General features: G+C 50.9%; 5 protein-coding genes across 7 annotated transcripts in view; 3 read left to right on the top strand and 2 right to left on the bottom strand.

Annotated features, from left to right (window-relative positions):
- The window catches only part of MPV17 (mitochondrial inner membrane protein MPV17), a 21,651-nt gene extending 11,330 nt beyond the window's left edge, over nucleotides 1-10,321 (top strand). The window contains exons 3-8 of the mRNA XM_066594357.1: nucleotides 1,350-1,465; nucleotides 5,851-5,943; nucleotides 6,231-6,326; nucleotides 9,048-9,080; nucleotides 9,176-9,228; nucleotides 9,822-10,321. Of these exons, the coding sequence (XP_066450454.1) occupies nucleotides 1,350-1,465; nucleotides 5,851-5,943; nucleotides 6,231-6,326; nucleotides 9,048-9,080; nucleotides 9,176-9,228; nucleotides 9,822-9,891 (461 nt within the window). The 3' untranslated portion in view covers nucleotides 9,892-10,321. The remainder of the gene's footprint in view (nucleotides 1-1,349; nucleotides 1,466-5,850; nucleotides 5,944-6,230; nucleotides 6,327-9,047; nucleotides 9,081-9,175; nucleotides 9,229-9,821) is intronic.
- An 18,119-nt stretch (nucleotides 10,322-28,440) lies between these two features.
- On the top strand, nucleotides 28,441-33,232 carry UCN (urocortin). Its single transcript, XM_066589133.1, has 2 exons — nucleotides 28,441-28,524; nucleotides 32,655-33,232. Exon 2 carries the CDS (start codon nucleotides 32,666-32,668, stop codon nucleotides 33,158-33,160), a length of 495 nt encoding a protein of 164 aa, XP_066445230.1. The 5' UTR covers nucleotides 28,441-28,524; nucleotides 32,655-32,665; the 3' UTR covers nucleotides 33,161-33,232.
- Nucleotides 33,233-62,986: 29,754 nt separating this feature from the next.
- TRIM54 (tripartite motif containing 54) lies at nucleotides 62,987-88,655 on the bottom strand. 2 transcript variants are annotated; one of them, XM_066594354.1, is made up of 9 exons: nucleotides 88,311-88,655; nucleotides 67,988-68,160; nucleotides 67,482-67,653; nucleotides 66,822-66,917; nucleotides 66,100-66,333; nucleotides 65,843-65,865; nucleotides 64,616-64,740; nucleotides 63,282-63,359; nucleotides 62,987-63,123 (listed from the first exon to the last, which is right to left on the bottom strand). In XM_066594354.1, exons 1-9 carry the CDS (start codon nucleotides 88,476-88,478, stop codon nucleotides 63,065-63,067), a joined length of 1,128 nt encoding a protein of 375 aa, XP_066450451.1. In that variant the 5' UTR covers nucleotides 88,479-88,655; the 3' UTR covers nucleotides 62,987-63,064. The 2 variants fall into 2 exon arrangements, with proteins under 2 accessions (XP_066450451.1, XP_066450450.1); XM_066594353.1 differs by having other exon boundaries at nucleotides 63,282-63,362; nucleotides 88,311-88,652.
- A 194-nt stretch (nucleotides 88,656-88,849) lies between these two features.
- DNAJC5G (DnaJ heat shock protein family (Hsp40) member C5 gamma) lies at nucleotides 88,850-119,274 on the bottom strand. Of its 2 annotated transcripts, none has more exons than XM_066594356.1 (6): nucleotides 119,200-119,274; nucleotides 106,049-106,167; nucleotides 101,202-101,415; nucleotides 91,503-91,656; nucleotides 91,362-91,430; nucleotides 88,850-91,297 (listed from the first exon to the last, which is right to left on the bottom strand). In XM_066594356.1, the coding sequence occupies exons 2-5, from the start codon at nucleotides 106,159-106,161 to the stop codon at nucleotides 91,366-91,368; spliced, it is 546 nt and encodes a 181-aa protein (XP_066450453.1). In that variant the 5' UTR covers nucleotides 106,162-106,167; nucleotides 119,200-119,274; the 3' UTR covers nucleotides 88,850-91,297; nucleotides 91,362-91,365. The 2 variants fall into 2 exon arrangements, with proteins under 2 accessions (XP_066450453.1, XP_066450452.1); XM_066594355.1 differs by having other exon boundaries at nucleotides 119,195-119,253.
- Nucleotides 119,275-131,292: 12,018 nt separating this feature from the next.
- LOC136625114 (dynein heavy chain-like) lies at nucleotides 131,293-132,723 on the top strand. The gene has a single exon (XM_066599095.1). It carries the CDS (start codon nucleotides 131,293-131,295, stop codon nucleotides 132,721-132,723), a length of 1,431 nt encoding a protein of 476 aa, XP_066455192.1.
- The last annotated feature ends 11,456 nt before the right edge of the window (nucleotides 132,724-144,179 follow it).

The following is a 144,179-nucleotide window of genomic DNA, read 5'->3' as shown; positions in this document are numbered from 1 at the left end:
AGAGGAAGGCAGAACCCCCAGGTCTTTTTCCATATCACTTTTCCCTAGCAGTCCCACATTTAGTGTATATTGGTAACATCCGTTTTTGCTACCCATGTGCAGAACCTTACATTTATCCACATTGGACTTCATTTGCCATTTTTCTGCCCAAGCCCCCAGCTTGTCCAGGTCCGTTTGTAGCCACACATTGTCCTCTGTTGCGTTAATTATATTGTATAATTTTGTGTCATCAGCAAATATTGATATTTTGCTGTGCAGCCCCTCTATCAGGTCGTTGATAAATATGTTGAACAGAATGGGGCCTAATACTGAACCCTGTGGCCCCCGCTAGCGACTGTGGTCCAATCAGAGTACGAACCATTTATTACCACCCTCTGCTTTCTATCTCTGAGCCAGTTCTTTACCCAGATACACACGTTTCCACCCAATCTGAGCTCCTCATTTAATATATCAGCCTATTATGCTGCATGGTGTCAAATGCTTTAGAGAAGTCCAGATATACGAGATCAATAGATTCTCCCAGGTCCAGCCTAGAGCTTACTTCATGGTAGAAACTGATCAGATTTGTCTGACATGAGCGACCCTTCATGAATCCATGCTGGTGAGGAGTTATTCCCTTGTTCTCCTTGAGGTACTCATCGATGGCGTCTCTCAGAATCCCCTCGAAAATTTTTACCGTTACTGAAGTGACACTTACCGGCCTGTAGTTACCAGGCACACTTTTGGACCCCTTTTTGTAAATTGGAACCATGTTGGCAATGCGCCAATCCAGTGGTACAACCCCGGTCTTGATAGTGTCTAGAAATATTAGGTATAGCGCTATCAAGACCGGTGTTGTACCATTGGATTGGCGCATTGCCAACGTGGAGAGCCCTGCAAAGAGACTGCCTATGGCCTCCATTCGGACACCCAGACATGATGGAAAGGCATGGGTGTACAGCATCTGTACCGCATTCATCCAGAGGAATGCAAAACTGCTACTAAGCAAGAGGAATGTGAGTGTATGACAGGAGAGAGACAGTTTGCCAGGAGGGAAACATTCAGAAAATACCCTATGTGTGCACTGCTTATTACATCTGGGAGATCGGCTGCAGAGGACAGAATGGTGGCGTCACGAGGGACAATTGGACTACAGGTGACCTCCGGTTACTATCCCAGTGATCTTCCCCAGCGCACTGTGGTCGGGTCCCGAGCTATCCCCAGGGTAGGAAACCCCCGGGTTGACCCCCGTGACAAGGCCTTTCTCTACACCGCCGTCTCCTCGGCTGTGGGCCCACTCCTCGGACACTGCAACTACTCATCATCTCATGTAGACCCCACTCTCCTTTAACATGTGTTTCCTCTCACAGGGTCCCTGGTTGGGCTTGGCGATGTGATCTCTCAGCAGCTGGTGGAGAGGAGAGGAGTCCGTGGTCACAGTGTAGAGAGGACAATGAAGATGATGGCAGTTGGATTCTGCTTTGTGGTAGCAATCAGACCCAGCTTCGCAACCCCTGTCCCCCCCCCCCCCCCTCCCTTCCCCTCTCCCCATCCCCCTAACCGATCTCATTAACTGTTCATGCCATGACTAATCAGTTCTGTGAAACATCTGGAGAATGCACCGGTGCTGGTACAGAGGTGTGGTGTAGAGATGGAGAACACGTTGGTGTTGGTACAGAGGTGTGGTGTAGGGATGGAGGAGGACGCGTTGGTGTTGGTACAGAGGTGCGGTGTAGAGATGGAGGACGAGTTGGTGTTGGTACAGAGGTGTGGTGTAGGGATGGAGGAGGACGCGTTGGTGCTGGTACAGAGGTGCGGTGTAGAGATGGAGGAGGACGCGTTGGTGCTGGTACAGAGGTGCGGTGTAGAGATGGAGGAGGACGCGTTGGTGCTGGTACAGAGGTGCAGTGTAGAGATGGAGGAGGACGCATTGGTGTTGGTAAAGAGGGGCGGTGTAGAGATGGAGGAGGACGCGTTGGTGTTGGTACAGAGGTGCGGTGTAGAGATGGAGGAGGACGCGTCTGTTGGTACAGAGGTGCGGTGTAGGGATGGAGGAGGACGCGTTGGTGTTGGTACAGAGATGCGGTGTAGAGATGGAGGAGGGCACGTTGGTGCTGGTACAGAGGTGCAGTGTAGGGATGGAGGAGGACGCGTTGGTGTTGGTACAGAGGTGCGGTGTAGAGATGGAGGATGCGTTGGTGTTGGTACAGAGGTGCGGTGTAGAGATGGAGGAGGACGTGTCTGTTGGTACAGAGGTGCGGTGTAGGGATGGAGGAGGACGCGTTGGTGTTGGTACAGAGGTGCGGTGTAGAGATGGAGGAGGACGCGTTGGTGTTGGTACAGAGGTGCGGTGTAGGGATGGAGGAGGACATGTCTGTTGGTACAGAGATGCGGTGTAGAGATAGAGGAGGGCACGTTGGTGCTGGTACAGAGGTGCAGTGTAGGGATGGAGGAGGACGCGTTGGTGTTGGTACAGAGGTGTGGTGTAGAGATGGAGGACGCGTTGGTGTTGGTACAGAGGTGCGGTGTAGAGATGGAGGATGCGTTGGTGTTGGTACAGAGGTGCGGTGTAGAGATGGAGGAGGACGTGTCTGTTGGTACAGAGGTGCGGTGTAGGGATGGAGGAGGACGCGTTGGTGTTGGTACAGAGGTGCGGTGTAGGGATGGAGGAGGACATGTTGGTGTTGGTACAGAGGTGCGGTGTAGAGATGGAGGAGGACGCGTTGGTGCTGGTACAGAGGGGCGGTGTAGAGATGGAGGAGGACGCGTTGGTGCTGGTACAGAGGGGCGGTGTAGAGATGGAGGAGGACGTGTCTGTTGGTACAGAGGTGCGGTGTAGAGATGGAGGAGGACGCGTTGGTGTTGGTACAGAGGTGCGGTGTAGAGATGGAGGAGGACGCGTTGGTGTTGGTACAGAGGGGCGGTGTAGAGATGGAGGAGGACGCGTTGGTGCTGGTACAGAGGGGCGGTGTAGAGATGGAGGAGGACGCGTTGGTGCTGGTACAGAGGGGCGGTGTAGAGATGGAGGAGGACGTGTCTGTTGGTACAGAGGTGCGGTGTAGGGATGGAGGAGGACGCGTTGGTGTTGGTACAGAGGTGCGGTGTAGAGATGGAGGAGGACGTGTTGGTGTTGGTACAGAGGTGCGGTGTAGAGATGGAGAACGTGTTGGTACAGAGGTGTGGTGTAGAGAGGGAGGAGGACGTGTCTGTTGGTACAGAGGTGCGGTGTAGGGATGGAGGAGGACGCGTTGGTGTTGGTACAGAGGTGCGGTGTAGGGATGGAGGAGGACGCGTTGGTGTTGGTACGGAGGGGCGGTGTGGAGATGGAGGAGGACGCGTTGGTACGGAGGGGCGGTGTAGAGATGGAAGAGGATACGTCGGTGCTGGTACAGAGGTGCGGTGTAGAAAATGAGGATTACACAGAGGTCTTGGTACAGAGGTGCGGTGTAGATTTGGAGGAGGACGCGTCTGTTGGTACAGAGGTGCGGTGTAGAAAATGAAACAGGTGTTGGTGTAGAGATGGAGGAGAATGCGTCTGTACAGAGGTGCGCTGTAGAGATGGAGGAGGATGTGTCAGTGTTGGTACAGAGGTGCGGTGTAGGGATGGAGGAGGACGAGTTGGTACAGAGGAGCGGTGTAGAGATGGAGGAGGATGTGTTTGTTGGTACAGAGGTGCGGTGTAGAGATGGAGGAGGACGTGTCTGTTGGTACAGAGGTGCGGTGTGGAGGTCGAGGACGTGTTGAAGTTGCTACAGAGGTGCGGTGTAGAGATGGAGGAGGAAGCGTTGGTGTTGCTACAGAGGTGCGGTGTAGAGATGGAGGAGAACGTATCTGTTGGTACAGAGGTGCTGTGTAGAGATGGAGGAGGACGCATCTCTTGGTAGAGGTGTGGTGTAGAGTTGGAGGAGGACGCGTTGGTGCTGGTACAGAGGTGTGGTGTAGAGCTGGAGGAGGACGCGTTGGTGTAGGTACAGAGGTCCAGTGTAGAGATGGAGGAGGACGCGTTGGTGTTGCTACAGAGGTGTGGTGTAGAGATGGAGGAGAACGTATCTGTTGGTACAGAGGTGCGGTGTAGAGATGGAGGAGGACGCGTTGGTGTTGGTACAGAGGTGCGGTGTAGAGATGGAGGAGGACGCGTTGGTGTTGGTACAGAGGTGCGGTGTAGAGATGGAGGAGGACGCGTTGGTACAGAGGTGCGGTGTAGAGATGGAGGACGCGTTGGTGTTGGTACAGAGGTGCGGTGTAGAGATGGAGGAGGACGCGTTGGTGTTGGTACAGAGGTGCGGTGTAGAGATGGAGGAGGACGCGTTGGTGTTGTTACAGAGGGGCGGTGTAGAGATGGAGGAGGACGCGTTGGTGTTACAGAGGGGCGGTGTAGAGATGGAGGAGGGTGCGTTGGTGTTGGTATAGAGATGCAGTATAGAGTTGTAGGAGTACGCGTTGGTGTTGGTACAGAGGTACGGTGTAGAGATGGAGAACGTGTTGGTACAGAGGTACGGTGTAGAGATGGAGAACGTGTTGGTACAGAGGTACGGTGTAGAGATGGAGAACGTGTTGGTACAGAGGTGCGGTGTAGAGATGGAGGAGGATGTGTTGGTACAGAGGTGCGGTGTAGAGATGGAGGAGGATGCGTTGGTGTAGGTACAGAGGTGCAGTATAGAGTTGGAGGAGGACGTGTTGGTACAGAGGTGCGGTGTAGAGTTGGAGGAGGATGTGTTGGTACAGAGGTGCGGTGTAGAGATGGAGGAGGATGCGTTGGTGTAGGTACAGAGGTGCAGTATAGAGTTGGAGGAGGACGTGTTGGTACAGAGGTGCGGTGTAGAGATGGAGAACGTGTTGGTACAGAGGTGTGTAGAGTTGGAGGAGGATGTGTTGGTACAGAGGTGCGGTGTAGAGATGGAGTAGGACGCATCTGTTGGTACAGAGGTGCGGTGTAGAGCTGGAGGAGGACGCGTTGGTGTAGGTACAGAGGTCCAGTGTAGAGATGGAGGAGGGCGCGTTGGTGCTGGTACAGAGGTGCGGTGTAGAGATGGAGGAGGACGCGTTGGTGTAGGTACAGAGGTGCGGTGTAGAGATGGAGGAGGACGCGTTGGTGTAGGTACAGAGGTGCAGTATAGAGTTGGAGGAGGACGCGTTGGTGTTGGTACAGAGGTGCGGTGTAGAGATGGAGAACGTGTTGGTACAGAGGTGTGTAGAGTTGGAGGAGGATGTGTTGGTACATAGGTGCGGTGTAGAGATGGAGGAGGAGGCGTCGGTGCTGGTACAGAGGTGCAGTGTAGAGATGGAGGAGGACGTGTTAATGTTGGTACAGAGATGCAGTATAGAGTTGGAGGAGGACGCGTTGGTACAGAGATACGGTGTAGAGATGGAGAACGTGTTGGTACAGAGGTGTGGTGTAGAGTTGGAGGAGGATGTGTTGGTACAGAGGTGCGGTGTAGAGATGGAGAACGTGTTGGTACAGAGGTGTGTAGAGTTGGAGGAGGATGTGTTGGTACATAGGTGCGGTGTAGAGATGGAGGAGGACGTGTTAATGTTGGTACAGAGATGCAGTATAGAGTTGGAGGAGGACGCGTTGGTGTTGGTACAGAGGTACGGTGTAGAGATGGAGAACGTGTTGGTACAGAGGTGTGGTGTAGAGTTGGAGGAGGATGTGTTGGTACAGAGGTACGGTGTAGAGATGGAGTAGGACGCATCTGTTGGTACAGAGGTGTGGTGTAGAGTTGGAGGAGGATGTGTCGGTGTTGGTACAGAGGTGCGGTCCAGAGATGTTTTCATGGATTGAGGTTAACAACTTGTGCGTTTCGTAGTGTGAGATGTTGGGAACAAGTGTTCTTCCTTTTGTATATGACTGCGTTTTATCTTCTCGCGCAGGGTCCAGTTGTCGGAGGATGGTACAAGGTACTTGATGGCCTCGTTTCTGGCAGCAGTAAATCTGTAGCCGTAAAGAAGATGCTGCTGGACCAGGTAAGAATGGCTAATGTTATTTCCTTCCTCACCACCACTGGAGCCTCCAGCACAAGAGACTGGCGACCATTAGTGTGGGAGTCACATGATACTTGGTGGGAGGGAAATGACAGTAAGTGGTTATGGGATATTGGTGGCCACTCTTCTGTATTATAGGATGTTGGCGGGGGTGGTGATGCTCCATTCTGGTTTACAGCATGTTGGGGGGCCACATGTTTGGCCCCACTCTTCCAGTCTATGGGATGTGGAGGTTTTGTGTACTCAGTGCTGTATGTCTTCTCTTACAGGGCGGCTTTGCTCCTTGCTTTCTCGGGGGCTTCCTCACCATTGTTGGCTCACTGAATGGACTGTCTAAGGAGGAGATATGGGACAAGCTGAAGCGGGTAAACCCATGGCCTAGCAAGGGTTACTCTGTTCCCTGGGGGTCTTCATGTGTTTTACCGTTCTCTAGGTCTCATCTGGAAGGCATAATCTGTGTAAATAAAGTCTGATGAGAACGTCTTGATGATGACGACAAGAGGTCGGGGTGAGCGGAAGATATTAGTTCTTCAAACATCCAGACATGGTATCTGGGGGGACGCAAGGGTGGCGCTGAATTACCCGCAGACGCTGATATAAGTGGCAGACTAGACCCTTATTATAAACCTAACCCTGTGACAGGGCGTTGAGAAGACCCCACTCTGTGCTTCATCTTCTAATTACTAGATTGACCCGATGTTCGCTGCGTGAACATAAAATGGTTGTACATGTGATGTCATATTTGTGTCTCCTTTGGGGTGACCCGACGCCTCTCCATCCATTATAGAAGAGGGAACGGCGTCTAAGAATGTGCGTTACATAGTGGAGGAAGGTTTATATCCAGCAGTGACCGATGAGGGGACAGATATAGCTAAAGGGGACACCGCATCCTTCTTCCAGATATAGGGAGCACCCCCCCCCTTCCCCCGTCTCCTTCCTCCAGATATAGAGAGCACCCCTGCCCCATGTCCTTCATCCAGACATGGGGAGCGCCACTTCCAGGACTCCTTGTTCTTCCCAACACTGAAGATGGATCTTAGTGACATTGGCTAGATGTTGGGGGCTGTTGTCCAGCTGCAGAATACATTTGGAGCCAATCAGATGCCTCCTGTATGGGATTATATGATGGATAAGTATCTGCCTGTGTTTCTCAGCATTGAGGACAGCATTAGTCCGGACCAAATCCCCAACCCCATGTGCTGAAATGCAGCTCCAAACTTGTAAGGAACCTCCACCATGCTTCACTGCTGCCTGCAGACACTCATTATTGTACCGCTCTCCGCCATGCTTCACTGCTGCCTGCAGACACTCATTATTGTACCGCTCTCCGCCATGCTTCACTGCTGCCTGCAGACACTCATTATTGTACCGCTCTCCGCCATGCTTCACTGCTGCCTGCAGACACTCACTATTGTACCGCGCTCCGCCATGCTTCACTGCTGCCTGCAGACACTCATTATTGTACCGCTCTCCGCCATGCTTCACTGCTTCCTGCAGACACTCATTATTGTACCGCTCTCCGCCATGCTTCACTGCTTCCTGCAGACACTCATTATTGTACCGCTCTCCGCCATGCTTCACTGCTTCCTGCAGACACTCATTATTGTACCGCTCTCCGCCATGCTTCACTGCTTCCTGCAGACGCTCACTATTGTACTACGCTCCACCATGCTTCACTGCTGCCTGCAGACACTCACTATTGTACCGCGCTCCGCCATGCTTCACTGCTGCCTGCAGACACTCATTATTGTACCGCTCTCCGCCATGCTTCACTGCTGCCTGCAGACACTCACTATTGTACCGCTCTCCCTCGTGCTTCACTGCTTCCTGCAGACACTCATTATTGTACCGCTCTCCGCCATGCTTCACTGCTTCCTGCAGACGCTCACTATTGTACTACGCTCCACCATGCTTCACTGCTGCCTGCAGACACTCACTATTGTACCGCGCTCCGCCATGCTTCACTGCTGCCTGCAGACACTCATTATTGTACCGCTCTCCGCCATGCTTCACTGCTGCCTGCAGACACTCACTATTGTACCGCTCCACCATGCTTCACTGCTGCCTGCAGACACTCATTATTGTACCGCGCTCCACCATGCTTCACTGCTGCCTGCAGACACTCATTATTGTACCGCTCTCCGCCATGCTTCACTGCTGCCTGCAGACACTCACTATTGTACCACGCTCCACCATGCTTCACTGCTGCCTGCAGACACTCACTATTGTACTGCTCTCCACCATGCTTCACTGCTTCCTGCAGACACTCATTATTGTACCGCTCTCCCTCGTGCTTCACTGCTGCCTGCAGACACCCATTATTGTACTGCTCTCCACCATGCTTCACTGCTACCTGCAGACACTCATTATTGTACCGCTATCCCCCATGCTTCACTACAACCTGCAGACACTCATCATCATACCGCTCTCCAGCCCTTCACTAAACAAACTACTTTCTGTTACAGCCATATAGCTCATATTGTGCCTCCTCCGTGGCACCTGCTGCCATTTTTCTGCCCTCCAGTTCCTTAGTTCTCATGCATGGTTGAGTCACTTGGGCCTGTTTCTGTGTCAGCTTTTTGACTGCAATTCTCCCATGAAGACGACCTCTGGCACTTCTGAAGCTTCCGATCTTGAAGAAAATCAAACCTGATGTGTCTTTCATCCGCTGGACTAAGTTGCCCCGGCCGCCCACTGTGTCTACTGACTTCACCGGTGCCCGTTTCTTTGTACTTCTTCAAAAGAGCTTGAACAGCACATCTTAAATCTCAGTCTGCTGTGAAATCTTTGCCTGGGAGATACCTTGCTGATGTATAACCACCTTGTGTCTTGTTGCTGTGCTCAGTCTTGCCATGGTGTATGACCTGTGACATAACACTGTCTTCCACAACCTCACCTTTATAGCAGTTTGACTGTTTCTCACCCAGTTTTAAGCCTCCTACACAGCTGTTTCTTTTTCAGTTAATGATTTGTTTTTCAGTCTACGTAAAAGTCTATGAAAATAATGATCATTATCAGCTGGCAGCTTTTAACCCTTGCACAGTCTCATTACCCGCCGGCTCTGATTCGCTTTCCTTTCGTTACAGGATTATAAAGACGCTTTGATCACCAATTATTATGTAAGTCTATATTCATTACCATTGAAATTTGGGATCCCTGAAGATGTGGCCCCTGTTTCCTACTGTTTCTTCTATAATCTAATCTTTCCCTGCAGATATGGCCGGCGGTGCAGATAGCAAATTTTTACTTCATCCCATTGCATCACCGGTGAGTGCGCGGATCTCTGCTCGGAGGTGATGTGAATGGACTCCTGGTCTGCAACACTCAGGTGCCCCTGAGAACATCCCCCGGAGGACCTCGTGCCACCAACCTGTACTGTGCACACAGGTCTCAGCAGCCTGGGCTCCATTCTGAGGGTATAGTACAGCAGCACAGCATATTTTGGGAGGTGGCTGTACCGGAATCTATGGTAGGGGTAGGATCTAGAAGCATAGTGTGCAATTCTCTTTCCAAGGTGGAGTTATATAGAAAGCATTGATGATCATGCCAAGGAAGAACCTGGTGTATGACTAGTGGAGGGTAATGTCTGCAAACAGCGCCCCCACTGGCCATTAATAAGTGCAAGGTATTCAGCCAAACGATTAGATATATTGTTATAATATTTCACCATGGCTCCCATAATGGGTACATAGGCAGTAATCTTCGACCCAGTAACTATTCCCACAGGGGCTTGCTGCGGTATTTGTAGAAGTATAACTCTCTGCATCCACTGCAGGCGATTGATGTGGGAGCCGATACGTAGTCTCCAATGGTGTCCACTATTTGTTACCCACAGTCCATATTTTCTCTCTTCTGTCCAGACTGGCGGTGGTGCAAGTTGTGGCCATCATCTGGAACTGTTACCTGTCCTGGAAGGCGAACCAGGCCTGACTGTAGACGTCTATCTCCAGGGACAGCCTCATCCATACAATGAAGAATTCCCTCTACCTCCAGAATGGGATCTGCTGAAGCTCCCATGTAGACGTCCAGCCTTCCAGATGTGATGAACCTGGACAGAAGCATCTGACAATGCGACATATGAAGGGCATTGCCCGAGGGATCAGTTAATTACCCTACTCCATATTACTGATAGTGTTGCTCCTGGGATCAGGATCCCTCTCTGGTTCCGTCCCCTCTCATAACACATTTCTTGTGCCTCAGGGGTTGATCTGGTACCATGACTTTTCCAGTGCTCTGTCCCGGTGTGATGCATGGACTCCTACGCTGGAGTCCAACACCTGATCCTGTTTGCTAGGATCTCTCTCAGGAAAGGGCCAGGCCTTTTGTTGTATTTACTATGCAATAAAGTGATGCACAAAAACTTGTGGGACTTGGGGATGGGGAGGACAATGGTCAGAGGAAGAGGGGGCAGCTGCTCACCGGGGTTCAGAACACAACCTACTCTGTACTGTTAATAAGTGGCCAGAAAATTCAGGATGAGCTCCATATTGTCTGTTAATATGGTACCAGGGGTCAGAAGGAAGCTGAGAGGGGAAGGAAGGGGGCGGGGGGGTTAACGGAGGCGCAGAAGATTATAGGATGAGGCCAGGTGCATAAATAGGTAAAGATGAGAGCGGCTGGAGGAGCTTGGAGGAGTAAGTTGTGTGGACGCCATTCCCTGAGGATGCGGTTGGTGGACAGTTTGGAGGTGGTCACGTACAGTAAGTGGTAAGGAGGTTGTAGATGGAAATCGGATAAGGAAGGGTGTGAAGGTGCATGTTTTTAGGTGGAGAATTGGCTTGAAGGGTGTGTAGCATCTAGGAAAACATTTGGATAGAGACCAGAAAGTTAGGAAGAAGTAGTTGAGGAGTTTGGGAGACGATACCAAGTGGAGAAGTCAACAGCAATGATGAAAGATCTTGAGGAGAGACTTGAAAGAATTTTATAAGTCACAGGTTGAGAAGGAGTCAAGTTCTTGTGAAAAGATGGCCATTATGGAAGTTAGGGTGAAAGGCAGGAGAAGGAAGCGTGGCAGTATAGGTTGGGGCAGAGATTAAGAGTAAAGGTGATGATGTGGGGTCTATCTCGAGACAATATGGGTCATGGAAGCCTGGCCAAGAGGTCATATGCTTGGAGCCAAATGAGGAGATTGGGAAGGTTGAGTGGTGGTCAAGAGAAGGAAGCTTAGCAGCAGAGGTTGAGAGCAAATATTACGCTGTGAAAGCCATCTGGAGACAGCATGCATCATGTAGACCTGGTGAAGTGGTCCTCTGCTAGGAGCCAAGTTGTCAGATCTGAAAAGTTGGAACGGGGTTAGCATAAGGTTGCATCGGGGTTGGGGTAGAGGTGAAGAGGAAGGGTGATGTTGTGTAGTCCAACTGGAGCCGGTGTGGTTTAGGCTGCCTTCACATGTGTATGGCACCACGAAGCTATGAAGGAAAGAAATCAGTATGTTCTATCTTGCTGGTGAGAGCCAAGTGGGGAGGTCGGGAAAGTTAGGCGGGGAGGCCAGGGGCAAGAAGCTTTTCAGTAGAGGTTAGGGCAGAGGTTGAAAGGAAGGTAACATTGTAGAACCCATCTAGAAATAGAATGGGTTATGATGTCAGCTGATGGGAGTCAAGTGGGGAAATTAGGAAAGTTTGAGATCAAGGGGGAAAGGCTGGAGGTTTTTTGCACATTTAATAGAGTAGTACAGGTAAACATGGCAGCGGGGGGCGCTCTGATGATGGAAATCTGCTGGAGAATAGGCCGGGTCTGGGGGCTTGCAGCTTGGCTGGTGCTGACACCACGTGTATTCATGCCCAGGTGCTCAGGTGTTCAGCCTGTAATTACAAATTAAAGGCATTTACGAAGAGCTGCTGGAAACGAGTCTCAGGCACCGCTGCCATCATTAAGTCGCCGTCTCCGCACCCACAGATAATAGAAAGCGTTCTGTTCCCTCTTTTCTCCTGGAAACTCTAAAACACAACAGAAATTCTGCCAGCCAGCCCACACCATGCCAAGAGCTGAACACCAGGGAGGGCGCGCGGTTACTCCATATATATATATATATATATATATATATATGTATGTATGTATGTGATCATCCCATACACCTGCACAGTAATACCAGCTACTATCATGTGAAAAAGTAAGTTCTGTCACACCGAAGATAAAGGGCCACTGTACAATAACACATACAAGGCTGTGATCTGCCATATCCTCCGGGGGAGTAGCTGATCCCGAGTCACATCACATCTTATCCTTGGTCACATCTAGAGCTGCATTCTCCTCTTACGCCTTGAGCTGCACTTTTACAGCATGTAGTGTATATGGGGCAATGACATCACTGCATTCAGATGCATCGTCCATCTCAAACCATTGGCTCTCATCCAGCTTCCTGTCATTTGGCAGCATCAATGACCTTGACTTCCCTGAAATACTGAATGAGACGGTGATATGTCAGCATCAATACCGGGACGACCATCATCCCCTCCGAGCGTGCCCAGTAATCCGGTGAGACAGCTCCGAGTAATGCAACAATTAATCCATTAAATGTCTGGAGTGGAGTGCGGCTCCCAATGTCTCCGAACACCACGTTACAGCTCACGTATGTCCTGTAACATACAAGACTGCCCGGCCTACCCTGGCAGCAGTGGTACCAGCACTGAGAAAGCAACCTTGATCAATGGAATGATATCCGTCCCTGGTGTCATTCGCTTCCCGCTTGCACATCCGGACTCCTGGGTATCAGGACTGGCACCGAAGTCCAGACCTCAGGTAATGCACACTGTGTGCCCCCTATCCCCAGATCATCTCAGGAAGCCTGCTTAGGCTATCGCACTACACTCCAACAATAGAGATCCGCTCTCTTCAGAAGTTTGGTTCAGTCTGTTTGCCAAATTTCGTCAAAAAGTTTTGGTTTGGTCTGACTCACTTTGAAATAAACTGGGAGTTTGTAAAACCCTCTCAACCTAGTACTAAACTCTGGCTAAGAGCCCTGAAACTGTGATGGTCCTTCAGTGGACGTGGCTCAGTGGATAGCACTGTTGCTTTGCAGTGCTGGGTTCAAATCTCTGCAAGGACTTTGTAAACTCCATGTAGATGTTGTCTTTGGTCACATTTGAACCTAGGACTCCAGCTCTGCTAACCACTATGCTTCTTTCTTCCCACTCCAGAGAAGACACACAGGAAGAACATACAAACTCCAGGCTGATGCTGCCCTTGGTCACATTTCAACCTAGGACTCCAGCGTTGCGAGGCTACAGTGCTGAGGCACACCCATTGAACAACTGCCACTGTTTTTTCAGGGCACTTAGTGTTAAATACTAATTTTAGAGGTTTTATGAACTTATGGTTTGGCTGGAGGTTCAAGTTCTTGTCAAACCAAACTTTTAGCAAAGTTCAACCTGAAACTGGGTTCGTTCTACTTGTTCAGTTTACTCAACACTACTCAACAACTTTAAAGGTGGGAACGGGACTCACAGTATATGTGACTCATGTAAAGCACTCTTCAAGCCACTCAAGCTCACGTATTTTGGAGGACAGTGCAGGTCTAGGACAGCAAGGAGACCTCCAGCGTCACTACCCCCCATGGTGGAATAAATGGGGCAGTGTCAGGGGAGGGTAAAATGATCTTGGAGGTCTTCAGATCATACTACTGATAAAGAAGGAGCCAACTGAGACCAGATGAGGAGTTTCTGGCTGAGGTTGTTCCTGAGGGTAACATAGTAACATAGTATGTAAGGCCGAATGAAGACATTGTCCATCTAGTCCAGCCTGTCTATCCTACTGTGTTGATCCAGAGGAAGGCAAAAAACCCCAAGGCCAGAAGTCAATTAGCCCTTTTGGGGAAAAAATTCCTTCCCGACTCCCTAATGGCAATCAGACTGTTCCCTGGATCAACCCCTAATAGTTCCTACCTGCCTATATACCAGGATTGACACTTAACCTAATATTTATATCCTGTAATATCCTTCTTCTCCAGAAAGACATCAAGTCCCCTTTTAAACTCCTCTATGGATTTCGCCATCACCACTTCCTCCGGTAGAGAGTTCCACAGTCTAACTGCTCTTACAGTAAAGAACCCCTTTCTGTGTTGGTGATGAAACCTACTTTCCTCTAATCGTAGCGGATGTCCTCTTGTTACCGTCGTGGTCCTGGGTGTAAACAGATATTGGGAGAGATCCTTGTATTGTCCCCTCATGTACTTATACATGGTTATTTGGTCGCCTCTTAACCTTCTTTTTTCTAGAGTAAATAGTCCCAATTTGGATAGCCTCTCTGGGTATTCCAGTCCCGTCATTCCATGTATTAGTTTAGTCGCTCTTCTTTGAACCCCCTCAAGCACTGTGACATCTTTCCTGAGCACCGGTGTCCAGAATTGTACGCAGTATTCCATGTGAGGTCTGACAAGTGCCTTATATAGTGGGAGGATGATGTTCTCGTCCTTCGCCCCTATTCCTCTTTTGATGCACCCCAAGACTTTATTTGCCTTTGCAGCAGCTGACTGGCATTGGTTACTCCAGTTTAGTCTATTATCCACTAATACCCCCAGATCCTTTTCCATATCACTTTTCCCTAGTGGTACCCCATTAAGTGAATATTGGTGACATCCGTTTCTCCTGCCCATGTGCATAGTCTTACATTTTTCAACATTGAACTTCATTTGCCATTCCCCCCCCCCCCCCGGCTTATCCAGGTCCGTTTGTAGCCGCACATTGTCCTCCGTTGCATTAATTATATTGTATAATTTTGTGTCATCTGCAAATATTGATATTTTGCTGTGCAGCCCCTCTATCAGGTCATTAATAAATATGTTGAACAGAGTGGGGCCTAATACTGAACCCTGTGGCACCCCGCTAGCGACTGTGGTCCAATCAGAGTACGAACCATTTATTACCACCCTCTGCTTTCTATCGTTGAGCCAATTTTCTACCCACTTACACACGTTCTCGCCCAGTCCGAGCTGCCTCATTTTGTATATTAGCCTATTATGTGGCACGGTGTCAAAGGCTTTAGAGAAGTCCAGATATACAAGATCAATAGATTCTCCCTGGTCCAGCTTAGAGCTTACTTCATTGTAGAAACTGATCAGATTTGTCTGACATGAGCGACCCTTCATGAATCCATGCTGGTGAGGAGTTATTCCCTTAATCTCCTTGAGGTACTCATCTATGGCGTCTCTCAGAATCCCCTCGAAAATTTTTCCCGTTACTGAAGTGAGACTTACTGGCCTGTAGTTACCAGGCTCACTTTTGCTCCCTTTTTTGTAGATTGGAACCACGTTGGCAATGCGCCAGTCCAATGGTACTACTCCGGTCTTGATAGTGTCTAGAAATATAAGGTATAGCGGCCTAGCTATCTCGTCACTTAGTTCCTTTAGTATCCTTGGGTGTAATCCATCAGGGCCCGGTGATTTATCAATTTTAGTTTTCTTTAGACGCTTCCGCACCTCCTCCTGCGTTAGGTATGAGATATTTTGTGAGGGGTTCGTTTTATTCCCCTGCTCCTCGTGTGGCATTTCCTTTTCTTTGGTGAACACACTTGAGAAGAAGCTGTTTATTAGATTTGCTTTCCCTTCGTCATCATCAATGATTTCTCCTGCATTGTTTTTTAAAGGGCCAGCGCTCTCCCTGCAAATCCTTTTGCTGTTTATGTAGTTGAAAAATAGCTTCGGGTTGTTTCTGCTCTCTTTTGCGATCCGTCTTTCCGCTTCCTCCTTGGCAGTTTTAATCGTATCTTTGCATATTTTGTTTTTTTCCCAGACGTCTCTCTCAACATTTTGTCAGTGATGATAAGGGAATAAGAAGTGAGACTGGCCACTGCCTTTAAAGAAGTCACCAGGATCTGAAGACTTTCATTCCAGTTCTACAGGACCTTCAAAAATGTTTGAGCTGACTTCCTGACTGGTAATAAATGAAAGCCTTGTCTCGGGGCCTCATGGAGGAGATCTACCATAGGAATAAGATCTATTTCTCATTGCACTCTATAATGCAAATGGAAAGATTTTGGTACTGTTTAACCACTTAGTGCTAGGTATTTTCTCAGAGCTTCTTTCCCACTCACAGCTTGATTCCAGGTGGAGCATCTTGAAGCACACCCTTGGGTTTTGGGAGGTGGTGGGGTGGAGTGGAGCTGGGAAATGGGAAGGAAACTGCTGAAGCTGGGTCATGCGAAAGCCTTTGATTAGGTTAATCATGAGAACATCTGGTTGGTCCTTTTGAGATATGACCTTCCTGTGTGTAGAATAGCTTAAAACTCTGACCTAGGGCCGAGAGATCTCCACTTATGAATGGTTGGATTGGCTGTGCTTTTGAGGTTTCTGCTGGTGTTTGTCAGGTTTGTCCTTTGAGTGCACTAGTGTCTGTGTTCACTATTAATCCCTCCTTTAGGAGTATTGAAGCTCTGAAGGAGGTCCTGGTATCCTCAGGAGAAGAGGCCGAGTGTGTGATGTCAGAAGTCTAACACTATTCAGAGATCCTGGTATAAGAACACCCGCAGGATACAAGATGAAAGTCACATTTCCTGGGTACTAACAGTGTCTCCCAGTACTCTGATACCCCCAAGACCTACGGTAGGGTCAAACAGTGTAACAACTGGACCGTTGAATGAGCAATAGTATGAAGCGCCTATCAACATTAGTAGATAAGAAAGATTGAAGAATAGGAACTCGCTAATAGATGGCATTAACAGAATAGTGATGGTTATCAGATGATGGCACAAACCAATGCTGATGATGGTAGTCACATAATGGAGCAGATGGATGGTGGTTATCAGATAATGGCACAAACAGTTGATAGTAATAGTAGTCAGATAATGAATCAGATTGATGGTAAACATAATAAACTGGCAATAAAGTAACCAGTTTTTTCCTAAGCCTTCCCCTAATCTATCCCTGATACTGACCCTAACACCAGACACCACTGTCCCTGAGTAATCCTAAAATATTCCTAATGGAACCCCTATCTGAAACATTAACTCTTATACACACAATGAGAGGGCATTAAGACTCAGAGGTAAAGAAACTAAACCGAGTATAAAACGGATACTAAGAAGGAAAGCGCAAATCAGAATTACAAGACTAAGAAGTGAGGACTGGTTTAGAAACAAAACTACATTGACAAGAAACAAGATGCCAGAAACAATATATGGGGTAGTCGAAAGATATAGCGACACCTGAATCAATGGAAAGAGTGTTTGAACTCCTATGTGTGGCATGTTGCTAAGGGGAAGGGGGCAAACCTGTGAGGGATGGGGTCCAACATAGCAGCCATTTTGAAGGCCGTCATCTTGGAGCCAAGTCAATATTTTTAAATGGTACATGTGATAGAGAATTTCATCTGTGCTTATATGCCATGTACCTTTAGTCCTGCCAAAGTTATTGACACTTTTCCGATAGCATAGAACACGACGACGATCCACTACATTATATACTTGATGTGCTCCCAGTTGTTTTGAATTGTTAAGGCTATTCTCTTCTCCCTGGATTTGACATCGTCCCACAGGCAGAAGTTCAAGGAGGAAGGGGGGGGTTTGATCGTGGACATCACGCCTATAATGGGGAGGGGCACCATCCTGTTGGGAGTACACTCTGGACGCGCCATCTTCATTGCACAGTGGTGGGAACACCTTGTCATGTAACAATTGCAGATACTTGGCAACAGTAATTTTACTCTCGATGAAGAGTGGGCCAACCATCTTCGTACCCCACAATGCACCACACTGTGACTTTGTGCGCCAGCCATCTTGGAGGGATCTTACTAGTGCGGGTTTGTGTCAGACCAGTAGCCGAGGTTTTGTTTGTTCACTTCCCCATTCACGTCAAAGTTTGCTTCATCACTGAACAGTACCGTCTCTGTGAAATGTGGGTCCTGTTGCAATTGCTGTGGCACACATTCCGCTAATTCAACACCACGATTAGGATCGTCCTCATTGAGATGAAGCAACAACCGGATCTTGTACGGATGCCATTTGAGCATAGCCAGTATCCTCCCAATAGTGGTTTGACTCACCCCACTCTCCTGTGACACATGCCAGGTACTACAATGTGGGCCCCTGCAGAAAGATACCAGGACAGCGAAATTTGGCAAGCAATTTGCCAACTGTGCCATTGCAGATGCGTGGACTGATAGGCTGGCGAACATTTAAATCCACTGCAGTGATACATAAGTATTAGAGTTGATGTGTCACAGTGATCAGGGGGTTGTATTCTGGTAAAAGGCGTATTGTACCCCAGTGATGGGGGTGTTGTGTCCTGGTGATGGGCGAAATTGTGTGCTGGTGATGGGGTTGTAGTGTGCCCCGGTGATAGAGAGTAGTGTGTACCAGTAATGGGGGTGTTGTATCCTGGTGACAGGGGTATTGTGTCCCGGTGATTAAAGTACCATATCCAGGTGATGGAGGTATTGTGGTCCAGTCATGGGAGTGTTGTGTGCTGGTGATGGAGGTGTGGTGTCCCGGTGATTGAGGTATTGTCTCCTAGTGATGGAGGTTATATGTCTCGGTGATGGAGGTGTTGTGTCCCGCTGATGGAGTTATGGTGTCCCGGTGATGGGTGTAGTGTGTCCTGGTGATGAAGGTCTTGTTTCTCCTGGCCATGGAGGTATTCAGTCCCAGTGATGGGTGTAATGTTTTCCAGTGATGGTGGTCTTGTTTCTCCCAGTGACGGTGGTATTGTATTTCGGTGATTAGTTAGTGTCCTAGTGATGGTGGTCTTGTTTCTCCCGGTGACAGTTGTACTGTGTGCTGGTGATTGGTTTAGTGTGTCTCAATGATGGAGGTATGGTGTCTCGGTAATGGGGGTTTGGTGTCCCAATGATGGAGGTATGGTGTCCCAATGATGGGTGTAGTGTGTCCCAGTGATGGTGGTATTGTATCCTGGTGATGGTGGTCTTGTTTCTCCCGCTGATTAGGGTATTGTGTCCTGATGATGGGTGTAGTGTCTCCTGGGGATGATGGTGGTCTTTTTTTCTCCCAGTGACAGTGGTATCGTGTCCTGGTGATGGGTGTAGTGTGTCCCGGTGATGGAGGTATTGTGTCCTGGTGATGGTGGTCTTGTTTCTCCTGGTGACGGGGTTATTGTATCCCGGTGATGGTGGTCTTGTTTCTCCCAGTGATGGTGGTATTGTGTCCTAGTGATGGGTGTAGTGTGTCCCGGTCATGGAGGTATTGTGTCCCAGTGATGGGTTTAGTGTGTCCTGATAATGGTGGTCTTGTTTCTCCTGGTGATGGGGGTATTGTGTTCCGATGATGGAGGTAGAGTGTCCCGGTGATGGAGGTATTGAGTCCCAGTGATGAGGGTTATGTGTCTTGGTGATGGAGGTCTTGTTTCTTCTGGCCATAGAGGTATTCAGTCCCGGTGATGGGTGTAATGTGTCCCGGTGATGGTGGTCTTGCTGCTCTCAGTGACGGTGGTATTGGGTCCCAGTGATGGGTGTAAAGTGTCTCAGTGATGGTGGTCTTGTTTCTCCCAGTGATAGTTGTATTGTGTGCTGGTGATTGGTGTAATGTGTCCCAGTGATGGAAGTGTTGTGTCTCGGTGATGGGGGTAGTGTGTCCCGGTCATGGAGGCGTGGTGTCCCGGTCATGCAGGTATTGTGTGCCAGTGATGGGTTTAATGTGTCCCGGTGTTGGAGATATTGTGTCCTGGTGATGGTGGTCTTGTTTCTCCTGGTGATGGGTGTATTGTATCCTGGTGATGGGTGTAGCGTGTCCTGTTGATTGTGGTCTTGTTTCTCTTGTGATGGGGGTATTATGTTCTGATGATGGAGTTAGTGTCTCCTGGTGATGTGAGTTGTTTGTCCCGGTGACGGGAGTTGTTTGTCCCGGTGATGGAGGTATTGTGCCCTGTTGATGGGGGTTGTTTGTCCTGGTGATGGATGTAGTGTGTCCCGGTGATGGGGGTATTGTGTCCTGGTGATGGTGGTCTTGTTTCTCCCGGTGATGGGGTATTATATCTCGATGATGGGTGTAGTGTGCTGGGAATGATGGCGGTCTTCTTTCTCCCAGTGATGGTGGTATTGTGTCCTAGTGATGGAGGTATTGTGTCCCGATGATGGTGGTCTTGTTTCTCCGGGTAGTGCAGTGTGTCCTGGTGATGGAGGTATGGTGTCCTGGTGAGGGAGGTATTGTGCCAGTGATGGGTTTACTGTGTCCTAGTGATGGTGGTCTTGTTTCTTCTGGTCATGAGCATATTGTGTCCCGGTGATGGGTGTAGTGTGTCCTGGTGATTGTGGTCTTGTTTCTCTTAGTGATGGGGTATTGTGTTCCGATGATGGAGGTTTTATGTCCCGGTGATGGGTGCAGTGTGTCCTGGTGCTGGGGGTCCTGTTTCTCCTGGAGCTGGGGGTATTGTGTCCTGATGATGGAGGTGTTGTGTCCCGGTGATGGGAGTTGTTTGTCCTGGTGATGGAGGTCTTGTGTCCCGTTGATAAGTGTAGCAGCTCCCAGTGATGGGGGTATTGTGTCCCAGTGATGGGTTTAGTGTGTCTCGGTGCTGGAGGTATTGTGTCTTGGTGGATGGTGGTCTTGTTTCTCCTGGTGACGAGGGTATTGACTCCCGGTGATGAGTGTAGTGTGTCCTGGTGATGGTGGTCTTCTTTCTTCTAGTGATGGAGGTATTATGTCCCGGTGATGGGTGTAGTGTGTCCCGGTGATGGTGGTCTTGTTTCTCCTGGTGACGAAGGTATTGTGTCCCGGTGATGGGTGTAGTGTGTCCCGGTGATGGGTGTAGTGTGTCCCAGTGATGGGGGTGTTGTGTCCTGGTGATCGTGATCTTGTTTCTCCTGGTGATGGGGAATGAATATTGTTCTCATTGATTTGAATGTATTTCTGTTGTCACCTCTCATCTTTCATTTCTCCACCATTTCAGGATCTCTGCTTCCTCTCAGTGAATGGGAACATTATTTCCTAGAGTTTGTCACAGCCTATAGTCTGTTACAATGTATCAGTCAGGAGTTCAGGCTCTTAGTCTCATGGAGGGAACATTGTAACAAACCCTCAGCTGTGTTATGTAATAGTTCTAGATGGCCGGAGCCGCCCAATAATTATCTGTACCCCTTCTTGTATGCGCGGTCGCTGCCTGGCTTTAAAGGGTGGAGGAGAATGAGTACAGCGAGCCGCTGGGCTCATCGGGCCTCATCATGTGGTGATGATGAGGAGCCCCGGGCCCCTGGGGGAGATAAAGACCACGTCACTGTGATGGGTCATGAATTCACACATCTGGTGGCAGCTGTCTGTGTAAAGTCACACATTTACCCTATGTGCGGGCATTACCCATGACACATGGTGACGGTCTGTCAGCTCAGCTAAGGCCTCATGGTGGAGGAGAGAATCGCCCTGACTCCACGGATCACATCTGACGCCATAATGTGGGCGATACAGACACATACGATGACCTGCAATGGGACACAGAGAAATGTGAGGGACAGACGAGAGAGAGAGGGTGAAGAGACAGACAGGAGGGGATGAAGAGACAGACAGGAGAGGGGATGAAGAGACAGACAGGAGAGAAGATGAAGAGACAGACATGATAGAAGGTGAAGAGAGAGCAGAAAGAGACTGAAGAAAGGATGAAGAGAGAGCAGAAAAAGACGGGAGAAAGGGTAAAGAGACAGAAGAGAGGATGAAAAGAGATACAGTGGAGAGAGTAAAGAGACAGATGACAGAGACAGGAGAGAGGATGAAGAGACAGACAGGAAAGAGGGTAAGGAGAGAGACCGGTTGAAGAGACAGGAGAGAGAGTGAAGAGAAAACAGAAAGAGATTGGAGAAAGGATAAAGAGAGAGCAAAAAGAGACAGGAGAAAGGGTGAAGAGACAGACAAGAGAGAGGTTGAAGAGAACAGAGACAAGGAAGAGAGGGTGAAGAGACAGACGAGAAAGAGTGAAGAGAGCTGAGAGAGACATGAGAGAGGGTGAATAGATAGACGAGAGAGGCAGGAGAGAGGGTGAAAAGAGAAAGGGTAAAGAGACAGACACAAGAGAGGGTGAAGAGACAGATGAGGGAGAGGGTGAAGAGACAGACAGGAAAGAGGGTGATTTGAGAGCAGAAAGATGGGAGAAAGGATGAAGAGGGTGCAGAAAGATGGGAGAAAGGATGAAGAGAGTGCAGAAAGAGATTGGGAAAAAGAGTGAAGAGACAAAGTAACGGGGACAGACAGGAGAGAGGGTAAAGAGACAGGCAGGAGAGAGGATGAAGAAACGGACAAGAGAGACAGGAGAGAGGGTGAAAAGAGAAACAGGAGAGAGGGGGAAGAGACAGCAGAAATAGACAGGAGAGGGTGAAGAGAGAGCAGAGAAACATGTATATAGATATAGCATCAGCAGAGACGCCCAAACATGGCGGCTCCTCCGGTTGCTTCAGTGTATGTTATTTTGGAGGCCAGCACTACAATGAAGACTGGGAAGAGCGCACCGATATGACTCGGGTTCTGTGGAACGCTGGAGACGCTTCCTACGGGCGCCGGAATGGTTCTTAGCGCTCGCTCGCTCTAGCGTATTTTCGTTCTGCATTAGGTGCATATTACTTCCACACATAACACAGACAGCAGAAACCTCTTTGCTCTGCGGTCTTCATAACTGCAGTTTTCACACGTGACAAAAAATGGCAGCACGTCCTTTTTTGGTCTGTATTACAGGCCAATATAGAGGTCAATAAGATGTAGCGGGCATCCTGAGCCCAGTCACCCTGTGTGCCCTCAAACATCCAATGGTCCCAACACCTCCTAACAGTAAGGTCAGAAGCTCCTCTCTATTGATGGTCTGTGGGGGGCGTCCTGACCCCAGTCACCTTGTGTGCCGCCATCCACTGGTCCCAACACCTCCTAACAGTTTGGTCAAATGGTCCTCTCTACTGGTGGTCTATAGGAGGCGTCCTGAGCCCAGTCACCTTGTGTACCCCCATCTACTGGTACCAACACCTCCTAACAGTCTGGTCAGACGCTCCTCTCTATTGGTGGTCTGTAGGGGGCGTCCTGAGCCCAATCACCTTGTCTGGCCCCATCCACTGGTACCAACTAGTACCAACACATTCACTAGTATCACTGGTACCAACACCTCTTAACAGTCTGGTCAGACGCTACTCTCTACTGGTGGTCTGTAGGGTGCATCCTGAGCCCAGTCACCCTGTGTGCCCTCACACATCCACTGGTCCCTACACCTCCTAACAGTAAGGTCAGAAGCTCCTCTCTATTGATGGTCTGTGGGGGGCGTCCTGACCCCAGTCACCTTGTGTGCCGCCATCCACTGGTCCCAACACCTCCTAACAGTTTGGTCAAATGGTCCTCTCTACTGGTGGTCTATAGGAGGCGTCCTGAGCCCAGTCACCTTGTGTGCCCTCACACATCCACTGGTCCCAACACCCCCTAAACAGTCTGGTCAGACGCTCCTCTCTACTGGTATTCTGTAGGAGGCGTCCTGAGCCCAGTCACCTTGTGTACCCCCATCTACTGGTACCAACACCTCCTAACAGTCTGGTCAGACGCTCCTCTCTATTGGTGGTCTGTAGGGGGCGTCCTGAGCCCAATCACCTTGTCTGGCCCCATCCACTGGTACCAACTAGTACCAACACATTCACTAGTATCACTGGTACCAACACCTCTTAACAGTCTGGTCAGACGCTCCTCTCTGCTGGTGGTCTGAAGGGGTGTCCTGAGCCCGGGCACCTTGTGTGCCCCCATCCACTGGTCCCAACACCTCCTAACAGTCTGGTCAGACGCTCCTCTTTACTGGTGGTCTGTAGAGGGCGTCCTGAGCCCATTCACCTTGTGTGCCCCCATCCACTGTTCCCAACATGTCCTAACAGTCTGGTCAGATGGTCCTCTCTACTGACGCCTCCTACAGACCATCAGTAGAGAGGACCATTTGACAAGACTGTTAAGAGGTGGTGGTCTGTAGGAGGCGTCCTGAGCCCAGTTGCCTCGTGTGCTCTCACATATCCACTGGTCCCAACACCCCCTAAACAGTCTGGTCAGATGCTCCTCTCTACTGGTGGTCTGTAGGAGGCGTCCTGAGCCCAGTCACCTTGTGTACCCCCATCTACTGGTACAAACACCTCCTAACAGTCTGGTTAGACGCTCCTCTCTATTGGTGGTCTGTAGGGGGCGTCCTGAGCCCAATCACCTTGTGTGCCCCCATCCACTGGTACCAACTAGTACCAACACATTCACTGGTACCAACACCTCCTAACAGTCTGGTCAGATGCTCCTCTCTATTGGTGGTCTGAAGGGGTGTCCTGAGCCCGGGCACCTTGTGTGCCCCCATCCACTGGTCCCAATACCTCCCAACAGTCTGGTCAGATGCTCCTCTCTACTGGTGGTCTGTAGAGGGCGCCCTGAGCCCAGTCACCTTGTGTGCCCCCATCCACTGTTCCCAACACGTCCTAACAGTCTGGTCAGATGGTCCTCTCTACTGACGCCTCCTACAGACCACCAGTGGAGAGGACCATTTGATCAGACTGTTAGGAGGTGGTGGTCTGTAGGAGGCATCCTGAGCCCAGTCGCCTGGTGTGCTCTTACATATCCACTGGTCCCAACCCTTCCTAACAGTCTGGTCAGATGGTCCTCTCTACTGGTGGTCTATAGGAGGCGTCCTGAGCCTGGTCACCTTGTGTGCCCTCACACATCCACTGGTCCCAACACCCCCTAACAGTCTGGTCTGATGGTCCTCTCTACTGGTAGTCTGTCGGCGGCATCCTGAGCCCTGCCACCTTGTGTGCCCTCATCCATTCGTCCCAATAGTGCCTAACAGTCTGGTCAGATGGTTCTCTCTACTGGTGGTCTGTAGGGGTGTCCTGAGCCCAGTCACCTTCTGTGCCCCCATCCACTGGTCCCAACACCTCCTAACAGTCTGGTCAGACGCTCCTCTCTACTGGTGGTCTGTAGGGGGCATCATGAGCCCGGTCACCTTGTGTGCCCTCACACAATCACTGGTCCCAATAGCTCCTAACAGTCTGGTCAGACAGTCCTCTCTACTGGTGGTCTGTAGGGGGCATCCTGAGCCTGGTCACCTTGTGTGCCCTCACACATCCACTGGTCCCAACTAGAGATGAGCGAGCATACTCGCTAAGGACAATTGCTCGATCGAGCATTGTCCTTAGCGAGTATCTCCCCGCTCGGCAGAGAAGGTTCCGGCGCGGGTGACAGGTGAGTTGCGGCAGTGAGCGGGGGGGAGAGAGGGAGAGAGAGATCTCCCCTCCGTTCCTCCCCGCTCTCCTCCGCTGCTCGAGCAATTGCCCTTAGCGAGTATGCTCGCTCATCACTAGTCCTAACACCTCCTAACAGTTTGGTTAGATGGTCCTCTCTACTGGTGGTCTTTAAGGGGCGTCCTAAGCCCAGTTACCTTGTGTGCCGTCACACATCCACTGGACCCAACACCTTCTAACAGTCTGATCAATTGGTCCTCTCTACTGATGGTCTGTAGGGGGCATCCTGAGCCTGGTCACCTTGTGTGCCCTCACACATCCACTGTTCCCAACACCTGCTAACAGTCTGGTCAGATGGTCCTCTCTACTGGTGGTCTGTACGGGGCATCCTGAGCCTGGTCACCTTGTGTGCCCTCACACAATCACTAGTCCCAATAGCTCCTAAAAGTCTGGTCAGACGGTCCTCTCTACTGTTGCTCTGTAGGGGTATCCTGAGCCCAATTGCTTGTGTGCAGGAATGGCCCGGTGGGGACAGTTCATCAATACGACCATCCAGCTTCTCACATCCCAAGAATGCGCCCCTCTTAGACTCTGGTAATGGGGTGAAATCACTTCTTTGCGTCGTAGAGGCGTATAGTGGTCAACAAGCTCTACACAAGCGGAAGAAGAGGTCACTACACACAAGGAGCCTCCGAGAGCCTCTTATAGGCCAAGGGGGGAACCACTTTTAGTGTCTCCGGTGAGAAGACCGTTCATCTAATCACCACAATTCTCATCATTTACAGATCTGCCTAAGATGGAGCCGCAGGATGGGGTCTGCAGCAGAACAACAACTTCTAGTGGTTGGATTGTCTTGACAAGGAGAGTACAATCACTGGTTCGCTATCTGCTACTTTGAATTTATCTCCCTGTGTAAAAGGAAGTGTTCAGAAACCTCCTCATTCCCAATCGGTCTGGTGTAAAGGTGCCTTTATACAGAACAATTGTCATTCAAAAAAATCGTTCACTTTTTGTCCGTCATTCATTTTATGCAGCATAAAAATCACTGTTGGCTCATTTACTAATTGGGCAGTTTGACCAGCGCTCGTTCCATCCTTCTCACTTATACGGCGAATGTGAAAGACTAAACAATCCTGAAAGATTTGTCACTTGAACGAGTCAACGATGTATCTGCCTGTCTAAACAGACTGCAAGAGCGAACAAGTTAGCAGTGACATCACTCACACGTTCAAACGAGATTTGGCTCATCTAAAAGGACCGTAAGACAGTGGACAGATGGTGAGGGAGGGGCTGTAGCTGCAGCTTCCTCTGTGAATCTACATGCTGTGAGAGGGGAGAGGGAGACCTGATCCAACAGAGCACACAGCACATCAGGAATAGCCTGACACACTCAGAGGGAAGGAAAATACCCAACAGGTGGAGAGTACACCCAACATTTCTATCTGCTCCACATCAACAGCTGCATCAGGAGGATTAAGGTCAGTAATTGTAAATGTTTAGGATTTTAGCTGCCTGGCACGGCCACTAGGAGGATCTCCCTGCATTTATAAATTAAGTTACTTGGTCTAATGGGAGCTGTATACATTCATATGTCGTGAGCTCCCCCTAGTGGTGGGAAATATTTATAGACTACTAGCTTACCCGTCGCGCGTTGCTGCGAAGACAGACAGAGATACATTCATTCGTTTTTATATATCTAGATAACAACCAATCACAGCGCAGCTTTCATGTTACCTCAGTATAATATATAACAACCAATCACAGCACAGCGCAGCTTTCATGTTACCTCAGTGGTATAATATATAACAACCAATCGCAGTGCAGCTTACATGTTACCTTAGCAGTATAAAATATAACAACCAATCACAGTGCAGCTTTCATATTACCTCAGTGGTATAATATATAAGAACCAATCACAGCACAGCTTTCATGTTACCTTAGCAGTATAAAATATAACAACCAATCACAGCGCAGCTTTCATGTTACCTCAGCAGTAAGAGAAATAACAACCAATCACAGCGCAACTTTTATTCTGCCTCAGCAATATAAAAAATAGCAACCAATCACAGCGCAGCTTTCATGTTACCTCAGTATAATATATAACAACCAATCACAGCACAGCTTTCATGCAACCTCAGTAGTATAAGAAGTAGCCACCAATCACAGCACAGCTTTCATGTTACCTCAGCAGTTTCAGGAAGTGAGAGAATTAGATTCCGTACGTAAAATTTGGACGCTAATTGTTTTGCGCTTAGAATTGAATAATCGAGTTGGGACCCATTAGCTTTTCCTATTTATGACATAATCAATGCTCGTGCCAAATTTCACGTTTCTATGACACCGGAAAGTGAGAAAATTAGATTCCGTACATAAAATTTGGACGCTAATTCTTTTGCGCTAGAATTGAATAATGGAGTTGGGACCCATTAGCTTTTCCTATTTATGACATAATCAATGCTCGTGCCAAATTTCACGTTTCTATGACACCGGAAAGTGAAAAAATTACATTCCGCACGTAAAATTTCGACGCCAATTCTTTTGCGCTAGAATTGAATAATCGAGTTGGGACCTACGAACTTTTCCTATTTATGTCATAATCAATGCTCGTGCCAAATTTCACGTTTCTATGACACCGGAAAGTGAGATAATTAGATTCCGTACGTAAAAGTTCGACGCCAATTCTTTTGCGCATAGAATTGAATAATCGAGTTGGGACCTATGAACTTTCCCTATTTATGACATAATCAATGCTCGTGCCAAATTTCGAGTTTCTATAACACCGGGAAGTGAGAGAATTAGATTCCGTACGTAAAATTTGGACGCTAATTCTTTGGCGCTTAGAATTGAATAATCGGGTTGGGACCCATTAGCTTTTCCTATTTATGACATAATCAATGCTCGTGCCAAATTTCAAGTTTCTATGACATCGGGAAGTGAGAGAATTAGTGGCAATGATGGAAATCGAACGATCTACGTGGGGGGGGGGGGGCATAACTGTCGGCGACGCTCGCACGCGCGCCACCTATCGTTGGATAGATGTACTATGCCAGTAATCTTCCCAGGAGTGTACTCAACAACTTCCCAAAGTTTCATGGCGATCGGATGAATGGTGTAGTAGCGCATAAAGGACAGACAGACAGACAGACAGACAAACAGACAGACAGACAGACAGACAAACAGACACGCACGCAGACATACATACATTCAATTTTATATATATAGATGCACAAGTATGTGTAGTATATTTACAATTGTGTTTATTCAGTTGTGTTTTGTTCCTGCAGATCTCCTGGCAGTTTCCTAAAAGCAGCACCGGAATCTTAATCTCCTGCCCTCTACAATGAGTCTCTTCAGCATGTAGAAAACTGAAGTGGTGACAGGAGTACAAAAATGGAAGATGTGACCAGACATTGGTGGCAACCAGCTTGTTCTGATGTCTTGTCCTCCCACTGATAAGATGATGGTGAGGGCCAGGAGACAATGATCACTTTTCTTCCTGGTGATCAGATGATGGTGAAGACTGAAAGACTATAATCGCTTCACCTCCTGATGACCAGGTGAAGGCTAAGAGACTATGATTGCATGTCCTCCTGGTAATCGGATGTTGGTGAGGAGCGGGAGACCATGATTACTTAACTTCCCAGTGATCAGAAGTTGATGAGGGATGGGAGACCATGATTGCTTCCTTTCCTGGTGATAAGATGATAGTGAGGGCAGGCAGAATGCGATCCCTTGGACTTCAGGTAAACATTGTGATCACTTGTCCTTGTGGTGATCAGCTGATAGTGAGGGCCGGGAGAACATGACAGCTCCTTTTCCTGGTTATCAGATGATGAGGAGGACCAAGAGATCGTGATTGCTTGTCCTTGTGGTGATCAGATGATACTGTGGGCTGGGAGAACATGATAGCTTTTCTTCCAGGTTATCAGATAATGATGAGGACCAGGAGATCATGATTGCTTGTCCTTGTGGTGATCAGATGATCGTGAGGGCTGGGAGAACATTATAGCTTTTCTTCCTGGTTATCAGATGATAGTAAGGGGTGGAAGTACATTATAGCTCCTCTTTGTGGTTATCAGATGATGGTGAGGGCCAGGAGATCGTGATCGCTTGTCCTTGTGGTGATCAGATGATCGTGAGGGATGGCAGAACATTATAGCTTCTCTTCCTGGTTATCAGATGATGGTGAGGACTGGGAGTACATTATAGCTCCTCTTTCTGGTTATCAGATGATGGTGAGGGCCAGGAGATCGTGATCACTTGTCCTTGTGGTGATCAGATGATCGTGAGGGATGGCAGAACATTATAGCTTCTCTTCCTGGTTATCAGATGATGGTGAGGACTGGGAGTACATTATAGCTCCTCTTTCTGGTTATCAGATGATGGTGAGGGCCAGGAGATCGTGATCACTTGTCCTTGTGGGGATCAGATGATCATGAGGGCTGGTAGAACATTATAATTTCTCTTCCTGGTTATCAGATGATAGTGAGGGCTGGGAGAACATCATAGCTTCTCTTCCTGGTTATCAGATTATGGTGAGGGCCAGGAGATCGTGATCGCTTGTCCTTGTGGTGATCAGATGATCATGAGGGCTGGGAGAACATTATAGCTTTTCTTCCTGGTTATCAGATGGTAGTGAGGGTTGGGAGTACATTATAACTCCTCTTTCTGGTTATCAGATGATGGTGAGGGCCAGGAGATCGTGATCACTTGTCCTTGTGGTGATCAGATGATTATAAGAGCTGAGAGAACATTATAGCTTCTCTTCCTGGTTATCAGATGATAAGGGCCAGGAAATCGTGATCACTTGTCCTTGTAGTGATCAGATGATAGTGAGGGCTGAGAGAACATGATATAGCTTCTCTTCCTGGTAAATAGATGTTGGTGAGGGCTGGGAGACCATGATCACTTGTCCTTATGGCGATCAGATGATGGTAAGGGCTGGGTGACTATCATCTCTTCTTTTCCTGGTGATCAGAGGCTGTTGAGTGACGAGAGATCATGATCACTATTCCTCATTGTGGTTTGGTGATCTAAAGAGGGTAAGGAGACCCTTATCACTTCTCTGCCTGGAGATCACACGTTGGTGAACGTCAGAAGACCCTGATTGCTTGTGATCAGATGCTGGTGAGGGCTGGGAGACCATGATTGCTTGCCCTGCCAGTGATCAGATGTTGGTGAGGGCTGGGAGACCCTGATTGCTTGTCCTTCCAGTGATCAGATGTTGGTGAGGGCTGGGAGACCCTGATTGCTTGTCCTTCCAGTGATCAGATGTTGGTGAGGGCTGGGAGACCCTGATTGCTTGTCCTTCCAGTGATCAGATGTTGGTGAGGGCTGGGAGACCCTGATTGCTTGTCCTTCCAGTGATCAGATGTTGGTGAGGGCTGGGAGACCCTGATTGCTTGTCCTTCCAGTGATCAGATGTTGGTGAGGGCTGGGAGACCCTGATTGCTTGTCCTTTCAGTGATCAGATGTTGGTGAGGTGCCGCAGCCCTGTTTTTTCATCCTTTGAAGTTCCGCATCAAAGGGGCAGCTGGGTGGAGGAGTAGTAGTGTAGTAGCCATGGTTATTAGTGACCTTCCCTGCTCGGCCTCTGACCACTCATATTTTCCACGTCTTTCTGACCTCAGCCTATTGTCTCTGACTCTTCTCTGTGTCCACAGTCCTGTTCTATGCAGGAACCTCCAAAACTGAAACTTGGACGACATTGGATCTTCCAACAGGACAACGTGTGATGTGTAAATGTGGCTCTTAGGGGGGATTCTGTTCAGGGGGTAAATAATTCTGAAACTACAGGAGTCAATATGGCCGTCCGAAAGGATGCAGGTTTGCAAGCATAGCGTTTTAACTCGCACATTAGTGTACCTTACTGCATTTGCGCACTCCCCCTTGACTTCTATGGGGACCTTTGGTGCGCGAATATGCAAAAAATAGAACATATTCGTGTGCAAAATCCAAAAATTGAGCAAACCCATTGAAATCAATGCGTTCTATTCTCTGCGTATTTTGCACGCAATTTTGAGGAACCGCTTGTTATATCAGTTGTGCTCAGCGACTGTATTGGGCGCACCCGTGTAAATACAGCTTTATATAGAGAGAGGCGGGTCAGCGCTGGGGTTGGACCGTCTCTATCAGCACTGGGACTTGGCACTGATGGGGATAATAATATATATCGGCGAGGGCTCGTTAACGTCAGCGTTGGAGGTTCCGTTCGAAGCCCCCGAGGATGAAATGTGGCAGCGAGCTAAGTGACATCCTGTAAATGCCAGACTGCTGGCTGCACATTGAGGGGGCTCCTTTACAGTCAAAGGGGGTCCGTTCATCCAGGGGTGCCGTTCTGCTCCCCGAACAGAGCAGGAAGCGTAACTCCCGAAATCTGATGTGAACGAGCCCTAAGGGGTGTGAGATATTGGGGTCCCGGCCCCCCACTGATACTTAATGTGGACTCCTCACTGCTGGATGGGGGGATTCCAGCCTGTGGAGTGACGCTGCAGTCAGTGACTTCATCCCATCTCTCAGCTCCGATGTCCCCTCCTGTCTCTGCTGATGTCACTCGGGTCTGAGATATAAAGCGCAGCAGCAGAGGAGGCTCAGAAGACAGCTGGACAGCTGCAGCTCAGCCAGGTAAGAGGGGCTTCTGAAATCATCTGTGCTGCTGTGGGGTCCGGATGTACTATGTGCGGCTGGAGGGTGGGAGGACGGGGTCTCCTTGTCTGCAGAGGACTGCTTATATACTCTGTGCTGCTGGGATTACTATATATACTGTAATGAATTCTCAGCTCTATAGACTGTTGGATTATTGATTACATATTGATAAGCATGAAGTCTGTAGACTGTTGGATTCTGTATGGAGCTCCGCAGATTATTGATGATTATTGGATTATGTATGGAGCTCCACCGATTATTGATGATTATTGGATTCTGTATGGAGCTCCACAGATTATTGATGATTATTGGATTCTGTATGGAGCTCCACAGATTATTGATGATTATTGGATTATGTATGGAGCTCTGCAGATTATTGATGATTATTGGATTATGTATGGAGCTCCACCGATTATTGATGATTATTGGATTATGTATTGATAATGATGAAGTCTACAGACTATTGGATTTGGGATTGATCTCTGTAGATTATTGGATTACTGATAACACTGAGCTCCACGGAGATTATTGGATTATGTAAGGATAGCAGCAGATTCCTTTACTCAGCCACCAGTTTAGTCCTTATTCATACGATATAAGTAATATTGGAGTGGAGGTTACCATTTGTGTGCATCAATATCTCTAGAAAGCGGAGCTCACATTCATCTTCGGGGCCCCTGGAATGGATGGATGTCTTTTAATGTGAGACACCAAGTCCATCATGCAAGGCTGGAGGGCGGTATACATGTTCTGTTTACTAAGGCACCAAGTTGTATATAGTCAGACATTGCTGCACTCTGCAGCAGTCCTGAAGGCAGGGGAATAGTAGGTGTCTGCTAAGGACACGCCCCCGAGGAACCTCTCACAGCCTTATTCATTCTCTAGCTCGATAACCAAGTTATAAAATGCTACTACATTGATCATTTATCCCATCTCTTTCTATGCTAGGTCTCAGCAACATGAAAGCTGCATCATCATCGTCAGTCACCTTGCTCGCCTGCTTTCTGATCCTCACAGGACAGGCAAGAGCTCGGCCCTTGGAGAGGAGTTTCTTTGAGGGCCCCAGGCTCAGTCTCGATGGATTACTAAGTGATGAGAGTGCACAGGCTCTGCTATACTTCATAAGGGAAAAAGTGCCCCAGCTGGAGGTATTAGACCCCCAAGTGCAGCTGAGGCTGAGCAAGGGGTCCCTCTCTACAGAGCACCAGATATCATCCCAAGATCTGGCTCCAGTACTCAGCACCCTTCAGGCAGTCTTCCAAGAGTCTAGACCAGAGGAATCAGCCAGGACCTTTCTAGAAGTGTTTTCTAATCGCCTGAAGAGAGAAGACCCCCCCATCTCAATAGACTTGACTTATCATATACTGCGGCATATGATTGACATAGCAAAGACTCAAAACCAGAAGCATCAGGCAGAGCAGAACCGCATCATATTTGACTCTGTTGGGAAGTAACTGATCCAAACGTCATTCCCAAGCAAGAAGAAACAAGCCCTAAATGTCCACATGTAGGGTGTGCAGCGCCCAACAACAATAAGACTTGTGTCTACATGGTGGTAGGGTGGGCTCTGAGACGGCATATGGGCTGATGGGAGCGGGGGAGGGATAATGATGATAGGGGTTATCTTTCATGTACAGATCCCCAAATATGAACTTCTGATTTCATTATGGTCTCCACTTGTCTTTGTGTGTTCATGTGGCTGAGATGTAGTAGACCTTTCCCTCCATGACTTGTCTCATTGATCTAGAACTACTCTCGATTATCATCTGCGATCTCACCATAGGCAAATGAAGTCAAAAGTGTCAAAAAAGACCAGAACCCACAGAGAAAGTCACACATGTAGCCAAAACAAGCATACTGATGAATGTGAGATCTTAGGACGGGAAATGTAGGTGAGGTCTTGTCCTGGAAGGACGTCTCCTGGAGGACAACGTATAGAGTCTATAGCTGATACAAGAAGTCATGGTGCAATTTTGTGCAACCATCAACCCCACACAGATGATGGGGCGCTAGCAGTGGACTCTCTGCTGATGGTGACTACTGGTAGAGATCACAAATCCCAGAGCGAGTCATGGAGAACGTCAGTCAGACCCCCAACCCCCCTCCCCCCGGCCACCTTTACCACTAGTCATATAGGAAATATTGTAACCATCGACCACAGGATGTGGACCCGAACCCAATGCTCATTAGTTATTGCCCACCAGAGTTATAATGTGTCCCACCACAGGTCCATTCCTACCTTGTACTTTTGCTTGTATGCAATAAAGCTAGTCATGCTGAACGTGGGATATGGGCTTCTTAACCAAACCAGTGACATCATTGTGCCAAACCCAGTGACATCATCACAAAATAAAATACCATCATCTGACAAATTTATAAGAGGTTAAGAAATAGATCGAATCTGTGTGGTCACATGTATCAGGCAATTGCGAATTATAATAGAGGCGATAGGGGAAGCCACAACGCGCACGAAGCTTTGGGGGACCCACGACAGCCCAAATTACACCAAGTAATACTTCACTGTTAGTGAAATGTAAAAACAAGTTATACTCAGCTGTGCGGCTCCTCCGGCTCCTGGTCTCTGCAGTCCACGCTGCCCACACTAATCACCCGCTGAGTTCCTGGTGGAACGATTATGTGGCACACGCATGTTACTGCTGCAGCCAGGAACGATCCTCAGTGATCACATCATTACTCTACTCAGAAGTGAGTGAGCGAGCTGTGCGGGCAGCGCGGACGGCAGAGGCCAGGAGCCGGAGGAGCAGACACAGGGGAGTATGACTTTATTTTTAATATACACTGATAATAATAATAATCTTTATTTGTATAACACCAACCAGGCATGGGATAAATGCAAAACAATACAACAATTACAATGTGAGGTACAATCAGTTTGAAACAAATGGGGTGGGGGTGGTACAGGAGGTGCAAGGGGGGTGGGGAGGAGCGAGGCATGGGGAACACAGGCAATAGGGATTTCATGTAAAAATCAGTTATTAGAAAGCAAACTGGGTGGAATGGTAAGGAGGATTGGTCTAAAAGAGTGGTCCGAAAGGTAGGAGGAAAGGTCCAGAGATCTAACGAGAGGAGGTGTACAGTTGGGTGTCGTCAGCGTAGAGATGGTATTGGAGGCCGAATTTGTAGATGGTTCGTCCAATTGGGGCAGTATAGATAGAGAAGAGAAGGGGACCAAGGACCGAGCCCTGGGGTACCCCAACAGCGAGAGGAAGAGGAGGGGAGGTAGAGCCAGCAAAGGAGACACTGAAAGAGCGGTCAGAGAGGTAGGAGGAGAACCAGGAGAGAGCAGTATCCTTTAGACCAATAGAGCGGAGCATAGTGAGGAGGAGATCATGGTCGACAGTGTCAAATGCAGCAGACAGGTCAAGGAGGATTAGTAGGGAGTAATCACCTCTCGACTTTGCAGTCATCAGGTCATTTGTTACTTTTGTAAGGGCAGTTTCGGTCAAGTGTAGAGAGCGGAAACCAGACTGGAGGGGGTCGAGGAGCGAGTTGTCAGATAGAAAGCGAGTAAGGCGGGAGTAGACCAGGCGTTCCAGTAATTTGGAGATGAAGGGGAGGTTTAAGACGGGTCAGTAGTTGGCAGCATCAGTCGGGTTGGTTTTTTAAGCAGAGGAGATATGATGGAGGTGCCACAAGTTAGGGAGAGGTTGCAGATGGTGGTGAGGTGAGCAATGAGACCTGGGCAGAGGGATCGGAGGAGGTGAGAGGGGAGAGGGTCGCTAACGCAGGTGGTGGGGCGAGCAGCGGAAAGCAGCCTGAAGACTTCTTCCTCTGTCGTTGGTTCTAGTGAGTAAGTTCTGGAAGCAGTGCTGAGGAGACTGGGAACGGGGCTAACCATGCAGTTTTCAGAGATTTCTTTTTGGATGTTGTAGATTTTTTTTCTTTGACATAGGCGGCTAGTTCTCCAGCAGTCAGATCCGCCATGGAGGCTTGTTCTTTGGGGCTGAGGAGGGAGTGGAAGGTGTCGAAGAGACGTTTTGGGTTGTGGGATAGTGAGGAGACAAGGGAGGTGAAATGAACTTGTTTGGCATGGTGAAGGGCGAGGTTATAGGTTTTAAGCATGAATCTGAAGTGGAAGAAGTCTGCTGGCAGCTTTGACTTTCTCCACAGCTGCTCGGCGCACCTAGAGCACTGCCGGATGAAGCGCATTTGGGGCATGAGCCAAGTTTGCCGTGATCTGCGGTTTACAGCTTGGGTCACGGGCAGTGCCACTTCATCCAGGGTGCTGCTGAGGGTGGTGTGGTAGTGTCCGGCTGCCAGGTTAGGGCAGGGGAGGAGAGAGATAGGAGACAGGGAGGACTGAATAGTTTCGGCAAACTGTTTAGTGCGGACAGACTGGAGGTTCCTAGAGGTGCGATAGATAGGAGGGTCAGGGGAGATCCTAGGGTGCCTGATGGAGAAAGAGAGAAGGTTGTGATCTGAGAGTGGAAGGGGGGAGTTAGTAAAGTGAGAGGCAGAGCAGAGACGGAGGAAAACTAAGTCGAGAGTGTTACCATCTCTATGAGTGGGGGAGTCAGAGATTAGCGATAAGCCAAGGGAGGAGGTAAGCCGGGAGGCAGATGAGGAGCTGGGGTCGTTAGTAGGGATGTTGAAATCGCCGAGGATGAGGGTTGGGATTTCACAGGATAGGAAGTGGGGGGAGCCAGGCAGCAAAGTGGTCTAGGAACAGGTGGGTGGGACCTGGGGGGCGGTAAATAACTGCGACACGCAGGAGCAATGGGCGGAAGAGTCGCAGGGTGTGGACTTCGAATGACTGGAAGGTAAGCGAGGGAATGACCTGGAAGGTACAGTTAGGCAAGAGGATGATGCCTACTCCTCTGCTATGCCTGGCGTGCCGTCTGGGGGTGTGGGAGAACTGCAGGCCATCATAGGACAATGCAGCGGGGGAGGTGGAATCGGACTGCTGTATCCAGGTTTCCGTGAGGGCGAGCAGGTTCAAGTGTTTGGTGGTGAAGAGGTCATGGATAGTTGGGAGTTTGTTGCATGCAGATTGGAAGTTCCAAAGGGCGCATTTGAATGGGGCGGGGGGGGGGGCACATGTTCTAGTGGGATGGTTTGTTATGATTTTTTGGGGGGCGGGTGAATTTTTGTAGAGAGCAGTACAGGGCGGGCCTGGGTTGGGGGATATGTCCCCTGCAGCTATGAGTAGCAGGGTAGCAAGGGTGAGCAGGTGGTTGGGGGATTTGTGAGGGTGGCTGAGGTGTTTCTTGGCGGTATGCGAGGGTTGGAGGTGTCTAAGGAAGTTTAAAAGTGCATGGGAGCCATGCATGGGTGAGGAAGGAGGGAGGGGCTGATGTGGATGGAGTGTGTTGGGGCTGGGCGTTGGAAGAAAGCGTTAAGGCATAAGACAGCAAAAGACACTTGTTTCTGGACACTTAGTGCTGGACCCGCCATGCGAGGCAACCACATGCAAGGCAATGAGTAGAGGGGTGCCATCACTGAGTTATGGCACTGGGGCCTATGAAGGGTACTGCTACTGAGAGGAAGGGGAGCTGGGGCCTATATGGGGCATTATCATGGGGGCCTATGAGGGGAGTATTACTGAGTGAGGACCTATATGGGGCATTATCATGGGGGCCTATGAGGGGAGTATTACTGTATGAGGACCTATATGGGGCATTATTACTCAGTTGGACTCTATATAGAGCATTATTATTGAGGGGAAGCCTGTGAGGTGCATTTATACTGAGTGAAGCCGATTTGGGACATTATTACTGAGTAGGGGCACTTTTACCCTGTGTGGGGCATGAAAAATGGCAATTACTATGTGGGGCCTACAGGGAGCACAAAAAGGTGGATACAGTTACTGCACACTTGTACCCCAGGTGGCATTATTACTATCTGAGGCACTATGGACGGTGAGATTAGATAGAAGTTGGCTGCGAATCCCCCCGACTCTCCGCGGTCAGCCTATCTATGAGATTGGGCTGACCGGGGGAGATACGTCTGCGGCTCCCGATACCGCAACGCCCGTGGACAGGGGGCCTAAGAGGGGGCGTCGCGGGATATAACGCTACTGTAGTCACTTATATGGACTGCAGAGCGCCTGGTAGATCTGGTATATACTGCTATATGGTCACTGTATGGGGGAGGGTGCTAATATTGGTCTTTGTATAGTTTTTTCCCCGTAGCTCTGTGGTGTTATGTGGTCACGGTCGCGGGGTGTTATCTGGCCCTCACATTGGGTGACAGCATGGAGGTGATTCTGCGGGCCGTGATGATACCGCGATGCTCTGCGGGCTTTTTACCCCATTAACAGGGATAAACCCGCGTCTGTATTAGTAGGCACCGCCTTCTGCTGCGTTTCTGAAGGCCACTTCAGCGCGGAACGTTCTGCTGGCGAATCCACCAGGTAGAGACCCTCGGGGCTCAGTCACACGGATGCGTAAATACGCTGCGCAATTACATGGCTGAAAAGGTAAATGTCCCCCATCGGGGAAGCTTCGCGGGTCTCACCAATAGATTTCAATTGCGGAATCTGCAATCGTCGTTTCACAGAAGATCCGCTGTAAAACGCGGGCATTAAAAGGCATGTATTTTCGAAAGGTAACTTCCCACTCGCGGGTACGAATAGCGTATGCGTGAATGGAAGAAAAACCGCAGCATGCTCTATTTTAGCGCGGATTCTGCGCAGACGGTTTCCATTGAAGTCAACGGATGCGTGAGTTCTGTCGGCCACAAGCAATTAATATTACGTATGAGCGCTGGAATCGCACGGAGAATCCATCGAAGAGCCGGAGTAGGGATCCTGCTTGCTGGATCTGGAGGCAGGGCGACCTTCCGCTGCTTGCTGGATCTGGAGGCAGGGCGACCTCCCCGCTGCTTGCTGGATCTGGAGACAGGGCGACCTCCCCGCTGCTTGCTGGATCTGGAGGCAGGGCGACCTTCCGCTGCTTGCTGGATCTGGAGGCAGGGCGACCTTCCGCTGCTTGCTGGATCTGGAGGCAGGGCGACCTCCCCGCTGCTTGCTGGATCTGGAGGCAGGGCGACCTCCCCGCTGCTTGCTGGATCTGGAGGCAGGGCGACCTCCCCGCTGCTTGCTGGATCTGGAGGCAGGGCGACCTCCCCGCTGCTTGCTGGATATGGAGGCAGGGCGACCTTCCGCTGCTTGCTGGATCTGGAGGCAGGGAAACCTCCCCGCTGCTTGCTGGATCTGGAGGCAGGGCGACCTCCCCGCTGCTTGCTGGATATGGAGGCAGGGCGACCTTCCGCTGCTTGCTGGATCTGGAGGCAGGGCAACCTTCCGCTGCTTGCTGGATCTGGAGGCAGGGCGACCTTCCGCTGCTTGCTGGATCTGGAGGCAGGGCGACCTCCCCGCTGCTTGCTGGATCTGGAGACAGGGCGACCTCCCCGCTGCTTGCTGGATCTGGAGGCAGGGCGACCTCCCCGCTGCTTGCTGGATCTGGAGGCAGGGCGACCTTCCGCTGCTTGCTGGATCTGGAGGCAGGGCGACCTTCCGCTGCTTGCTGGATCTGGAGGCAGGGCGACCTCCCCGCTGCTTGCTGGATCTGGAGACAGGGCGACCTCCCCGCTGCTTGCTGGATCTGGAGGCAGGGCGACCTCCCCGCTGCTTGCTGGATCTGGAGGCAGGGCGACCTCCCCGCTGCTTGCTGGATCTGGAGGCAGGGCGACCTTCCGCTGCTTGCTGGATCTGGAGGCAGGGCGACCTCCCCGCTGCTTGCTGGATCTGGAGGCAGGGCGACCTCCCCGCTGCTTGCTGGATCTGGAGGCAGGGCGACCTTCCGCTGCTTGCTGGATCTGGAGGCAGGGCGACCTCCCCGCTGCTTGCTGGATCTGGAGGCAGGGCGACCTCCCCGCTGCTTGCTGGATCTGGAGGCAGGGCGACCTTCCGCTGCTTGCTGGATCTGGAGGCAGGGCGACCTCCCCGCTGCTTGCTGGATCTGGAGGCAGGGCGACCTTCCACTGCTTGCTGGATCTGGAGGCAGGGCGACCTCCCCGCTGCTTGCTGGATATGGAGGCAGGGCGACCTCCCCGCTGCTTGCTGGATCTGGAGGCAGGGCGACCTTCCGCTGCTTGCTGGGGTCGCTTCCCTGTCTGCCATCTTTTCTTTTTACACGCGGATGATCAGCTGTGCACACGGATACGTCTGCGCAGAAAAACTATTGCATCCGCGATCTTATACGGCCATTCGCAATTGTTTTCCGAGATGTATTGCAAGTCTTCTGCTGCGGAGATCTGCATGTGGGATCGGCCCCGCTCGTGTGCGCCCGGCGTTACTGTGTGAACAGCGCTCAGGGAAAGTCAGAAGACCCCCAGCTGCCATGGCAACCGAACAGCACCTCGCAATCTCATCATGGAGGAGCGTTCAGACCCCATAACTCCAACTGACCCCTGCTCCCGCTCCATACGACCCCCGCACCTGCAGTTACGTCATGGGGCGTTACGGGGTTAAAAAACCTCAATTGATCCATCTCCAACCTTCCTGCGGTCTGACCCGCCGCCTCCTCCCTCGTGATTAGCGCGGTGCAGCAGCTGCGCTGTTTGGCACAAATCAATAGCAAATTTGTGTAAATTGATTTGGCCCGTAGAGAACGGCGTGCGGGCGGCGACTCCTGCGCACTTACCTCTGGGCTGCGGACATGAGATTTGGCGCCGGTGCGTGGGATCCAAGAGTTACAAAACTCGTGACCTCGCCGGCGGATCGCTGGCATACAGCACACGGATGGTATAACAGGGGCTTGAGCAGGTGGGAGGAGTCACTGCACCCGCGATAAACGGTCAGACTTCTCCAGCGGGATGTGGATGAGTATCGCTCGCTGTAAGCGCCGCCGCGACTGAACGACATAACGCGTTACAACGAATCGGTCCGTGAAAACAGGAAGCGTCTTTTGTGAACGACCTGATTACCGTGAATGGAGGTGACCGGCCCGATCCGTTAGGCTCCGCCTCCCATCGCTAGCAATGATGGGCCCTGTGTGACAGCAGCGGGGCCAACATCGCTGAGGCGGCCCTCTGGTATCTGTGCTCAACAACCATCCCATGCAGAAGGGCCCTTAGTCCCGCCGCTAAGATGGCTGCCGGCGTGCGGTTTACCTCACAGCCTGTCCTGGTTGAAGTCAGCGGGATTGTGTAAGTACGCCGTGGCGACACGGAATACGTGCGGATTCACTGCGTATTTATGCATGAGGCAGGAGAGATCTACAGACCTGCTGACCCGCGGTGAATGTAGGGGAGGGGAACCTACTGTCTACAGGGAGCGTACGGGCGACTCCCCCGCGGTGAATGTAGGGGAGGGCAACCTACTGTCTACAGGGAGCGTACAGGCGACTCCCCCGCGGTGAATGTAGGGGAGGGGAACCTACTGTCTACAGGGAGCATACGGGCGACTCCCCCGTGGAGAATGTAGGGGAGGGGAACCTACCGTCTACAGGGACCGTACGGGCGACTCCCCCACGGTGAATGTGGGGGAGGGGAACCTACTGTCTACAGGGAGCGTACGGGCGACTCCCCCGCGGTGAATGTAGGGGAGGGCAACCTACTGTCTACAGGGAGCGTACAGGCGACTCCCCCGCGGTGAATGTAGGGGAGGGGAACCTACTGTCTACAGGGAGCATACGGGCGACTCCCCCGTGGAGAATGTAGGGGAGGGGAACCTACCGTCTACAGGGAGCGTACGGGCGACTCCCCCACGGTGAATGTGGGGGAGGGGAACCTACTGTCTACAGGGAGCGTACGGGCGACTCCCCCGCGGTGAATGTAGGGGAGGGGAACCTACCGTCTACAGGGAGCGTACGGGCGACTCCCCCACAGGGAATAAGGAGGAGGGGAACCCACCTGACTACAGGGAGCGTACGGGCGACTCCCCCGCGGTGAATGTGGGGGAGGGGAACCACCTGTCTACAGGGAGCTTACGGGCGACTCCCCCGTGGTGAATGTGGGGGAGGGGAACCTACTGTCTACAGGGAGCGTACGGGCGACTCCCCCACAGGGAATAAGCAGAAGGGGAACACACCTGACTACAGGGAGCGTACGGGCGACTCCCCCGCGGTGAATGTAGGGGAGGGGAACCTACTGTCTACAGGGAGCGTACGGGCGACTCCCCCGCGGTGAATGTAGGTGAGGGCAACCTACCGTCTACAGGGAGCGTACAGGTGACTCCCCGCGGTGAATGTAGGGGAGGGCAACCTACCGTCTACAGGGAGCATACAGGCAACTCCCCCGCGGTGAATGTAGGTGAGGGCAACCTACCGTCTACAGGGAGCGTACAGGCGACTCCCCCGCGGGTAATGTAGGGGAGGGGAACCACCTGTCTACAGGGAGCTTACGGGCGACTCCCCCGCGGTGAATGTGGGGGAGGGGGAACCTACTGTCTACAGGGAGCGTACGGGCGACTCTCCCGCGGTGAATGTAGGGGAGGGCAACCTACCGTCTACAGGGAGCTTACGGGCGACTCCCCCGCGGTGAATGTGGGGGAGGGGAACCTACCGTCTACAGGGAGCGTACAGGCGACTCTCCCGCGGTGAATGTAGGGGAGGGCAACCTACCGTCTACAGGGAGTGTACGGGCGACTCCCCCGCGGTGAATGTAGGGGAGGGCAACCTACCCTCTACAGGGAGCGTACAGGCGACTCTCCCGCGATGAATGTAGGGGAGGGGAACCTACCGTCTACAGGGAGCGTACAGGCGACTCCCCCGCGGTGAATGTAGGGGAGGGCAACCTACCGTCTACAGGGAGCGTACGGGCGACTCCCCCGCGATAAATGTAGGGGAGGGCAACCTACCGTCTACAGGGAGCGTACGGGCGACTCCCCCGCGATGAATGTAGGGGAGGGCAACCTACCGTCTACAGGGAGTGTACGGGCGACTCCCCCGCGATGAATGTAGGGGAGGGCAACCTACCGTCTACAGGGAGCGTACAGGCGACTCCCCCGCGGTGAATGTAGGGGAGGGCAACCTACCGTCTACAGGGAGCGTACAGGCGACTCTCCCGCGATGAATGTAGGGGAGGGCAACCTACCGTCTACAGGGAGCGTACAGGCGACTCCCCTGCGATGAATGTAGGGGAGGGCAACCTACCGTCAACAGGGAGCGTACAGACGACTCCCCCCGCGGTAAATGTAGGGGAGGGGAACCCGCCTGTCTACAGGGAGCGTATAGGCGACTCCCCCCGCGGTAAATGTAGGTGAGGGGAACCTACTGTCTACAGGGAGTGTACAGGGGACTCCACCGCAGGGAATGAGCAGGAGGGGAACCACCTGTCCACAGGGAACGTACGGACGACTCTCCCACAGAGAATAAGGAGGAGGGGAACCACCTGACTACAGGGAGCATAAGGGTGACTCCCCCGCGGTGAATGTGGGGGAGGGGAACCCGCCTGTCTACAGGGAGCGTACAGGCGACTCTCCACGCGGTGAATGTAGGGGAACCTACTGTCTACAGGGGGCATACGGGCGACTCCCCCGCGGTGAATGTGGGGGAGGGGAACCCACCTGTCTACAGGGAGCATACGGATGACTCCCCCACAGGAAATAAGGAGGAGGGGAGTAACTCGCCTGTCTACAGGGAGCGTATGGGCAACTCCCCCGCGGTGAATGTAGGGGAGGGCAACCTACTGTCTACAGGGAGCATACGGGCAACTCCCCCGCAATGAATGTAGGGGAGGGGAACCTACTGTCTACAGGGAGCATACGGGCAACTCCCCCGCGATGAATGTAGGGGAGGGGAACCTACTGTCTACAGGGAGCGTATGGACGACTCCCCCACAGGGAATAAGGAGGAGGGGAGAAACTCGCCTGTCTACAGGGAGCGTACAGGCAACTCCCCCGTGGTGAATGTAGGGGAGGGGAACCTACTGTCTACAGGGAGCATACGGGTGACTCCCCCGCGGTGAATGTGGGGGAGAAACCCACCTGTCTACAGGGAGCATACGGGTGACTCCCCCACAGGAAATAAGGAGGAGGGGAGAGACTGGGGGGACCCTTATCCCTTTAATCTGCTCCCTTTATGATAAATACACCGGACCATTTATTATTAGTAATAATATAATTATTACTTTATTGCTGACATAAACATACATTTATTTATTGCTGGCATAAACCTTGTGGGAAGGCTACAGCTTTATTTATTATTATAACATTAACTGATTTTCCTTCTTCCCATGCCTACCAAAATACTTATTAACTCGCTAACGTTCAACTTATATCAAGGCGCGAGAAAGCCCATGATGGCCTGTAAACGCCCTCAATTCCCCAGCTGGCATGGAAAGTCCACTTTTACCGCCACGAAGGATGCAGCATACCTACGCTGCACTCCGCCCCCCACATGCCAGCGACAGGGCCGCCCCGGCCCCGTCCTACCTTGATAGGAATGTAACCCATCCTATGTCCGTAGGTGAACACCATCCTTCCTCCACATGCCTGGCACCTTCTTCTCTCACTCCCAATGTTGAATAGCTACCCCACCTATTGACTTGACAAATGTTGATATTTTACAGTTCCCACTCTTCCTAACCCTCTCGCTGGCCTCCACATCGCTCGGCCCATTACAGTCCTCTTATACCATGAACTTTACTTGAACATCCCTCACCCCAGGTTCCTGCCAGTAGGCCTGGCCCCGGCTCTTCTCTTAGCCCAGTGTAATATGAATATATACTGTCCATTCCACACTGCAAAGTACCAAGAACAACAATGCAAAATCCACGGTTAGCTTAATTCGCAACCCTTATAATACTTGCAAGTCAGGTCAGACGTACGACTTGTACACTTCCGACCTCCAGCGGCGTACCCATTTTTTTCTACCTTCAAACCGCGTGACAACGCTGACGTCGCTGCTCCGATCCCAAAGGAACGGGTGCCAAACTCTGTAGGCTCAAAACCTAACCTCTGGAAGCATGCGTACATGACCGCACCGAACAGAAAATTAGTTTGCGGGGACCCGGGAGAATGCATCAACAACTGGGCTGTGCCGCTGAGTTTCGCCAAGAATTCTTTAACAGTAGTACCGAGCCCTGTGCTAACCACAGGGCCGCAATGCGCCCTCCTTTATAATCTGTCCGAAGACAAATTTCTTAGTCACGTCGCAGTTCCCGCGCTGGTGCAACAAAAAGGGGGGATGGTGCTAAATGTTTTCGTGCCGCGTCCGCCGATGCGCGCCGTTTTCGCAGCTTAAAACGAATGTTTTGGACCAAATATATATCTAAACATGATATCAGTAAGGTAAATTTCCACCAAGATTTGAATAGTTCCAAAGCCAGCATTTTAGCTACCATGCAAACCCGTATCCACTGTGTGAACTCGACGTCCTGCGCTACTTCCGAAAATAACTGGCCGACATTCATACTTTCCCAATGGAATTGTTACGCTTCCATGCCGATTCCGCAACCGAATTGCAAATCAGAGTCAGGAGCTCTCTTCTACGATTTCCATAAAAGACGGGCAACATACCCCCTCGACATCCGCAGTCGGGTGCAGTTCCCTGGATCTCTCAATCTGGAAACGAGAAAGAGCGTCAACAGTTCGGTTCATATTCCCGTGAACAGGTCTCGCTTCTAGCTTGATATTATTCTGCAAGCATCTTAGCACCAAATGGCGTATCGCCGCCAGAACCAAAGTGATTTGATGATTGTTTCTTCTCCACTCTTACCACCAATTGGTTATGCGACCAGAAGCAAATCCTTTTGTTTTCCAGAACCGAACACCAGATCTCCACAGCCACCCTCGGGGGCATTCCAACCGCCACCGTTTCTCGACCCCTTTTACCGGCCATGGTGCCTTGCACCAACTGTTCTCGAGCATCACTCCGGAAAAACCCCACGAACCCGACGCCTCTGCAAAGAGGCAGAGGTCCTCGTTTGCCACTTCCGCTACCTGACAAATAACCTATCTGTTGAAAGAAAGGAAGACTTGCCAGACGTGTAAGTTGCCCTTTATCATTCTGACAAGTGATGCTGCTCGCTAATCCCGCCGTTGCCAATGACAGCCGCCTGGCGAATGGGCGACCCATAAGAATGACCCAGCCCGCCAAACTTAACCAAACTAGTGGCTCTTGTAGCGTCACCTTCTTTTTAACTGCCAAACAGTTTCACCTCTTGACGAAGATATGTAAAAAAAAATTTTTTTATCTTTTATTTTTATCCGATAGCGGCACTCCCGCTTTCTCCATCAACGTTTGAAGAAGGGAAGTAACCACGCACCGGCTGTCGGCAGAAGACCGACTCGATGTCAGCCTTTGCCCATAGCTCACCGTTACTTCTCTGGCGGACCCGACAGACCGCCCTATTGAACGGAGTATACAATACGGCCGTCTGTTCCTTTTTAATTCCGTCGTTGACTGATTCACCTGTCGGATAGGATAAGTGATGGATGAGCCGAAACTTGCCTAGTTCCTTCTTAGGTACCAAAACCAACGTCGAAACTTGCAAGTTCTCGAATGGCGGCTCCTGAAAAGGACCCGCCATCCGACCTAGTTCAACCTCCTTCAGCAGCTTCTCCATCACTAACTCCTTATTCTTGTGCATATTTTACATTGCAACTAAGCGTCAGAGCAGAACTTGGATAGCACTGCAGAATCGCGAAACCTGAAGCGAAACCTGATTTAAGTAGGCTTGCTTCCTATTTTCCTTTTGACCTTTGTTAAACGATCGGCAGAACCCCGAGGGCTTGTACGCCACGGGTGCCTGTTGCCCAACTACGATTCCCAAGGTACTACTCGAAAAACAGCTTCGTCACTTTTGCACCATGATTGACTAAATTTTAATCATCCGTCGCCTTAGGAACTAATTTTTTTTTTTTTTTTTTTGAGATGCGACGACGAAATCCTCGACGTAGCGCCAAAATACTCGAAGAAACAACGCTCTTTTTGAGTTCCGACAAACGTGACCAAATATCCATAACATCCTTTCTTTATTTTCTCTACGCCCAATGAGGCTATGCAAGTTAAGGAATCCGAATACCTTAACCATCCTTCCAAGCTTTTCGCCTTTCCCGCTCGCCCCTGCGGGCGAGTCCCGGGGGCGCGCGCCAAATTACCAACCTCGGGCGAGCCTCGGCTCCCCGGATGAACATAGGACACTGATAGTCCTTCTTTACTAACTCTTCGCCTTTCCGCTCGCCCTCACGGGCGAGTCCCGGGAATCCAAAAACCGTAAACCATCCTTGACCGACTCTTCGCTTCTCCCGCTCGCCACCGCTGACGAGTCCCGGGCCCGTGAGTCAAATTACCAACCTCGGGCGAGCCTCGGCTCCCCGGATGTCCTTGACCAACTCTTCGCTTCTCCCGCTCGCCACCGCTGACGAGTCCCGGGCGCGTGAGTCCAATTACCACCCGCGGGCGAGCCTCGGCTCCCCGGATGACCATAGGACACTGGTCGTCCTTTCTTTACTAACTCTTCGCCTTCCCGCTCGCCCACAGGCGAGTCCCGGGAATCCGAAAACCGTAAACCATCCTTGACCGACTCTTCGCTTCTCCCGCTCGCCACCGCTGACGAGTCCCGGGTGCGTGAGTCAAATTACCAACCTCGGGCGAGCCTCGGCTCCCCGGATGTCTTTGACCAAGTCTTCGCTTCTCCCGCTCGCCACCGCTGACGAGTCCCGGGCGCGTGAGTTAAATTACCAACCTCGGGCGAGCCTCGGCTCCCCGGATGTCTTTGACCAACTCTTCGCTTCTCCCGCTCGCCACCGCTGACGAGTCCCGGGCGCGTGAGTTAAATTACCAACTGCGGGCGAGCCTCGGCTCCCCGGATGACCATAGGACACTGGTCGTCCTTTTCCATTATCAAAATTATTCACCAGCGCTCTCAGCGCTACCATAAAATCATTTAAATTTCCTGGCGATGTGTCGCCCCACACTCTACCACATGATGACTCACCCTCTATTTCGTCCTCCGGACTTGCCGAGGGAAAGGACGGGTCACTTGGTCTCGGCTGACGCCGCAAAGGACTAGCCACCGTATGTCGTACCTCGTCCCTATGGCGGGTGACACCATGGGGCCACGGGCTAGCGATATATGATGCTCCTGTGGACACGACCGTTCGCTCTGCTTGCTGCTGCGGACGGCCCGCCTGTCATCTGCGGAGGAAGCCGGTGAAGATGGTAAAGCGTACCGCGGAGCCCAAGCCGATGCCACTTGGCTGCTACGCCTATTGCTCCTTTGCACCGCTCCCGCTCGCATGCGCCTCCCATAAAGGGAGGTCTCCTCGCGGCCCGCGCACGCTTCCTTGGAATCTGCAGACGACGAGCTGCCTTGCCTAGTCACGCCATGCCTACCCTTGCCTTCTAAACTACCTTCTAACTGCCTGCGCTCTGCGCCTCTATTTGGCCTGCTGCTAGCACCCTGTCTACTGGGCTCGCAGCTGTCCCCCTCCCCCCTTAGTGGCCACTCGACCGCTTTCCCCCTCTGTGTAGCAACGCGCACCCTGTGCTGGCCTTTAGTGGCCTCATAAAGACTGGGTGACGAAGCCCCTCATTTCCGGGCAAGAGCCCCGGGGCGATTTATAAGCAGCGCTGACGGCGCCTCCTGCGCATCTTCCCCCAGCACCCCTCCCCCCCCGCTCCGTTTTCCCGCCACTGACCTAACGTCCCTGCCAATCCCCCTCCTGGCTCTTTTCCTACTCTGTCCCCTCTCCGGATCACCGCTGTCGCCTGGGCTGCTGGGGGACTCACTCCCGCAGCTCTCACTTGTCTCTCGATGCAGTCGAGTCCCGGCGCCGGAACTATTCCCGGCCCGCGGATCCATCCGCCCTCCGCCGGGACAGCGCAAGGGCCTTACCACCTCTCCCTCCATTGATCCGCGGACAGCCACGGGGCCTCCCCTACCCGCGCTGGACTTACCCTTGCCGGATTCGCCCGCATCGCTCACGGTAAGTCCCGACCTCCGCCTCCTGTACTTCGGCGCCGCTTCCCTCCGCGCCTTGGCTGCGCCCCGCTGACTTGCGCTGCGCCCGCGCTCACCGCTGCCGCTTGCTCTCGCCGATCTTGGCCTGGACATCCTACCCCCCTTCTTCCCGGCCGGGCTTGGGCTCAGCCAGGCAGGGGGAATCTTCTCCTCCGTGGTCTTCCGCGGGGCTCACTAAAAGCGTCCTGTTCAGGAGGGTCCCTTCCCGCCCCGGCTTCACCTGCTGTCGCTGCTCCGACTTCGGCGGCCAATCTCCTCAGCCACTGTGGTCCCTGGCTGGCAACCGCCTCCTTGATCTGCTGAATGAGTTGCTCCGTATCTTTTCTTCTCCTGCTGTCCTCTGCACGTCTTCTCTCTTCTTTTCTTCCACGTGGACTGACCTCTCCTCCTCTTCCTCTCTCTTCTTCCTAGCACTAGCTCCTCCTACCTCCCAGGTCGCTTCCTTAACCCTTTTCTGTCCCTACACCCGCCCCCCAGTCCCTTGCTCCCTCGCTAAACGCTTTGTAGCTATCTAAACTCGCCTGTCTACAGGAAGCGTATGGGCAACTCCCTTGCGGTAAATGTAGGGGAGGGCAACCTACTGTCTACAGGGAGCATACGGGCGACTCCCCCACGGTGAATGTAGGGGAGGGGAACCTACTGTCTACAGGGAGCGACTCCCCCACAGGGAATAAGGAGGAGGGGAGAAACTCGCCTGTCTACAGGGAGCGTACAGGCAACTCCCTTGCGGTGAATGTAGGGGAGGGCAACCTACTGTCTACAGGGAGCATACGGGCGACTCCCCCATGGTGAATTTAGGGGAGTGGAACCTACTATCTACAGGGAGCGTATGGACGACTCCCCCACAGGGAATAAGGAGGAGGGGAGAATGTCGCCTATCTACAGGGAGCGTACAGGCGACTCCCCCGCGGTGAATATAGGGGAGGGGAACCTACTGTCTACAGGGAGCATACGGGTGACTCCCCTGTGGTGAATGTAGGCGAGGGGAACCTACTGTCTACAGGGAGCGTACGGGCGACTCCCCCACAGGGAATAAGGAGGAGGGGAGAATGTCGCCTGTCTACAGGGAGCGTACAGGCGACTCCCCCACGGTGAATGTAGGGGAGGGGAACCTACTGTCTACAGGAAGCATACAGGTGACTCCCCTGCGGTGAATGTGGGGGAGAAACCCACCTGTCTACAGGGAGCATACGGGTGACTCCCCCACAGGAAATAAGGAGAAGGGGAGAAACTCGCCTGTCTACAGGGAGCGTACGGACGACACCCCCACAGGGAATAAGGAGGAGGGGAACCCACCTGTCTACAGGGAGCGTACAGGTGACTCCCCGCGGTGAATGTTGGGGAAGGGAACCCCCCTGTCTACAGGGAGCATACGGGCGACTCCCCAACGGTAAATGTGGGGGAGGGGAATCCCCCTGTTTACAGGGAGCGTACGGGCGACTCCCTTGCGGTGAATGAAGGGGAGGGCAACCTACTGTCTACAGGGAGCATATGGGCGACTCCCCCACGGTGAATGTAGGGGAGCGGAACCTACTGTCTACAGGGAGCATACGGGCGACTCCCCCGCGGGGAATAAGGAGGAGGGGAGAAACTCGCCTGTCTACAGGGAGCGTACGGGCGACTCCCACAAAGGGAATAAGGAGGAGGGGAACCACCTGACTACAGGGAGCGTACAGGTGACTCCCTGCGGTAAAGGTGGGGGAAGGGAACCCCCCTGTTTACAGGGAGCATACGGGCGACTCCCCAACGGTGAATGTGAGGGAGGGGAACCCCCTTGTTTACAGGGAACGTACGGGTGACTCCCCGGCGGTGAATGTACTGGAGGGAAACCCTATATCTACAGGGAGCGTACATGCAACTCCGCCGCGGTGAAAGTGGGGGAGGGGAACCAAACTGTCTACAGGAAGCATACTGGCGACTTCATCGCTGAGAATGGGAACCCACCGGTCTATAAAGAGCATACGGGCAACTCCCCCGCGGTGAATGTGGGGAGGAGACCCTCTGTCAACAGGGAGAGTACGAGCGACTCCGCCACGGGGAATAATTATGAGGGGAACCTACCTGTCTACAGGGAGCGTACGGGCGACTCCCCTGAAGTGAATGTAGGGGAGGGGAACCCACTGTCTACAGGAAGCATCTGGGCGACTCTGACGCAGGGAATATTGAGGAGAGTAACCCACCTGTCTACAGAGAGCGTATGGGCGACTCCCTTGCGGTGAATGTAGGGGAGGGCAACCTACTGTCTACAGGGAGCATACAGGCGACTCCCCCGCGGTGAATGTGCGGGAGAAACCTGCCTGTCTACAGGGAGCGTACGGGCGACTCCCCCATGGTGAATTTGGGGAAGGGAACCACCTGACTACAGGGAGCGTACGGGTGACTCCCCTGCGGTGAATGTGAGCGAGGGGAACCACCTGACTTCAGGCAGTGTACAGGCGCCCCCCACCCACGGTGAACAATCTGTAGGAAAGTGTCCGGCCTCATCTTCTCCCATGAAACAACAATCCCGGGGATTTCCTACCCGGACGCTACAGATATGGTGTCTGCCGCCAGAAGTTCTGGTGCTTATAGTTCAGGTGACGAGGGGTCCGGGAGCCTCTCTTCATACTCGCCCGCTCCCCTCTTCCTGCGGTGTGCCCGTACACATCAGGGTGGGGTCCGGGTGAGAATGAAGAGAGGCTCCTGAGCCCCTAACCTATAAGCATGCCGCTTCTGGTTGGTGACGGTTCCCTTTAACAGGTTGGACCAGAATACAGTTTTATCAGATACAAATAGGATAAATGTCTGATCGATCGGGATCTCTCTGCTGACACCTCCACCAGTCATGAGAATTGGGGTCCCGAAAAAAGCAGAGTAGAAGCGCTCACCTGCCTCTGGCAGTGCCACCGAGGATGATTGACGCGGCGGGGCTGCACACTTGCTTAACTCTTTGCTGCCAGTTGCGCCCTGCCCCACCACAGATTAATTAGTTTTTGCTAGTAATTAGTATTATAAAAGTAACTACTGACACCGGCCTTCAGATGCAGTTACCAGTTGGGCCAGCCATTTACCAGCAACAGACCTGTCCAATCACCCGGATTTCCCAGGAGACACCCAGGTTTAGGGCCCCCTCTACCGGTCAACCGGTTTCCCACCTGGAACTGCAGTCACATGGGCTGACCATGTGACTGCTACGGATCATATGACTGGCTGCCAGGAGGAAAGCAGAGACTGCGGGAGCATTGAAAGCAGGAAGCCAAGAGGTGAGGGGAGCCAATCACTGTGTGACCATATATACATAAGGGAGACCCAATACTGTGGGCACCACAAGGGGGAATCTGAGACCTGATGGGGAGGGGACACGGTGTAGTATAATTATTACTAGGGGCCCAGTGTGTATTATACTTTATATCGGGGCACAGTGTAGTATCATTTCTGGAGGCACCGTAAAGAATGAGCTATCACTGGGGCTGAGTGTAGTATAGTTATTCTTAGGGGCACTGTGTGTATTATACTTTATATCGGGGCACAGTGTAGTATATTTGATATCATGGGGCCACAGTATAGAATGAGCTATCATGGGGGCTCAGTGAGTAGCACTATTTTTAGGTGGCTCAGTGTGGGATGCTATTATTTTCTGAGGAGCCAAAGACATTTGGGCCACAAACTCCAAAGAAGCAATAATTAGCTAAAGTTATGAAGGTCTGGAATAGATGGAGAAGAAAAGGCACAAGTCCAGAGAACATTACCTGTGAGTCAGTCAATGTCATTCTGTATTCTCTCTGGCTGCCTCCATCAAGATTGCACACAGGTAAGGTCTGCAGCATTCTAGTTTTCTATACTACGCCTCCCAGCAGTCTCCACCACTATCAGGTCTCACTGGAAGTTGGAGTTTCACAGGTAAAAACTACTTGAAACTCATCATACAACACAACGCGAGGGGCGAGAACATTATCCCCCCACTACATAAGGCACTTGTCAGGCCCCACATGGAATACTGCGTACAGTTCTGGTCACCGGGGCTCAGGAAAGATGTTACAGTGCTGGAGGGGTACAAAGAAGGGCGACTAAACTAATACATGGAATGGGAGGACTGGAATACCCAGAGAGGCACCAAAACTTGGATTATAGACCCCGGAAAAAAGACGGCTAAGGGGCGACCAAATAACTCTGTATAAATCCATGAGGGGACAATACAAGGATCTCTCCATGATCTGTTTATACCCAGGACTGCGGCGGTAACAAGAGGACATCCGCTACGATTAGAGGAAAGCAGGTTCCATCACCAACATAGAAGGGGATTCTTTACTGTAAGAGCAGTGAGACTGTGGAACTCTCTGCCTGAGGACGTGGTGATGGCAAAATCCATAGAGGAGTGTAAGAGGGACTAGATGGCTTCCTATGATATTACAGGATGTAGACATTAGGTGACCAGCGGGGTTGGTGATCTCAAATGTCGATCCAGGGATTACTCTGGCTGCCATTATTGGAGTCAGGAAGGATTTTTTCCCCCCATAGGAGCTAATTGACTCGCTGGAGTTTTTTTTTTTCCTTCCTCTGGATCAACCACGGGCGGTTGAAACAGGCTGAACTGGATGGACATTGTCTTCATTCAGCCTGACATCCTTTGTTACTATGTAACTTGAAAGCACTGCCTTCTTTCCCACTCTCTCTTGTTCTCTCCCTCTCTTAGTTAACCACACCCTCTAGGTTAGCCACACCCTTAAAGGTCCCGCCCATTACCCTATAAACTGCCTCCCAGATTGAGGTCTCAGCAGGTGGGTGAGAACTGCACACAGATCATAAGATTATGGCCACATGGCACAAGGGATGCCAGTTGGTGACCCCACCGTCTGCTCCCAGGTACCACACATAACGTCCGCCACAGGCCGCGCTTCATGGCTGAAATCTGTAGCAAGCCTGGGAGCTTTCACGGACCACAGGCTGGCATCGGCACCCTACAATCGCATCACACGGGGCTGATGGGTGCCACTGGGCCCTTCGTCTGGCTGACTGTTTAAGCATACATTGGTCGCAGCCTCTAAGCCGTGGTATGGAGCCACCTCCGATCTCAGCTGCTGCAGCCCCCCGGGGATCGAGCGTACGATACATAAAGTGTCTGTGTTTATTCTCCACCAGTGTGTGGGAACGGTGGCATCACGAGTGATAACTAGAGCCTTCATCATCCAGTTTATTGGCATTCCCTATACTAGGGGTGTTGAAGCTGGCCCGTGATCCCGCTCTGGCCTTGGCTACCTGTCATCCCTCTGGGACCAGAGCCTGGTAAGTGCCACCGTGACGAGACAGCACTTATCCCTCCCAGCTGTACACGTTAGTCAAGTGTCCAGGGTCACCCGTCTGGGGTGTTGCAGAACCCCTTTTTCTGGCGTCGCTTGGCACAGGATCTGAACTGTTGCACCATACAAGTTTAATGGACTGCCACTTAAGTTTTAATCAGGGCCACCCAAGATGGCGCCCAATTCATAATGCTCTTCTCTATGGCTCACTCCCACCAAAAGCTGCTTGGCGCCAAGTTGACAACGCCCTGGCCAGGCACAAAGTAGGGGGGAGTACCCCTGCTAAATGGACTTGTTGGAGCCCAACGTGGGAGGCGTTAACTGTGGCTGCAGACTCCTGGGCTCAGAACATTTTTGGCAAGGCTGTCAACAAAATGGATGCCACTCAGAGAACCCTGAGGCTGCGCCAAGTTCCAGTGGCGGCGGTGCAACCGGTTCCAGGGAGGCTGCCGCTATACTGGGAGGAGGACCCACAGATTACTAGGCTGCCCACCTATCCAACGCCTGAAGACATGGAAAGCGCTACAAGGCCTCCTCAAACTCAATACTTCTTTATGAAGAATGGAGTGACAGCCCAGGCGGGACACGTGGTGTGGATCCTGATTCACCGGGGCAATGGCGTTGTCTGAGAATATATCCCAGAATTACTGCGTCCGTTTATGCTCACTTTTGGGGACACTAACTTCAGCTTCCACCTCATGGAAGAACGACAGACCCCGGCCCGTTTACTCCTGCAGACGCCGCTGAGGAGACCCGCTGTGTCCCCCGCGCTCAGTATGGACACTGCATCCACTTCTCCTTCTACCAGCTCCAAAAGCTTGGAGGACGATGAGGAGTCGCCTGTAAGTGACGGCGCTGCAGCAGCTGCGGCTGACGTAGAAAACAGAGAGAAGCGGTGGCAGAGATAGGAAGACTGCTACTGCCGCAGAATGACATCCACTTTCCTTGAGACTATGTGAGAGACACCTTTCTGTTCTTGTTTTTCCCTATTATGTTTTTTCACATTGAAAAGTTTTCTAAAAAGTTATGCAATGTTGATAATGTAGAAGTATGTGCTGGAGAAAGAAAAGTAAAGGTGCGTACAATGTAAAAGTGCGCCTACTCACGGTCTCTAAAGTCATTTTCCATGCTTAAAGTCATTTAGTATTTTCATACATAATTAATATCTCGTCTAAAGGTAATCAATTTATGCTAATTCAGTACAGTCACCGTATGCTTGAGACTGTGTGCATGGTACGATTGCTGTATATGTGTATAACTGGAGGTCTCTTGTGTACCCCTTACTCAGTCTTCAGTGTTTGCGGCCCATTCCAGCCTGTCTCAGGGGGCGGGGCCTTTCATTCACCTCATTCATATCATGGACAGCGGTATTGACATAAGCCACTGACTGCTCCGATGATATTTTTGCTCTTCTTTTTCCTGCCGGTCGCCTTTTCATATCTTTGTCTTTGGTAACAGTGTGTTTCTCCTCACAGTAAGAAACAGTGATGGTCATTCCGCTGATCATACATCACTGGTCTTTGGAGTAAAGTGTTATGTATGAAGCTCCTCAGCAATACTAGCGCTCTTGGATTCTGTCCAGCCTAGTAGATCTTTCTCTAATGTACTTGTAAGTCAGTCCTTTACACGCTGTCATAAATAGAAGCCACACATAGAGATGACACTTCCTCTAGTCAGAGTACACTGGGGTGGGTACATCCTTATATATATGTGACCAGGGGTAGGAGTAGTTTTTGCAGGTTTCGCCTTACACACTCCGTGACTGAGAAGTGTGTTCTCAAAGAGGATAAAAGTCAGACACTCAAGATGGCCCGACTCCGGGTATATACACTCTGTTTTAGAGGCGCCGGGGGGCGGCTTCTTCTTAAGTAGGGGGGAAACTGTAGTGGCCCAGAATACCATCCTGGTCCCCTCCATAAATGTCATACATGTTTTGTCCCATGTGGATGCACTGTGCAAAGCTGTCCTGTCATATTCAGTGTGAGTGTTGCACGGCTGCGGTGCTTGAGAGGTTAACTTCAATAAAATCACTACCTGCATGTAAATTTATCGGTCTGGTATGTCATGTGGTGTGAGAGAGGATATAAATAAGAGTGTTTGAGAGTTCCAACAGACTAATACTTAACACAGAGCCACATGGAAGCACCTTCAGCTTCCATGTAAGTGAAGATGGAAGAGGAGGAGAGATATTCCATAGCAATTGGAGTCTGGATGTGAGTGGAGTGAGTCCCAAGACCCTAAGAGAGAGCATTTCCCAGTAATTCTGTATATAGAGGCCACCATCAGAGGGGTGCCAGGAGGAGGCCGCCATCAGAAAGGTGCCAGGAGGAGGCCGCCATCAAGAGAGGTACCAGTAGGAGGTCAGCAGTAGAGAGGTGCCAGGAGGAGGCCGCCATCAGAGGGATGCCAGGAGGAGGCCACGATCAGAGAGGAGCCAGAAGAAGGCTGCCATGAGAGGTGCCAAGAGGAGGCCAACATCAGAGGGGTGCCAGGAGGAGGCCAACATCAGAGGGGGTGCCAGGAGGAGGCCAAAATCAGAGAGGTCCCGGAGGAAGCTGCCATCAGGGAGGTGCCAGGATGAGGCAGCCATCATAGAGGGGTCAGTAGGAGGCCGCCAGTAGAGAGGTGTCAGGAGGAGGCCGCCATCAAGAGAGGTGCTAGGAGGAGGCCGCCATCACAGAAGCACCAGGAGGAGGCCAACTCTAGAGGGATGCCAGGAGGAGGCAACCATCAGAAAGGTGCCAGTATGAGGCGAACATCAGAGGGGTGCCAGGAGGAGGCCACCAGTAGAGAGGTGAGAGGAGGAGGGCAACATCAGAAGGGTGCCAGGAGGAGGCCACCAGTAGAAAGGTGCCAGAAGGAGGGCAACATCAGAAGGGTGCCAGGAGGAGGCCACCAGTAGAAAGGTCCCAGGAGGAGGCCATCATCAGAGAGGTGCCCGGAGGAAGCTGCAATCAGAGAGGCGCCAGGAGGAGGCTGCCATCAGAAAGGTGCCAGGAGGAAGCAATCATCAGAGAGGTGCCAGGAGGAGGTCGCCATCAGAGAGGTGCCAGGAGGGGGGGAAACATCAGAGGGGTGCCAGGAGGAGGCCACCATCACAGAGGCGCCAGGAGGAGGCCACCATCAGAGGGGTGCCAGGAGGAGGCCACCATCAGAGAGGTGCCAAGAGGAGGCCATCATCAGAGAGGTGCCAGTGCAGTGGCCCAGTACATCATCCTGGTCCCCTCCATAAATGTCATACATGTTTGTCTTATGTTGATGCACTGTGCAAACCTTGTCTTGTCATATCCAGTATGTGTGTTGCAGAGCTGCAGCACTGGAAGGGTTCACGTTTAATAAAATCCAAAGCCTACATGTAAATGTATTAGTATGGCATGTCATACGGTATGAGAGAAGGTATAAATGGGAGTGCTTGAGAGCGGGAAAGGAGATGAGTAGTGGTCTTCCATCTTGTCTGACACCAGAGGTCCACCTAACACAGAGCCACATGGAGGGATCTTTAGCCTCCCTGTGGTGAAGAGGGAAGAAGAGGAGACATTTCCAGTGCTACTTGTGAGCTGGATCTGAATGGAGTGAGCCCCCAGGAATAAGAGAGAGCGTCTGTAAGTTACAACTGTTTGTCAAGCCAGTGCAGAGGTACTAAGTCCTCTAATTTTTCCTACACGGCCGTCTGAGGTCTGGATCACTGTGTAGAGGTACACCCTTTACTTGTCACACCCACGCGTCTCCAAGTCGGGGTGGAGGTACTACAAGATAAGAATGTCTGTTTATATATGTGTGTCTTTGAGGTTATGACAGCCGTGTGGAGGTACTACGTTCTGGAAGTTAGTCTTATTCCTGCACTGTGAAGTCTATAAATTGAACTGCCTTGTATTATTTGTTGTCAAGTTTGCAAGTAAAGTTTATGCCGGGCTCTAACCGTTCCTAGAGATTCGTGGTACTAAGAACTGTCTGTGGCTGAATTTCTTCTCTGCCAAGGGTTATACCGGTGTGTGTAGGAACGGTGGCGTCACGCGTGACAACTACAACCCCTGTCATCCTCCTTAGTGGGCATTCCCTATCCTAGGGGTGTCCCTGTGGCCTGCAGATCTACTCTGGCCTTGACTGCATGTATTCCTCCAGGAAGGAGTTGGTAAGTGTTGCCGTGACAAGCCAGCAGTCTAACCTCCCAACTTCTCACATATGTCTGGTGTCCGGGGTCTCCCTATGGGACGCTGCACCCGGAGGAGGACACCATCAGCGGGGTGCCAGGAGAAAGTCACCATCAGAGGGGTGCCTGGAGGAGGCCGCCATCAGAGAGGTGCCAGGAGGAGGCAGCCATCAGAGGGGTACCAGGAAGAGGCCATCTTCAGAGAGGTGCCTGGAAGAGGCCATCTTCAGAGAGGTGCCAGGAGGATGCCACCATCAGAGGGGTACCAGGCAGAGGCCGCCATCAGAGGGGTGCCAGGAGGAGGCCACCATCAGAGGGGTGCCAGGAGGAGGATGCCACTGTCCAGGAGGAATGTCAGGCGAAGGCTAAAGGTTACTCATGAGCACTGGGACACAGCAGGGCTTCTGGAACTATGTGCTGTGCGGGGCGAGGATGTGGTGTAATGGATGAGGACTTCTCGGTCACACGGGATAATAGAGTTAGACGGAGCAGTGACAGCGGAAGGGTCTAGATAAGTGGATTAGCCGCTGACGTACTCTGACCGCCTCATCCCTTTATATACAGACACCTGGCACAGATGGATGAGCTTCACTACAGAGGATACAACTGATGCCCACTCATCGCCCGCCTTATCTGCATCCCGGGCGACACATACATTTACTGCAGCATTGTGTCCTTATGTCATCGCCCTCACCCAGAATGTCCTCAAACCTTAAAGGGTGTGCTGTGAGTTACTGGGCACCGCATGCCCTCCGCAGAGGTCAGCTCCTCCCACTGCAGGGTGTGCTGTGACTTACCGGGCACCGCATGGCCTCCGCAGAGGTCAGCTCCTCCCACTGCAGGGCAGCACAGCGAGCTATGAGATACGGAGCAGGCTCCTGGGTGGACACCGGATTTCGGGAAGTGGAGAGTTCACAGGGACCGTTATGCATGATATGTGCTCAGTCCTCGGGCGCTCTGCTGATTGTGACCACTATTACTGGTGGCGTCTGCTGACTACGGGTCAGGAAGGGTCTGCTTCTCCTTAGTGAGAGAGCCTAGAAGGTGGGAGGAGACTTATAAGGCCATGCAGGCTCCTCTGGGAAATTTATTGAAATGAGAAGATGGAGCAATGCCTCTGCAGCGCCACCTACTGGAGGGCAGCATTCCTGCAAGTCAGTGTCTGATCTTTTAACAAGTCTTCTCTGAAAGGAAAAGGTCAGCGGGTACAGACAGACTATTTGTGGGTCAGCACGGATATGGGCCTGGAAACTGTCCCTGGTGACCTCTTCCTTCTAGAGCAGACTCTCCCAGTCACTGTTACAAGGCTTGTTTAAAGGTCTCCCCTCCAGTAATATGCTGACTACGATGATTAGTGAGGGCGCTGACAACGCTGCCACTATTAGTAGGGTTGTTCCTTATAGCCTCCGCATAGCATGTAACGGTCCAGACGTCCCTGACTGCTTCTCATCTACGGCTGATGCAAAAAGACCGCTAAATCAGCACTAATCTGGAGGTCATGTGACCACCCTCTAAAGAACCTAAAGACCACAGTGAAAACATGAGACAAAGAGGAGGAGCTTCAGGAGCGTATGTAGCAGGACACGGGACAAAGAGGAGGAGCTTCAGAGGTGTATGTAGCAGGACACGGGACAAAGAGGAGGAGCTTCAGAGGTGTATGTAGCAGGACACGGGACAAAGAGGAGGAGCTTCAGAGGTGTATGTAGCTTCATGGGACAAAGAGGAGGAGCTTCAGGGGTGTATGTAGCTTCATGGGACAAAGAGGAGGAGCTTCAGGGGTGTATGTAGCTTCATAGGGAAAAAGGGGAGGAGCTTCAGGGGGTGTAGGTAGCAAGACATGGGACAAAGAGGAGGAGCTTCAGAGGTGTATGTAGCTTCATGGGACAAAGAGGAGGAGCTTCAGGGGTGTATGTAGCAGGACACGGGACAAAGAGGAGGAGCTTCAGGGGTGTATGAAGCAGGACATGGGACAAAGAGGAGGAGCTTCAGGGGTGTATGTAGCAGGACATGGGACAAAGAGGAGGAGCTTCAGGGGTGTAAGCAGCAGGACACGGGACAAGAGGAGGAGCTTCATGGCGTATGTAGCAGGACACGGGACAAAGAGGAGGAGCTTCAGGGGTGTATGTAGCAGAACACGGGACAAAGAGGAGATGCTTCAGGGGTGTATGTAGCAGGACATGGGACAAAGAGGAGGAGCTTCAGGGTGTATGTAGCAGGATATGGGACAAAGAGGAGGAGCTTCAGAGGCATATGTAGCAGGACATGGGACAATGAGGAGCTTCAGAGGTGTATGTAGCAGGACATGGGAAAAGGGGAGGAGCTTCAGGGTGTATGTAGCAGGACATGGGACAAAGAGGAGGAGCTTCAGAGGTGTATGTAGCTTCATGGGACAAAGAGGAGGAGCTTCAGAGGTGTATGTAGCAGGACAAGGGACAAAGAGGAGGAGCTTCAGGGGTGTATGAAGCAGGACATGGGACAAAGAGGAGGAGCTTCAGAGGTGTATGTAGCAGGACATGGGACAAAGAGGAGGAGCTTCAGGGATGTATGTAGCAGGAGACGGGACAAAGAGGAGGAGCTTCAGAGGTGTATGTAGCTTCATGGGACAAAGAGGAGGAGCTTCAGGGTGTATGTAGCAGGACATGGGACAAAGAGAAGGAGCTTCATGAGTGTATGTAGCTTCATGAGACAAAGAGGAGGAGCTTCAGGGTGTATGTAGCTTCATGGGACTAAGAGGAGGAGCTTCAGGGGTGTATGTAGCAGGAAATGGGACAAAGAGGAGGAGCTTCAGGGTGTATGTAGCAGGACATGGGACAAAGAGGAGGAGCTTCAGAGGCATATGTAGCAGGACATGGGACAATGAGGAGGAGCTTCAGAGGTGTATGTAGCAGGACACGGGACAAAGAGGAAGAGCTTCAGGGGGGTATTAGCAGGACATGGGACAAAGAGGAGGAGCTTCAGGGTGTATGTAGCAGGACATGGGACAAAGAGGAGGAGCTTCAGAGGTGTATGTAGCAGGACATGGGACAAAGATGAGGAGCTTCAGGGTGTATGTAGCTTCATGGGCCAAAGAGGAGGAGCTTCAGGGTGTATGTAGCAGGACATGGGACAAAGAGGAGGAGCTTTAGGGTGTATGTAGCAGGACATGGGACAAAGATGAGGAGTTTCAGGGTGTATGTAGCTTCATGGGACAAAGAGGAGGAGCTTCAGGGTGTATGTAGCAGGACATGGGACAAAGAGAAGGAGCTTCAGGGTGTATGTAGCAGGACACGGGACAAAGAGGAGGAGTTTCAGGGTGTATGTAGCTTCATGAGACAAAGAGGAGGAGCTTCAGGGTGTATGTAGCAGGACACGAGACAAAGAGGAGGAGCTTCAGGGTGTATGCAGCAGGACATGGGACAAAGAGAAGGAGCTTCATGGGTGTATGTAGCTTCATGAGACAAAGAGGAGGAGCTTCAGGGTGTATGTAGCAGGACACGGGACAAAGAGGAGGAGTTTCAGGGTGTATGTAGCTTCATGAGACAAAGAGGAGGAGCTTCAGGGTGTATGTAGCAGGACACGAGACAAAGAGGAGGAGCTTCAGGGTGTATGCAGCAGGACACGGGACAAAAAGGAGGAGCTTCAGGGTGTATGTAGCAGGACACGGTACAAAGAGGAGGATCTTCAGGGTGTATGTAGCTTCATGGGACAAAGAGGAGGAGCTTCAGGGTGTATGCAGCAGGACATGGGACAAAGAAGAGGAGCTTCAGGGTGTATGTAGCAGGACATGGGACAAAGAGGAGGAGCTTCAGGGTGTATGTAGCTTCATGGGACAAAGAGGAGGAGCTTCAGGGTGTATGTAGCAGGACATGGGACAAAGAGGAGGAGCTTCAGGGTGTATGTAGCAGGACATGGGACAAAGAGGAGGAGCTTCAGGGTGTATGTAGCAGAACCTGGGACAAAGTGGAGGAGCTTCAGGGTGTATGTAGCAGGACATGGGACAAAGAGGAGGAGTTTCAGAGGTGTATGTAGCTTCATGGGACAAAGAGGAGGAGCTTCAGGGTGTATGTAGCAGGACACGGGACAAAGAGGAGGAGTTTCAGGGTGTATGTAGCTTCATGGGACAAAGAGGAGGAGCTTCAGGGTGTATGTAGCAGGACACGGGACAAAGAGAAGGAGCTTCATGGGTGTATGTAGCTTCATGAGACAAAGAGGAGGAGCTTCAGGGTGTATGTAGCAGGACACGGGACAAAGAGGAGGAGCTTCAGGGTGTATGTAGCAGGACACGGGACAAAGAGGAGGAGCTTCAGGGTGTATGCAGCAGGACGCGGGACAAAAAGGAGGAGCTTCAGGGTGTATGTAGCAGGACACGGTACAAAGAGGAGGAGCTTCAGGGTGTATGTAGCTTTGTGGGACAAAGAGGAGGAGCTTCAGGGTGTATGTAGCTTCATGGGACAAAGAGGAGGAGCTTCAGGGTGTATGTAGCAGGACATGGGACAAAGAGGAGGAGCTTCAGGGTGTATGTAGCTTCATGGGACAAAGAGGAGGAGCTTCAGGGTGTATGTAGCAGGACACGGGACAAAGAGGAGGAGCTTCAGGGTGTATGTAGCAGGACACGGGACAAAGAGGAGGAGCTTCAGGGTGTATGTAGCAGGACCTGAGTGCCGGCTGCATGTTGGATCTGATTTCTAGTCTTTCCCTAGAATATTATATTGCAAAAACTCATCACTTTTCTTCACCTCGTATCTCAGGCAGCGTGGCCGAATGCAAATCTGTACCGGGGCCCACACCCAGCATGCACCACGTGCGGGAGATGCTGCTTTAGCTCCCGCAGGCACCGGGTGGTACGGATTACTCGCCCCCCTACAGCGCCACCCCTGATCCCAGGATGGGGGCCAATATTATCACCCAGAAGGGCCCCGCGGGTCCAGGAAGAGACGCGATCATGGCCACCACAGAAGACTGCCCCCATGTATGGTGGCGCCAACAGAGGCATCACACAGTCGCAGGTTCTTGTATTTATTTCACTCTACTAAACATCCTGACAATAAATGGCGCACGGCGGTGCAATAATCCGGGGTCCCCTACACCCCGCCATAGTCGGCATGCTGAGGGGTCGCCGTCTTCTGCCGGGGCCCAGAGTCTGGAATCACAAGAGAGAACAGAGAATTAGTCTCATATAAGAAGGTGCTGCGCCAATACTTTATTACACATAGATAATGAATGAGGGGCGGGGCCTGATCACAACGGGGGAGGGGCGACCAGGGAGTATCACACATCATACATCACGTCTCCTCTTACCCTCTGTAGATTCAGGCCTCTCCTCCTCAACTTCCACCTCCTCTGTGTCAAATATATCTTCTTCTTCGTCCCCCTGGACTGCTAAAAACACGGAACAGCAACAGGTGACCGAGACGTTCTCAGCAGACGGGTAATCCCCAAAATAGTGGAATCACAGTCATATGTGCACCAGGAGCATCTGTATTACATGTGTGATATTACATGGGTAGCGTCTGTATTACATAGCTGATATTACATGAGGATTGTCTGTATTACGTGTGATATTACATGGGGAGCCTCTGCATTACATGTGTGATATTACATAGAGAACCTCTGCATTACATGTGTGATATTACATGGGTAGCGTCTGTATTACATGTGTGATATTACATGGGTAGCGTCTGTATTACTTAGCTGATATTACATGGGAATTGTCTGTATTACATGTGTGATATTACATGGGTAGCGTCTGTATTACATAGCTGATACTACATGTGCGATATTACATAGAGAGCCTCTGCATTACATGTGTGATATTACATGGGGAGTGTCTATATTACATGTGTCATATTACATGGGGAGCCTCTGCATTACATGTGTGATATTACATGGGGAGTGTCTGTATTACATGTACGATATTACATGGCAAGCCTCTGCATTACATGTGTGATATTACATGGTGAGTGTCTGTATTACATGTGTGATATTACATGGGTAGCGTCTGTATTACATGTGTGATATTACATGGGGAGCCTCTGAATTACATGTGTGATATTACATAGAGAGCCTCTGCATTACATGTGTGATATTACATGGGGAGTGTCTGTATTACATTTGTGATATTTCATGGGGAGCGTCTGCATTACAAGTGTGATATTACATGGGGAGTGTCTTTATTTCATGTGTGATATTACATGGGGAACGTCTGTATTACATATGTAAAAAGAAAAGGGTTTGGTACGGTGTTTGCCAGTAGAACAAAATGTGATTGCTCTCATGTTCCACGTCTGATGTGTCCTGATCTGGTGCGATAAATGTCCTGGTGGGGGGGCTTTATGTTGGAGAAACAGGAAAATATACGTATTTGCCTCTAAGTAGTTCTGGAAGCTGCTGGAACATCATGTATTTTTGTTAACCACTAAAAGGTCTCATATTTTCAAGATTACTTGGTTTCTCTTGCTGGGAACAATCACATTTTGTATTACATATGTGATATTACATGGGCAGGGTGTGTATTACATGTGTGATGTCACCAGGAGATCTCAGTGATCCCCAGGCTGTAAACCAGCTTGGAGTTTAGGTGTATTTGGGCTCTATAATCAATGATGTTATTGGTGCTGATCATCCTCACCCACCTGTGTGGAAATCGATGGTCCTCAGCATCTCAGACACGAGGTCTACGTTGACACAAAAGTGATCCATGTTCTCATAGCCGGGGTCTGGACGGTCTATTGTGGAAACTTTGGACATGTCTGTGATCCTGGAAACAACAGGGATGAATGTGATGATTTGGAAATCTCATCTAACCAAAAAAAATTAACTCATTGAGAAATTGCCGGCAGCAACACATCTCACAAAAGCTGGGGAGGGATAACAAAGGCTGGAAAAGTATGGGGTACCAATGAAAATCAGCTGGAGGGTTAATTTTCCACTAAGCCACATGACTGTATAAAAAGAGCATGTTAGAGAGGCCGAGTCTCTCAGAAGTAAAGGTGGTCGGAGGTTCAGCAATCTGTGAGAAACTGCGCCTAAACATTATGGACCAACCAGAAAAATGTTCTTCAACGTAAAACTGAAGACTTTAAGTATCCACCATCTACAGGACATAATATCAGCAGAGTCAGAGCATCTGGAGAAATGAACGATAACAAGCTGGATGGTCCGCCTCCTCTTCAGTCGGCCGGACACGGCCTCTGATGTTTCCAAAACGAATGTCACATTTTGCTTCCTCTGACCACAGAACAGTTTTCCCATTATGCCCCGGTCCACTGTAAATGAGCTGTGGCCCAGAGAAGACGCCGGCGCTCCTGGATCTTGTTGGTATACGGCTTCTCTGCAGGATACAGGTGTAGCTTACATCTGTGGATTGTACAGAGATCTGTGTTCACAGGCAGTGATTCCTCTGATCACAGATCCGTTCTCCATTGTGCCCCGGTCCATTGTAAATGAGCTTTGGCCCAGAGAGGACGCCGGCGCTCCTGGATCGTGTTGGTATACGGCTCCTCTGCAGGATACAGCTGTAGCTTACATTTGGGGATTGTACGGAGATCTGTGTTCACAGGCAGTGATTCCTGGAATTATATGCACTAATTCCCCCCCCCCCCCCCGATATGTTTTGTGTTCTATTGTGAATTAAATATGGTTAGAGATTTGTAACATCACGAGACCTAAAATGCCGTAACATGAGGTAATGAGACAAGACCCAACATGACAAGAACCCTGACGACACATAACATTGTACGATGTGACGAGGAACAACGACCCAACATGACAAGTCCTGATGGGACACAGTTGCACAGTAGGACATGTAGCATCATGGGACACAGCAGACGTGACTCCCTCGTGATTCCCGTGTTACTCACTTCTTGATCAGCTCCTTTGCCTGCTGTAAGAAGAGAGAAGACACATGAGACATCCTGCTTTATGGCTCCTGAAATAGTCACTGACCAGAGTTGTGTAGACGAGTGTTCCCCATCTGCAGTCCTCACTCCCCAGCTCAGGCTATCCTGTAGAGAAGACCTGTGGTAATGTCTGAGGACATCACCAGTGCAATCCCGAGAACATGACCTGTTGGGGGCAACAGAGCTGAGATACACCGCCATATACTGACACTTCTCACCTGCAGGAATTGCGCCATCTGCGGTTCATCCATGGACTGAATGGCCGTCTCTACCAGTTTGGACGTGACTTCCAGGTGGTCTCCATGCTGGCGGATAAGACCCCTGACGTACTGCAGCTTCTCCTCCTGCTCGCGGGTGATCATCTGCAGCAGCTCCTTCTTCCTCTCCTCCAGGATGCTGTACAAGGAGTCAAAGCGCTGGCTGAGGTGCTGCTTCTGCCTCCGACTGTTGTCCTGCCGCCAGAGGCCAAAGATTACCACGAGGAAGAGGTTGGGCTATTATAAAAGGGGCTTCTAACTTAAAGCAGCGGGCCTACTATAGACAATTATCACCAGGATCACTGGGTCCCCCAGCAATCTCTAGAACAGGGGTCCCAAGACCCTCATTTCTCCTCAGTGGACAACTACAGTGAGGTAGAGGTTTAATGAAGCGGCAATCAGGTGGTGCCTTCCCATAGTCTACAGAGCTCGGATATCTCGGCATCAGCCTCGTAGACTACAAATGGAGCTTGACCACCTCTCCATTCAACCTTCTCATCCAATGAGGAGAGACAGAAGGCTTGGGACCCCTGTTCTAGTGATCGGTGGGGGTCCCAGTGGCAGGAACCGTCTGACCAAACTGTGATGCCCCATCTGTTCTGGCACATGCCGATTTTGACGCTGATCTGCACAAGAATTCCGCTACATGTAGACATACCTTAGAGAGGATTTGGGGCACTTACTTCAATACTTTTGCAGATCTCCTCCATCTGTGTGATGATTGCCTGGATACGGTCGTTCCCAGCCACCAGCATGGCGATCCCGTCGCTGAGGTCGCTCTGTGGAAAAACAGAAGTCATTGCAACTCTCTCCAAGTAACAAGATTGTTGATAAGGGGGTACACGAGGCAAATACCCACCCCAACATGACATAGGAGCAGTAACCTGCCAAGATGGGAGGTATATGTGGGGACATGACTCCCAGCCATTGGGGGCATCGATCAGCCAGACGAGAGACTCACTTCTACCAACTATAAGGAATAAGGCAAAAAGGTTTCCGCCGGTAATGACTGATGGGTGGAGGAGGCAGTTGAAGCTAGTCATGGCCGGAAGGCTTAGACTCAGAGGTCAGAACATGATTGATTGCCACCCGCAGCCACCATTACCGGACCAGGGCAGGAGCCATGGCATTCTCTGCTGGTCCCAATGGGTACTGATGGAGTGACAAGAGACTGGTGAAGTCATGGCATTCTTCGTTGGTCCAAGTGGGCAATGAAGAGGTGACAACCCGTAAAACTACTGCATTCTCTGCAGGTCCTTATGGACATTGCTGGGGTGACAGGAGATTGGTGAAGCAGCGGCATTCTCTGCTGGTCCCTACAGGCAGCGATGGGGTGACGGTACCTTCTGTCTCTTGTAGACGCTGGAGAGCGGTGCCACCTCACAGTCCTTGTGGGCTCCGAACACCTTACACATGGAGCAGGTGGGGGTCTCGCAGGTCAGGCAGTAGATGTTGATCTTCTCGTCCTCGTGCTCCTCACACATTAGGTGTTGCTCTGCTTTAGTATTGAGAGGCCTAGAAGACAATGATCAGGATCACAGCGTCACTATGAGACACGGGCAACAAGAAAATCTCACGGCCCATGTAAATAATTCACAGAGAGAGTTCCAGCAAATGTCCTCCACCACAGATAATGTCCACCATCCTGGAGTTATGGCTGAGCCCTTCTGATTAATCCCGTCATATATCAGTATGGGGGAACTATAATATATCAGTGCAGGAAGGAGAGGCAGGACTACTAATATAATTCTACCTGCAGCCACCACTAGGGGGAGCTCCCTGTATACAGATGTAGACAGCCAGTACAGACCCGATCACTATACCGACCTCTCTGTACTGAGGGACTTACCTGGACGACTCCTGCTTGTAGATGTCTATGATATTTTCCACCAGCAGATTCCTTTGTAGCCCGTAGACGCCATGCCTGTCCAGGACGACCTCATGGCGACATGAGGGGCAGCGGAAGCGTCCTCCTGAGGATACGGTGCTGGATCCTCGCGACTGCCAGAGGGGATTTGAGGCCTACAGAAAAATGAGTCTCAGAAACCTTGACATTTGGTTGCCCCGGACAGGTTCGGCTCTAATCGTTGCTGGCAGGTGACATAAACAACGTGACTTATGTCTACGAGTCCCACGCCTGTCTATACTATATCATTCATGTCCTATAGTACTGCTGGCCATAGGTGTCCTGTCCTGTGGGGGGGCAAGACCCTCATCTGAGGGCTAATATGACACACCGGGACTGGGGGGATTCCTCTCCTGCGTCTTCCCACAACATACAAAACTACATTCTGCTGATACAGCTAAAATAATGGCTATGGTCAGCTCCCCAGCGCCCTCCACTGGAAAGACTGCATCTCACACACCATTCCTCCACCGTCTGGTCTTACACTTCCAGTCTTAAAGAAGATGGCGCTATAGCACACAGAATGCTGCCATCTCTACAAGTTGTGATGAACTGTCAGTCAGCGTAGTGGTCATGTGATGACCTGGCAGCCAGCGTAGCGGTCATGTGATGAACTGTCAGTCAGCGTAGCGGTCATGTGATGACCTGGCAGCCAGCGTAGCGGTCATGTGATGACCTGGCAGCCAGCGTAGCGGTCATGTGATGACCTGGCAGCCAGCGTAGCGGTCATGTGATGAACTGTCAGTCAGCGTAGCGGTCATGTGATGACCTGGCAGCCAGCGTAGCGGTCATGTGATGACCTGGCAGCCAGCGTAGCGGTCATGTGATGAACTGTCAGTCAGCGTAGCGGTCATGTGATGACCTGGCAGCCAGCGTAGCGGTCATGTGATGAACTGTCAGTCAGTGTAGCGGTCATGTGATGACCTGGCAGCCAGCGTAGCGGTCATGTGATGACCTGGCAGCCAGCGTAGCGGTCATGTGATGACCTGGCAGCCAGCGTAGCGGTCATGTGATGAACTGTCAGTCAGTGTAGCGGTCATGTGATGACCTGGCAGCCAGCGTAGCGGTCATGTGATGACCTGGCAGCCAGCGTAGCGGTCATGTGATGAACTGTCAGTCAGCGTAGCGGTCATGTGATGACCTGGCAGCCAGCGTAGCGGTCATGTGATGAACTGTCAGTCAGTGTAGCGGTCATGTGATGAACTGTCAGTCAGTGTAGCGGTCATGTGATGACCTGGCAGCCAGCGTAGTGGTCATGTGATGACCTGTCAGCCAGTGTAGCGGTCATGTGATGACCTGGCAGCCAGCGTAGCGGTCATGTGATGACCTGTCAGCCAGCGTAGCGGTCATGTGATGACCTGGCAGCCAGCGTAGCGGTCATGTGATAACCTGTCAGCCAGCGTAGCGGTCATGTGATGACCTGGCAGCCAGCGTAGCGGTCATGTGATGACCTGGCAGCCAGCGTAGCGGTCATGTGATGACCTGGCAGCCAGCGTAGCGGTCATGTGATGAACTGTCAGTCAGTGTAGCGGTCATGTGATGACCTGGCAGCCAGCGTAGCGGTCATGTGATGACCTGGCAGCCAGCGTAGCGGTCATGTGATGAACTGTCAGTCAGCGTAGCGGTCATGTGATGACCTGGCAGCCAGCGTAGCGGTCATGTGATGAACTGTCAGTCAGTGTAGCGGTCATGTGATGAACTGTCAGTCAGTGTAGCGGTCATGTGATGACCTGGCAGCCAGCGTAGTGGTCATGTGATGACCTGTCAGCCAGTGTAGCGGTCATGTGATGACCTGGCAGCCAGCGTAGCGGTCATGTGATGACCTGTCAGCCAGCGTAGCGGTCATGTGATGACCTGGCAGCCAGCGTAGCGGTCATGTGATGACCTGGCAGCCAGCGTAGCGGTCATGTGATGAACTGTCAGTCAGCGTAGCGGTCATGTGATGACCTGTCAGCCAGCGTAGCGGTCATGTGATGACCTGTCAGCCAGTGTAGCGGTCATGTGATGATCTGGCAGCCAGCGTAGCGGTCATGTGATGACCTGTCAGCCAGTGTAGCGGTCATGTGATGATCTGGCAGCCAGCGTAGCGGTCATGTGATGACCTGTCAGCCAGTGTAGCGGTCATGTGATGACCTGGCAGCCAGCGTAGCGGTCATGTGATGACCTGGCAGCCAGCGTAGCGGTCATGTGATGACCTGTCAGCCAGTGTAGCGGTCATGTGATGATCTGGCAGCCAGCGTAGCGGTCATGTGATGACCTGTCAGCCAGTGTAGCGGTCATGTGATGACCTGTCAGCCAGTGTAGCGGTCATGTGATGACCTGTCAGCTGGGATCGGGTGGTTTCTTCTTCAGTAAAGTGCCAAGTAAGAGAGTGTCCGGCGCTCATCACAGGATACAAGGACCCCCAGAAACAATCCAGAGAGCATCTTTAATCACGGTTGACATCCCCCGTTCATGTGATTCTACTCAAGAGCGGGAGTCATACCCCCCTGGAGGACCAAGGACCATGGCCAGCCTTAGCTGTGTGCAACCCATGCGGTTCACAGGGTCCCAGCTTGTAGAGGCGGCACCAGGCAGACGTAGGCTGTGGTCTACTGCCCCCTGCTGGTACACTCAGCCATATAATTTCTGCCGGGGCGGCACTGTCTTGTGGAGCTACATGCCTCCTCCTCCTGGTGCTGCCGCCTCCCCTCTGACAGTTCAAGGTGTAAGCCCACCGGCGCCCCCACAACACAATTTCTTCAGGCTCGTTTACATCAGTGTCCGGGGGTCCTCCATACTGAAACCCACTAACAAAAGAAATGAAATAGGGCAGCATGGAAGCCTGGCCAGAGACCAAACTGCCCCCCTTATAGTCAATGGGATCCGGTTGGGCGCTGGGCAGGATAATGAAACCCAAAAGTGCTGATGTGAATGAGACCTTACATGTATTAATGTTATGAGCTTGGTTCTGGTACTGTATGTATGTACCGCCGCTATGTGATATTCTGGCATTGCACTTGCATAGATTTGGAGAGTGCGATGGAGTGATCCGGCCATCAAGGATCTGCTGCAGTGTGTGGTGGAATGATCCAGCCATCGAGGGTCCGCTGCAGAGTGTGGTGCAGTGATCCGGCCATCGAGGGTCCGCTGCAGAGTGCAGTGGAGTGATCTGGCCATCAAGGATCCGCTGCAGTGTGTGGTGGAATGATCCAGCCATCGAGGATCCGCTGCAGAGTGTGGTGGAGTGATCCGGCCATCGAGGGTCTGCTGCAGAGTGCGGTGGAGTGATCCGGCCATCGACGGTCCACTGCAGAGTGCGGTGGAGTGATCCGGCCATCAAGGGTCCACTGCAGAGTGCGGTGGAGTGATCCGGCCATCGAGGGTCCACTGCAGAGTGCGATGGAGTGATCTGGCCATCAAGGGTCCACTGCAGAGTGCGGTGGAGTGATCCGGCTATCGAGGGTCCGCTGCAGATTGTGGTGGAGTGATCCGGCTATCGAGGGTCTGCTGCAGATTGTGGTGGAGTGATCCGGCCATCGAGGGTCCGCTGCAGAGTGTGGTGGAGTGATCCGGCCATCGAGGGTCCGCTGCAGAGTGCGGTGGAATGATGTGGGCATCGAGGGTCCTCTGCAGAGTGCGGTGGAGTGATCCGGGCACCAAGTGTCCCCACAGACCAGAGGTGTGATCTGGCCACCAAGCGTCTCCTACAGCGTTCAGGCAGAAGCACCAGAACTATGTCACTAGCAAAGGGGGTGCTGGATCCATGAGAAGTCGTAGCACAGAGCAGTGCCACAAACAGTGCGCCCGTCTAATACTGGAGGCCTCATCAGTGACCAGCACCACGGCAAGTATGGCGCTAGAGTAGAGACAAAGTCCCAAAGGCACCTGAGCAAAGTACAAAGGCAGCTGGTGTAATTAGTGAAAGTGACTTTGTCTTACCCAAGATGATGGCATTCAGAGATTGTCATTCTTCTACTGTATTCAGCTATATACAGTATGTATACTCCGCAGGCTTTACTACCATATCTGTTGCTGCATGGCCTACAGTAAAGAAGCGGCTGCAGCCACGGCCTCGGTGTGACAGTCACCCGTCCACCTCACCTTACAGATGTATGTCACTGCCTAGCCCACATATCTGATTTCACCTCTCATATGCGGCTAATCTCCTGGACCAACACAATGGCTGAACAGCTGATGGGAGAAGAGCCTTCCACCGAGCCGATGATTAATCACTTACTACTTAACAGGAGGAGATTCCGGCCTTCACTAAGGATGGTCCTATCCCCCATCCTAGGCTCCCCATCCCAGGCTCCCCATCCCAGGCACCCCATCCATGACTCCCCATCCCAGGCTCCCCATCCCAGGCTCATACTATTACTGGTGCTCAGCAGGTTTTACTGTTTGGTGCTTTATAGGTCTCACAGATTACACTTTGCTTTGTTCCACTTATTCCACTCCTTTTATTTCAAGAGGAGATTCTTGGCCCCGGGCCCCGGGCCCCCGCACTGCACCCCCCCCCCCTCACTACACCCCCGCCTCTTATGGACACTCCAAATTTCAATGTCGCCATAAATCCTCATTTCTTCCACTCCGCCTCTGGAGCAGAATTCCCCAGCTTCTAGAGACATGCTTGCCTATATTTAACGATTTGCTCAGTTTCTCACTTTTACGAGTCCGGTGGAGTCACTCCTGAGGACCTCCTTACATCCCAGTGATTTCTCATCCTGCCGTCATGATGATGTTGGAAATTCCCCATCCACAAACTCATTCTTGGCTGCGGGAACTTCACACCGATTTGTTGAACTCTGATGATTATGGATCATAAATTAAAGCCCAATGAACTAAATACTTGGCTAATGATGCCGTTCGCCGAGAGGACTCCATCTGATTGTTGGCCACCGTCAAAGCCGTAATGGAAGGCCACATTATAGTATACCTAGCAAAGAAGAAAGGACAAAGCATGCACCCGTTTCATCAGCTCCTCCCCTCTCATGGGTCCACATCGCCCCGATCTCAGTAGAGATTCATGTAGAGTGAGTCACTATTCGACACCTCTGTCCAGTCTCAGGTGTATTGGTTCACCTGTTTCATTCAAAGCAAATACACTATGTTGACAGAAGTCTTGGGACGCACATAGAAGGGGTTAAATCGGATTGTAGTCACATTTTACCCCCCAGTGTTGGGTCCCCCTCTGCGGCCGCTTCCCACCGGATCCCCATAGATATGTGGAGGGAGCTTCAGGTAGTGAAGGGGCATGTTGGGCACACGAATACAGTGTTCTGGTTTGTCCCGCTCTACGGGATTGAGATTCCAACCTAAGGCTGGCCAATGATGTTGGCAAAGGTTCTGCTCCTCAAATCATGCCTCAACCCTGCGTGCCGTATGACATGGTGCTCCGTCATGTTGGTGGAGACATGGAGCTCTACCAGAGTATTACCACAGGGGGGCAATGCCACATTGTCATGGATGTCTCTGTACCCATTGGTGGAGGGTGGACTTCACTATAACAAATGCCCCTAGTCCTTCCCAGGAGGAACCCCCCTACATTGCATATCCCCTTCACCTGGCAGCACAGGATTGGTGGGTGTCCTAATACTTTTGGCATATTACACATGGGGGAACAAGCAGCTACTCTATTACCATCTCTTGTGAGATCCTTAGAGCGGGCAAGCCTATTTATCACCTAAAATACCCCAGAACTGAACAGCTTTGATGATACAGCAGATCCGCTGTCTGTTCTGCTTTACAGACTCTAAAGGCCCATTTAGACACAACGATTATCGCTCAAAATTCGCTCAAAAACCGTCTTTTGAGTGATAATCGTTGTGCAGCTGCACTGACATCCGGCAGTTTTCGTTAACCAGTCGCTGATCGTTGTCTTTCAGCGTGCTGACGATGAGCCTCATCAGGGATTGACCGCGGGATACAGCGGATACCATTGTTTCATCCCGCTCCATGACAACAGGCGGGGTATGAAGAACAGAGCGGTCCCGCTGTGTTCTTCATACTTAAGATGGAGCGCTCTGCTGTATACCAGCTAAGCGCCCAGTGAACAGCGGGGTATGAAGAACAGAGCGGTCCAGCTGTGTTCTGCATACCCCGCTCGGAGCGCTCGGCTGTATAACAGCTGTGCGCTCCGAGCAGAGAACAGCCACATGCAGAAGACAAGCCGCCCCGCTCGGAGTGCAAAGTGATCGCTCAAAACTACCAATCACACTGCCGTTTGAGCGATCACCTTGCCCTGTAAATGGACACAACGATTATCGCTCAACAGACGTCTTTTGAGCAATGATCACTGCGTCTGAGCCAGGCTAAATATTAGCGGAGCATTCCCAATTTAATGAACTCGGATAGAGGTCACTCAAGGACGTCAAGCCTCAAACATTATTGGCAGAGCCACCGCCGTGACCATCATGATGCAGACACCTCCCAAACCCAGTCTACATGCCGAGCAGCATCCTGGCGTTATCTACACTCCTCTTACACACTGGCCCGCACTTTCAAAAGTTTGTCACAACTATGTTGGCCTTTTAGGTGTCCTAGGCAAGGTTGTGTCCTTTCCCCAGTCTTAATTGACCTCTTAGGACCCCTGCTGGTCTTCTTATGCAACTTGCACTTTTTGAGGTGTGGAGTCGGGTCCAGTAGAAATTAGAGCAGCGGCCTTTGTTGGCGATATTCTCTAACCCCACAGACTCCATGTGTGGTGGCCCAGCACAAGCTTTCCGGGCCCCCTCCATAATGTCCTACATGAATGTCTTTTGCACTGTGCAAAACTGTCTTGTCATTCTGGTATGTGTATTGCACAGCTGCAGCAAGTGAGGGGTTAATGTCTGCAAAGTGTGAGCTGACTGTCTGTAAATGTATCAATTTATGTCCTGTCATGTGGTGTGAGAGAGGCTATAAAGGTGATTGAGAGCGGGAAAGGAGTTCCATCTGAGTTCCATCACAGAGGGCAAAGCACTGCAGCACATGGGGGCACCTTCAGTCCTCTTGTGTTGAAGATGGAAGAGAAGGAGAGATTTCCTGAATGCAAGGATCAGCATGATCAGTAAGTGAGCCCCCAGAGAGAGCGCACATGAGCCAGTCCTAAGGCTTCCCTACACAAGGCCCAGTGCAGAGGTACTCTTCTACTCAATTCTTCATGCCCAAGCATCCTGAAGTCTGGGACCGCTGGGTGGAGGTACGCGTCTTCAAGTCTGTATATATTTATAATACTGAATGCCGCGAGCTAACTAAGGAAGCGGCACATGACTGGGAACAGGCACGGTAAGGGTTAAGCAGAGCGAGCATAAGGGGTGGAGTTTAGACAGGAAAGAAGGGGGGGGGAGCGGAAGGAGCTTCAGTTAGGAGTCAAGCGGTGAAGAGAGAAGGACAGAGCAGAGACAGCAGCATAAGAAGTTTTCAAGGAGAAAAAGAGGATTTTTGAAGCAGCGAGAGTGCAACAGAGAGAAGGAGCAGCAAGAAGAAGGGAGGCGCAGAAAAGAGTACCTGCAAGTGGGAAGAAAGGAGCACATTCAAGTCCGTGGGATCCAGAAGCCCCAAGATCTGAGGATGGCTGACCTGCGTGCGCAGATCCAGGAGGCGATTCATCGGGACGGCGCTGAGTGGCTGGAGGAAATAATGGCAAGTTGCCGATCGGGCTTGGAGTCGGGGAGGCCAGTCGGGCCGGCTGCAGGGCTTCCGGCGGCAAGTGGAGGAGCGGAGCAATCGGGGGATGCCGGGCGAGGCCGCCCGAAGGGAAGAAAAAAAACCCCAGCGAGGCTTAGCCCAAGCCCCGCAGCTAAGAGGGTCGGCCGCAGGAGCGGTCGCGGCGGCGGGACGCGCCACGATGTGTGTGGCGGGAGATTCAAACCGCGCGGCAGTTGGAGGGCCCGCGGAGGAGCAGCGGGAACAGCCAATCGGCAGTCCGCAAGGCAGAAGAGGCACAGCGGCAGCATTAAGCGGAGGCTCCGCGTCCAGGAGCCAGCGCGCAGTCGGGCGCACGGCTGCAGCAGCACACAGCACGGAGCAATTGAGGAGGCACGAGACACGTGTGGAGGCATGGCGGGAAAGCAGGCCCTCTCAAGATGGCGGCACAGCGATGCGGCAGCGTCAGGTACCGGGGAGAAGGGGGGGAGGAGAAGCCCCAGGGGAGCAGGTGGCCAGGCCCTTAAACCCATTGCCCAGGAGGGAAAACACAGGGGGGGGGGGAGGGATAGGGATTATAGCCCGGCCACCAGCTCTGCTAGCAGTGTAGGCACTAGGGCAGGGAGCGCACAGGGATGCAGGGAAAGTGGGGAGATATCAGGAGATAGGGGGACGTCCGGGGTGGCACTCATTACGGAGGGCCCCCAATAGGGGCCTATGTCGGTCACTCCGCACATAGGCGGCGCTATAGCCAGCACGTACCATATATCACACCCGCTGGCACCGGGTACGCAGGCAGCACCCAGGGTCGCGAGCATAGCAGCCGTGCGGCTCGCAGACATCATTTTTTACAGCAGCAAGCAATCGCAGGCACTAGCACGCATAGGCTCTGCTATGTCAATCCATGTTTCGTGGTGGCCCATCTTCCGGGGGGGGGGGGGGTGATTCATCGCAGGGTTACGCCAGTCGCGCTAGCGGCAATAGACAAGGTGTGGGTGCAGAACGTAGACAGCAAGAGAGAGCCAGGAGGGAGATACCAGAAAAGGCGCGAAAGCGAGCTTGCTAGATTAGGGGCAGAGGCAAGCGAAAACAGGAGGAGACCAAGCGGAGAGGCTCTGGGCGACGGGTCAAGGGATCCAGGTCAGCGGTATCACCAGGAAACCTACCGCCAAGCAGCACCTCCGTCACCTTATACAGCAAGTATGCACAATATACGCCACGCGAGGCGGGATACACCACAAGAACGGCCGGAGCAGGGCCACCTTTGTACAGCAAGTGGTTCTGCAACGAGAGAAGCTCTGCATGTGAGTACGCGGCAGCCATCGTATAGCAGAGGCAGGAGCCCCGGAGGAAGGATGGCAGGGACCTTGCCCTTGGCGGTGCCGGAGGACGGTCATGCCGGTGAGTTACATTGTTTAAATGCATGGAAGAATGTTATGGATCCCGCTAAGGCAGCGGAGAAAAATGATTTGGTTTTGGTGTTGAAATAGGTGTTGAGTAAAATAGATAAAAGTGATGTGTTATCGGTGTCCTGTGGTTCCCCAGGGGGCTCGGGCCCGCCTGCGGGGCAGGAGGGCGGTGGCTTAGCAGCCAGTGGTGATGTTGACTCATATATACAAAAAAAAAAAAAAAGGGTCTTATGGTCATCCGGGGAGACGAGACTCACCCGTGGTTGGTAATGTGGCTCACGCTCCCGGGACTCGTCAGCGGTGGCGAGCGGGAAAAGCGAAGAATCGGTAAAAGATGGTTTACTATTTCTGATCCAATTTTTGGTGGCGGGGAGCCGAGGCTCGCCCGTGGTTGGTAATTTTCCCGTGGTTGGTAATTTAACTCACGCGCCCGGGACTCGTCAGCGGTGGCGAGCGGGAGAAGCGAAGAGTCGGTCAAGGATGGTTTACGGTTTCAGATTCCTCGGGACTCGCCTGTGGGTCGTGTGGTGGCGCTATGACGAGGACTTTCGTCGGCACGTTTCGGCGTATGGTTGAAACTCATCTTAACGCAACGCCCTCAAAACCTACTTTTCAAGGGTGAGGAAGCAAGAATCCTTAGACAGGGTTTTTACCTACGGTTTTTTAATCCCGTTTTCCTTTCAGGCAGCTTCCATTATGTGCGCAAATTTAAAATCGTTTTTTTTTTTTTAAATAAATAAATTAAAAAAAAAAAAAAAAAAATATATAGAGCTAGTGAAAGAAAAGGTTAATAAAGAAGTGGCGGCCGGCCGCATGGCCGGCCCCTTTCGACGAACCACCATTTGTGAATTTGCGGGTCTCCCCATTGGGGTTAGTCCCTAAGAAGGAGACAGGCAAGTTTCGACTGATACATTATCTATCCTTCCCAAAAGGGGAGTCAGCAAATGATGACATTACAAAAGAACAAGCATCGGTGGTTTATGCGTCCTTTGACCAAGCGGTCGCTCTGGTTAGAGCAGCAGGTAAGCGGGCACAGTTAGCGAAAGCCGACATTGAGTTCGGTTTGTTAGGCGGCTGCCGATTCATCCTGAGTGTTACCACTTGTTGGGATGCAGGGTAGATAACCAGTTCTTCTACGACATGTGCCTGCCGATGGGCTGTTCGATTTCAGGCTATTACTTCGAGCTTTTCAGTTCCTTCCGGGAATGGAGGCTCAGGTTTGAAACGGGCATCACATCGGTGACCCATTACCTGGATGATTTCCTGTTTATCGGTACGGTATCATCGGGCACCTGGGGTTTTTTGTTGCATACTTTCCGGTCGCTGATGCATGAGGCGGGGGTCCCATTGTCAAAAAAAAAAAAAAAAACAAAACAAAAAAAAAAAGATGGGCCCGGTGACTAGGCTGATTTTTCCTAGGGATCGAGATAGACACCGAGGAAATGGTTTTTAGACTACCGATAGATAAAATGGCCCGCCTTCGGCAGACGGTAAACGATGTCGTACAATGTAAAAAAGTTACGTTGCGTCACATGCAGGCTCATGGGTCGCGTTTTTCTAGAAGATTGTCTCTATAAAGGAGCCACATTACTTCATTAGAGTCACACCAGGGATACGAGGGGTTTTACACATATGGAAAATCTTCTTGGAAGCCTTTAATGGGCAGGTGGTCTGCCTCAAAGAGGAGTGGTCGGATACAGGTCTTAGCCTGTCCGCGGACGCAGCGGGATCAACAAGTTTTTGGTGTAATTTTCCGGAATCACTGGTGCAGGGAACCCTGGCCGGTATCCTGGTTGGAGAAATGATGGAATCAAAACATTACTCTGTTGGAGTTTTTTCCCGTTGGTGGTGGCAAGGAGTTACAAGACCACAAGGTGTGTTTTTGGGTTCGATAATGCTTCAGTGGTGCAATTTATAAACCGGCAGTCATCATCTTCCCACCGGTGTTGGCGCTTGTGAGACATGTGGTTCTGAGATGTTTACAGCTTAATATATATTTACTGGCAAAACATGTACCGGGTTATAAAAACGTGGCAGTTGACGCGCTCTCTCGTTCGCAGATGGAGCGGTTCAGAGAGCGGCACCCACAGGCGGATGCATTGGAGGTACGCTGCCCGCATTTCTTGTGGTAACTGGTAGAGCAGAGCTGCTGAAGCTTGTCGAGTCATCCATAGCGGTGGGGAACCTGGAAAATTATAACGTGGTGTGGCAAAAAATGGTTGTTTTTTGTGGACGGTTCTGTGGCTGGGGGCGAGAAGGCCCGTTCAGCGACCCTGGATATGTTGGCGTCTCTGCGGGTGAGACGGGCGTCGGTAGATTTGGCAAAAAGCACCTCGCGGGCGTGGCATTTTTATTAAAGTTGCACGGTTTTTAAGAACGTTACAACAAAGTTCGTTTTTCGCCAGATAGTGCGCGGGTGGAAGAAAGAAAAGGTCAGTTCAGATTCCCCGTCGCCCGATTTCGTATCAGTTGTTCTGTAAATTATTGGACTCTTTACAAGTCACGTGTTACAACGACTACGAGGCGTTGCTGTTCAGGACGGCATTCTTACTGGCGTTTTTTGCGGCGCTCAGGATCGGTGAGTTAGTGCCGAAGAGCAAGTTGTTATGCTGGGAGGATTAATGGTTGACGGCGTGGTAGTGGTGGATGACGGTTTACGCGTCAGGATGGTGCCCAGTAGATATGGCAGCCAATTACATGACATCAAGGCCGGCAGGGGAGCAATTTTTGGTCCACGCGTCCGGCCTCCCCCCTCACTCGTTTTCAAGTTTCGGCGGGGTGAAAATCGTCTTTGAGGACTATGGGCCTCGACCCGAAGGAATTCAGGACCCATTCTTTTAGAATTGGAGCGGCAACGTCGGCAGATGCGGGAGGGATGAACGAAGATGGTGTAAAACGGCTTGGGAGATGGAAGTCACAAACATATAAGTCATATGTGCGACCCGATCTAACTGGGGGAGATTTAAGTTAGCACCCGGTATCCCGGTTTCTGTTTTAGCGGTAGGCTCATGTGTTTTCAAGTTTTTTGCCCTCGTTTGGTTTTCATTTGTTCGCAGCAGCGGAGCCGTGGAAAGTGCATATAATCGGTCACTCCTACATTTACTGGGCGGAAAGGAGGGCAGCCGTTCGGCCTTTAGGATCGGAGCTAGGCCTGACCGGAACATCTGTAACCTGGCACGGAGTCCGGAGGCTGATATAGCCCGACATGTGGAAGTTGGTGGTGGACATTGCCAGAAGTACCCCCCGGAGAGTGGTTTTGGTTGTTCACGCCGGGGGGAACGATTTCGGGAAAGTAAAGACTTGCGACCTGTTGGTCATTATGAAACAGGATTTGTGGCGTTTTCGGGAATGTTTTAATGGATGCATCATTGTTTGGTCGGACATAGTGGCACGGAGACACTGGAATGGAGCAAGAAACCTGGAAGCGGTGGATAGAGCCAGGAGGCTGGTGAACATGAAAATATCGCAGTTTGTTCAGTCTATTGGAGGGGGGGCGGTTCGCCATTGGGAGTTGGAAGAGAAGAGGGACGGGGTTCACCTCAACGAGGTGGGGCTGGATACGTTCCTATCCGGCTTGCAGGATGGGGTCGAGAAAGCTCTAGCTCGGGTTGGTGGGGTGGGGACGGAATGAGCCGCAGTAACGCGGCACATCCCGTGTGGCCCGGAATTTGTCCATGCTGTTAAGGAATAGAGGAAGGTTTGCAAGCCGAAGGAACGGGGCTTACAAACGTCCTCAGTGGACGGTTTACGAACTGTAAGAATTAACACGGACAGCATGGATAGTGATCGATCGTTAAATTAAGTTATCGTTGAGACCGTTTAATAAATAAAGCTGTGGCCTACCCCACAATTTCAGCAAGAAGTTGTAAGACATTGGTTATTTATTAAGTAAGTGAGCGGGTAAGTGATTGAGTGTTCCCAGTCCTACCTGCACTTAACAAACACAGACCAGGGACTAGAAGACCCACCTCAGTGGTGTAGCAATAGGGGCTGCAGGGATCGCAGGGCACCCACGCCTCGAAGTTAGGGGGGGGGGGGGGGGCCTGACCACAAACATCGCTGGGCTTCACTCACATGAACTTACAAATGAGACATTTGTGCTGCTTTCTTCCAGTCACTGCAGAAGGACCGGAGGTGTCGTCTGTTGGAAATCCCTCCCTGGGCTGAGTGTGTAATGTGTCCTGCTACATGGCCCAGGGGTCCCCCTAAATGTCCCCCCTACCTTACTGCAGTGAGGGGCACAGGTCACCCTTCCAGCAGTGAAGGGGTTACAGCCTGTAATTTACAGGAGCCCTTCCAGGTCCCATCCTTCACCAGCAGCGGTTCATACCACTGACCCCATACCCGGCTCACACCGGTGGCCCCCATAACTGGACAGGCAGCGAGGCAGCCCGGCCATTGCTGAATCAGGAGGGCTCTGTGTTCTTCCTGCTCAGCTAAATGGAGGTTTGATGGAAGTTTCAGATTTTTCGTCTTTGGTACGGGTGGTCTCCATGGTATTTGTACTACACTGTGGAGGGGCACGGGGGGCTCGCTTCTGCTGGAAATGGGTTATTCATGTTTAACTTCTCCCCAGTTGTATACTCCCCTCTTCTGGGTTGCCGCAGCTTCTGCTCTCTGCTATCATGTTGCATTGTCAGCCTGCGTGTGGGATACCATTCCAGCACGGACATCTGTGATTGGCTGCTGCTGCTGTAAACAGGCTGCTGTAGCCTGTCAGCAGAGACCCAACGCTGAGGATGGAGATGTGGGGAGTAGAACAATGATTCTGGGGCAGTATTACCTTGAGGGGGGCACAGAAGGGAATGATTACAGTGGGGGGGCACGAAGCAGGCACTGCAGGCAATTATTAGTGCGTGCTGCAGTATTACTTTGTGGGGCACTTCTGCTGTGAGAGGATCTGAGAGGGACAAGGGGAGAGCAGCAGGATGGAGAGCGTGTGCAGGCAAGCCAGAAACTTAAGAAATCTTCATGGCAGTCTGGGCTGGATGGAGAAGAAAAGACAAAGTGCACCCCCCCAATCAGAGATGTCGTCAGCTGTGATCACTGCGCTGGTGTCTATTATATGGTGACTGTAGCCTCTAGAGGAGATCTGTGCACTCATGAATGTTGTCTTAAGGCGCGGCCTCTAATATATATATATATAGTGCATGTACATACGAAAGCGCGACACAATCCGCACTAACTGACCTTTCACGCGGGACAGAACCACGACGCCTGACGCATCCAAGTCCGAGGATGTGGAACCCCACACCAGAAGCCTCCAGTCTAACGGCAGATTCTGATGCGGGATTGCCGGCGGGCGGCCTGCGGATTGCTGTCTACAATTTACCGCGGATCGCGGTGCGTCAGCTTATTCCGTTTTGTGTGAAAGGTCTCTTACGTTTGCTTTCCCCCATGGAGACGTATACGCTGCAGCACTTATCACGTCCTCATGCTGGGAGGTTGCACGCCGCGGCGGCCTCTGGTCGTCGGTTGCCATGGAGCTAGCGTGGTAGCCTGCCTATCTGTATGGCTCGGGCCCTTCATACGGGACATGTGCGGTGCGTGAATCTGACGTCCGTGGCAGCGATAATCATCGCTCAGTGGAGGCGGAGCAGGCCGGGGGTCGCTGTGGCAGCGCCTGTCATCGAGGGGCTCCAGAGCGGCTGCTGTCCGATCACACCTGACGCCCCGAGAAAGGATTGCTACGCGTTTAATGGTGGCGCAATTGTACAAAATGCTTGTCTCCTGGGATGTTCTGACAGTCCGATGGGCGGAGCCGCCACAGTCCGATGGGCGGAGCCGCGACAGTCCGATGGGTGGAGCCGCGACAGTCCGGTGTCCCATCCAATAATACCACAAGGAGCGGCGGGCGCTGGGAGCTTCTCGCCCGTCGGTGGTGACATACTTCAGGCCTCGCTAGGTCTACACTGTATGATTTTGCCCCTCTGGGTCCTGGGTCTATGATCTCAATGCCCGCTGGTTGTGAGGCATACCCCTCCTGGGAGGTGCAGCCCCAACAGCGCTGCCCTACTGCCCAATGTGTGCCGCACGCCCAGGACCGCGCCAGGCCGCTGTCAGATCAAGCTCATGCAGTGGATGACAGGCGACACGAGGAATAGCGCAGTCTAATGAAGTATACTAGTACCACCGCGCTCCGCCAACAGCTCAGGCGGATGACACAATATTAACCCCCTTACGGGCGCAGCTCTCATTTCCCGTCGCCGGCCATGGCTTCTTGTATTTTCCACTGATATTATGGAATGTACTGAAAAACGTACTACTACATTTAGTAACTAAGTGAAGCGAAATGGAGAAACCAGACCAAACCGCGCGTCCGCCATCTTTGGGGTCTGGGGTCTACGGTGCACACGCTGCGGCAGGCATGATTGCTCTGGGGGCGGGGCGATTCTATATATTTGGTATCGCAGTATTACTTATACAGGATATTGGACGCTTCTCCCTCTGCCCGCCTCTTGGGGGCGCCGGCTCGCTCTTTGAGGAACGTCTTGTAGTCTCCTTTAACATTTTGAACTACTTCCCACTTTTTGATCTCTTTTTCCTTGCAGACGGAGGACCCAGAAGGACCCCGCACTGCTGGTGTGACGTGTCGCTGTGATAGAGCGGACTTTACGGGCGCCGCGAGACCAAAGCTGATGTGTTTTGTAATTAGGTTTTATTATAATGGGACCAAAAAGTTTTTTTCTTTTTTCTTAATTAGACTTTAACTGGATTTCTCGATATTTTTGGCCCTGGAGGGGCAGGAAGCTGTGATGGTCCGATCCCATCTGCAGTAATACCGCAGCACGGCCTTGCTGGATAGGTAACCTCTCATGGCAGCGCTGGGGGCTTTCAGAAGGCCATGGCAATCTGCGATCTCAATGCAAATGACCCCCGAACATGATCAGGGAAATGCGGTGGATATAGTATATCTTCTTGACTTTAGTAAAGCATCTGACAAAGTATCTCATACCATACTTATTGATGAAATGACCAAATCTGGGATTGACAAGGCAACTGTGAGGTGGATTCACAACTGGCTGAGTGATCGTACTCAAAGAGTGGTCATAAATGGCTGCACATCCAAGTGGAAGAATGTATCAAGTGGGGACCACAAGGCTCTGTCCTAGGCCCAGTGTTGGTCAACATTGTTATAAATGATCTGGAGGGGGGAATTGTGGGAAACTGATCAAACGACACAAAGCTAGGAGGGATAGCTAACACTAGGGAAGAGAGGAAGAGGATTCAGAAAGATCTAGAAAAGCTTGTACAGTGAGCGGCGACTAACAGAATGGTATTTAACAAGGAGAAATGCAAAGTCCTACATCTGGGCAAGAAAAATGAAGAAAGCACATACAGAATGGGAGGAATTGGGCTAAGCAGCAGCACATGTGAAAAAGACTTGGGTATACTAATAGATCATAGACTGAACATGAGTCAGCAATGTGATACAGCAGCCAAAAAGGCAAACACAATTCTGGGATGTATGAAGAGAAGCATAGAGTCTAGATCACGTGAGGCCATTATCCCCTCTACTCTTCCTTAGTCAGACCTCATCTGGAATACTGGGTCCAGTTCTGGGATGTATTAAGAGAAGCATAGAGTCTAGACCACAGGAGGTCATTATCCCCTCTACTCTTCCTTAGTCAGACCTCATCTGGTATACTGGGTCCAGTTCTGGGCACCCCACTTTAAAAATGATATAGACAAACTGGAGCAAGTTCAGAGAAGAGTTACCAAGATGGTGAGCGGTCTGCAAATCATGTCCTAGGAGGAACGGTTAAAGGATCTGGGAATGTTTAGCAGAAGAGAAGGCTGAGAGGAGACTTAATAGCTGTCTACAAATATCTGAAGGGCTGTCACAGTGCAGAGGGATCAGCCCTATTCTCATCTGCACAAGGAAAGACTAGAAGCAATGGGATGAAAGGGAGGAGACCCAGATTAGATATTAGACAGTGAGGGGGATCAGCCCTATTCTCATCTGCACAAGGCAAATATCTCAGTTCCCCCCTATAGTAATAATTGGCTCCAATTAGTAGTGCTGTCTCTACTGCGGTTCCGTTATGTAATAGTGCCCCCATTGTGGCCACAATTGGTAAAAGGACCCCTCTGCGGTCCCTGCCAGTAATAGGACCCCTCTGTGGCCCCGTGCAGTTCATGTAGCATCCCCTCTCTGGCCGCTATTAGAGTTTGACACACCCCGGACGCTGCTCCTCACAGCGGACCCCCTCTGCTCGTCCCACAGCTTCGTCTCTCGGAGGGCGGGGTGGGGGGAGAGGATGCTGGGAGAGGCGGCGCGCAAAGTCCAAATGGCGGCAGCTCCACATGTATGCAAAGCAGAAGAAACAAAACTCCCGCTGGGTGACGTCCAGCAGAAGAACATCTTCCTAAATTATGTTCACGTTTCAAACTATGAACAAGAACGCTGAAACGCGTCGGCGCAATTATGAAAGGTGTGGGATCTAATCAACAGGTCGATCACCAATGGGCGGTGGCTGGCAGCGGGTGGCAGCGAGATCAGTTCTGCAGAAGTTTATTGCTCATTACTCACTCAACGCTGTCGGGGCGACCAGTTGCGGCACACATACATGGCAGCACACGGGCATTGGTGCCAGAGAGCTTAGAGAGGGGCACCATGGCACATGATTACTGTTAAGAACATTCTGGTTGGCATAGACTTTTGGGGGCACAGCAGGGGAGCACCAATACCGTGAGTCGCTCTGCCAGCATTAATTCTGGGGTTACTATTAGGGCTACAGCAGGAGCACTACGGTGGGGGCACTTGGTGGAAGCACTGCCTATTTTTGGGCTATCCGTGTAGATTATTGTCAGGGGCACACCCGTTGGGCACTGTGCAACACCAAACACTGTAAGGGGCACTGTGGGGTACAATCTACAGTACATCATTAGTAGCAGGAGGGCACCATTAGGGAACCAGGATGGGAGGTTCTAAAGAAGTGTCTGAAGATCACAGAAACGGGGGGAACCAAATGTGCCTGGAAGACAATCTCTGAAGAAGCATCATGGCGGTCTGGGCTGCATAGAGAAGAGGAAGAAACAGAACGCCTACTTTCAGAGAAGCAATCACCCCATATACAGTAAATGCTGTGGATTCGGTGACGGCGTCTGAGCGGGGACAATCCTCCTGGATGTAGTTTATGAAGTAATCTCCATCCATGGTCGGCGTCTTCAGCCTCCAGCAACATCCCCACCAATGTACGCAGCGCCCCCTCCTGTCACAACTCAGTACCCAGTGCATCTCAAGACCCTCGAAAGCTACAAGAGTAGATCACCCCCTCCCTCTAAGGAGCCTACCCTCTGTGCATACACCAAAGCGTGGGCACTCAGCCTACCCGCTACATACACAAGGCGGCGTGGGGAACTCGGCAGTACTACATACACAGCATGCCACGGGCACTCTGCCATCTACATTAAAGCACAGGCACTCCGTAATCTACCCTCCATAGGCACCCAAGACTGTAGGCACTCTGCAGTCTGCCTTGTAGATATACACTAGAGCGTGTCAGCAGTCTAGTCTATATGTAGAGAGTCTGCGGAGTGCCCACGGTCTAGTGTAGAGGAGAGACTGAAGTGTCCATGGTCTACCCTGTAGATCTCCGCTAGACCATGGGCGCTCGGCCGTCTACCCTATATATATATATATATATACACATACACACACACACAAGACTGTGGGCGCTCCACGGTCTACCTTGTAGATATACGCCAGACCGTGGGCACTCGGACGTCTACCCTATAGATATACGCCAGACCGTGGGCACTCGGACGTCTACCCTATAGATATACGCCAGACCGTGGGCACTCGGACGTCTACCCTATATACACCAGACCGTGGGCACTCGGACGTCTACCCTATAGATATACGTCAGACCGTGGGCACTCGGGCGTCTACCCTATAGATATACGTCAGACCGTGGGCACTCGGGCGTCTACCCTATAGATATACGCCAGACCGTGGGCACTCGGACGTCTACCCTATAGATATACGCCAGACCGTGGGCGCTTCGCAGTCTACCTTGTAGATATACACTAGACCGTAGACACTCGGACGTCTACCCTATATACACCAGACCGTGGGCACTCGGACGTCTACCCTATAGATATACGCCAGACCGTGGGCACTCGGACGTCTACCCTATAGATATACGCCAGACCGTGGGCACTCGGACGTCTACCCTATAGATATACGCCAGACCGTGGGCACTCGGACGTCTGCCCTATAGATATACGCCAGACCGTGGGCACTCGGACGTCTGCCCTATAGATATACACCAGACCGTGGGCACTCGGACGTCTACCCTATAGATATACGCCAGACCGTGGGCACTCGGACGTCTACCCTATAGATATACGCCAGACCGTGGGCACTCGGACGTCTACCCTATAGATATACGCCAGACCGTGGGCACTCGGACGTCTGCCCTATAGATATACGCCAGACCGTGGGCACTCGGACGTCTGCCCTATAGATATACGCCAGACCGTGGGCACTCGGACGTCTGCCCTATAGATATACACCAGACCGTGGGCACTCGGACGTCTACCCTATAGATATACGCCAGACCGTGGGCACTCGGACGTCTACCCTATAGATATACTCTAGACCGTGGGCACTCGGACGTCTACCCTATAGATATACGCCAGACCGTGGGCACTCGGACGTCTACCCTATAGATATACTCTAGACCGTGGGCACTCGGACGTCTACCCTATAGATATACGCCAGACCGTGGGCACTCGGACGTCTACCCTATAGATATACGCCAGACCGTGGGCACTCGGACGTCTACCCTATAGATATACACTAGACCGTGGGCACTCGGACGTCTACCCTATAGACATACACCAGACCGTGGGCACTCGGACGTCTACCCTATAGACATACACCAGACCGTGGGCACTCGGACGTCTACCCTATAGATATACGCCAGACCGTGGGCACTCGGACGTCTACCCTATAGATATACGCCAGACCGTGGGCACTCGGACGTCTACCCTATAGATATACACTAGACCGTGGGCACTCTGCAGACTCTCTATATACTATACACTTTACACTCAGCATAAAGAGACAGACGCGCTGCAGTCGACACTCTACATACGACATCCACAGGCACCAGGTGACACGTATGTCATAAATGCTGCACATACAAGGAGCTCGGCCCACCCCGTCTGTGTGCCACCGGCCCACGACCCTCATCCACTACAGACATGACGGCAGACCATCGTCCTCCGGCGCTCGGTACCTGGAAGATGTCATTGGCACACTTGCGGCACAGGTTATGCTGGCAGGGCAGGATCACCACGGGTTTGGTGAACATCTCCAAGCAGATGGGGCAGATGAGCTGCTTCTCCAGGTTGTCCATCGTCTGAGTGTCGCCCCCCAAAGACTTGAACCCTACGGCAAAATTCATCCCTGCGCCGGCCGCGGAGACAAGACACAATGCAGACGGCGACTCACGAGACTGTCACTGGTCAGACCGCGCACGCTCTAACTTTAGAGGCTCTTATCATACCCTCCGGGGCGGGAAGAGGCTTTTAACCCCTTCCTTCCCGAGGAAATAATACCCCGGACCCTGTGTGCATTGCCGGCATGAAGCGCCGGCCGGACAGCGTTAAACCCCGGCGGCAGGAGGGGGCCGAGGAATTCCTGCAGTATTTTTAGCTGCCCGATGAGGACAGCGACGGGAGGACGGCTGCAGCTGTCACACCGAGCAGGTGACACTGAGTCACAATGACCCGCCAACAACAAAGACCACCACACCAACACACGGACCACGGCTGGTGGGAGGGGGAGCGCTTGCATCTTTATTAAGCCTCCACCTGGAGCACAAACACATCACGGTCAGGACACGGCGCCAACATGGTGCCCAACGGCCCCTGGCACCTCTTCATTGGCCACTGCATGTGCTGGTGATGAAGAGACATTTGGCAAAACCTACATATGACTTTATGGAATGATCCAGAGATCGGCGTCCGGTTGGCTGAATGATTAATACGGCGGGCACAGTGAAAATACGGCGGGCACAGTGAAAATACATCGAACCAAGTGGAGACGAAGCGCGGTGCGAACACAGGCCAGGAACGGTGCAGATCCAGGAGGTGCCCAGGGTCAACACGTCATCAGGGGGGCGGCAGCGAACACAGGCCAGGAACGGTGCAGATCCAGGAGGTGCCCGGGGGTCAACACGTCATCGGGGGGGCGGCAGCGTACACAGGCCAGGAACGGTGCAGATCCAGGAGGTGCCCGGGGGTCAACACGTCATCAGGGGGGCGGCAGCGTACACAGGCCAGGAACGGTGCAGATCCAGGAGGTGCCCGGGGGTCTCCACGTCATCGGGGGGCGGCAGCGTACACAGGCCAGGAACGGTGCAGATCCAGGAGGTGCCCGGGGGTCAACACGTCATCAGGGGGGCGGCAGCGTACACAGGCCAGGAACGGTGCAGATCCAGGAGGTGCCCGGGGGTCTACACGTCATCGGGGGGCGGCAGCGTACACAGGCCAGGAACGGTGCAGATCCAGGAGGCGCCCGGGGGTCTCCACGTCATCAGGGGGGCGGCAGCGTACACAGGCCAGGAACGGTGCAGATCCAGGAGGCGCCCGGGGGTCTCCACGTCATCAGGGGGGCAGCAGCGAACACAGGCCAGGAACGGTGCAGATCCAGGAGGCGCCCGGGGGTCAACACGTCATCAGGGGGGCGGCAGCGTACACAGGCCAGGAACGGTGCAGATCCAAGAGGCGCCCGGGGGTCTACACGTCATCAGGGGGGCGGCAGCGAACACAGGCCAGGAACGGTGCAGATCCAGGAGGTGCCCAGGGGGTCTACACGTCATCAGGGGGGCGGCAGCGAACACAGGCCAGGAACGGTGCAGATCCAGGAGGCACCCAGGGGGGTCTCCACGTCATCGGGGGGGCGGCAGCGTACACAGGCCAGGAACGGTGCAGATCCAGGAGGCGCGCGGGGGTCTCCACGTCATCAGGGGGCGGCAGCGTACACAGGCCAGGAACGGTGCAGATCCAGGAGGCACCCAGGGGGTCTCCACGTCATCAGGGGGGCGGCAGCGAACACAGGCCAGGAACGGTGCAGATCCAGGAGACACCCGGGGGGGTCTACACGTCATCGGGGGGACGGCAACGTACAATACTGAAGCGGAGGAGACATCAGCAACCAGCACATAAAAAGTCCCGAGTATAAAACCGGCGAGTCCTCAGGTGCGATCCCCTACAAAATGTCCAGTACTTCACAAAACAGGTTCATTGTGCCGTGTATGGTGTGGGAGAAGTGGTGGTGGGGAGCTGGGCCGCACGGAGCACATGATTCAGAAGGCGGCCGCCCCACAGTAGTCATTGGCATCAAGTTTAAAAATCATTCAATGCATAAAACAAGGGCCGTACGGGGGTCTCCACAATCATCGCTCAGCCGCTGCAGGGAGGTGGGGGGACGCAGGTTTGTTTTAAGCCCCTCATTTGGTACAATAGCCCTTGTCACTTCAGCATGAAGGAGTTTGTGAGAGGGCAACTCAAGTCTGCAGGAAGTTCTCAACTTCTCGGTGGGACGGAAAGGGTTAACAGGAAAGCGTCTATCAGCAAAGTACAAGGCTGCAGGTTCATAAACTGAGGCTCTACAGAAGCTCCTGGGTCAGAGCCGCTCTACAGAAGCTCCTGGGTCAGAGCCGCTCTACAGAAGCTCCTGGGTCAGAGCCGCTCTACAGAAGCTCCTGGGTCAGAGCCGCTCTACAGAAGCTCCTGGGTCAGAGCCGCTCTACAGAAGCTCCTGGGTCAGAGCCGCTCTACAGAAGCTCCTGGGTCAGAGCCGCTCTACAGAAGCTCCTGGGTCAGAGCCGCTCTACAGAAGCTCCTGGGTCAGAGCCGCTCTACAGAAGCTCCTGGGTCAGAGCCGCTCTACAGAAGCTCCTGGGTCAGAGCCGCTCTACAGAAGCTCCTGGGTCAGAGCCGCTCTACAGAAGCTCCTGGGTCAGAGCCGCTCTACAGAAGCTCCTGGGTCAGAGCCGCTCTTTGGTAGAGATGTTCAGTGAGGTCTTCTCAGTCGCCTCCTCCTCGCAGTGACGGTGGATGGGACTGTCTGGCCGGAGGTGTTGGAGAAGAACTGGTGAAAGTGCAATGAGTTGTGAAGAACCGGCGTGTCCTCCTCCGAAAGAGTGCTAAATCGGGGTCTCCAGAAGGGACGAGACAGGAGTCGTGTCCGGTCCTGCTGCTAGATGGAGACGAGGACCTGCGAGGAAACACAGTGTGACCGAGGGCTGGGGACAGCGACTAGTCACCGGACTGGCACTTACCGCACTAGGAGCTCTGCGGCGCCGGGTAGACAGGGGCCCCTGAAGACGGCTGCATATGGATGACACCACCTACAACAGACCAACACGGACATTAGGTGAGCAGCGATGCGGGAGCGGCGGCGGGGGCAGCCGGCCACTTACCGTCCTCCTCCCTGATCTGCGCCTCCAGGTCCTCCGGGTTCACACACTTGTAAGAATCATCCTCTTCCTCGGGAGGTTTACAGCGACCGCAGCAGAAACCGCAGCAGCAGCAGCAGCAACAACACGTGACGAGGCTGAAGCAGATGAGCAGGCCCTGCAACATACAACACGGATGTCAGTCCTGTGAGACACGTACCGCCATAATACACACACCTCAGTCCGGGTTCAAGAGCACAATGTACCGCAACATCATACCACGCAGACATCAATCCTGGTTCCAAAATACACTCTGCTTGACTATACCGCCACACCATACATGTACATCAACCCTGCTCCAAATACACCGTACCCCTACTATACCGCCACACCATACAACCCGTACATCAACCCTGCAACAAATACACCGTACCCCTACTATACCGCCACACCATACAACATGTACATCAACCCTGCTCCAAATACACCATACCCCTACTATACCGCCACACCATACAACATGTACATCAACCCTGCAACAAATACACCGTACCCTACTATACTGCCACACCATACAACCCGTACATCAACCCTGCAACAAATACACCGTACCCCTACTATACCGCCACACCATACAACATGTACATCAACCCTGCTCCAAGTACACCGCACCCCTAGTATACCGCCACACCATACAACCCGTACATCAACCCTGCTCCAAATACACCGTACTCCTACTATACCGCCACACCATACAACCCGTACATCAACCCTGCTACAAATACACCGTACCCCTACTATACCGCCACACCATACATGTACATCAACCCTGCTCCAAATACACCGTACCTCTACTATACCGCCATACCATACAACGCGTACATCAACCCTGCTACAAATACACCGTACCCCTACTATACCGCCACACCATACAACACGTACATCAACCCTGCTCCAAATACACCATACCCCTACTATACCGCCACACCATACAACCCGTACATCAACCCTGCTCCAAATACACCGCACCCCTACTATACCGCCACACCATACATGTACATCAACCCTGCTCCAAATACACCGTACCTCTACTATACCGCCATACCATACATGTACATCAACCCTGCTCCAAATACACCGTACCTCTACTATACCGCCATACCATACATGTACATCAACCCTGCTCCAAATACACCGTACCTCTACTATACCGCCATACCATACATGTACATCAACCCTGCTCCAAATACACCGTACCCCTACTATACCGCCACACCATACATGTACATCAACCCTGCTCCAAATACACCGTACCTCTACTATACCGCCATACCATACATGTACATCAACCCTGCTACAAATACACCGTACCCCTACTATACCGCCACACCATACAACCCGTACATCAACCCTGCTACAAATACACCGTACCCCTACTATACCGCCACACCATACATGTACATCAACCCTGCTCCAAATACACCGTACCTCTACTATACCGCCATACCATACAACGCGTACATCAACCCTGCTACAAATACACCGTACCCCTACTATACCGCCACACCATACAACACGTACATCAACCCTGCTCCAAGTACACCGCACCCCTACTATACCGCCACACCATACAACCCGTACATCAACCCTGCTCCAAATAGGCCGTACTCCTACTATACCGCCACACCATACAACATGTACATCAACCCTGCTCCAAATACACCGTACCCCTACTATAACGCCACACCATACAACATGTACATCAACCCTGCTCCGAATACACCATACCCCTACTATACCGCCACACCATACAACATGTACATCAACCCTGCTCCGAATACACCATACCCCTACTATACCGCCACACCATACAACATGTACATCAACCCTGCTCCGAATACACCATACCCCTACTATAACGCCACACCATACAACATGTACATCAACCCTGCTCCAAATACACTGTACTCCTACTATACCGCCACACCATACAACATGTACATCAACCCTGCTCCGAATACACCATACCCCTACTATACCGCCACACCATACAACCCGTACATCAACCCTGCTCCAAATACACCATACCCCTACTATACCGCCACACCATACAACCCGTACATCAACCCTGCTCCAAATACACCGTACCCCTACTATACCGCCACATCATACAACCCGTACATCAACCCTGCTCCAAATAGGCCGCACTCCTACTATACTGCCACACCATACAACCCGTACATCAACCCTGCTCCAAATAACCATACCCCCCTACTATACCGCTACACCATACAACACGTACATCAACCCTGCTCCAAATACACCGTACCCCTACTATAACGCCACACCATACAACATGTACATCAACCCTGCTCCAAATACACTGTACTCCTACTATACCGCCACACCATACAACACGTACATCAACCCTGCTCCAAATACACCGTACGCCTACTATACCGCCACACCATACAACCCGTACATCAACCCTGCTCCAAATACACCGTACGCCTACTATACCGCCACACCATACAACATGTACATCAACCCTGCTCCAAATAGGCCGTACTCCTACTATACCGCCACACCATACAGCATGTACATCAACCCTGCTCCGAATACACCATACCCCTACTATACCGCCACACCATACATGTACATCAACCCTGCTCCAAATACACCGTACCCCTACTATACCGCCACACCATACAACACGTACATCAACCCTGCTCCAAATACACCGTACCCTACTATACAGCCACACCATACAACACGTACATCAACCCTGCTCCAAATACACCGCACCCCTACTATACCGCCACACCATACAACACGTACATCAACCCTGCTCCAAATACACCGTACTTCTACTATACCGCCACACCATACAACATGTACATCAACCCTGCTCCAAATACACCATACCCCTACTATACCGCCACACCATACAACATGTACATCAACCCTGCTCCAAATACACCATACCCCTACTATACCGCCACACCATACAACACGTACATCAACCCTGCTCCAAATACACCATACCCCTACTATACCGCCACACCATACAGCGTACATCAACCCTGCTCCAAATACACCATACCCCTACTATACCGCCACACCATACAACCCGTACATCAACCCTGCTCCAAATACACCGTACCCTACTATACTGCCACACCATACAACCCGTACATCAACCCTGCTCCAAATACACCGTACCCCTACTATACCGCCACACCATACCCCTACTATACCGCCACACCATACAACCCGTACATCAACCCTGCTCCAAATACACCGTACCCCTACTATACCGCCACACCATACAACCCGTACATCAACCCTGCTCCAAATACACCATACCCCTACTATACCGCTAACCATACAACAGGTACATCAACCCTGCTCCAAATACACTGTACTCCTCCTATACCGCCACACCATACATGTACATCAACCCTACTCCAAATACACCGTACTCCTACTATACCGCCACACCATACAACATGTACATAGACCCTGCTCCAAATACACTGTACTCCTCCTATACCGCCACACCATACATGTACATCAACCCTACTCCAAATACACCGGACTCCTACTATACCACCACACCATACAACATGTACATCAACCCTGCTCCAAATACACCATACCCCTACTATACCGCCACACCATACATGTACATCAACCCTGCTGCAAATACACTGTACTCCCACTATACCGCCACACCATACAACCCGTACATCAACCCTGCTCCAAATAACCATACCCCCCCTACTATACCGCCACACCATACATGTACATCAACCCTGCTCCAAATACACTGTACCCCTACTATACCGCCACACCATACATGTACATCAACCCTGCTCCAAATACACCGTACCCCTACTATACCGCCACACCATACAACCCATACATCAACCCTGCTCCAAATACACCGTACTCCTACTATACCGCCACACCATACAACATGTACATCAACCCTGCTCCAAATACACTGTACCCCTACTATACCGCCACACCATACATGTACATCAACCCTGCTCCAAAAACACTGCACCCTACTATACCGCCACACCATACAAGCCGTACATCAACCCTGCTTCAAATACACCGTACCCCTACTATACCGCCACACCATACAACCCGTACATCAACCCTGCTCCAAATACACCATACCCCTACTATACCGCCACACCATACAACCCGTACATCAACCCTGCTCCAAATAGGCCGTACCCCTACTATACCGCCACACCATACAACACGTACATCAACCCTGCTCCAAATACACCATACCCCTACTATACCGCCACACCATACAGCGTACATCAACCCTGCTCCAAATACACCGTACCCCTACTATACCGCCACACCATACCCCTACTATACCGCCACACCATACAACCCGTACATCAACCCTGCTCCAAATACACCATACCCCTACTATACCGCTAACCATACAACAGGTACATCAACCCTGCTCCAAATACACCGTACCCCTACTATACCACCACACCATACAACCCGTACATCAACCCTGCTCCAAATACACTGTACTCCTCCTATACCGCCACACCATACATGTACATCAACCCTACTCCAAATACACCGTACTCCTACTATACCGCCACACCATACAACATGTACATAGACCCTGCTCCAAATACACTGTACTCCTCCTATACCGCCACACCATACATGTACATCAACCCTACTCCAAATACACCGGACTCCTACTATACCACCACACCATACAACATGTACATCAACCCTGCTCCAAATACACCATACCCCTACTATACCGCCACACCATACATGTACATCAACCCTGCTGCAAATACACTGTACTCCCACTATACCGCCACACCATACAACCCGTACATCAACCCTGCTCCAAATAACCATACCCCCCCTACTATACCGCCACACCATACATGTACATCAACCCTGCTCCAAATACACTGTACCCCTACTATACCGCCACACCATACATGTACATCAACCCTGCTCCAAATACACCGTACCCCTACTATACCGCCACACCATACAACCCGTACATCAAGCCTGCTACAAATACACCGTACTCCTACTATACCGCCACACCATACAGCGTACATCAACCCTGCTCCAAATACACCATACCCCTACTATACCGCCACACCATACAACACGTACATCAACCCTGCTCCAAATACACCGCACCCCTACTATACTGCCATACCATACAACCCGTACATCAACCCTGCTCCAAATACACCGTACCCCTACTATACCGCCACACCATACAACCCGTACATCAACCCTGCTCCAAATACACCGTACCTCTACTATACCGCCACACCATACAACACGTACATCAACCCTGCTCCAAATACACCGTACCCCTACTATACCGCCACACCATACAGCGTACATCAACCCTGCTCCAAATACACTGTACCCTTACTATACCGCCACACCATACAACCCAAACATCAACCCTGCTCCAAATACACCGTACCCCTACTATACCGCCACACCATACAACATGTACATCAACCCTGCTCCAAATACACCATAACCCTACTATACCGCCACACCATACAACCCATACATCAACCCTGCTCCAAATACACCGTACCCCTACTATACTGCCACACCATACAACATGTACATCAACCCTGCTCCAAATACACCGTACCCCTACTATACCGCTAACCATACAGCAGGTACATCAACCCTGCTCCAAATACACTGTACTCCTCCTATACCGCCACACCATACATGTACATCAACCCTGCTCCAAATACACTGTACTCCCACTATACCACCACACCATACAACCCGTACATCAACCCTGCTCCAAATAACCATACCCCCCCTACTATACCGCCACACCATACATGTAAATCAACCCTGCTCCAAATACACTGTACCCCTACTATACCGCCACACCATACATGTACATCAACCCTGCTCCAAATACACCGTACCCCTACTATACCGCCACACCATACAACATGTACATCAACCCTGCTCCAAATACACCGTACCCTACTATACTGCCACACCATACAACCCGTACATCAACCCTGCTCCAAATACACTGTACCCCTACTATACCGCCACACCATACATGTACATCAACCCTGCTCCAAAAACACCGCACCCCTACTATACCGCCACACCATACAACCCATAGATCAACCCTGCTCCAAATACACCGTACCCCTACTATACCGCCACACCATACAACATGTACATCAACCCTGCTCCAAATACACCGTACCCCTACTATACCGCCACACCATACAACATGTACATCAACCCTGCTCCAAATACACCATACCCCTACTATACCGCCACACCATACATGTACATCAACCCTGCTCCAAAAACACCGCACCCCTACTATACCGCCACACCATACAACCCATAGATCAACCCTGCTCCAAATACACCGTACCCCTACTATACCGCCACACCATACAGCGTACATCAACCCTGCTCCAAATACACCGTACCCCTACTATACCGCCACACCATACAACATGTACATCAACCCTGCTCCAAATACACCGTACTCCTACTATACCGCCACACCATACAGCGTACATCAGCCCTGCTCCAAATACACCGTGCTCTACTATACCGCAACACCATACATGTACATCAACCCAGCTCCAAATACACTGTACTCCTACTATACCGCCACACCATACAACCCGTACATCAACCCTGCTCCAAATACACCGTACCCCTACTATACCACCACACCATACATGTACATCAACCCTGCTCCAAATAGGCCGTACTCCTACTATACCGCCACACCATACAATCCATACATCAACCCTGCTCCAAATAGGCCGTACTCCTACTATACCGCCACACCATACAACATGTACATCAACCCTGCTCCAAATACACCGTACCCTACTATACCGCCACACCATACAACCCGTACATCAACCCTGCTCCAAATACACCGTACCCCTACTATACCACCACACCATACATGTACATCAACCCTGCTCCAAATACACCGTACCCCTACTATACCGCCACACCATACAACCCATACATCAACCCTGCTCCAAATACACCATACCCCTACTATACCACCACACCATACAACCCGTACATCAACCCTGCTCCAAATACACCGTACCCCTACTATACCGCCACACCATACATGTACATCAACCCTGCTCCAAATACACCGTACCCCTACTATACCGCCACACCATACAACCCGTACATCAACCCTGCTCCAAATAGGCCGTACTCCTACTATACCGCCACACCATACAATCCATACATCAACCCTGCTCCAAATACACCGTACCCCTACTATACCGCCACACCATACAACACGTACATCAACCCTGCTCCAAATACACCGTACCCCTACTATACGGCCACACCATACAACATGTACATCAACCCAGCTCCAAATACACTGTACTCCTACTATACCGCCACACCATACATGTACATCAACCCTGCTCCAAATACACCGTACCCCTACTATACCGCCACACCATACAACCCGTACATCAACCCTGCTCCAAATAGGCCGTACTCCTACTATACCGCCACACCATACAACATGTACATCAACCCTGCTCCAAATACACCGTACCCTACTATACCGCCACACCATACAACCCGTACATCAACCCTGCTCCAAATACACCGTACCCCTACTATACCACCACACCATATATGTACATCAACCCTGCTCCAAATACACCGTACCCCTACTATACCGCCACACCATACAACCCGTACATCAACCCTGCTCCAAATAGGCCGTACTCCTACTATACCGCCACACCATACAATCCATACATCAACCCTGCTCCAAATACACCGTACCCCTACTATACCGCCACACCATACAACACGTACATCAACCCTGCTCCAAATACACCGTACCCCTACTATACGGCCACACCATACAACATGTACATCAACCCAGCTCCAAATACACTGTACTCCTACTATACCGCCACACCATACATGTACATCAACCCTGCTCCAAATACACCGTACCCCTACTATACCGCCACACCATACAACATGTACATCAACCCAGCTCCAAATACACTGTACTCCTACTATACCGCCACACCATACATGTACATCAACCCTGCTCCAAATAAACCGTACCCCTACTATATCGCAACACCATACAACCCGTACATCAACCCTGCTCCAAATAGGCCGTACTCCTACTATACCGCCACACCATACAACATGTACATCAACCCTGCTCCAAATACACCGTACCCTACTATACAGCCACACCATACAGCGTACATCAGCCCTGCTCCAAATACATCGTACACTCCATGATACCGCTACACCATACAACATGTACATCAACCCAGCTCCAAATACACTGTACTCCTACTATACCGCCACACCATACATGTACATCAACCCTGCTCCAAATAAACCGTACCCCTACTATACCGCCACACCATACAATCCATACATCAACCCTGCTCCAAATACACCGTACCCCTACTATACCGCCACACCATACAACACGTACATCAACCCTGCTCCAAATACACCGTACCCCTACTATACCGCCACACCATACAACATGTACATCAACCCTGCTCCAAATACACCGTACTCCTACTATACCGCCACACCATACAACATGCACATCAACCCTGCTCCAAATACACCGCACCCCTACTATACCGGCACGCCATACAGCGTACATCAGCCCTGCTCCAAATACATCGTACACTCCATGATACCGCTACACCATACAACATGTATATAAAACCTGCTGCAAATATACCGTACTCCTACTATACCGCCACACCATTCAACATGTACATCAGCCCTGCTCCAAATACACCGTACTCCTACTATACCGCCACACCATACAACCCGTACATCAACCCTGCTCCAAATACACCGTACCCTACTATACCGCCACACCATACATGTACATCAACCCTGCTCCAAATACACCGTACTCCTACTATACCGCCACACCATACAACCCGTACATCAACCCTGCTCCAAATACACCATACCCCTACTATACCGCCACACCATACAACCCGTACATCAACCCTGCTCCAAATACACCATACCCCTACTATACCGCCACACCATACAACCCGTACATCAACCCTGCTCCAAATACACCGTACCCCTACTATACTGCCACACCATACAACCCGTACATCAACCCTGCTCCAAATACACCATACCCCTACTATACCGCCACACCATACAACCCGTACATCAACCCTGCTCCAAATACACCGTACCCTACTATACTGCCACACCATACAACCCGTACATCAACCCTGCTCCAAATACACCATACCCCTACTATACCGCCACACCATACAACCCGTACATTAACCCTGCTCCAAATACACCGTACCCCTACTATACCGCCACATCATACAACAGTAAAAATCAACCCTGCTCCAAATACACCATACCCCTACTATACCGCCACACCATACAACCCGTACATCAACCCTGCTCCAAATATACCGTACCCCTACTATACCGCCACACCATACATGTACATCAACCCTGCTCCAAATACACCGCACCCCTACTATACCGCCACACCATACAACACCTATATGAACCAGTATTACAGATCTCTCTCCTGAAGCCTCCGCCACACAGAGTATTACCCCTTGTGACCATGTGCCCTGCGGCCGGCAGCGCAGTCCTCACCTTGAACCACCACTTGGATATGAGGAAGTAGTACTTGACGCTGTCCTCCCCGAACTGCTCGGCCACGTAGAGGCCCATGGAGCCGTACTCATCATAGATCTTGCGCTTGTTGTCATCGCTCAGTGTGGTGTTGGCGTTATTGATCTCCTTGAACTTCTCCGCCGCCTCCGGATTGTCTGGATTCTTGTCTGGATGATACCGTAAGGCCAGTTTCCTGAGTAGGCGGCAAACAAAACATAAGTGTCGCCATATACACACTACTATTGGGCTGATGCTAAGTACCTCCCCACACTATCATGTATCGGTGTAGTATATCATCACACATCATGTACCGGTGTAGTATCACCTCACACGTCATGTATCGGTGTAGTATCTCCTCACCCATCGTGTACCGGTGAAGTATCTCCTCACACATCATGTATCGGTGTACTATCTCCTCACCCATCGTGTACCGGTGAAGTATCTCCTCACACATCATGTATCGGTGTAGTATCTCCTCACACATCATGTATCGGTGTAGTATCTCCTCACCCATCGTGTACCGGTGTAGTATCTCCTCACACATCATGTAGCGGTGTAGTATCTCCTCACACATCATGTAGCGGTGTAGTATCTCCTCACACATCATGTAGCGGTGTAGTATCACCTCACACATCATGTACCGGTGTAGTATCACCTCACACATCATCTATCGGTGTAGTACATCATCACACGTCATGTACCGGTGTACTACCTCCTCACACTATCATGTACCGGTGTACTACCTCCTCACACTATCATGCAGCGGTGTACTACCTCCTCACCCTACCATGTAGCGGTGTACTACCTCCTCACCCTATCATGTAGCGGTGTACTACCTCCTCACACTATCATGTAGCGGTGTAGTATATCATCACACTATCATGTAGCGGTGTACTACCTCCTCACACTATCATGTAGCGGTGTACTACCTCCTCACACTATCATGTAGCTGTGTACTACCTCCTCACACTATCATGTAGCGGTGTACTACCTCCTCACACTATCATGTAGCGGTGTACTACCTCCTCACACTATCATGTAGCGGTGTACTACCTCCTCACCCTACCATGTAGCGGTGTACTACCTCCTCACACTATCATGCAGCGGTGTACTACCTCCTCACACTATCATGTACCGGTGTACTACCTCCTCACACTATCATGTAGCGGTGTACTCCCTCCCCACACTATCATGTAGCGGTGTACTACCTCCCCACACTATCATGTAGCGGTGTACCACCTCCTCACCCTACCATGTAGCGGTGTACTACCTCCTCACCCTACCATGTAGCGGTGTACTACCTCCTCACCCTACCATGTAGCGGTGTACTACCTCCTCACCCTACCATGTAGCGGTGTACTACCTCCTCACCCTACCATGTAGCGGTGTACTACCTCCTCACCCTACCATGTAGCGGTGTACTACCTCCTCACCCTACCATGTAGCGGTGTACTACCTCCTCACCCTACCATGTAGCGGTGTACTACCTCCTCACCCTACCATGTAGCGGTGTACTACCTCCTCACCCTACCATGTAGCGGTGTACTACCTCCTCACCCTATCATGTAGCGGTGTACTACCTCCCCACACTATCATGTAGCGGTGTACTACCTCCCCACACTATCATGTAGCGGTGTACTACCTCCTCACCCTATCATGTAGCGGTGTACCACCTCCCCACACTATCATGTAGCGGTGTACCACCTCCTCACACTATCATGTAGCGGTGTACTACCTCCTCACACTATCATGTAGCGGTGTACTACCTCCTCACACTATCATGTAGCGGTGTACTACCTCCTCACCCTACCATGTAGCGGTGTACTACCTCCCCACACTATCATGTAGCGGTGTACTACCTCCTCACACTATCATGTAGCGGTGTACCACCTCCTCACACTATCATGTAGCGGTGTACCATCACCTCACACTATCATGTAGCGGTGTACCACCTCCTCACACTATCATGTAGCGGTGTACCATCACCTCACACTATCATGTAGCGCTGTACTACCTCCTCACACATCATGTAGTGGTGTAGTATCACCTCACCCATCGTGTCCCGGTGTAGTATCACATCACACATCGTGTACCGGTGTAGTATCACATCACACATCGTGTACCGGTGTAGTATCACATCACACATCGTGTCCCGGTGTAGTATCACCTCACCCATCGTGTACCGGTGTAGTATCACCTCACCCATCGTGTACCGGTGTAGTATCATCTCACCCATCGTGTACCGGTGTAGTATCACCTCACCCATCGTGTACCGGTGTAGTATCACCTCACCCATCGTGTACCGGTGTAGTATCACCCCACCCATCGTGTACCGGTGTAGTATCACCTCACCCATCGTGTACCGGTGTAGTATCACCTCACCCATCGTGTACCGGTGTAGTACCACCTCACCCATCGTGTACCGGTGAAGTATCTCCTCACCCATCGTGTACCGGTGTAGTATCACCTCACACATCGTGTATCGGTGTAGTATCACCTCACACATCGTGTACCGGTGTAGTATCACCTCACCCATCGTGTACCGGTGTAGTATCACCTCACCCATCGTGTACCGGTGTAGTATCTCCTCACACATCATGTACCAGTGTAGTATCTCCTCACACATCATGTACCTGTGTAGTATCTCCTCACACATCATGTACCGGTGTAGTATCTCCTCACACATCATGTACCGGTGTAGTATCTCCTCACACATCATGTACCGGTGTAGTATCTCCTCACACATCATGTACCGGTGTAGTATCTCTTCACACATCATGTATCGGTGTAGTATCACCTCACACATCATGTACCGGTGTAGTATCACCTCACACATCATGTACCGGTAAAGTATCTCCTCACACATCTTGTACCGGTGCAGTATATCATCACACATCATGTACCGGTGTAGTATCTCACACATCATGCACTGCTGTAGTATCTCCTCACACATCGTGTATCGGTGTAGTATCACCTCACCCATCGTGTAGCGGTGTAGTATCTCCTCACCCATCGTGTACCGGTGTAGTATCTCCTCACCCATCATGTCCCGGTGTAGTATCACATCACACATCGTGTCCCGGTGTAGTATCACATCACACATCGTGTACCGGAGTAGTATCTCATCACACATCACGTATCGGAGTAGTATCTCATCACACATCACGTATCGGAGTAGTATCTCATCACACATCACGTATCGGAGTAGTATCTCCTCACACATCACGTACCGGAGTAGTATCACCTCACACATCACGTACCGGTGTAGTATCTCACACCACGCACCGCTGTAGTATCTCCTCACACATCATGTATCGGTGTAGTATCTCCTCACACATCATGTATCGGTGTAGTATCTCCTCACACATCATGTATCGGTGTAGTATCTCCTCACACATCATGTATCGGTGTAGTATCTCCTCACACATCATGTATCGGGGTAGTATCTCCTCACACATCATGTATCGGGGTAGTATCTCCTCACACATCATGTATCGGGGTAGTATCTCTTCACACATCATGTACCGGTGTAGTATCTCCTCACACATCATGTATCGGTGTAGTATCTCCTCACACATCATGTATCGGTGTAGTATCTCCTCACACATCATGTATCGGTGTAGTATCTCCTCACACATCATGTATCGGTGTAGTATCTCCTCACACATCATGTATCGGTGTAGTATCTCCTCACACATCATGTATCGGTGTAGTATCTCCTCACACATCATGTATCGGTGTAGTATCTCCTCACACATCATGTATCGGTGTAGTATCTCCTCACACATCATGTATCGGTGTAGTATATCATCACACATCTTGTGATCTCAGTGATAGCACATTATTCGTTTTTTATGAGGCGACAGGAAAAAAGCATTTTTTAGTTATTTACTGTAATATCCATTTTTTGTCATGTTCAGTGGGGACACAGCAAGACTTTGGTGTTCAGCTGCTCCACTAGGAGGCGACACTGAGCACAGAAGAGTTAGTGCCTGCTGGTAGGAAGGCTGAGCTGATTCAGCCAGTATATGAGCAGTAGGAAACAGTTAATTAACCCCTTATCAACCGCCCATACGCCTTTGCATCGCCTTCTTACGGCGCACACCAGGAGTCGGGCATGAATCTCCTGTAAGCAACAAAAATCCGCCCTGCTGGATGGGGGCAGCAGCGAGGTCCGCCATGTCCGCTTTGTCTTTTTGGAGGAGGGGCTACCAGTGTGCCCGCCCCCTCTGGGACAATCAAAAAAGTTAAGACTCCCAATTCTCACCTATGAAAAAATAAAAGACGCCCCCTATGGATGCCAGGCTAAAACGGGCTCAGTCAGTGCCTGCAGGAGGGGTATAGCCTTGTCCTTCGTGTCGCCTCCTAGTGGCAGCAGCTATCCCCAATGTCTGCTGCATCCCCCAATGACACGGACATTTTCCTCGTTTGCCCATGTTCAGTCACCTTCAGCTGGGGATCGTCTGATCGCTCACACAGTATAATGCAGTACTTGATTGCGGTATACTGTGTCCTGACAGGCAGTCTATGAAGATGTGCCACAGGTATGCCATGACAACCAACAGCTGTTTGGGCGACGTCACACAGCTGCATCGTGCATGGGCAGCCTGATGGGGGCGTCATCACACTTGGTGCAGTGTGAGCTGGCAGATCCGTCTGCAGCTGGTGGTGCAGTTTAGTTCTTTATTACTGCAGTAGGGGGCAGTAGAGGATAGTCATCGGTAGGGTGTACATGGGGCAGGTGAGGCGGGGGATGCAGCACAGGAATGGTGCGCGCCGTCACCCCCCCCCAAACAAGGGTGTCCGTCAGCGCGGGTCAGGCTTACCGGTACGCCTTCTTTATGTCGTCCTGCGACGCCCCCTTCTCCAGACCCAGGACCTGGTACAAGGAGCACCCCGTCCGCGACATCTTCCTCTGAGGTCGGTGAGGCTCGGCCATCGTGTCCTGGAGGTGGAAGGACAGACATGTCAGGGGACACTGGGACATGCAGTAAGCGTGTGCTATATGTAGTAAGCGTGTGCTGCCCGTGTAGAGGGAGCATGTACTGAGAATCGGGGAGATGAGACATACGTGACCAGGGGAGGGGAAGGTCTTAGGATAACCCATGAGAGCGGCGGTGAAGGCCGGAGACCGCACGCTTGTCGGCGACTACTGGACACCTCCGGTCTCACGCAGGACACGGAGCAGCGCCGCAGCGGCTCTTCATGGTGGCAGCTCCTCCTCAGTGAGACGCAGCAAGACGGGGCGCCGGTCACTCAGGACGCCGTAATCCACGGGACGGATGGCGCTAAGAGCCCGTAGAACTAACCCTCCATGCGTGGCAGGGGCTGGGAATACTTTCCTGCTGATAATCCCTCCGGCACAGAGGAGTGACCTCTGACCCCGCAGTAATCAGCTTACCTAGGGGTGGGCGGGGAGCGGGCGCCGGCTGGTACACAACAAGACTGCAGCTCTGGGTGTGATTGGAGGACAAGAGGTGGCAGACAGAGACCAGCCGCCTCACGGAGCAGCGACTAACACCCCGCCAATCACTGCAAGAACACAAACTCCGGCAGAAAGTGTGCCCCTTGTGGTGAAACACCTGCCCGGCGACTTACAGCGCTAACACCGCCAGCTGCGCCCAGACGGACATGTACCGCCATCGTCAGCAACAGCTCTCCCCTAGGAGTGTGTGTGTGTGTGTGTGTATACATATATATATATATATATATACACATACATACACACACACACACAGTCATTAACATCATCTCCTATACACACACCTTGTTGGTCGACTTCCAGCCCGGTCACCTTGTGTGCCCTCATCCACTGGTCCCAACACCCCCTAACAGTCTGGTCAGAGTCTCCTCTCCACTGGTGGTCTGTAGGGGGCGTCCTGAGCCCGGTCACCTTGTGTGCCCTCACACATCCACTGGTCCCAACACCCCCTAACAGTCTGGTCAGACGCTCCTCTCTACTGGTGGTCTGTAGGGGGCGTCCTGAGCCCGGGGTCACCTTGTGTGCCCCCATCCACTGGTCCCAACACCTCCTAACAGTCTGGTCAGACGCTCCTCTCTACTGGTGGTCTGTAGGGAGCGTCCTGAGCCTGGTCACCTTGTGTGCCCCCATCCACTGGTCCCAACACCCCCTAACAGTCTGGTCAGAGTCTCCTCTCCACTGGTGGTCTGTAGGGGGCGTCCTGAGCCCAGTCACCTTGTGTGCCCCCATCCGCTGGTCCCAACACCTCCTAACAGTCTGGTCAGACGCTCCTCTCTACTGGTGGTCTGTAGGGGGCGTCCTGAGCCCGGGGTCACCTTGTGTGCCCCCATCCACTGGTCCCAACACCTCCTAACAGTCTGGTCAGACGCTCCTCTCTACTGGTGGTCTGTAGGGGGCGTCCTGAGCCCGGTCACCTTGTGTGCCCCCATCCACTGGTCCCAACACCTCCTAACAGTCTGGTCAGACGCTCCTCTCTACTGGTGGTCTGTAGGGGGCGTCCTGAGCCCGGTCACCTTGTGTGCCCCCATCCACTGGTCCCAACACCTCCTAACAGTCTGATCAGACGCTCCTCTCTACTGATGGTCTGTAGGGGGCATCCTGAGCCCGGTCACCTTGTGTGCCCCATCCACTGGTCCCAACACCTTCTAACAGTCTGGTCAGACGCTCCTCTCTACTGATGGTCTGTAGGGGGCATCCTGAGCCCGGTCACCTTGTGTGCCCCCATCCACTGGTCCCAACACCTCCTAACAGTCTGATCAGACGCTCCTCTCTACTGATGGTCTGTAGGGGGCATCCTGAGCCCGGTCACCTTGTGTGCCCCATCCACTGGTCCCAACACCTTCTAACAGTCTGGTCAGACGCTGCTCTCTACTGGTGGTCTATAGGGGGCATCCTGAGCCCAGTCACCCTGTGTGCCCCCATCCACTGGTCCCAACACCTCCTAACAGTGTGGTCAGACGCTCCTCTCTACTGGTGGTCTGTAGGGGGCGTCCTGAGCCCGGTCACCTTGTGTGCCCCATCTACTGGTCTTAACACCTCCTAACAGTCTGGTCAGAAGCTCCTCTCTATTAGTGGTCTGTAGCGGGCGTCCTGAGCCCGGTTACCTTGTGTGCCCCCATCCACTGGTCCCAACACCTCCTAACAGTCTGATCAGACGCTCCTCTCTACTGGTGGTCTGTAGGGGGCGTCCTGAGCCCGGTCACCTTGGTGTGCTCTCACACATCCACTGATCCCAATACCTCCTAACAGTCTGGTCAGAAGCTCCTCTCTAGTGGTAGTCTGTAGGAGGCGTCCTGAGCCCGGTCACCTTCTGTGCTCTCACACATCCACTGGTCCCAACACCTACTAAAATCTGGTCTGATGGTCCTCTCTACTGGTGGTCTGTAGGGGGTGTCCTGAGCCCATTCATCTTGTGTGTGCCCTAATCCACTGTTCCCAACACCTCCTAATAGTCTGGTCAGACACTCCCCTCTACTGGTGGTCTGTAGGTGGCGTCCTGAGCCCGGTCACCTTGTGTGCCCCCAATCCACTTGTCCAAACACCTGCTAACAGTCTGGTCAGACGCTCCTCTCCACTGGTGGTCTGTAGGGGTTCCTGAGCCCGGTCACCCTCTGTGCTCTCACACATCCATTGGTCCCAACACCTACTAACAGTCCTGTCTGATGGTCCTCTCTACTGGTGGTCTGTAGGGGGCGTCCGGAGCTCGGTCACTTTGTGTGCCCCCATCCACTGGTCCCAACACCTGCTAACAGTCTGGTCAAAGGGTCCTCTCTATTGGTGGTCTGTAGGGGGCGTCCTGAGCCTAGTCACCTTGTGTGCCACCATCCACTGGGCCAAACACCTGCTAATAGTCTGGTCAAAGGGTCCTCTCTACTGGTGGTCTGTAGGGGGCGTCCTGAGCAAGGTCACCTTGTTCGCGCTCACACATCCACTGGTCCCAACATCTCCTAACAGTCTGGTCAGACTCTCCTCTCCACTGGTGGTCTGTAGGGGGCGTCCTGAGCCCGGTCACCTTGTGTGCCCTCACACATCCACTGGCCCCAACATCCCCTAACAGTCTGGTCAGACTCTCCTCTCCACTGGTGGTCTGTAGGGGGCGTCCTGAGCCCGGTCACCTTGTGTGCCCTCACACATCCACTGGCCCCAACATCCCCTAACAGTCTGGTCAGACACTCCTCTCTATTGGTGGTCTGTAAGGGGCGTCCTGAGCCCAGTCACCTTGTGTGCCCCCATCCACTGGTCCCAACACCTCCTAACAGTTAGATCACATGGTCCTCTCTACTGGTGGTCTGTTAGGTTCATCCTGAGCCTGGTCACCTTGTGTGCTCCTACACATCCATGGGTCCCAACATCTCCTAACAGTTTGGTCAGAGACTCCTCTCTACTGGTGGTCTGTAGGGGGCGTCCTGAGCCTGGTCGCCTTGTGTGCCCTCACACATCCACTGGTCCCAACACCTCCTAACAGTCTGGTCAGACGCTTCTCTCTACTGGTGGTCTGTAGGGGGCGTCCTGAGCCCGGTCACCTTGTGTGCCCCCATTCACTGGTCCCAGCACCTCCTAAAGGTCTGGACATAACGGCCGGTGGGGGACAATTCATGGATACTACCCTCCGGCTTCTCACGTCCCAATACTGCGCCCCACTTTGGTAACGGGGTGACATCTCTTCTCTGCATTGTAGAGGCTTCTAGTGGTCAACAAGATCTACAAGCGGAAAAAGAGGTCACTACACACAAGGAGCCTCTTATAGGCCAAGGAGCCTGCATGGCCTAATAAGTCCTCTGACCTCATCTAAGCGTCTCCTTAAGGAGAGATGATACCCTTTCTGAGTTTTACAGGAAAAAAACAGCTTCTTCTGGGGGCAGATTGTCTGTGACAAAATACAGGGGCAGACACTGCAGAGATCATACAATCCTAGACTGGTAGATTTGGAAGGACCTCCAGGGTCATGGGGTCATCGGGTCCGACCCCCTGCTCAGTGCAGGATTCACTAAATCATCCCAGACAGATGTCTGTCCAGCCTTTGTTTGAACACTTCCATTGAAGGAGAACTCCCCACATCAGTGGCAACCTGTTCCACTCCTTGATCCCCCTCACTGTCTAATATCTAATCTGTGTCTCCTCCCTTTCAGTTTCATCCCATTGCTTCTAGTCTTTCCTTGTGCAGATGAGAATAGGGCTGATCCCTCTGCACTGTGACAGCCCTTCAGATATTTGTAGACGGCTATTAAGGCTCCTCTCAGCCTTCTCTTCTGCTAAACATTCCCAGATCCTTTAACCGTTCCTCATAGGACATGATTTGCAGACCGCTCACCATCTTGGTTACTCTTCTCTGAATTTGCTCCAGTTTGTCGATGTCTTTTTTAAAGTGGGGTGCCCAGAACTGGACTCAGTATTACAGATGAGGTCTGACCAAGGAAGAGTAGAGGGGATAATGACCTCACGTGATCTAGACTCTATGCTTCTCTTAATACATCCCAGAATTGTGTTTGCCTTTTTGTCTGCTGCATCACATTGTTGACTCATGTTCAGTCTATGATCTATTAGTATACCCAAGTCTTTTTCACATGTGCTGCTGCTTAGCCCAATTCCTCCCATTCTCTATGTGCTTTCTTCATTCTTCTTGCCCAGATGTAAGACTTTGTATTTCTCCTTGTTAAATACCATTCTGTTAGTCGCTGACCACTGTGCAAGCTTTTCTAGATCTGTCTGAATCCTCTCTCTTCCCTAGTGTTAGCTATCCCTCCTAGCTTTGTGTCGTCAGCAAATTTGATCAGTTTCCCATCAATTCCCTCCTCCAGATCATTAATAACAATGTTGACCAACACTGGACCACTCGTGTGCAGTAGGCTGCGCTGTCCATAGTTATCCTATGGAAAGCGTATAATGTGAGCTTCGTGTGCGATTTATTAACGCAGATCTCGCAATGACACCTCGCCATGGACAGCCAGCCTAACAGTTGCCTTGTCAATCCCAGATTTGGTCATTTCATCAATAAGTATGGTATGAGATACTTTGTCAAATGCTTTACTAAAGTCAAGATATACTATATCCACCGCATTTCCCTGATCAACCCAGTCGGTGATTCTGTCATAGAAGGAAATTAGATTCGTCTGGCATGACTTGTTTGTTACAAACCCATGCTGGCTCTGGTTAATTACTCCATTCTCATCCAAGTACTTGCATACATGCTGTTTAATAATTTGTTCAAAGATCTTTCTCAGTATAGAAGTCAGGCTCACAGGCCTGTAGTTTTATGTCAGTAAGTGAGCTGGACAGCGCTCCATTCTGCATTTACTGAATGCCCCCCTGTTTCCAGCTCACTTACTGACATAAAAGTGTGTCGGGTGTTCTCCGGCAGTAGAGCGGGGGAGGGAAGCACATTCGGGCATTCACTATCAGCACTGATGAGCGCTGGGCTCTTCATTTACTGACTGCACTCATGTTCTTTCTCCCCTCCTGTATTGTCGGAGAATACAGGGCAGCAGGGCAGAGGAGAAGGAACATCTGGCTTTCAGTAAATGAAGAATCCAGCGCTGTTCAGTGCTGTTTGCAGCTCACTTATTCACATATTAGTGAGCAAAAGAAATGAGAAGGTGGGAAGGAGAGAAACCACCTTTTAGGCCGCCTGCACACGAGCGAAAATTCCGGGATTTCCTGCGGAATTTCCGCCCCTGGAAGCTGCCATAGGATTGCGTTAACAAACGCAATCCTAGGCAGACGGCCGCGATTTGGCCGCGCGGCAAACATCGCGGCATGCTCTATTTCTGTGCAGGGCTCACAGAGCCCCGCATAGAAACGTCACTCACCGGCCGCCGGCCCCGCTCTGTGCATGCGCCGGCTGCCCAGCAGCTGGCACATGAGAGAGCCGGGGCCGCGGGAGAGGTGAGTGCCCGCGCTGCTCTCTGCAGACACTCGGGTCGGGTCCCGCTGCGAGAATTCTCACAGCCGGATCCGACCCGGCCGTCTGCAGGCGGCCTTACTGTGAAACATGTACTAGGAAGCCTGGACTTCATCCTGCAATTTGTTTCCAAAAGTATCACGCGCTAAAAAATTATAAGTCAAAATAAATAAAAACCTTTTAATTTATCTAAAAGTGCTAATAAAATCATTAGGTAATTTATTTGTGTGGTTTTCTATGTTGTTGCTCCAAGTAATCCACCAACCTCTTTCCCGCACAAAATAAATTGGAACCTCTGGGGATGAGGAGGCGTCATGTCTGTGGGACCTCCAGAAGTGAAGGAACCTTTGGGGACGAGGAGGCGTCATGTCTGTGGGACCTCCAGAAGTGAGGGAACCTCTGGGGGTGAGGAGGCATCATGTCTGTGGGACCTCCAGAAGTGAGGGAACCTCTGGGGGTGAGGAGGCGTCATGTCTGTGGGACCTCCAGAAGTGAGGGAACCTTTGGGGACGAGGAGGCGTCATGTCTGTGGGACCTCCAGTAGTCAAGGGTCGCTTTAGGGACGAGGAGGCATCACATCTGTGCGACCCCTAGAAGTGATGAAACCTCTGGGGGTGAGGAGGCATCATGTCTGTGGGACCCCCAGAAGCGAGGGAGACTCTGGGGTGAGGAGGCGTCATGTCTGTGGGACCTCCAGCAGTCAAGGGTCGCTTTAGGGACGAGGAGGCATCACATCTGTGCGACCCCTAGAAGCGAGGAAACCTCTGGGGTGAGGAGGCGTCACGTCTGTGGGACCTGCAGCAGTCAAGGGTCGCTTTAGGGACGAGGAGGCATCACATCTGTGCGACCCCTAGAAGTGAGGAAACCTCTGGGGGTGAGGAGGCATCATGTCTGTGGGACCCCCAGAAGTGAGGGAACCTTTGGGGATGAGGAGGCGTCACATCTGTGCGATCCCTAGTATGAGGGAACCTCTGGGGGTGAGGAGGCATCATGTCTGTGGGACCTGCAGCAGTCAAGGGTCGCTTTAGGGACGAGGAGGCATCACATGTGTGGGACCCCCTAGAATGAAGGAACCTCTGGGGGTGAGGAGGCGTCACATCTGTGGGACCCCCAGAAGCGAGGGAACCTTTGGGGATGAGGAGGCGTCACATCTGTGGGACCCCCTAGAATGAGGGAACCTCTGGGGATGAGGAGGCGTCACATCTGTGGGACCCCCAGAAGCGAGGGAACCTTTGGGGATGAGGAGGCGTCACATCTTTCGGACCCCCAGAAGTGAGGGAACCTTTGGGGATGAGGAGGCATCACATCTTTCGGACCCCCAGAAGTGAGGGAACCTTTGGGGATGAGGAGGCGTCACATCTTTCGGACCCCCAGAAGTGAGGGAACCTTTGGGGATGAGGAGGCGTCACATCTTTCGGACCCCCAGTAGTGAGGGAACCTTTGGGGACGAGGAGGCGTCACATCTGTGGGACCCCCTAGAATGAGGGAACCTCTGGGGATGAGGAGGCGTCACATCTGTGGGACCCCCAGAAGCGAGGGAACCTTTGGGGATGAGGAGGCGTCACATCTGTGGGACCCCCAGAAGTGAGGGAACCTTTGGGGATGAGGAGGCGTCACATCTTTCGGACCCCCAGAAGTGAGGGAACCTTTGGGGATGAGGAGGCGTCACATCTGTGGGACCCCCAGTAGTGAGGGAACCTTTGGGGACGAGGAGGCGTCACATCTGTGGGACCCCCAGAAGTGAGGGAACCTTTGGGGATGAGGAGGCGTCACATCTTTCGGACCCCCAGTAGTGAGGGAACCTTTGGGGACGAGGAGGCGTCATGTCTGTGGGACCCCCAGTAGTGAGGGAACCTTTGGGGATGAGGAGGCGTCACATCTTTCGGACCCCCAGTAGTGAGGGAACCTTTGGGGATGAGGAGGCGTCACATCTGTGGGACCCCCAGTAGTGAGGGAACCTTTGGGGACGAGGAGGCGTCATGTCTGTGGGACCCCCAGTAGTGAGGGAACCTTTGGGGATGAGGAGGCGTCACATCTGTGGGACCCCCAGAAGTGAGGGAACCTTTGGGGATGAGGAGGCGTCACATCTGTGGGACCCCCAGAAGTGAGGGAACCTTTGGGGATGAGGAGGCGTCACAGCTGTGGGACCCCCAGAAGCGAGGGAGACTCTGGGGTGAGGAGGCGTCATGTCTGTGGGACCTCCAGCAGTCAAGGGTCGCTTTAGGGACGAGGAGGCATCACATCTGTGCGACCCCTAGAAGCGAGGAAACCTCTGGGGTGAGGAGGCGTCACATCTGTGGGACCTGCAGCAGTCAAGGGTCGCTTTAGGGACGAGGAGGCATCACATCTGTGCGACCCCTAGAAGTGAGGAAACCTCTGGGGGTGAGGAGGCATCATGTCTGTGGGACCTGCAGCAGTCAAGGGTCGCTTTAGGGACGAGGAGGCATCACATGTGTGGGACCCCCTAGAATGAAGGAACCTCTGGGGGTGAGGAGGCGTCACATCTGTGGGACCCCCAGAAGCGAGGGAACCTTTGGGGATGAGGAGGCGTCACATCTGTGGGACCCCCTAGAATGAGGGAACCTCTGGGGATGAGGAGGCGTCACATCTGTGGGACCCCCAGAAGCGAGGGAACCTTTGGGGATGAGGAGGCGTCACATCTTTCGGACCCCCAGAAGTGAGGGAACCTTTGGGGATGAGGAGGCGTCACATCTTTCGGACCCCCAGAAGTGAGGGAACCTTTGGGGATGAGGAGGCGTCACATCTTTCGGACCCCCAGAAGTGAGGGAACCTTTGGGGATGAGGAGGCGTCACATCTTTCGGACCCCCAGTAGTGAGGGAACCTTTGGGGACGAGGAGGCGTCACATCTGTGGGACCCCCTAGAATGAGGGAACCTCTGGGGATGAGGAGGCGTCACATCTGTGGGACCCCCAGAAGCGAGGGAACCTTTGGGGATGAGGAGGCGTCACATCTGTGGGACCCCCAGAAGTGAGGGAACCTTTGGGGATGAGGAGGCGTCACATCTTTCGGACCCCCAGAAGTGAGGGAACCTTTGGGGATGAGGAGGCGTCACATCTGTGGGACCCCCAGTAGTGAGGGAACCTTTGGGGACGAGGAGGCGTCACATCTGTGGGACCCCCAGAAGTGAGGGAACCTTTGGGGATGAGGAGGCGTCACATCTTTCGGACCCCCAGTAGTGAGGGAACCTTTGGGGACGAGGAGGCGTCATGTCTGTGGGACCCCCAGTAGTGAGGGAACCTTTGGGGATGAGGAGGCGTCACATCTTTCGGACCCCCAGTAGTGAGGGAACCTTTGGGGATGAGGAGGCGTCACATCTGTGGGACCCCCAGTAGTGAGGGAACCTTTGGGGACGAGGAGGCGTCACATCTGTGGGACCCCCAGAAGTGAGGGAACCTTTGGGGACGAGGAGGCGTCATGTCTGTGGGACCCCCAGTAGTGAGGGAACCTTTGGGGACGAGGAGGCGTCATGTCTGTGGGACCCCCAGTAGTGAGGGAACCTTTGGGGATGAGGAGGCGTCACATCTGTGGGACCCCCAGAAGTGAGGGAACCTTTGGGGATGAGGAGGCGTCACATCTGTGGGACCCCCAGAAGTGAGGGAACCTTTGGGGATGAGGAGGCGTCACAGCTGTGGGACCCCCAGAAGTGAGGGAACCTTTGGGGATGAGGAGGCGTCACATCTGTGGGAGCCCCAGTAGTGAGGGAACCTTTGGGGACGAGGAGGCGTCACGTCTGTGGGACCCCCAGTAGTGAGGGAACCTTTGGGGATGAGGAGGCGTCATATCTGTGGGACCCCCAGTAGTGAGGGAACCTTTGGGGACGAGGAGGCGTCATGTCTGTGGGACCCCCAGAAGTGAGGGAACCTTTGGGGATGAGGAGGCGTCACATCTGTGGGACCCCCAGAAGTGAGGGAAGCTTTGGGGATGAGGAGGCGTCACATCTGTGGGACCCCCAGTAGTGAGGGAACCTTTGGGGACGAGGAGGCGTCACGTCTGTGGGACCCCCAGTAGTGAGGGAACCTTTGGGGACGAGGAGGCGTCATGTCTGTGGGACCCCCAGCAGTGAAGGGACAAGGAGGCGTCATGTCTGTCGGTCTACTGGAGACGTTCCCCTATCTCGGCACTGTTTGGCCTCCGCCTTCCGGGTTCGGAGTCTACTTCCCAGTGACGCTCCTGTAACCTCCCAGCTAACGATGTGATGTAACTCGTTATCTGTACACTCTGTGATGTGATGCCAGCCGCAGCCTTTATGCTTTGTAGCAGGACAATTATCCCCCACCACGCTCCGCCATCACCGGACCCCAATACATTACTATTGCTGAACCCTCCAGCTTATACGGGGGGATATATATACACACACACAGGTGGAGGACCCATATACTATATACTGGGGGATATATATACACAGGTGGAGGACCAATATACTATATACTGGGGGATATATATACACACACAGGTGGAGGACCAATATACTATATACTGGGATATATATATACACACACAGGGGAAGGACCCATATACTATATACTGGGGGATATATATACACACACAGGTGGAGGACCCATCTACTATATACTGGGGGATATATATACACACACACAGGTGGAGGACCCATATACTATATACTGGGGGATATATATACACACACACAGGTGGAGGACCCATATACTATATACTGGGGGATATATATACACAGGTGGAGGACCAATATACTATATACTGGGGGATATATATACACACACAGGTGGAGGACCAATATACTATATACTGGGATATATATATACACACACAGGGGAAGGACCCATATACTATATACTGGGGGATATATATACACACACAGGTGGAGGACCCATCTACTATATACTGGGGGATATATATACACACACACAGGTGGAGGACCCATATACTATATACTGGGGGATATATATACACACACACAGGTGGAGGACCCATATACTATATACTGGGGGAAATATAAACACACAGGTGGAGGACCCATATACTATATACTGGGGGATATATATATACACACAGGTGGAGGACCCATATACTATATACTGGGGGATATATACACACAGGTGGAGGACCCATATACTATATACTGGGGGATATATATACACAGGTGGAGGACCCATCTACTATAAACTGGGGGATATATATACACACAGGTGGAGGACTCATACACTATATACTTGGAGATATATATACACAGGTGGAGGACCCATACACTATATACTGGGGGATATACACACAGGTGGAGGACCCATATACTATATACTGGGGGATATATATATACACACACATAGGTGGAGGACCCATATACTATATACTTGGGGATATATATACACACACAGGTGGAGGGCCCATATACTATATACTGGGGGATATATATATATATATATATATATATACACAGACACAGGTGGAAGACCCATAAACTATGTACTGGGGGAGGACACATCTACTATATACTGGGGGATATATATATACACACAGGTGGAGGACCCAAATACTATATACTGGGGGATATATATACACACACACACACATACGTACGTACAGGTGGAGGACCCATATACTATATATTGGGGGATATATATACACAGGTGGAGGACCCATATGCTATATACTAAGGGATATATATACACACACAGGTGGAGGACCCAAATACTATATACTGGGGGATATATATACAGACACAGGTGGAAGACCCATATACTATATACTGGGGGATATATATACACACAGGTGGAGGACCCATATACTGTATACTGGGGGATATATATACACAGGTGGAGGACCCATATACTATATACTAGGGGATATATACACACACAGGTGGAAGACCCATATACTATATACTGGGGGATATATACACACACAGGTGGAGGACCCATATACTATATACTGGGGGATATATATACACAGGTGGAGGATCCATATACTGTATACTGGGGGATATATATACACAGGTGGAGGACCCATATACTATATACTAGGGGATATATACACACACAGGTGGAAGACCCATATACTATATACTGGGGGATATATATACACACAGGTGGAAGACCCATATACTATATACTTGGGGATATATATATATATATATATATATATATATATACACAGGTGAAGGACCCATATACTATATACTAGGGGATAGATATACACACACAGGTGGAGGACCCATATACTATATACTAGGGGATATATACACACACAGGTGGAAGACCCATATACTATATACTGGGGGATATATATACACACAGGTGGAAGACCCATATACTATATACTTGGGGATATATATATATATACACAGGTGAAGGACCCATATACTATATACTAGGGGATAGATATACACACACAGGTGGAGGACCCATATACTATATACAGGGGATATAAACGCAGAGGTGGAGGACCCATATACTATATACTGGGGGATATATATACACACAGGTGGAGGACCCATCTACTATATACTGGGGGATATATATATATATATATATATATATATATATATATATATATATATATATATAGACACACAGGGGAAGGACCCATATACTATATACTGGGGGATATATATACACACAGGTGGAGGACCCATCTACTATATACTGGGGGATATATATATATATATATATATATATATATATATAGACACACAGGGGAAGGACCCATATACTATATACTGGGGGATATATACACACAGGTGGAGGACCCATATACTATATACTGGGGGATATATATACACACAGGTGGAGGACCCATATACTATATACTGGGGGATATATATACACAGGCGGGGGTCCCATCTACTATATACTGGGTGATATATACACACAGGTGGAGGACCCATATACTGTATACTGGGGAATATATATACACACAGGTGGAGGACCCATATACTATATATATACACACACAGGTGGAGGACACATATACTATATACTGGGGGATATATATATATATATATATATATATATATATACACACACAGGTGGAGGCCCCATATACTATACACTGGGGGATGACACATCTACTATATACTGGGGTCTCTCAGCACTGACCTCACCCTCTAGCTCTCGGTTCCAGTTTCCGGAAGTGCAAAACCTTCAGTCACGCCCACCGTTCCAGGAACAGTAATATATGACCACGCCCACAGGAAGATCCATCTCCGATATCAGGAGGGGAGGGACATGTCACGTGACCCAGTATTTCTCTCCGCGGCCATATTTACTGAGGGCAACCCTGCATCGTCTGCAGCCATGCAGGAGGGGGCGGAGAGCAGGGATGGTTGTAACGTGTCCAGCAGGGCGAAAGGGAGAACTAAAGAGGAGTCAGGACACAGATTAGGGGAGGCTAGGACTGTGGTTATGTTCATACCATCATCCATCTACTAGATTATCTGCCATCACCATCATGCTGCTGCTCTACTGATTACCACAGCCATCACTCATCTGCTCCATTATATGAATACCATCACCATCATCCACCTGCTCCATTATATGAATACCATCACCCATGTGCTCCATTATATGACTACTATCACCATCATCCACCTACTCCATTATATGACCACTATCACCATCATCCACCTGCTCCATTATATGACTACTATCACCATCATCCACCTACTCCATTATATGACCACTATCACCATCATCCACCTGCTCCATTATACGACTAACATCACCATCATCCACCTGCTACATTATACGACTACCATCACCATCATCCATCTGCTCCGTTATTTGACTACCATCATCCATCTTCTCCATTAAATGACTACCATCACCATCATCCATCTGCTCCGTTATTTGACTACCATCATCCATCTTCTCCATTAAATGACTACTATCACCATCATCCACCTGCTCCATTATATGACTACCATCACCATCATCCATCTGCTACATTATATGACAACCATCACCATCATCCATCTGCTCCATTATATGACTACCATCACCATCATCCATCTGCTACATTATATGACAACCATCACCATCATCCCTCTGCTCCATTATCTGCCTACTGTCACTATTATCCACCTTCCCCATTATATGACTACCATCATCCACCTGCTCTATTATGTGACTACCATCACCATCCTCTACCTTCTCCATTATAGAACTACCAGGCCAATGATCCACATTTTCCATTATATGACTACCATCACCATCATTCATCTGCTCCATTATATGAACCATCATCCGTCTTCTCCATTATATGAATACTATCACCATCAAACACCTGCTACATTATTTGACTACTGTCACCATCATCCACCTGCTCCATTATGTGACTACCATCACCATCATCCATCTGCTCCATTATGTGACTACCATCACCCATCATCCACCTGCTCCATTATATGACTTCTATCACCATCATCCAACTGCTCCATTATATGACTACCATCATCCACCTGCTCCATTATATGACTACCATCATCCACCTGCTACATTATGTGACTACCACCACCATCATCCATGTACTCCATTATCTGACTAGCATCACCATCATCCACCTGTTCCATTATCTGCCTACCATTGCCATTATCCACCTGGTCCATTATCTGACTACTATCACCATCATCCATTTGCTCCATTATATGACTACCATCACCATCATCCATCTGCTCCATTATATGACTACCATCACCATCATCCACCTGCTCTATTATCTGCCTACCATCCCCATTATCCACGGGCTCGATTATATGACTACTATCATCATCATCCACCTGCTCCATTATATGACTACCATCACCATCATCCATTTGCTCCATTACATGACTACCATCACTGTCATACACATGCTCCATTATCTGCCTACCATCCCCATTATCAACAGGCTCGATTATATGACTACTATCACCATCATCCACCTGCTCCATTATATGACTACCATCCCCATCATCCATTTGCTCCATTATATGACTACCATCACCATCATCCACCTGCTCCATTATATGACTACCATCACCATCATCCATTTGCTCCATTATATGACTACCATCACCATCATCCACCTGCTCTATTATATGACTACCATCACCATCATCCACGGGCTCGATTATATGACTACCGTCACCATTATCCACCTACTCCATTATCTGCCTACCATCCCCATTATCCACGGGCTCCATTATATGACTCCTATCACCATCATCCACCTGCTCCATTATCTGACTACCATCATCATCATCCACCTGCTCCATTATCTGACTACCATCATCATCATCCACCTGCTCCATTATCTGACTACCATCACCATCATCCCTCTGCTCCATTATATGACTACCATCACCATCATCCATCTGCTCCATTATTTGACTACTATCATCCACCTTCTCCATTATCTGACTACCATTACCGTCATCCACCTGCTCCATTATATGACTACTATCACGATCATCCACCTGCTTCTATATATGACTACCACCACCCATCATCCACCTGCTCCATTTTATGACTACTATCAGCATCATCCACCTGCTCTATTATATGACTACTATCACCATCATCCACCTGCTCCATTATATGACTACTATCACCATCATCCACCTGCTCCATTATATGACTACTATCACCATCATCCACCTGCTCCATTATCTGACTACCATCATCCACCTGCTCTATTATCTGACTACCATCGCCATTATCCACCTGCTCCATTATCTGACTACCATCCCCATCATCCACCTGCTCCATTATATGAATACTGTCACCATCATCCACCTGCTCCTTTCTATGACTACTATCACCATCATCCACCTGCTCCATTATATGACTACCATCATTCACCTGCTCCATTATGTGACTACCATCATCCACCTGCTCCATTATGTGACTACCATCACCATCATCCACCTGCTCCATTATATGATTACCGTCACCATCATCCATCTGCTCCATTATATGACTACTATCACCATCATCCACCAGCTACATTATATGACTACTATCACCATCATCCACCTGCTTTATTAAATGACTACCATCACACACCTGCTCCATTATATGACTACCATCATCCACCTGCTATATTATGTGACTACCTTCACCATCGTTCTTCTGCTCCATTATATGACTACTATCACCATCATCCACCTGCTCCATTATATGACTACCATCACCATCGTTCTTCTGCTCCATTATATGACTACTATCACCATCATCCATCTGCTCCATTATTTGACTACCATCATCCACCTTCTCCATTATATGACTACCATCACCATCATCCACCTTCTCTATTATATTTCTACCATCCCCATCATCCACCTGCTCCATTATCTGCCTACAATTCCCATTATTCACCTGCTCCATTATATGACTACTGTCATCCAACTGCTCCATTGTGTGACTACCATCATCCATCTGTTCCATTATCTGACTACCATCATCCACCTGCTCCATTATATGACTACTATCACCATCATCCACCTGCTCTATTATATGACTACTATCACCATCTTCCACCTGCTACATTATCTGACTACCATCATCCACCTTCTCCATTATATGACTACCATCACCATCATCCACCTTCTCTATTATATTTCTACCATCCCCATCATCCACCTGCTCCATTATCTGCCTACAATTCCCATTATTCACCTGCTCCATTATATGACTACTGTCATCCAACTGCTCCATTGTGTGACTACCATCATCCATCTGTTCCATTATCTGACTACCATCATCCACCTGCTCCATTATATGACTACTATCACCATCATCCACCTGCTCTATTATATGACTACTATCACCATCTTCCACCTGCTACATTATCTGACTACCATCATCCACCTGCTCCATTATGTGACTACCATCACCATCATCCATCTGCTCCATTATATGACTACTATCACCATCATTCATCTGTGCCATTATATGACTACCATCACCATTATCCATCTGCTCCATTAAATGACTATCGTCACCATCATCCATCTGCTCCATTACATGACTACCATCATCCACCTGCTCCATTATGTGACTACCATCACCATTACCCTTTTTCTCCATTATATGACTACCATCACCATCATCCACCTTCTCCATTATATTACTACCACGCCTATAATCCACCTTCTCCGTTATATTACTACCATCACCATCATCCATCAGCTCCATTATATGACTACTATCACCATCATCCATCTGCTCCATTATATGAGTACCATCACCATCATCCATCTGCTTCATTATATGACTACCGTCACCATCATCCATCTACTCGATTATTTGACTACCATCATCCAACTTCTCCATTATCTGACTACCATCACCATCATCCATCTGCTCAATTATATGACTACTATCACCATCATCCACCTGCTCCATTATATAAGTACTATCACCATCATCCAGCTCCTACATTATATGACTACCATCATCCACCTGCTCCATTATCTGACAACCGTCACCATCATCCAACTTCTCCATTATATGACTACTATCACCATCATCCACCTGCTCCATTATATGACTCCTATCACCATCATCCACCTTCTTCATTATATTACTACCATCCCCATTATCCACCTGGTCCATTATCTGACTACCATCACCATCATCCACCTGCTCCATTATCTGCCTACCATCACCATCATCCTCCTTCCCTATTACATGAGTACTATCACCATCATCTATCTGCTCCATTATATGACTACCATCACCATCATCCAACTTCTCCATTATGTGCCTACCATCACCATCATCCATCTGCTCTATTATATGACTACCTTCACCATCATCCACCTGCTCCATTATCTGACTACCATCACCATCACCCTTTTTCTCCATTATATGACTACCAGCACCATCATCCACCTTCTTCATTATATTACTACCACGCCTATAATCCACCTTCTCCATTATATTACTACCATCACCATCATTCATCCGCTACATTATATGACTACCATCATCCAACTTCTCCATTATCTGACTACCATCACCATTACTCACCTGCTCCATTATATGACTTACATCATCCATCTGCTCGATTATCTGACTACCATCATCCACCTGCTCGATTATCTGACTACCATCATCCCTCTGCTCCATTATATGACTACTATCACCATATTTCACCTGCTACATTATATGACTAATATCATCCACCTGCTCCATTTTGAGACTACCAACACCATCATCCATCTGCTACATTATATGACTACTATCACCTTTATCCACCTTCTCCATTATAAGACTACTATCACCATCATCCATCTGCTCCATTATATGACAACCATCACCATCATCCATCTGCTTCATTATATGACTACCGTCACCATCATTGATCTGCTCCCTTATCTGACTAGCATCACCATCATTCATTTGCTCTATTATATTACTACCATCACCATCATCCACCTGCTCCATTATATGACTACCATCATCCAGCTGCACCATTATATGACTACCATCACCATCATCCATGTACTCCATTATCTGACTAGCATCACCATCATCCACGTGTTCCATTATCTGCCTACCATCACCATCATCCACCTGCTCTATTATCTGCCTACCATCCCCATTATCCACCTGCTCTATTATATGACTCCTATCACCATCATCCATCTGCTCCATAATCTGACTACCATCATCCACTTGCTCCATTATATGACTACCATCACCATCATCCATCTGCTCCATTATCTGACTACCATCACCATCATCCATCTGCTCCATAATCTGACTACCATCATCCACTTGCTCCATTATATGACTACCATCACCATCATCCATCTGCTCCATTATATGACTATGGTCAGCATCATCCATTTGTTCCATTATCTGCTTACCATCATCCACCTGCTCAATTATCTGCTTACCATCATCCATCTGCTCCATTATATGACTACCATCACCATCATCTATCTGCTCCATTATATGACTACCGTCACCATCATCCATCTGCTCCATTAAATGACTACCGTCACCATCATCCATCTGCTCCATTATATGACTACTATCACCATCATCCACCTGCTCCATTATCTGACAACCATCACCCATTTTCTCCATTATATTACTACCATGCCCATAGTCCACCTACTCCATTATCTGCCTACAATCCCTATTATCCACCTGCTCCATTATATGACTCCTATCACCATCATCCAGCTGCTCCATTATATGACTACCATCATCCACCTGCTTCATTATATGACTACCATGATCCACCTGCTCCATTATGTGACTACCATCACCATCATCCATCTGCTCCATTATCTGACTACCATCACCATCATCCATCTGCTCCATTATCTGACTATCATCACCCACCTGCTCCATTATCTGACTACCATCACCATCATCCATCTGCTCCATTATCTGACTACCATCACCCACCTGCTCCATTATCTGACTACCATCACCATCATCCATCTGCTACATTATATGACTACTATCACCATCATCAACCTGCTACGTTATATGGCCACCATAATCCGCCTGATCCATTATGTGACTACCATCATCATCATCCATCTGCTTCATTGTATGACTACTATCACCATCATCCATCTGCTCCATTATATGATTACCATCACCATCATCCATCTGCTTCATTATATGACTACCGTCACCATCACCCATGTGCTCCATTATATGACTACTATCACCATCATCCACCTTCTCCATTATATGACTACCATCACGATCATCCATCTGCTCTATTATCTGACTACCATCATCCATCTGCTCCATTATATGACTACTATCACCATCATCCAACTGCTCCATTATATGACTACAATCATCCAACTGCTCCATTATGTGACTACCATAATCATCATCATCCATCTGCTCCTTTATATGACTGCTATCACTATCATCCATCTGCTCCAATATAAGACTACTAATACCATCATCCACCTGCTCAATTATATGACTCCTATCACCATCATCCACCTGCTGCATTATATGACTACCATCATCCACCTGCTACATTATATGACTACCATCACGATCATCCACCTGCTCCATTATCTGACTACCATCATCCACCTTCTCCATTTCCTGACTACCATCACCATCATCCACCTTCTCTATTATATTACTACCATCACCATCATCCACCTCCTCCATTATATGACTACCATCACCATCATCCATCTGCTCCATTATATGAGTACCATCACCATCATCCATCTACTCCATTATATGACTACCATCACCATCATCCATCTGCTCAATTATATGACTACTATCACCATCATCCATCTGCTCCATAATATGACTACTATCACCATCATCCACCTGCTCCATTATCTGCCTACTATCACCATCATTCACCTGCTCCATTATATGACACCCATCATCCAGCTGCACCATTATGTGACTACCATCACCATCATCTATCTGCTCCATTACCTGACTACCATCATCCACCTTCTCTATTATATTACTACCATCACCATCATCCATCTGCTTCATTATACGACTACCATCATCCACCTGCTCCATTATATGACTACCATCACCATCATCCATCTGCTCCATTATACGACTACTATCACCATCATCCACCTGCTACATTATATGACTACTATCACCATCATCCACCTGCTCCATTATATGACTACCGTCATCCACCTGCTCCATTATGTGACTACCATCACCATCATCCATCTGCTCCATTATGTGACTACCATCACCATCATCCATCTGCTCCATTATAGAACTACCACCACCATCATCCACCTTCTCCATTATCTGACTACCAGCACCATCATCCACCTTCTCTATTATATTACTACCGTCACCATCATCCACCTCCTCCATTATATGACTACTATCACAATCATCCACCTGCTCCATTATCTGACAACCATCACCCACCTTCTCCATTATATTACTACCATCACCACCATCATCCATCTGCTACATTATATGGCTATCATCACCATCATCCACCTACTCCATTATCTGCCTACCATCCCTATTATCCACCTGCTCCATTATATGACTCCTATCACCATCATCCATCTGCTTCATTATATGACTACCATCATCCACCTGCTTCATTATATGACTACCATGATCCACCTGCTCCATTATGTGACTACCATCACCATCATCCATCTGCTCCATTATCTGACTACCATCACCCACCTGCTCCATTATCTGACTACCATTACCATCATCCATCAGCTCCATTATATGACTACTATCACCATCACCCCCTGCTACATTATATGACTACTATCGCCATCATCAATCTGCTACATTATGTGACCACCATCATCCGCCTGCTCCATTATGTGACTACCATCATCATCATCCATCTGCTTCATTGTATGACTACTATCACCATCATCCATCTGCTCCATTATATGATTACCATCACCATCATCCATCAGTTCCATTATATGACTACCATCACCATCACCCATGTGCTCCATTATATGACTACTATCACCATCATCCACCTTCTCCATTATTTTACTACCATCACCATCATCCATCTGCTCCATTATCTGACTACCATCATCCACCTGCTCCATTATTTGACTACCATCACCATCATCCATCTGCTCCATTATATAACTACTATCACAATCATCCACCTGCTCCATTATATGACTACAATCATCCACCTGCTCCATTATATAACTACCATCATCATCATCCATCTGCTCCTTTATATGACTGCTATCACTATCATCCATCTGCTCCAATATAAGACTACTAATACCATCATCCACATGCTCAATTATATGACTCCTATCACCATCATCCTCCTGCTGCATTATATGACTACCATCACGACCATCCACCTGCTCCATTATCTGACTACCATCATCCACCTGCTACATTATATATCTACCATCAACATTATCCATCTGCTCTATTATATGACTACCATCACCATCATCCATCTGCTCCATTATATGACTACCATCACCATCATCCATCTGCTCCATTATATGACTACCATCACCATCATCCATCTGCTCCATTATCTGACTACCATCACCATCATCCATCTGCTCTATTATATAACTACTATCACCATCATCCACCTGCTACATTATCTGACTACTATCACCATCATCCACCTGCTCCATTATCTGACTACCATCACCATCATCCATCTGCTCTATTATATGACTACCATCACCATCATCCGCCTGCTACATTATGTGACTTCTATCACCATCATCCACCTGCTCCATTATCTGACTACCATCACCATTAACCACCTGCTCCATTATATAACTACTATCACCATCATCCATCTGCTCTATTATATGACTACCATCACCATCATCCGCCTGCTACATTATGTGACTTCTATCACCATCATCCACCTGCTCCATTATCTGTCTACCTTCACCATCTTCCATCTGCTCTATTATATGACTACTATCACCATCATCCACCTGCTACATTATATGACTACTATTACCATCATCCACCTGCTCCATTATATGTCTACCATCATGCACCTGCACCATTATGTGTCTACCATCAAGATCATCCACCTGCTCCATTATCTGACTACCATCATCCACCTGCTCCATTATCTGACTACCATTACGATCATCCACCTGCTCCATTATCTGACTACCATCATCCACCTGCTCCATTATCTGACTACCATCATCCACCTGCTCCATTATCTGACTACCATCACCATCATCCACCTGCTCCATTATCTGACTACCATCATCCACCTGCTCCATTATCTGACTACCATCACCATCATCCACCTGCTCTATTATATGACTACTATCACTATCATCCACATGCTACATTATATGACTACTATCACCATCATCCACCTGCTCCATTATGTGACTACCATCATCATCATCCATCTGCTCCATTATATGACTGCTATCACTATAATCCATCTGTTCCATTATAAGACTACTATCACCATCATCCACCTGCTCAATTATATGACAACCATCATCCATTTTCTCCATTATATGACTACCATCACCATCATCCATTTGCTCTATAATATGACTGCTATCACCATCATCCATCTGCCCATTATCTGACTACCATCACCATCATCCATCTGCTCCATTATCTGACTACCATCATACACCTGCTCCATTATCTGACTACTATTACCATCATCCATCTGCTCTATTATATGACTACCATCACCATCATCCATCTGCTCCATTATCTGACTACCATCATACACCTGCTCCATTATCTGACTACTATTACCATCATCCATCTGCTCTATTATATGACTACTATACCATCATCCACTTGCTACATTATATGACTACTATCACCATCATCCACCTGCTACATTATATGACTACCATCATCCACCCACTCGATTATATGACTACCATCATCCACCTGCTCCGTTTTGTGACTACCAACACCATCATCCATCTGCTTCATTATAAGACTACTATCACCATCATCTATCTGCTCCAATATATGACAACCATCACCATCATCCATCTGCTCCATTATATGTCTACCATCACCATCATCCATCTGCTCCATTATTTGACTACCATCATCCACCTGCTCCATTATCTGACTACAATCACTATCATTCATTTGCTCCATTATATGCCTACCATCACCATCATCCACCTGCTCCATTATCTTACTACCATCCCTATCACCCATTTATTTTCTCCATTGTATGACTGCCATTACCATCATCCACCTTCTACATTATATTACTACCATCACCATTATCCACCTGCTCCATTATATGACTACTATCACCATCATCCACCTGCTCCATTATATGACTACTATCACCATCATCCATCTGCTCCATTATTTGACTACCATCATCCACCTTCTCCATTATATGACTACCATCACCATCATCCACCTTCTCTATTATATTTCTACCATCCCCATCATCCACCTGCTCCATTATATGACTACCATGATCCACCTGCTCCATTATATGACTCCTATCACAATCATCTGCCTGCTCCATTATGTGACTACCATCATCATCATCCATCTGCTCCATAATCTGACTACCATCACCATCATCCATCTGCTCCATTATATGACTACCGTCAGCATCATCCATCTGTTCCATTATCTGCTTACCAGCACCATCATCCAGCAACTCCATTATGTGAATACTATCACCATCATCCACCTGCTCCATTATCTGACTACCATCACCATCATCCATTTGCTCCATTATATGACTACCATCACCATCATCCATCTGCTCCATTATCTGACTACCATCACTATCATCCACCTTCTCCATTATATTGTTACCATCACCATCATCCATCTGCTCCATTATATGACTACTATAACCATCATCCAACTGCTCCATTATATGACTATCATCACTAATATCCACTTCTCCATTATGTTACTACCATCACCATCATCCACCTGCCCCATTTTATGACTACCACCACCCATCATCCACCTTCTCCATTCTATGACTACCATCACCATCATCCACCTGCTCTATTATGACTACCATCACCATCATCCACCTGCTCTATTATGACTACGATCACCATCATCCACCTGCTCTATTATATAACTACTATCACCATCATCCATCAGCTCCATTATATGACTACTATCACCATCACCCCCTGCTACATTATATGACTACTATCGCCATCATCAATCTGCTACATTATGTGACCACCATCATCCGCCTGCTCCATTATGTGACTACCATCATCATCATCCATCTGCTTCATTGTATGACTACTATCACCATCATCCATCTGCTCCATTATATGACTACCGTCACCATCACCCACCTGCTCCATTATATGATTACCATCACCATCATCCATCTGCTCCATTATATGATTACCATCACCATCATCCATCTGTTCCATTATATGACTACCATCACCATCACCCATGTGCTCCATTATATGACTGCTGTCACCATCATCCACCTTCTCCATTATTTTACTACCATCACTATCATCCACCTTCTCTATTATCTGACTACCATCACCATCATCCATGAGCTCCATTATATGACTACTATCACCATCATCCACCTGCTCCATTATTTGACTACCATCACCATCATCCATCTGCTCCATTATATAACTACTATCACAATCATCCACCTGCTCCATTATGTGACTACCATCATCATCATCCATCTGCTCCAATATAAGACTACTAATACCATCATCCACATGCTGAATTATATGACTCCTATCACCATCATCCTCCTGCTGCATTATATGACTACCATCACGATCATCCACCTGCTCCATTATCTGACTACCATCATCCACCTGCTACATTATATATCTACCATCACCATCATCCACCAGCTCTATTATATGACTACTATCACCATCATCCATCTGCTCTATTATATGACTAATATCACCATCATCCACCTGCTACATTATCTGACTACTATCACCATCACCCACCTGCTCCATTATCTGACTACCATCACCATCATCCATCTGCTCCATTATATGACTACTATCACCATCACCCACCTGCTCCATTATCTGACTACCATCACCATCATCCATCTGCTCTATTATATGACTACTATCACCATCATCCACCTGCTACATTATCTGACTACTATCACCATCACCCACCTGCTCCATTATCTGACTACCATCACCATCATCCATCTGCTCTATTATATGACTACCATCACCATCATCCATCTACTCCATTATCTGACTACCATCACCATCATCCATCTGCTCTATTATATGACTACTATCACCATCATCCGCCTGCTACATTATGTGACTTCTATCACCATCATCCACCTGCTCCATTATCTGTCTACCTTCACCATCTTCCATCTGCTCTATTATATGACTACTATCACCATCATCCACCTGCTACATTATATGACTACTATTACCATCATCCACCTGGTCCATTATCTGACTACCATCACCATCATCCACCTGCTCCATTATCTGACTACCATCATCCACCTGCTCCATTATCTGACTACCATCACCATCATCCACCTGCTCTATTATATGACTACTATCACCATCATCCACCTGCTACATTATATGACTACTATCACCATCACCCACCTGCTACATTATATGACTACCATCATTCAACTGCTCCATTATCTGACTACCATCACCATCATCCACATGCTACATTATATGACTACTATCACCATCGTCCGCCTGCTCCATTATATGACTACCATCACCATCATCCACCTGCCCCATTATCTGCCTACCATCACCATCATCCACCTGCTCCATTATATGACTCCTATCACAATCATCTGCCTGCTCCATTATGTGACTACCATCATCATCATCCATCTGCTCCATAATCTGACTACCATCATCCACCTGCTCCATTATCTGACTACCATCACCATCATCCATCTGCTCCATTATATGACTACCGTCAGCATCATCCATCTGTTCCATTATCTGCTTACCAGCACCATCATCCAGCAACTCCATTATGTGAATACTATCACCATCATCCACCTGCTCCATTATCTGCCTACCAGCACCATCATCCAGCATCTCCATTATGTGAATACTATCACCATCATCCATCTGCTCCATTATATGACTACTGTCACATCATCCATCTGCTCCATTACATGACTACCATCACCATCATCCATCTGCTCCATTATATGACTACTGTCACCATCATCCACCTACTACATTATATGACTACCATCATCCACCTTCTCCATTATCTGACTACCATCACGATCATCCACCTGCTCCATTATATGACTACCATCACTATCATCCACCTTCTCCATTATATTGTTACCATCACCATCATCCACCTGCTCCATTATCTGCCTACCAGCACCATCATCCAGCAACTCCATTATGTGAATACTATCACCATCATCCACCTGCTCCATTATCTGCCTACCAGCACCATCATCCAGCAACTCCATTATGTGAATACTATCACCATCATCCACCTGCTCCATTATCTGACTACCAGCACCATCATCCAACAGCTCCATTATGTGAATACTATCACCATCATCCATCTGCTCCATTATATGACTACTGTCACATCATCCATCTGCTCCATTACATGACTACCATCACCATCATCCATCTGCTCCATTATATGACTACTGTCACCATCATCCACCTACTACATTATATGACTACCATCATCCACCTTCTCCATTATCTGACTACCATCACCATCATCCACCTGCTCCATTATATGACTTACATCACCCATCATCCACCTTCTCCATTATATGACTATTATCACCATCATCCACCTGCCCCATTTTATGACTACCACCACCCATCATCCACCTTCTCCATTCTATGACTACCATCACCATCATCCACCTGCTCTATTATATGACTACTATCACCATCATCCATCTGCTTCATTATCTGACTACCATCATCCACCTGCTCTATTACCTGACTACTAGAGCTGAGCGAGCACCAAAATGCTCGGGTGCTCGTTACTCGAGACGAACTTCCCGCGATGCTCGAGGGTTCGTTTCGAGTAACGAACCCCATTGAAGTCAATGGGCGACCCGAGCATTTTTGTATTTCGCCGATGCTCGCTAAGGTTTTCATTTGTGAAAATCTGGGCAATTCAAGAAAGTGATGGGAACAACACAGAAACGGATAGGGCAGGCGAGGGGCTACGTGTTGGGCTGCATCTCAAGTTCACAGGTCCCACTATTAAGCCACAATACCGGCAAGAGTGGGCCCCCCCCCCTCCCAACAACTTTTACTTCTGAAAAGCCCTCATTAGCATGGCATACCTTAGCTAAGCACCACACTACCTCCAACAAAGCACAATCACTGCCTGCATGACACTCCGCTGCCACTTCTCCTGGGTTACATGCTGCCCAACCGCCCCCCCTCCCCCCCACAGCGCACACCAAACTGTCCCTGCGCAGCCTTCAGCTGCCCTCATGCCACACCACCCTCATGTCTATTTATAAGTGCGTCTGCCATGAGGATTAACCGCAGGCACACACTGCAGAGGGTTGGCACGGCTAGGCAGCGACCCTCTTTAAAAGGGGCGGGGCGATAGCCCACAATGTTGTACATAAGCAATGAGAAATCAAATCCTGTGCCACCTCCATCAGGAGCTGCACACGTGGGCATAGCAATGGGGAACCTATGTGCCACACACTATTCATTCTGTCAAGGTGTCTGCATGCCCCAGTCAGACCGCGTTTTTTTATATATAGTCACAGGCAGGTACAACTCCGCAATGGGAATTCTGTGTGCACCCACAGCATGGGTGGCTCCCTGGAACCCACCGGCTGTACATAAATGTATCCCATTGCAGTGCCCTGGACAGCAGAGCTAACGTCAGATTAAATGCAGGTGGGCTTCGGCCCACACTGCATGCCCCAACCTGACTGGGGTTCTTTAGAAGTGGACACAGATGCATTTACAACTCCCTGTGGACCGACAGCATGGGTGGGTGCCAGGAAGCCACCGGCGGTACATAGAAATATCCCATTGCAGTGCCCAGCACAGCTGATGTAACGTCAGCTGTAATGCAGGTGGGCTAAAAATTAATTGGATTACACTGTAGGCGAGGGCCCCCCAAAATTGGTGTACCAACAGTACTAATGTACATCCAAAAAATTGCCCATGCCCAACCAAGAGGGCAGGTGAAACCCATTAATCGCTTTGGTTAATGTGGCTTAATTGGTAACTAGGCCTGGAGGCAGCCCAGTTAAAATAAAAATTGGTTGAGGTTAAAGTTTCAACGCTTTAATGAGCATTGAAACGTATAAAAATTGTTTATAAAAATTATTTGACTGAGCCTTGTGGGCCTAAGAAAAATTGCCCGTTTGGCGTGATTATGTCAGGTTTCAGGAGGAGGAGCAGGAGGAGGAGGAGGAGGAATATTAGACACAGATTGATGAAGCAGAAATGTCCCCGTTTTGGATGGTGAGAGAGAACGATGCTTCCATCCGCGGGTGCAGCCTACGTATTGCTTAGGTATCGCTGCTGTCCGCTGGTGGAGAAGAGAAGTCTGGGGAAATCCAGCCTTTGTTCATCTTGATGAGTGTTAGCCTGTCGGCACTGTCGGTTGACAGGCGGGTACACTTATCTGTGATGATTCCCCCAGCCGCACTAAACACCCTCTCCGACAAGACGCTAGCCGCAGGACAAGCAAGCACCTCCAGGGCATACAGCGCGAGTTCAGGCCACGTGTCCAGCTTCGACACCCAGTAGTTGTAGGGGGCAGAAGCGTCACCGAGGACGGTCGTGCGATCGGCTACGTACTCCCTCACCATCCTTTTACAGTGCTCCCGCCGACTCAGCCTTGACTGGGGAGCGGTGACACAGTCTTGCTGGGGAGCCAGAAAGCTGTCAAAGGCCTTGGAGAATGTTCCCCTGCCTGCGCTGTACATGCTGCCTGATCTCCACGCCTCCCATGCTACTTGGCCCTCGGAACTGCGCCTTCTGCCACTACGCTGTCGGATGGGAATTTTACCATCAGTTTGTCCGCTAGGGTCCTGTGGTATAGCATCACTCTCGAACCCCTTTCCTCTTCGGGAATCAGAGTGGGCAGGTTCTCCTTATACCGTGGATCGAGCAGTGTGTACACCCAGTAATCCGTAGTGGCCAGAATGCGTGTAACGCGAGGGTCACGAGAAAGGCATCCTAACATGAAGTCAGCCATGTGTGCCAGGGTACCTGTACGCAACACATGGCTGTCCTCACTAGGAAGATCACTTTCAGGATCCTCCTCCTCCTCCTCCTCCTCCTCCTCAGGCCATACATGCTGAAAGGATGACAGGCCAGCAGCATGTGTACCCTCACCAGTGGGCCAAGCTGTCTCTTCCCCCTCCTCCTCATCTTCCTCCTCCTCCTCCTCCTCACCGCGCTGAGATATAGACAGGAGGGTGCTCTGACTATCCAGCGACATACTGTCTTCCCCCGGCTCTGTTTCCAAGTGCAAAGCATCTGCCTTTATGCTTTGCAGGGAACTTCTCAAGAGGCATAGCAGAGGCATGGTGACGCTAATGATTGTAGCATCGCCGCTCACCACCTGGGTAGACTGCTCAAACTTTCCAAGGACCTGGCAGATGTCTGCCAACCAGGCCCACTCTTCTGAAAGGAATTGAGGAGGCTGACTCCCACTGCGCCGCCCATGTTGGAGTTGGTATTCGACTATAGCTCTACGTTGTTCATAGAGCCTGGCCAACATGTGGAGCGTAGAGTTCCACCGTGTGGGCACGTCGCACAGCAGTCGGTGCACTGGCAGATTAAACCGATGTTGCAGGGTCCGCAGGGTGGCAGCGTGCGTGTGGGACTTGGGGAAATGTGTGCAGAGCCGGCGCACCTTTCCGAGCAGGTCTGACAAGCATGGGTAGCTTTTCAGAAAGCGCTGAACCACCAAATTAAAGACGTGGGCCAGGCATGGCACGTGCGTGAGGCTGCCGAGCTGCAGAGCTGCCACCAGCTTACGGCCGTTGTCACACACGACCATGCCCGGTTGGAGGCTCAGCGGCGCAAACCAGCGGTCGGTCTGCTCTGTCAGACCCTGCAGCAGTTCGTGGGCCGTGTGCCTCTTATCGCCTAAGCTGAGTAGTTTCAGCACGGCCTGCTGACGCTTGCCCACCGCTGTGCTGCCACGCCGCGCGACACCGACTGCTGGCGACATGCTGCTGCTGCTGACACATCTTGATTGCGAGACAGAGGAGGAGGAGGAGGAGGGTGCTTTAGTGGAGGAAGCATACACCGCCGCAGATACCACCACCGAGCTGGGGCCCGCAATTCTGGGGGTGGGTAGGACGTGAGCGGTCCCGGGCTCTGACTCTGTCCCAGCCTCCACTAAATTCACCCAATGTGCCGTCAGGGAGATGTAGTGGCCCTGCCCGCCTGTGCTTGTCCACGTGTCCGTAGTTAAGTGGACCTTGCCACTAACCGCATTGGTGAGGGCGCGTACAATGTTGCGGGAGACGTGGTCGTGCAGGGCTGGGACGGCACATCGGGAAAAGTAGTGGCGACTGGGAACTGAGTAGCGCGGGGCCGCCGCCGCCATCATACTTTTGAAGGACTCCGTTTCCACAACCCTATACGGCAGCATCTCCAGGCTGATAAATTTGGCTATGTGCACGTTTAACGCTTGAGCGTGCGGGTGCGTGGCGGCGTACTTGCGCTTGCGCTCAAACACTTGCGCTAGCGACGGCTGGGCGGTGCGCTGAGAGACATTGGTGGATGGGGCCGAGGACAGCGGAGGTGAGGGTGTGGGTGCAGGCCAGGAGACGGTAGTGCCTGTGTCCTGAGAGGGGGGTTGGATCTCAGTGGCAGGTTGGGGCACAGGGGGAGAGGCAGCGGTGCAAACCGGAGGTGGTGAACGGGCATCGTCCCACCTTGTGGGGTGCTTGGCCATCATATGTCTGCGCATGGTGGTGGTGGTGAGGCTGTTGGTGGTGGCTCCATGGCTGATCTTGGCGCGACAAAGGTTGCACACCACTGTTCGTCGGTCGTCAGGCGTCTCTGTGAAAAACTGCCAGACCTTAGAGCACCTCGGCCTCTGCAGGGTGGCATGGCGCGAGGGGGCGCTTTGGGAAACAGTTGGTGGATTATTCGGTCTGGCCCTGCCTCTACCCCTGGCCACCACACTGCCTCTTGCAACCTGCCCTGCTGCTGCCCTTGCCTCCCCCTCTGAAGACCTGTCCTCAGTAGGCGTAGCAAACCAGGTGGGGTCAGTCACCTCATCGTCCTGCTGCTCTTCCTCCGAATCCTCTGTGCGCTCCTCCCTCGGACTTACTGCCCTTACTACGACCTCACTGCAAGACAACTGTGTCTCATCGTCATCGTCCTCCTCACCCACTGAAAGGTCTTGAGACAGTTGCCGGAAGTCCCCAGCCTCATCCCCCGGACCCCGGGAACTTTCCAATGTTGGGCATCAGTGACGATAAACTCCTCTGATGGGAGAGTCAATTTAACAGAGGCAGTGAAGTCCAACTAGTTTGGAAAGAACTGACTATGTGGACCCTTGACCGAAAAATATAATAAAATATAACTTTTATTAAAGAAATAACTAAAAGGAAGAACAAACACACATAAATCTAGATCCAGAAAAACCCATGGAACCGATAAAAATGTATTGATACCACTGTCCATGAACAGTAATAGACCGGTCAGTCTGAGTATCGTTATGACTCAGCCATTTAGTGTATTCGGTCTCTTTGCAGAATCTGACAGGATTAGCAGAATCTATTGTATACACGTCAACCTAATCAGGAGATGAAAAAGTGGCATAAGTCCGACAGTTGGATGTTACAGAACGTGACCCAAACTCCAGAGATCAGGTTCGGTGATGTATACGTCGTTCACATCGAGAAAATAAGCTATGCCGGACCACTAAAAATTGTAAGCGTAACCCATAGCTTATTTTCTCGATGTGAACGACGTATACATCACCGAACCTGATCTCTGGAGTTTGGGTCACGTTCTGTAACATCCAACTGTCGGACTTATGCCACTTTTTCATCTCCTGATTAGGTTGACGTGTATACAATAGATTCTGATAATCCTGTCAGATTCTGCAAAGAGACCGAATACACTAAATGGCTGAGTCATAACGATACTCAGACTGACCGGTCTATTACTGTTTATGGACAGTGGTATCAATACATTTTTATCGGTTCCATGGGTTTTTCTGGATCTAGATTTATGTGTGTATGTTCTTCCTTTTAGTTATTTCTTTAATAAAAGTTATATTTTATTATATTTTTCGGTCAAGGGTCCTCTGGTGGGAGAGGAACCGCTGCTGCCCAATCTAAGCAGGGGCCCGAGAACAGTTTCTGGGAGTCTGCCCGCTCCTCAGAATGTGTCATTGTAATGGAGTGAGGAGGCTGGGAGGAAGGAGGAGCAGCAGCCAGAGGATTCGGATTTGCAGCACTGGACGGCGCAGAACTCTGGGTGGACGATAGGTTGCTGGAAGCACTTTCTGCCATCCACGACAGGACCTGCTCACACTGCTCATTTTCTAATAAAGGTCTCCCGCGTGGACCCATTAATTGGGCGATGAATGTGGGGACGCCAGAAACGTGCCTCTCTCCTAATCCCGCAGCAGTCGGCTGCGATACACCGGGATCAGGAGCTCGGCCTGTGCCCACACCCGGACTAGGGCCTCCGCATCCTCGGCCGCGCCCAAGTCCTCTAGGCCTACCCCTACCCCTCAGCATGCTGTATTACCAGTAATGCAGAAACACAACGCTGTAATTAAATGTGCCGCTTATTGGCCTGTGGTTGGAGGCTGACTTCGCTTATGGAACGCCAGGAAATAATTTGGCGCAAGCCTGCTGTAACACTTAGCTGGCTGCGTATGATTTTGTAGAACTACTAGACCCAGCACACACGGACCCAGAACACTGAGCACAGTGACAGGCAGGCCAAATAGATTTTTTGCCCAATATTTTTTAGAAAAGGCCCACTGCCTATATTCAATCTATAATATATATCTTCTGGCCCTGCCTACACACTTCTGTCCCTGGAGTATTACTGCAGGGCGCAATGCTCTGCACGGCCGATATACCAAAAAAAAAAAATGTGCAACACTGGTAAAAGCAGCCTCCACAGTACTGCACACGGTTAGATGTGGCCCTAAGAAGGACCGTTGGGGTTCTTGAAGCCTACACTAACTCCTAACACTCTCCCTATAGCAGCTCCAACACGATACCACTTTCCCTCCTCTATGTCAGAACGCATCCGTAGCGAGCCGCGGGAGGGGCCGATTTATATACTCGGGTGACACCTGATCTCCCCAGCCACTCACAGCAGGGGGGTGGTATAGGGCTTGAACGTCGCAGGGGGAAGTTGTAATGCCTTCCCTGTCTTTCTATTGGCCAGAAAAGCGCGCTAACGTCTCAGAGAGGAAACTGAAAGTAACCCGAACATCGCGTGGTACTCGTTACGAGTAACGGGCATCTCGAACATGCTAATACTCGAACGAGTATCAAGCTCGGACGAGTACGTTCGCTCATCTCTACTGACTACCAACAGCATTATCCATCTGCTCCATTATATGATTACTGGCACCATCATCCATCTGCTCCATTATCTGCCTACCATCCCCATCATCCACCTGCTCCATTATATGACAACCATCACCATCATCCAACTGCTCCATTATATGACTACCATCACCATCATCCATCTGCTGCATTATCTGACTACCATCATCCATCTACTCCATTATCTGACTACCATTTCCATCATCCATCTGCTCCATTATCTGGCTACCATCACCATCATCCACCAGCTCCATTATCTGACTACCATCATCCATCTGCTCCATTATATGACTACCATCACCATCATCCACCTGCTCCATTATATGACTACCATCACCATCATCCACCTGCTCCATTAGATGACTACCATCACCATATCCATCTGCTCCATTATCTGACTGCCATCATCCATCTGCTCCATTATATGACTATTGTCACCATCATCCACCTTCTCCATTATATGACTACCATCACTGTGGATGAGGGATACAATGTAGGGTGGCACGGTGCTGTGGATGAGGGATACAATGTAGGGCGGCGCGGTGCTGTGGATGAGGGATACAATGTAGGGTGGCACGGTGCTGTGGATGAGGGATACAATGTAGGGCGGCGCGGTGCTGTGGATGACAGATTCAATGTAGGGCGGTATGGTGCTGTGGATGAGGGATACAATGTAGGGCGGCGCGCTGCTATGGATGAGGGATACAATGTAGGGCAGTGCGGCGCTGTGGATGAGGAACACAATGTAGGGCAGTGCGGTGCTGCGGATGAGGGATACAATGTAGGGCGGTGCTGTGGATGAGGGACATAATGTAGGGCGGCGCGGTGCTGTGGATGAGGGACACAATGTAGGGCAGTGCGGTGCTGTGGATGACAGATTCAATATAGGGCAGCGCGGTGCTGTGGATGAGGGACACAATGTAGGGTGGCATGGTGCTGTGGATGAGGGATACAATGTAGGGCGGTGCTGTGGATGTGGGATACAATGTAGGGCGGTGCTGTGGATGAGGGATACAATGTAGGGCGGCGCGGTGCTGTGGATGAGGGATACAATGTAGGGCGGTGCTGTGGATGAGGGACACAATGTAGGGTGGCAAGGTGCTGTGGATGTGGGATACAATGTAGGGCGGTGCTGTGGATGAGGGATACAATGTAGGGCGGCGCGGTGCTGTGGATGAGGGACACAATGTAGGGCAGTGCGGTGCTGTGGATGACAGATTCAATATAGGGCAGCGCGGTGCTGTGGATGAGGGACACAATGTAGGGTGGCATGGTGCTGTGGATGAGGGATACAATGTAGGGCGGTGCTGTGGATGTGGGATACAATGTAGGGCGGTGCTGTGGATGAGGGATACAATGTAGGGCGGCGCGGTGCTGTGGATGAGGGATACAATGTAGGGCGGTGCTGTGGATGAGGGACACAATGTAGGGTGGCAAGGTGCTGTGGATGTGGGATACAATGTAGGGCGGTGCTGTGGGTGAGGGATACAATGTAGGGCGGTGCTGTGGATGAGGGATGCAATGTAGGGCGGCACGGTGATGTGGATGAGGGATACAATGTAGGGTGGCACGGTGCTGTGGATGAGGGATACAATGTAGGGTGGCACGGTGCTGTGGATGAGGGATACAATGTAGGGTGGCGTGGTGCTCTGGATGAGGGATACAATGTAGAGCGGTGGTGTGGTGCTGTGGATGAGGGATACAATGTAGGGCAGTGCTGTGGATGAGGGATACAATATAGGGGGCGCTGCGCTGTGGATGAGGGATACAATGTAGGGCAGTGCGGTGCTGTGGATGAGGGACACAATGTAGGGCGGTGCTGTGCTGTGGATGAGGGTCACAATGTAGGACGGCGCGGTGCTGTGGATGAGGGATACAATGTAGGGCAGTGCGGTGCTGTGGATGAGGGATACAATGTAGGGGGCGCTGCGCTGTGGATGAGGGATACAATGTAGGGTGGTGCGGTGCTGTGGATGAAGGATACAATGTAGGGTGGCGCCGTGCTGTGGATGAGGGATACAGTGTAGGGCGGCGATACAATGTATTTGACGGGCAGCCAGTGCAGTGACCGGCACAGGGCAGAGGGGTCCGAGTAGTGGCTGGACAGGAAGATGAGCCTGACTGCCGCATTCAGGATGGATTGGAGGGCGTAGAGTCTGGTGCGGGGGGCCGATCAGCAGCGGGTTGTAATAATCCAGCTGAGAGTGGATGAGGGCAGTGAGGTGGTAGTATGTGGTCACGGGGTTCCTCTTCTTGTTGGTCACAAGTTGGCATGTGAAGTAGCGAGCTCTGGTCCCTAATCTGCAGTCAGCTGCGGTCTGTTATTTCTCTAGTCAGTTTGGGTTAGTCGTCTCTGCAGTCGACTCCCAGTCCGTTACCGCTGCAGCAAGCTCCGGCCCCTCGTCTCTGCAGTTGGCTCCAGTCCCTTGTCTCCGCGGTCGGTTCCGGTCCCTCGTCTTTGCGGTCGGCAATGTTCCCTCCTCTCCACGGTCGTCTTCCACCTCTCGTCTCCGCAGTCAGCTCCCGTCCCCCGTCTGAACAGTCTGCTCCGGTCCCTCGTCTCCATGGTTGTCTTCCGTCCCTGGTCTCCGCAGTCGGTTTCGGTCCCTCATCTTCGCGGTCAGCTCCCGTTCCTCGTCTCCGCAGTCAGCTCCCTTCCCTGGTCTCCGCAGTCAGCCCCGTTCCCACGTCTCAGCGGTCAGCTCCCGTCCCTCGTCTCAGCGTTCGGCTCCGGCCCCTCGTCTCCGCGGTCGGCTCCGGCCCCTCGTCTCCGCGGTCAGCTCCGGCCCCTCATCTCCGCGGTCGGCTCCCGTCCCTCATCTCCGCAGTCAGCTCCGGTCCCTCGTTTCCTCGGTCGGCTACGGTCCCTCGTCTCTGCGGTTGCCTACGGTCCCTCGTTGTCTCCCGTCCCTCTTCTCCATGGTCGGCTCTGCTCCCTCCTCGCCACGGTCGGCTCCCACCCCTCGTCTCCGCAGTCAGCTCCCGTCCTTCGTCTTCGCGGTCAGCTCCGGGCCCTCGTCTCTGTGGTCAGTTCCCGCCCCTCGTCTCCGCGGTCAGTTCCGGTCCCTCATCTCCACGGTCAGCTCCAGTCCCTGGTCTCTGCGGTCGGCTATGTTCCCTCGTCTCGCCGGTCGGCTCCGGTCTTTCGTTTCCACGGTTGGCTCATGCCCCTCGTCTTTGCGGTTGGCTCTGGTCCCTCGTCTCTGTGGTCAGTTCCCGCCCCTCGTCTCCGCGGTCAGTTCCGGTCTCTCGTCTCCACGGTCAGCTCCGGTCCCTGGTCTCCGCGGTCGGCTATGTTCCCTCGTCTCGGCGGTCGGCTCCGGTCTTTCGTTTCCACGGTTGGCTCATGCCCCTCGTCTTCGCGGTCGGCTCTAGTCCCTCGTCTCCGCGTTGTTCCCGTCCCTCATCTCGGCGGTTGGCTCATGCCCCTCGTCTCCGCGGTCGGCTATGTTCCCTCGTCTCCGCGGTCAGTTCCCGTCCCTCATCTCCGCGGTCGGCTATGTTCCCTCGTCTCCGCAGTCGGCTCCGGCCCTCATCTCCGCAGTCAGTTCCCGTCCCTCATCTCCGCGGTCGGCTATGTTCCCTCGTCTCCGCAGTCGGCTCCGGCCCTCATCTCCGCAGTCAGTTCCCGTCCCTCATCTCCGCGGTCGGCTCCCGCCCCTGGTCTCCGCGGTCAGTTCCGGTCCCTGGTCTCCGCGGTCGGCTCCCGCCCCTGGTCTCTGCGGTCAGTTCCGGTCCCTGGTCTCCGCAGTCAGCTCCGATCCCTGGTCTCCGCGGTCGGCTATGTTCCCTCGTCTTCGAGGTCGGCTCCGGTCCCTCATCTCCGCAGTCGGCTCCTGCCCCTCGTCTCCGCGGTCGGCTCCCGCCCCTCGTCTCTGTGGTCAGTTCCCGCCCCTCGTCTCCGCGGTCAGTTCCGGTCCCTCGTCTCCACGGTCAGCTCCGGTCCCTGGTCTCCGCGGTCGGCTATGTTCCTTCGTCTCGGCGGTCGGCTCCGGTCTTTCGTTTCCACGGTTGGCTCATGCCCCTCGTCTTTGCGGTCGGCTCTGGTCCCTCGTCTCC

The sequence above is a fragment of the Eleutherodactylus coqui genome, chromosome 1, assembly GCF_035609145.1.
Source record: "Eleutherodactylus coqui strain aEleCoq1 chromosome 1, aEleCoq1.hap1, whole genome shotgun sequence".
NCBI lineage: Eukaryota > Metazoa > Chordata > Amphibia > Anura > Eleutherodactylidae > Eleutherodactylus > Eleutherodactylus coqui.
The sequence above is the reverse complement of the archived record's forward strand: the minus strand, read 5'-3'. Positions and strand labels throughout refer to the sequence as shown.

Excerpts from the sequence above, each read along its gene's own strand:
- DNAJC5G (XM_066594356.1), bottom strand. The coding sequence starts at position 106,161 with ATGGCCGAGCCTCACCGACCTCAGAGGAAGATGTCGCGGACGGGGTGC. Across the intron at positions 101,416-106,048 it reads GACATAAAGAAGGCGTACCG|GAAACTGGCCTTACGGTATC; the intron begins GTAAGCCTGACC and ends CCGCCTACTCAG. Across the intron at positions 91,431-91,502 it reads GCAGATCAGGGAGGAGGACG|GTGGTGTCATCCATATGCAG; the intron begins GTAAGTGGCCGG and ends GGTCTGTTGTAG.
- UCN (XM_066589133.1), top strand. The coding sequence starts at position 32,666 with ATGAAAGCTGCATCATCATCGTCAGTCACCTTGCTCGCCTGCTTTCTG.
- TRIM54 (XM_066594353.1), bottom strand. The coding sequence starts at position 88,478 with ATGAATTTTGCCGTAGGGTTCAAGTCTTTGGGGGGCGACACTCAGACG. Across the intron at positions 66,918-67,481 it reads GCGTCTACAAGAGACAGAAG|AGCGACCTCAGCGACGGGAT; the intron begins GTACCGTCACCC and ends GTTTTTCCACAG. Across the intron at positions 66,334-66,821 it reads AGATCTGCAAAAGTATTGAA|GACAACAGTCGGAGGCAGAA; the intron begins GTAAGTGCCCCA and ends CTCTGGCGGCAG.
- LOC136625114 (XM_066599095.1), top strand. The coding sequence starts at position 131,293 with ATGCTGAATTATATGACTCCTATCACCATCATCCTCCTGCTGCATTAT.